Source organism: Anguilla rostrata, chromosome 5 (genome assembly GCF_018555375.3).
Source record: "Anguilla rostrata isolate EN2019 chromosome 5, ASM1855537v3, whole genome shotgun sequence".
Lineage (NCBI taxonomy): Eukaryota > Metazoa > Chordata > Actinopteri > Anguilliformes > Anguillidae > Anguilla > Anguilla rostrata.
Genome location: NC_057937.1, coordinates 12390463 through 12532821, shown reverse-complemented (window position 1 = coordinate 12532821; position 142359 = coordinate 12390463). Strand labels below are relative to the sequence as shown.

Here is a 142359-nt window from a genome sequence, read left to right as displayed (position 1 = left end):
AACTATTTTGATTCTGAAAGAAAATGAAAAGAACATTTTTTTCCCACTGAAGTAGAGGTGAGGTTATATTTCCTTGCTTACCTAAAGCCATACGCTTCCAAAATCCAAAAACAAACAGAGAAAATAAAAAAAACCTTGTGTACAATGAGGCCGCTGATGTAGCATGGCAGAATTTTCACCGCTGAATCTCATCGGTCAGTTTTCTGCTATGGCAGAGGCTTTGGGTCTGTGTTAAATTGTCCTCTCCCCTCCCCCCTCCACTGCACTCCCCCCCCCCCTTCCCAGGAAGTCTCTCGCCCTTAATCAGAAGGCTGCACCACCACCCTCTCCCCCCCTCCTCCCCCTGCCGGCCCCCCACCAGCAGCTCGCTCGCTCCCTTTCGCTCCCTGTCCAATCCCCCAACGACACCCCTGCAGTTAGCGTCTGCCAAAGGCCGCTTCTGTTCATCAGTCAGCCATGCACTTAGCAACAAAAGATGTGTGGTAATTTCCCCGCTCGCCGTCCCGGGGGGCAGCGCGCTCACCTCCCTGCCGAGGCGACTGACCCTCGTGTCACGCGTGATCGCGGCGTGGGAGCACGCGCCGAGCCTCAGCCTGAGTGGCGGGCCGGGAGCGGAGGGGGCGCCCGCGGACCCCGACGGCTGCCGCTCACCCCGGACGCCGACTTCCTGCCGTGGTGCCAGGCTCCCCGGCTGCACCTGCTCTCCCGCCTGCCTCTGACGGACGCACGCGTGCATGCACGGGCGCACACAAACGCGCACGTGCCCACAAGCGTGCGGACATGCATACATGCATGCGCACCCACACGGACGCACATGTGAAAACATGCACACACATGACTACATGTACGTGCGTACATGCACACATACGCGCACGTGCGGACATGCATACATGCATGCGCAACCACACAGGCACACGCATGCAAACACGCAACCGCAAGACTACACGTACGTGCGTACATGCACACATACGTACACATGTGCGCACGTGCGTGTGCCCTGGTAGCCACATGCACAATTCCCACACTCATGTATGTGCACACAAACTCACAGACACAAATGTATGCATGCATGAACATTTGTACCCAAAGATACAAACAGTGGAACTTGAGGGAGATCCGGTTTACTGGAATTCTCTCAGAGAGGCAAATCCCGGGTATGAGGACACCTCCATCCAATTTGATCAATTGCAATATTAATCTCAACGGGTCAGCCCCGCCGACCCAGGCATTTGATTAAAAGAGAGAAGAAATATGACGTAAGCAATAAATCTGTTTGTCAAAATGCTTCATTGCATGAAGGAAGGAAATAAAAGGAGTGCGCGTGTGTGTGTGTATGTGTGCGTGTGCGTGTGCATATGCGTGCGTGTGTGTGTGTGTGTGAGACAGAAAGAGAGAGAGAGAGAGAGCAGCTATACCCTGACCTCCACTAGGTCCTGAACCACCCATTACTGCTGCTATACAGACTTTATGCCCCCCATTTGCACCCCGTTTTCTCCTTTAATGCCAGGACCAAGGTTTCCAGCTCTCATTGTATGTGGCTCTTCCTGCTTTTTCACTAGTTCTGAGAGAACCACCAATCTCTGGCCTCAGAAATCTACTGCAGCATATCTGTCCCTGAGCTAGGTTCAAGCAGGTTTACTGGAACGCTAACAGTGTTGCATCTGTTGGGAAGAAAGTATTATTAAAGGAGATTTTTGCTTGGTTTTCTATGAAGTATTAAAAGCTATTTAGCTGAAAGGTCACGCAGTCCACATCACGGTTTATAACAGCCATTGCTATTGATAGCTATGTTAGCACTACATTCATCATAGGCACAATGGGTATTTGTATATGTGCTGAAGTACTGTAGATGTAAACCGTTGCATTTTACGGAGGTTACATACAAAACACAGATAAGGGTAGTTCCTCATGTTAAGCTAAATTTAATGTGAAAGGAAAGCTTTGATAGTTACTTTATCACTTATTTAAGCATGTACTACTGTAAATGGTGACATCCTGTTCTATATTCATGGCATCCAGGATACGGGAATGGAAAACCTGTAACCCTTATAAACGAATCCTGTTTAAGTTTGCAATTCAGTTCACAGGACAGGGGGCATTAGCGAACAAAAGAAAGTTGTGATACCTGCTGTGAGTGATCAGACTGTTAAACATAGTACCCTGAAGAATAGCGATCATCCTCCTTTCTGTTCATTTCTTACACCACGCTATCCACGCACCACGTTATCCCTTTGGCAAACACATCACAATCTGGCTAACTGCAATTAGCGTGTGAGCTATAGCCTTGGCTCACCGGAGCCCGGCTCCTGTTAGCCCAGGCCTGTCTCTGCTAGCAGCGTGGGCAGTGCGAACAATACAGGTGCTCCTCAGAACTGAAGCCTGCATTATGCGGAAGCGCGATGTTGCTCACTGCTATGGAAAAAAAATAGGCCATACAAAGGCCAAGGACCTTCAGAATCCTTCAGAAATGAGAGGTTAATTAAAGCATTTTGAAATAAGACAAGGGTCTTCAAGTTTGTGCGTGTGTGAGTGTGTGTGTGTGTATGTGTGTGTGTGTCAGTCCTTTTCAGGTTTCATGTCTGTTCACGGTTGTAATGAATGACATCAGAGGAGCAATGTGTACATGAATAACCTATTCAAGTCTTTTTATTACCCCATCACCCCTCTTGCACTTTCCAGTATGATTTGAACCAACGTAACCATACACCCACAGCTGGTATGGTTCTGTCAGTTGGGTTTCGGTTTAGTGGACTATCATGCCTGTGCATTTTGACTTCCAACAAACATTTCACAACCAGAGGAGAAAAAAAAATCCAGTGACCCAGCTAAAAGTGGTAGCATATTACCCCAGGGTTAGATTAAATCAAAGCACAATGTTCTCCCTTCCTCCTCCTTATTGGGTAATGTGGATTTACTGAGCTTTATTTAATCCAATCTCCCGTCAAAAATTCCCAGCTGAAAGTGTATTACAATATTTCAGATTAATTTGAATATATTTTTGCCTTTTTGTATTTTGCAAAAAAAATAAAGGGGACATTTTTGTGGGGGATGGGCACAGTTATAGCACCTTGTCACATAACTACATGTACGTATGCTGTGCACATTGGTCACGGGATGGAGGACCCCAATTTTGTCCTTAGAATGTGTGGACCTTTATTTGGCTGAATTTTGTGGCATTGCAGTTACGAGAAGACACAATTACAGAGCCGTACAATGAAACAAAGAGGCCAGCAGATTTTGTGTCAGATTACCTAGAAGAAGTACAAAAAGAAGGAGAAAAGGGCTTATTCAATTCAATGTGAATGTCTCTTCGTGTTTAATTGAGAATTGTCTGTTGTTCTGAAAAGTAACCAATTACGTTTTCTCAACAGTGTAGCGATCCAGCCTTTTTTCTTTTCTTTTTTCTTTTTTTTTTTTGTTCCCCCTATATTGCGGTCGCGTTGCCTGCAAAAGCATGACTGGAAATGCAAAGCAGCATTAATGTATGCGGACCTGCAAATGCATCCAGCGTGCCAGGCCCATTGTGTGGGGAGAGCTCCACGCTCTACCCAGCGTTTTGCCCTTTCTTAATCAAGTTGTTGAGGAAATGCCTGTCGCAATACCCAGCCTGATCAATTGCCTTAAAGTCAAACCTCTGTTGTCCTATTTCAATTTGGCAAGAAACAGTGGGTGGAAGTAAGCCAAAATTGTCCTTGTGATCAAATTGCTGATGTCATCACAGAATGCGCTTATCAAACATTAACGATGACATTATATAATGGGCCATGATAGTGCATTCATGTGGATTGGGTCAGATATAGCAAGCATGTGCGGTAAAGAGGGTGGTGCTCTGCATGAAATAACCAGGCCATGATCCTCCTGCTACTATGCTTTTTTATGCATCCACCAAACATCTCTGATCTGTTTACATAAGCTAAAAAATTTAATTTTCATTTAAAATCATTTGCATTGCTAAAAACAATTAGTTACCATTAAACCAAAAAAAAAAAATGAAACAAATAAACAAAGCTCTATTTAACTCGAAGCACTTCACTGTGGACAGCCTTTCGATCGAGTCCTCTTGGCTGTTCTTGAACACCAAAACAAGTTATAATATTTATAACCTGAAAGTTATATTTTCTTTTTAAATACGGAATTTGGCCTGAAACTTCAAGAGCCAAGGGGCACTAGAAGGCATACTCTCAAATGCAGCTCTTCTGTGCCAGCAGGATTAGTTCGCTTGCAAGAGGGACTCCAGAATTAGCTTGATATCAGGGTCTATTTTCATTTGATTGTTTTACTATTTTGGGACTAAAGAAATGACAGTCAGGGCCTTAGATAAAAATAACTACGAGACCGAACATTCTTGAATGCCTAGAAAGACAGAAAACACTGGAACAGGAGACTCAACCCTGGTCCTGGAGAGCCGTGGAGGTCTGCTGATTCTTGTTGTTGTGCAGTTAATTGATCAATTGGAGCAGTTGATTACACAGTGAGTGCACCTCAAGAGAAAGTATAATTTTAGGGGAAAAACAAATACCTCAATTGCTTCCCCCCATGACCATGATCGGGGACTGCATGCTTTAAAGATGTTTATGTCATATTGTGCATTAACTGTCTTATACATGGGGACCAGTGTTGGAGCATTCTTGTCGATCCGTTGAGTCGCGAACAAGCACACCGAAAATTTTCACATTATTTAAAAGAAATATTTAAGGCCAAAACCGGGGCAACTGGGTCATATTCACTAGGTAGTTTTATTACTTTTGGGAACTGTTGGAGGTGTAAATAATTAAATAAATCAGCTTGGTCGTAATAAAAAAAAGCTTGACCCTGACATTCATGTAGAACGATGACCGGGCAACCAGTATGAATTAACCAGTATTTTTTGCTAGCAGACATTATCGATACTCTGCTCTTTTGTGTTTGTTTCCCTGGGCTCCCATTTCTTTAAGTTTTGAAGCTGTTCTTGTACTCAAACATACAGCGCACATATCTATTTTATTATTATTTTTTATTTTATTTTGTGGTCTTTGAAATGTCAGACTGCACCACATAGTCAGTCAGTTAAGTGAAATGTCCCCTTCTTGTGAGAATCTTGTGTCCTTGTAAAAAAAAAAAAAAAAAAAAAAAAACAATGTCCGAATTATTCTTGTACAACTGCACCAAAATAAACTAGCATATTCAAATAAAGAGACGGTTTAGAGTAAGTTAATGCTTATCACACTTCTCCGCACAGGAACTGCACCAGGTGGAGATCCTTTCAAGTTGCCCAGTTGTGTGTGACAGAAATGACCATGAAAGAAACAGAATTACCCACTCCATGCAGCCGCCCTGTCATTTGGAAGGTGTGTAAATCCCTGCTTGCGAGGGGGAAAAAATGGTCTGGGATTGCCGGGATCTATCTGCCCCTGGTGATCTTGTGCCATTCTTCAGTGGCCCTGGGTGCCATGTGTGGAAGGGATGAAGGTGGCAGAGGGAGGAAGGAGGAGAAGAGGAATGGGGTCACGATAGTAGGGTCACATGACCCAGAACCTGTCTCACACCCAGGTCAGGCGGACAAAAGGACCTGTCTGTCTCGTGGAACTACCCACCCTCTGGGCAGCATCTTTGCGAGATAAACATGATTGACAGGAAGTATGGATTAAACCATTTTTTTTAGGTCAGTGGACACCTTGAAACACGAAGGTGTGAAATCACGTGGGATGAGGAATTCACAGAGAGAGTATCTGCTCATCCTTTTGAGCCTTCAAGCCAAGATGCTGGGGGAAGGTCACAAGACAGCAAGAGGAACGGCTGCGGATTTCCGCGATTGTCTGCGCTCTTTGTCTAATTCCTTCCCTGCGCACGGATAATGCGATCCTGTGGTAAAAGAAGACAGATTGAGGATTTCTCTAATTGGGCGCAACGTTGAACCCAAAGGTCTGTGGAGATGGTCTCTTTATCCAAGGCAATTTAGCACTGGCTGTGCTTGAGTAATTAAGCAGATAATCTTCAATTAAACCTAACTCGACCTCACACCCTCTACCCCCTAGTGTACACAAAACGGTTCTGGAACACACCCTTTACTTCAGTGAAATGAGTGATGCACTGCCACACTTGCCCGACATCATTTTTTAAATTATTATTTAATCAGTATAACAATTATGAAAAAGGGAGAAAAATTAAGCCCAGTACAGCAGGACTGGGTAACTTCTTCCTCCAGGTAAAATAATAAAAAAGATAATGTCAACCAATAATAATCAGTTACATGTAATTATTCCTCATTGCATTTGAAGACTAACAGTAAACCATGGAAACTTTATTTAAGGTTATAAACTGTAGTACAATGTATCAGAAGCTTTACTGGTTGAAGAAATACATAATGAGATCAGATGTATTTTTTTAAAATAAATAATATTAGCCATAGTCTTAATTTAGAGACCAGACTAATGGCTATTCATAGTGTCAACATGTTATCAGAAGCAAATTCATTTAGCAAATCTATTTTATGAAATATATTGATTTTCATATAAGATTGTATATCATCTTGCATCTACAAACCTGCATTGGTACCTACAGTTAATGTCTGCCCGTCATTAGATTTCAATTACATTTAAATGTGACATAATTGCTGTTGACTCTACCCTGATATTATAAATATAATGTGAATTTATTTGAATATTGTTTGATATAGCTGTCTTATTTTATGACACAAGTGATGCAATTTTATTTTACTGTTAATTATCAATACACACAAATACTTATTTTATTTTTTGGAAGGGGGGTGGTTATTTTTGAAAAAAGAAAACTAGCGTAGACTTCGAACGGACTTCAGAAGTGTAAATCAATCCCTCTTATCTCGTCCTCGTGTGAGGGGGGGGGACCAAATCACGGCTGCCCAGCTGGGCCACCGCTACAAATCACACGCTCCGTAATTACTATCGCTCACCATAATGCCGCCTCGGCCGTTTCTCAGACGGCGCCTGAATGAATCGGCGAATCGGTTCTCTCTCTCCGAAGCGCACGTTTCCCCTCGCGCAGGAAGGCCGGGGGGGGGAGGAGGGAAAGATCTGCGCCACATCAGCCCCCCAGCAATCATAGATTTTCACCTCGTTTTCTCTGCTTACCGCCGGGTCTTTACCTGCCAGTGTGTTTCCCTCGTTCCGCGCGGGATAATGAAGCCATCAAGGCGCGCGCGCACGCCTACCCCCGGTCTCCGAGGCGGGGGAGCAGCCGGAGTCGCCCCACATGCTGTTCGGGAGCCGCTCGCGGTTAATCTTTAAAAGGGAGCGTCCGCGTCCGCCCGCACGCGCCGTGGGAGAGAGCCGGGCGGGCGATCGACGTGGCTTCGGGCGCGGCGTTCCGCACGCAGCGCCGCGTGGGGCTTTCCGTCCCGCGACCGCCAATTAAGCGACGCTAACGCTCGTCACGGGTGGGCCCACTCGCTCTTCCTCACCTGGTTTAGTCCATAATTACGGGTTTTTTTTATTTTCCTTTTTTTGTCAGTTGAAATTCTTTGGACTACTAAAGAACACTAAACATGAGATGGAGATAAGGCTGCAAGCTTAGATTATATTTATCTACCAATTTCTGCCCTTGTGCTTATTATAGAAACCTCTTATCCAAACGTTTTTTTGTGTGTCTGTTTTGCCTGCAAGAGAAGTTTGTTATATCCTTTCGAGAGCAGTCCGATCGAGGGCCAAACGAAGCTATGAGACCCGGTTGAGCGTGACAGGAAAAGGTACCGTGTTTATGACGTGGGGCGGCCTAAGATGGCGTCTGGCTGGTAACCCCAGGTTTAAAAGGAGTGCTCCTCTGACACGCTGAGAGGCTACGCTGTGAACAGGTGCAGCGCTGCAGATGCGGGTCCCACAGAACGCGTGGCTGTGCCGGAGCTGTGCCAGACCCGGCGGGCCACAGCTGCTCTGACTCCATTGGGCCGAAGGGGCGGTGGGTCCGCAGGGAGGCATAGAGTGAACGCCCCCCCTGGCAAACTGGCTCACCGCATTTTATGCTCAGGCAGTGCTCCAATTGTGGCCGTGCCTAAAAGTGAGCCCCAAGGACCCACTGTTTTAAAACGTCCACGTCTGAGAGGTCAGCCCTCTGTGAACTGGTGTTAAGCTGCCTGGTTCACAATAACACAGGCCGAAAGGGGTTTACATATGTGTGCGTGCACACACATACACACGCACACACATGCACACACAGACACACACAAGCACACACACATGCACGCACGCACACACACAAACAAGCACACACATACATGCACAGACGAGCGTCCACACGCACACACACACACATACACACACACACGTACCTACATACACACACACACACTGCATTGGATATCAAGAGTTTACACATAAAACCCGCCGTCACACTCAGGGAAGCTGAGAGAAAAAAATCTGACGTGTGGAAAAAGAACGCGGCAGAGGGTAAAAGCGAGCGGCATTGTTCTAACCATCAGTTTCCTTTCTTCTGCTCTTACTTCATAACATTTTCTGTTTCTTCCGTCTTCAGGAGGAGGATTGCTTTCTCCAAGCTTTGATCTCACGCACCTAAGGAATCTCCCGTTTGACGCCTTCTCAAGCGTTTGGACGTGCGGGAATGACACGGGTCCCCATAAGCGGGTCCCGTTGCTTCTCTTTCACATCGAATGTGACGCAGCCGAGCCAAAACATTTTCAGTGCGCATCTCCGCTCGTTATCCTGGAGCTCACAATGATTAATGAAGCGCAAATGTGGATATGGGGAGAGCAGATTATTTGTGGGAAGCGATTAAGAACTGATGCAACGTTAAATCATTCATCATCCGGAAAATGAAGATGTGATCACGATTGTCCTTCACTCAGAAATACCCTGCTAAAATCAGTTAAATTCCAATTGAATCATTGTCAATCCCATCCCCATTTTAATCAGCTTCTTAATTAATCAGTTACTGCGTTGCATTGCTAAAGGGGGTCTTCTTATTTCCAAATCCATGTAAAGCATTCACACAGTTCACACCGATATGCAGTCCAGTAAAATACTGCATAGTACATTTTCAAACTCAAATTCAGGGCTTTACCATGGGATCTCTCTCTCTCTCTCTCTCTCTCTCTCTCACACACATCATACATTGTGTCATATTTCATTCATAGAGAAATTTAGCCTTATTCTTCCCTGACATTAAGACTGACTATTTCCAGAGAAGAACTGTGCAACACATAAGAACTACTGGGATACGTGGCTTGCAGATTACCTGCAATGCATTTTGGCATGGACATATGATTTTAGTATGTTTATGGCAGAGGAAGGTTTGAAAAAGGAGGGAGCTGACCTCTCCAACATCTCTGGATACCCAAATCAAGTCTGCACACCTCTCAAGTGCAAGGGGGTGGTTCATTGGCTACTACTTGTTCTACTGCCCTTCAAAAGGGCTTTTTTGCCCTTCAGTGTGGGTTTTCCTTACTCAGAATGTTCCTCATCCCTAAGCCCAGAGGACCAAAATGGTTTTAGACCCAGCTGGTCTCAGTTTATATGGGTTAATTTTAATGTTCATCCACGGATGACTTTGTATTTGGACATTTTCCATTTTGGAAATGAGTTATTTTCTATACTGTACATTTCTGTATAAGGTGCATTTCATAATTTAAGAATGAAAAACTTAATTGAATGTGTTTTATGATACAAATGTACAGGTATTATTTTAGTTCCCATTGTGCCAATTACATTTACAGCAAAGTTGTATTTAAATATACAATAAAGTTTAAACAGAAGCCCCAAAAGTAGTTAAAATATGCTAGAAGCTAGAACTAACAAGAATTAACTATTGCAGATCTCCAAATTGGTACAAAATCTAAATCAGCCATGAAGTAAAAACTGGATTCTAACTTGTGAAATAAGGTATATTGGAAACTAAAATAATTATGGATGTATTTGTTCAATTAAATCTTAATAGAATGCATTAATTTATCAAGACCGCTGTGTTGCATAGATACTTCATATTCCATGCACTGTGGAACTGATTCAAGTAGGTAAATGCGATAAATACAAAATGAATCACTCCAATTTGGTTTTCTACCTCACTGATAGTTTTGGAGGTAACTGATTAAATCTGTTACTTGCAAAGAAAAAAATTAATACATATTTTCACATTAATTAGAGCATCAGAAAGTGGCTGTGGTTACACAACACAAAGTTCTTATGGAGTTTCATTTCACATTATTATTCACTCATTCACTCAGTCAGATCCAACTTCACAAACTCAGACTCAGTCAGATCCTCTCTCACAGACAATCCAAACAGACAGAACATTGTGTTTTTTTTCCCAGACAGTCAGACAGACAGACAGGCAGGCAGGCAGGCAGGCAGGCAGACAGACAGACAGACAGACAGACAGCTAGATAGATAGATAGATAGATAGATAGATAGATAGATAGATAGATAGATAGATAGATAGATAGATAGATAGACAGATAGATAGATAGATAGATAGATAGATAGATAGATAGATAGATAGATAGATAGATAGATAGATAGATATTAACACTGAACCCCCTCATTTAGATACACAAAAAAATCAGGAAGATTATAAACTTGATCACATTTCTCTGTACACTGACACACAGGTGAAAGTTAGTCAGGTAACAGGAGAGCAGAGGGGGTAGAGGAGAGGCACTCTGTGTCTCTAAATCAGGGGAATTATACGCCTCAGCTGGTCACAGTGTGTATAAAACAGCACCTGTAATTTGGAGTGGGGAGGCAATGAATGTGATTAGTTTAATTGGAGATGGTAAACATTGCTGTGCGCTGCTATTGTCATGGTAGCAAAATAATAACATTCATAATATTAATAATGATACAAATAATAATTATCACAATTATTACTGTAGATGATATAAATTAATGTACAATGATTTATTATAGGTCATGTAAATGCTAAAAAAGGAATTGTCATTCACACACACACACACACATTTATATGTGTGTGTCTGCATATGTGTGTGTGCGTGTGTGTGTACACACGTGTGGGCCTGCATTTGTGGTCAATGGGTAGCGTACAGGGAGATAACCTTTGTCTCAGGGATGCTAAATATACCAGCGCAGTGAGAAGAGCGGATTATACGCGGAGGTCCTCAGTATGAGGCGGAGAGAAGAGAAAAAAAAAAAAAAAAGCCCATGACCGTAGAATAATTTCAGCCTTCTCCTTCCCCTGGGATTGTGTGCTGTCTGAGCCCCTCCCCCCCCTTTCCCCTCCCCCTCCCCCCTCCAATCCCCTAACTGCCTGCTGATGCCGGATGTCTTTTCTACTGTGAGTGGAGAGACGCGAGCGAGGCAGCCAGGCTCCAGCGCCTGTGCGCTGCAGCAAATCTTACCCCCATTCCGAATACGGGCAATTAGCGGCAGAGCACATCCTCACAAACAACCGCGCTGCACACGCGCACGCGCGTGCACACACGCACGCACACGCACGCACACACTCATATAGCACACACACACAAACATTTACAGATGCGTGTTAAGAGGTTTTTTTTTTTCTTTTTCAGAGGGCTTTCTAAGATATTAAGAGAGGAAATAATGGACGTGTACGTGTCCTGCATGCGTCCGATCGTGTGCCTTTTCAGGAATTGTGCAGGATATAATCTTTATTCTCTAAATAAATCTGTGGGGGAGTTCCTGTATAACTGCACGCTAGGTAGAATTACAACTGAACTACAAATAATTCTGAATAATAATAATAATAGCTGCTTTGAGTAACAACCCCATTGTAGGTAATCACCTGTTAAAAATATGAATGGGCAGACAGGGAGTGGGAAATGACTGACACACCCCAGTCTCAAGCAAATAATAATAATAATGATGATGATGATGATAATGCATGTGCTCAAATTGCACCCTAATGAAAATCCAGCCATTAAAAGAGATATTCATCCTTAAAAAACAACAACAACAAAAACACCAACAACAGCAATCAAGCGACCAGCAGCCAGTGGCATCCGGCTGAAGAAAGAGGACGAGAGCCTGCGAGATGCGGTTCCACCTTAAGAAAGGTACCTTAAAAGATTATCTCGGTTATTTCACCGCCACTGAGCCGGCACTAATAGTCCAAGGCAGATATTGAAGAGCAGCGCAGGGCCGTGGAGATCTATTAGAAATTCCCATCTACGCGCCTCATACATATTGATTTCTGACACCAAGCAGCAATGAAAGCCCCACGGGAATAATATATTTAGCAGGGTTTGCAGTGGGGAGGTCAGAGAGTGCATAAAGATTAGCCGCAGAAGACCATGACAGGCCTGTGCGCGAGAGCCAAAAATTCTAGACACACATACGTGTATTCTCATGTGTTTATTTTTCGATACTGTACATTTTATTCTCTCCTGGAAAGAAGCATCTTTGCACCTCAAAAAAAAAAATCCACAGGAAAAAAAAAATGGCAACAGCTTCGAGCTCAGAATGCGCGCGCGGATCCTCCTGCCTGTCACACTGGACCTGTTTGAGAGACATGTGACATTTAAAAAAAAAATACACAGTGAGTTTGTTTTATGCTGAAGGTACTCTGAAGGCACAGAACCAGTAACATTTTAATGCTCTCACTTTCTTCACTGCTATAAACCAACATAAGTCTAAGAAAGACAGTAACCTTAAAATAATAATAATAATAATAATAATAATAATAATAATAATAACAGTAATAATTATAATCAATGTTAGTTGATGCCATGCATCGATTTTTAATCCCATTGAAATGCATGATCGCGTGCTGAAAAAGGAAGAAACGTTAAACGCACAGTGCGACGGGGGCGATCAGAAATCCTTTATTTGCCAGGTCTTTTTTTTTTTTTTTTTAGTTCGGCGCGTCCGCCGTCGGCGGCGCCCCTTCCCGCTCGCGCCGGGGCGGGCGGCTCTGATGAGCTCGTCCAGGTGAAAGGGTAATTGCTTCAAAGTGAATCCGACTGCCGGGAGCGGCGCGCCGACCTACGGGGGACGGCTCGACTCCTGGCAGAGAGCACTTAACACCGCCTTCCCCCTCACCTCGCCTCGCTCCCGCCGCCCGCATACGCAATGACATCGCCGTCCTGCTTTTTTCTTTCCTCTTTTTTTTTTTTTTTTTTAGAGGCACTTCAAAGCGCCACTCGGCAGCCTCTCCAGAAATTACAACTGCTCCGGGTTTAGGCAATTTGACCAAATCCATTCCGCGAGCAAGGAGGGGGAGGAGCAGGAGGGGGGGTGGGGGGCTGGGGTGGAGGGGGGCGAGGGGACTGGGGAAATGAGGGGGTTGAGGCGAAATTACTGATGCGTCGGTTGAGGCACGGCTGACAGAATCAGGGTTATCAGATTTTTTAGGGGATGGGGGAGTAGGAGGTGCGGGGGGGGGCTTCAAATCTCACCATAAAAAAGTGTTCCTCATGACAAAAGATAAATGTGAGTGTCTGTGTTTTTAATAGGCAGCACAGACATTTAACGTTTAAATTTTGTTTTGGCCCCAACCATACATACTCACAAGAGAGAGGCCCGTCCATATGTAATCACAATGCACTCATTTGTTTTGCACTTGCTGTATGAGGTTTGGGACGACAGATGTATCTCACAGTTTCACTGGATCCTATTCCATGGCTCAGCAGGCTCAATGTTTACATACATGTATTTTATATAAGTCACACTGCCTGCATGTTTGCGTATGTGTGTGTGCGTGTGCAAATGAACAAGCAACCTAGAGAAATACATGCTAACATGTCCAATGATTCCAAGAATATTGACAGTTTTAAATGCATACTGAAAAAAAGTATGAATTGAAAACCTGTGAGCCTGACGATAAATACGAAACACTAATAGACTGCAGTTGATGTCTGTTCATCACAGGTCTGATTTAACTTGCGTTTAATTGGAAGCCAAGATCCACGATCTTCCGCGCATCCAGAGACCGCTGAGAATCTTTTTTGCGGCTTAGCTCCCAAACAGCGGAGAGGGTGCGACCCGGTTGACTGTGATCCTGTGAGCGCTCGCGCTTGGCTTCCATTGGTGAGACTGGCACAGGGAAGGAACGCAGCTGCTCCGCGCTCTCGCGCTCGCTGTCACAATTTGTCATGTTCCAAACCTCGGTCCTCAGGTGACATATCCCGCGTTCCATTCTGGCTTGTTCCGTAGAGGGAGGGGGGGTGGGGGCAAGGTTGGAACTCTTCCCAGCATGCTCTCTGAGGGGTGGGTGTTATGCTGCCCATCTGGATGGCATGATGCATTGACAGTGGAACTTAAAACAAGGAGGGCCGTCAGGAGGAAATTCCATGAAAAGCCAAGCTCCAAATGTGTCGACATCCACTTACATATAATAGCGTTTCTCCACTTACCCGGTTGAGCGAAGGTTGATACTGAGTTGAAGGATGGTGGAAAGGTTCAGCCTGTACAATAGTTCTATATTAAAGATTATGTGACTTCGGACAAACACTTCACCGTAAACTGCAAGATTTAGATATTAACGCCTTCAACACAATAGAGTTTTAGTGCAATATTTTGTATGAGCAAGGTAGTCCTTTAGATGCTACATCGTGCCTGTCATCAGCCATAAAGAAAGGTGGTGAAAGGAGGGAACAGGAGAGGACACAGTAGGCCCCCTTCAAGAACATCAGTCAACACCTGAAATCCATCCCACTGTAAACACCTGAACATGATAAGAGCACGACCATGGAGCTAATTAAATTTATTCACGAATACTGCTGCAACTATCACTCCCGCTGCTGCTACTAATACTGACGATAGGACTATAGCTAGTCCTTCCACTACAATACTACAACTTCTACTGCCATGTTTAAAACTCCTATTACTAGCAATAATATTGATGATACTCAAGCTACAACAACTCAAGGTACTCGGTAATGGACCATGGGGTGAGAGACAGAGCCTTCAACAACACATTACATTACATTTATTTGGCAGACGCTTTTATCCAAAGCGACGTACAAAAGTGCCATTTCATGGTCATGGACAACTACAAAACACAGGTTCAATAAGATACAATACTTATTTTGTACAGCTATTTCTAGCCAAGAACACAGTTTAGTTCACACAGTGAACACTATTCTGACCTAACCTCTGCCAAGCCAACTAGGCAGAAGAACAACCTACAATATTAGGACAAATAAAAATTACCAAAAAGTGCTGGGGTGGGAGAACATGTAACGAGTGTCATGTAAGTGGGGGGGGGGGGGATTTAGAATGAAATTTACAGAGTGGTGGTAGTTAGTCCAGGTATAGTCTGAAGAGATGAGTCTTCAGACCACAGCGGAAGATGGGTAGTGAGGGAGAGGTTCAAAGAGGGACAGGGAGTTCGTTCCACCACTGGGGAGCTAAGGTGGAGAATCTCTGTGATCCCTTTACTCCGGTGGGAGGGGGTACAAGGCGTCCTGCTGCTTCAGAGCGGAGTGGTCGAGCAGGCGTATAGGATCGAATCATGTCCTGCAAGTAGATAGGGGCTGTCGTGTTGGCTGCAGTGGAGACGAGGGTCAGGACTTTGAACCGGATCCTGGCAGCGACCAGTAACCAGTGGAGTGATCGCAGCAGAGGAGTAACGTGGGAGAGTTTGGGAAGGTTGTAGATGAGTCGGGCAGCGGCATTTTGAATCATCTGTAGTGGCTGTACGGCACAAGCTGGCAGGCTTGCAAGGAGAGAGTTGCAGTAATCAAGGCGGGAGGTCACCGTAGCCTGGACGAGCAGCTGGGTAGAATGTGTAGTCAGGTAGCAGTTGTTCACCCTAAAAACCCACCAACCTCACCCACACACACACACACACACACACAATCAAGCTCAACCACTGTAGCATATACATAAACACACATTGCACAAGGACTAAGCAGGGTACATCTCAATACAAGGTGGCTTATTCTTATGGCACGCTAAAGCATTACAGCAGTTGTGCTAGCCCAAGGAATGTGGCATCTTTGGAATGCAGGACATTTCAATATCTGAACTGTACTGTGCACCAATTCTCTTGCATTCTGAACAAAATATATATTTGCCATCATTTTCCGACAATAACACGATAAGTGTATGTCATTCATTATATTATTCTGACACTTATGACAGAAAGCAGGATGAAATAAGCTACATGTTCTGTTGTTCTGATCAAATTGAATTTTTGCCACACAGGCTAATAATATTAAACATGTATTCACGCTGACCAAGCTAGTTAGCGAGTGTGACATTTCATTTTCTACTTTTCATTCAAATTAAGAATTTTCTCTTTGAATCTCACAATACTATCAATGGTTATATAAATATTATGATCAATAAACAACACAACTGTAAGACGGAAAGATGCTCAAGACAGGAATAGTTATTATGTTGTGGCTCAAGTATGGGTCATTTCCCCTTGTAATCTAAAAAACCACAGAATATCTGCATTTATAGAACACGATTTGTATTTTCTCTTGATAATTCTGCCTTGAAAACAGGACTCGTGTTAAATCCACAATGAAGTTCACCGTTGTTTGCTTCCATTGCATTCAACAACTGTAGCTACGTAGTTTCCGGGCTGAACAACTGTTACTGGCTCAAACATTGACAGCAAATAAGGATTTCTGAAACAGAGTATGTGACCTGGCAATGTTTCAATCACTACACAACGAAATTTGATTGACTGATGAACTGTCACTCGTTGTCTGAATCCAAAATGATATTATAGAGCATATTCTAGCAGTTGGGTCATTGCTAGCTGTAGAAAAGGGTTGGAACAACAGGGATCACTGCCTTGGACGCACCTTGTGAACCTATACAATTCTGAACGAACATTGGTTTGATAACATGAAAAGGAACCCATTCTAATTTTCCAATGAAATTGGCTATTTATTAATTCAAACGTGAATAATTATTCTATTAATAAACACAACTGGATTATATGATAAATATGACATTTCCTCAATTTTGGTTGGGCTAGCAGAGAATACCCTGATGGCCATGACAGCCCACCAGTGATGGTACTAATTTTATTGTTAATACTACTGTTAATACTATGATTGCAAGTGCCAATATTGGCACTACTAATAACAATACTGCGGCACTATGAGCCTCAGTTTATGTTAAGGGATATTCAGTCATTACTTCATGACTGAAAATGGCTGAAACTAAATAAACCAAGTACCCATGTCTACTTCACTAAAACAGAAATAATACCAATTTATCAGCATTTTTCATTATACAAATAATAATATTTGGCAACTAAAAAGGGCACCAAAAAAGGTTTTTTTTATATCAGCTCTTAGGCAGTGCAAACCAAACCATGGCCTGTTTTTCAGATGAATATTTTATGTTTTTTTTTTAAGCATAACTTCGCTTGAAGCCCTACTTCAGTTCGCAATGACAAGAGGTCTCTCTCTGTCTGCACCAAGCAGCAGACCCGAGCCGCGCGGTACAGTAAATTAGCATTCCGAGCACGCGGCGTATTTAGCACTTTGCGATTGAGTTCACCGGAGGCTTCGCCCAGCTTGTCCCTGAGGTATTCGCAGAGAACGACGCAGAGGCAGGTGGGCGGGGCCGCCTGTCAAAATGAGATAATAATGCATAGGGGCAGCGGCAGATGAATGCACACAAAAAGGCATCTATCCTGAAAACACACGATAAAGAAGATGCTGGGAGCTGACAGCGAGTGTAGGATACGTGTGTGACTTTCCATACAAGCTCCGCATTCTCAAAAACACCTCGCAGGAATTTATGAGTTGCCGCAGTAAAAATAAAGGAGAAAAACAAATTCTAAAACTGCACCGAACCTTTCCCTGGTAATAAGTTATTTGCTGAACCCGAAACGGCTGTTATTAGAGAGTTTCTTCTTACATCAACATTGATAATTAGTGTCTCTCATGCTTTCAACTGTGTTTCGGCACGAGGTGTGTGAGGAATAGTATCTATTATCTACTAGCGATGCATATGCACGTGACTTGAAGATTTGATATACCTTCTGGAAATATAGTTTAGGGGCAAACTTTAAACGACTGTGCATGCTTATGAACACCATTCATTCTCAATATGTGAGCCACAATAAGTGCAGTCAATGTAAGTTAAATATTTAAAGTCAATAAATATCTTAGGTTGTACTGTAGCTATGAAAGGGCATTAAATAGGGTTGTGAAAGCTGGTGCGGGCCAGTGCTGGCTAAATGTAATTTTCTAGGACTAATTATTGGCTTCAATCAAGCTAATACTCCATTAATCCATTAGCAAAAACTATCAAACCTTATATTTTTTGAACTCACAAGATATCAGCAAATACCTCTGTTTACCAATTATGAAACAAGGGAATGATGGTGGACATGGTGATGGATATCTTGAACATGACCTATAATGATTAGTGGTCAAAGGTAGCCTCATTCACACTGAAAAACACAATGGAAAAAGTAAGCTGGCCACTATCCTTTGTTGCATCACATTCAGGCTCTTGCAATGGATGCAATTGGCTAGATTGGCTAAAACTCCACCCAGAAGATCCAGTCCGTACATTAGGCAATTGCCCGTGTGGCTTATCAGACACAGGGAAAGGGGTCTTCCCTTAGCAACAAGAGGAGTCCAAACCAATGTGCACCTGCAGTCCTGAACTCGCTATATTTCCAAGTACGAACAACCTCACACTTTCATGCAAAACAGTCTGACATTTACTAACAGGTTATAGACGTAACATTTATGGCTTACATGATTAATGCTAAGACTAATTGTCTCCTCTAACCATTATGCAGGATTAAAACCCCATTACTTAGAAATGCAGCTTGGTCCAATGAGATATTACAGCTGAAGAGGCAGGGGTATGATAATGTGTATGAATTTATCTCTTGTATGAGAATACACATTTTTGACTCAGGAGCACCAGCATGTCTAACTCAGTCATATAAAATACCTATGCAGCTAGATAGAAACAGATTATACAGTGCATGAATATGAGAAAAGAATATTAGTATTCCAATGTGTACCCAATTTAGTGAACACTCACGACATTACCAAACTTAAATTTCTTATTTGCATTAGCTCAGTACTACACAGTAAGCATTCCAGCTCAATACAACATTAATTATTGGATGAAGACAGAGAAACAGCATTTACAACAGGTATAGTATCTGTAGGTCCCATGTTACAACAACAATTTATTGTTTTTAACTGTTATGTAGTTATTGAGGCACTATAAAGAATTAATAACAAAACTGACTTAAATAATATAATGCTGATTGATTTTTTTTTTTTTACAGTTTAATAAATTACCAAATGAACAAATCTGACTTTAAGAAAGAGGTCACAGAAATTTAAAAATTATATAAAAGTTTGTTGTAACCTTGTACAACTCTGTTTTCTTTATTTGGTCACCCAGACCTCCTTTTGTAAATGAACCATTTTGTAATGATGTACAGTACAATGCAGCTATTAACGATTTATGAAACATTAATAGCAGCATTTTTTCTAAAGTGTTGCCCAGTTTATAAGAGATAAAAATATATATTATGTGACTGCTTGAGAAGTGATACAATCTCGTCAGGCAATTCAAAAAATAGCTAGCCAGTTGTTTCAAGCTATTAGTTCAATGACGTTGACTGGTCCTCCCTTTGTTTGATATCACAGCAATTGGTGAACAATGTTTTTGTCATTCAGAGTCTGTAAATTCACTTGACTTGAGGGAAGGTTGAATCATACAGTTTACTCCCTGCCTTTTGTAGTCTGGACTATATCATTAGCTAACTATGGCCAGCACTCTAAAGCTGTGGGGCTTCATTGGCTTTGTTCGGCTGGGATAGAGTTGGCTCGAGTCAGCCAGTGTCATTACATTACAGGCATTTAGCAGACGCTCTTATCCAGAGCGATTCAGCGTCATTCAGGTGTTCTATAGCAGGTTAGTGTTGTATAATGCATCATAATACATTTTGTGGTATGGAAAATGTTCATTTGAAAACGTATTATAGAACTGCACATATTCAAATGCAGGGCAGGGATGCATATAGGTGTGGGTACTGTGTACTGTATATGTGCATGTGTTCGTATAAATGTGGGTACATGGTATATGTGTGTATTTGTGGGTATAGGTGTGGGTGAAGGGTATATGTCCATGTGTCAGGATAGATTTGGGTACAGTGTATATGTGGGTACTGCTCATGCGTGGATGTGTGGGTATAGGTGGTTCAGCATAACCTTGCAATGTGTGCCCAAGCAAAAAACAAGTATAATTAAGTGCATCAATAGTATACTGAAGAAATAAAAAAATACTAAAAGCATTTTAGTTGCCATTTAACAGAAATGAAGTACCACTGAAGTGCATCTGGTATGTGTGTCAGTACACCTTAAAGTATATTTAAAACATGAATTAGTTTTGTAATGAAAGTGCATACTTATGTTCACTTTGTCATGCAAAAGCACGCTTAAATGCATTTAAGATATATTTCAACATTACTTAAATATAATTAAAATACATTTAATGTGTATTAAGCTGTTCCAAAATAATGCATTTAAGTGCATGCTTAAGTATGTAAAACTGTGTACACTGAAAGTATATTTCCTTATACTAAGTATTCTTTTAAAAAGTGCACTTAAATGTTTTTTTTTTTCCATTTGACTAGTGTTTCGCCTAACGCTATATGTTTCTACAGAACACATTCTCATCCCAACTCATCAAATATTGCAGCTTAAGCATGTGGGCACACTAAAGGAAATCTCAAATGACAAGACTACCGACTTATCGTAGCACAGTTGAAATTTCCATATGGGAGAGGCATGGGGTACATGAATGAGTGAGAGCAAAAGTTATGAAGTAATGAATGGGCGAGTAGTTGTCTATTCAATATCACATTGACAGAAGTGAATCATGTGACACCTACAGTATCTGTGCACTGCCTGCATATTACACAAACTTAGGTGAATGGAACAGGCTCGATGTCTATTTTATATTTTGCCTTTCAGCGCAATAGTAAGTGCGGACAGCGTGTTACGCGGTCACAACCTAGGGCATACCTGGTCGTACGCGACACAAGTTGCATGTAAATTATTTGGTGTAACGAAGGTTTCGCAGACTGTGTTCGGTGCCACACTGCCACAATGCAGCACAGCGATTAATGGATTACGTAAGGTACTGTTAATGTTCCTGTAATTGCTTTCATTCCACCTCAGATAAAAGATTTGTGTTCTCTGAACCGGAAAAGAGGGGGTTAGAAAGACAAAATGCGCCAGACCGTTTCTCACAGTTCATTTTTTTTTCACTCTAATTAAGATGCAGGCCAGTGGTAAATATCATTCATGCCAAGGAAGGAGGGAAGGCGAAATGGGACAAAAGCAAATTGCGTCATTCGCGGGAGGGAAAATGAGCGATATTACTCCTCCGAATCCGCGCGCTTTATCTCGCCGGGTCGATGAGGTTCTGTTTAAATGCGACGCGCGGCGCTGTCAGTTTAGAATGAAACCCAAGGTGAGCCATTTGTATTCCTCGGCCGGGCTTATCTTATCTGGAGGCCTATAACTGTCATAACGCGGGACCCAAGACAGACGCGCGGCAGAGGTGGCGTCCCTGCACGCGGCGCTGCATCCACATCGCCGCATCACACGCACATTTCCCCTCCTGCCCTCGGCCCTCCCGGCCCTGCCCAGAGTCCAGAGCCCAGGCCAGGGAGAAGCACGGTCCTGCATGGAGCAGCCATGTAATGCCAAACAAATCTCCTTATTACCTTATCATGCTACTACTAAAATCTTTAGCATAATGCTAATATTGACATAAAGGGCCTGATTTACTAAGACCTTTAGCATACGCAAAGCCTTTTAGCGCACTTTTAGCCACGCTAAAAACATAACCAATGATTGGCGCAAAGAAAATATCATGACCAATCGCTGCTCATGTTATTGGTTTTGCGTGTGCTAAAAGGTTTTGCACATGCTAAATGTCTCTGTAAATCAGGCCCAAATGTATTATTTAAAAGAGCAGTTCCTAAAAGGTTTTTTTAGCGGTAGTAAATGACAGTTTTTGAATCTGAGCTGCAACTACACAAGCAGTTCTCTGCAATGCTAAAACAGTTGTTGGTAAGCCGTGTGGAAATGCTCCAGTGTTCTTGGGAAGCTCCTTTGACGATCAGTCACCAATGGCCCATCCAGGGCTCAGCTCATCCAACCGTGAGCCAGTGTCTAAGCATTACAAGAAAAGGCTGCAGCCAATTCCGGGTCAGTGCATTTGAGCAGGCTCTATGAGAGCACTGTCCCAAGAGGTGCCCGCCCGTGGTGCACCTCGCTCCTCACTGTGGAATCCTTTGTTTCCCAAAAACATAAGGGAGTTGGTTTAACGGTGCCCAGAACCCCGAAAAACAGAGCCGATCTCATCCCCAAGTGGACAGGAACATATTCTTCACCGCCCCTGTAAAGGCTGCAGGGTGCAATACCTATGTGTCAGAAGGTACACGGAGGGTCTCTAACTCTTCAGTTAATCCCCCACGCAGCTCCAATAAGCCAAAAAGATGACACAGGTGCACAGGAGGAGAATGATGTCTTTTCTCGATTAGGGCAGTCATTGGGGCAAAGGGCCTGCATCGTTAGCTTAATTAGGGTCTAACTGACAAAAGGGAGACCCATGATGCCTCTATGCCATCAGCGAATTCTGGGAGCTGAGATTCGAGCTGTAGACCAGAGGCTGAGTACAAACCCTCTTCCGTCTATGCCCTGCAACCAGTCACTACCAGTCTGCCAATTTTGTCACAAACTTTGTCTGCATGTGAATATGAGAGGGGGGGGGGGGTGTTTTGGGGGAGGGGGGTGGAAGGAGAAATTGGAGGATGGGGAGAGTAAAAAGTGATGAGCAGAGCGTTTTACGTCTGCCAAGTGAAGACATTGGCGGAGCCGCCGCGTGAAAAATAATTCCATAATTTTTCAAGAGCAAGCAGGAAATGCGCCGTTACTTAGCAGATTTAAAACAGCCCACGCCTATTCGTCAATTTTGTTATGTCATTTCCTCCGAGTGCCACAGGAGCACTGCACTCGCTCTCTCGCCCCATAACTCATGGCCGCCCCATCCATCTTTCAGCAAAGTGCTTTTCTTTCGCTTTTTTTTTTGGAAGCGGGGGTTGGGGGGGTGGGGGCGATGGGGGGTGGAGCAGTCAGCCTCCTTCTCTCTCTTATTGGCAGATGGAAACGAGGCATCACTCACATTCTGGTCTGGACACCAGGGTTGAGAAGCTTCAGATGGATTGTGGTTAACGGAGTGTATCTAGTACCAGCAGATCTCACCTGAATAGCTTCTTCCATTTTAGCATCTCTGCGTCATTTTCACAGGTCTCACTAAATGAAATTGCTCAAGACTTATATGAATTTGGCAAATGGGTGTAAATAAATCTATTTTCTGGTGATCTAATATTTATATAAGAAGAACATATTTATAAGAAATCCTCTAATCCATTAGAGACACTTGGTTGGAAAAAAGGAAGACCTTTGTTTTTGTAAGAAGACTTTTTTTTTACATTACCAGTTACATAAATAAAAACAGTGTTAGTTTTGGTGGCAAAATATGAGTGCTTTTTAACAATGATTGTGAAAAAAATTCCAGTGTCAACTGCTACAAATAGCATAACTGGTAGCAAAACCAAAGCAGAATTGTCATTTTATTACAGCATAAGGGAAGAACAGCAAAAATAGTTGCAGATTGATGCATTTGTGGAAGAAGGATGTGGGGCAGTAAATATTGGACATATATGCAGAATCCCAAAGCATACATGTATGTGTGTCGGATCATCAAGGACCAGGAAACCGGTATTTGGAGTTCTGAAAACACATTGTTTGGAGGCAGGAGCATGTGCAGAAGGAAGAGATGACATAACATGAGATAGGACTGCACTCTCTCCCACCCCCCCAATTCCCCCCACATGCACCCCACGAAAAAAAAAAATTTAATGAGCCATGTTATCCTACACCATCAGCATCCAGTGACCCAAGCCAACCTATCAGCACATAAGGAATAATAATATTGTCTAAATGCGACTGCGTGAGATCACGCTCGCGTACCACCAAGCATAGCCGTGTTACACGAATTGATTTCAGTGTAGATATTAATGTTCATGGCAGAGTGTGATTCTGTTACTAATTGAGATTAATCACTCCACAGGTTTGAGGCTCCACAAGAAAACGTTTTGCTGATTGTTTATCTTTTTGTGACACGTAAGGTAAACTCGTCATGAACAAAGGGATTCATACAAGGCCACTGCAGATGAGGCGTTTCTCAGGGTACAATGGTGAGAGAACATTGAATATACAGTACTGCTCATAAAACAATGTAGTGATTCAGAAAAATAATAATTCAAGCTGCATAACTTAAGAAGAAAAAAAACTGTATACTGAGACACGCTTTCAGGTATATTAATGGAGACATATGCTTTATTGATCAAGTAGAAGATTTGGTTTTACAACTTTTGAACTCTGTATTAGTTGGCTATTGTTAGCTATTAAGCTACACTCTAGCACATTATCAGTAATAAAACTTTTATTTACTCAAGAGTCTAGTTGAATTTACTTTATAATACTCACTGTTTAATGCAATACGACAAGCTAGTTATCACTTCTGAAACTCTATGGTGAATGGCTGGTTAGTGTCTGGCTATAATTTACTCTCATTCAGAATTCCCCTGGTTGTCACATTTTATGGCTGCTCTGTCTGTTTTTAGCAATTGCAGCATTACCTAGTTTATAAGAGCTACAAACCATACTTATTATGTGCATTGTCTAGGCTTTTCATTCATCACCCTCGGTTAAAATCTTCAGTTTAATCTGCACACAATGGCAGAATGCCTTGTTTTTACAACACCAGAGTTGAGCAGAGTTGAGATTAATTGAAGTGCTGTCACTGGAGGGATTCTACTCTGTGGTGAAGCCTTTGATATGGGTGTTATCACATAGAGATCAATTGGGAAGCTCAGCAGTTTAGATAAATTTCAAAGCTTTGGCCACTGACCAATGACATGCAGGTGTTTATGGTCAAATCTGTGTTCCCTGTGAAACAGTTAGGTTGCCACTGTGCATGTAAAGTACATTTGATTTACTAGTATTTACAGTTGTGTCAGACCATACAGTAGCATCCTTGCTTGTGCTATCGTTACTATGCAGTGATAGTATGACTATGTTCCTTCATGCTATTGCTACTATGCAGTGATAACATGAAGGAACATAGTCAAATCAACATTTTATTTTGTTATTCTCACATAATTTACAACATATACTAACTCTATTTTTATTTTGGAGGAGTGAAAGGGTGATTGTGTTTTGTTTTGGGAGGAAGAGCTTATCATAAATAAATATGACGAATAAATAAGGCCCCTGGCCTGACCCGAGTTACAGTAGCATAGCTAACCAGTTAGCTCAGATGTTATTTTATTTGTTCTTCCTAAACCCCTGTAAAACACTTTCAAAAAACATTTTATTCAAAAACTCATGAAATACGACATGATGATCTTGCAAGACAAACAAAAGTTACATTAAGACTTGTTCAGTGCAGAAATGGTTAATCCAATCAGCATTAAGGCCAGCCTCCTCATTGTTCACAGAATGAACAAAGAAGTTGAAAGGAGTTGTTCCAGACCCTTTAGTCATTGCTAGAAAAAGGTGTTTTCAAAGTTAATTTAGGTCTTAATAGCTTGTAGCGAGACAGAATACCCACCAGGCCTGGAAAAACACGCAGAGAAGGTATTATAGTGGAAAGAGCCTTTCCTGAGACATTCTGCCATTGACTACCACTGCTTGACATCAAAAACTTAGCAACAGTCAGACATAGCAACAGTAACCATGGTGGGGGTTGGGGTGGAGGAGGTGGGGCCCAGTGGAAAGGTCAGTGAGCGTGCTTATTGTTGCTTCCAGACATTAAGGCGGCCAAATTGTAAGGAGACAAATGTACAGACTGGATACATTTTCAATGAAGAGGATGGCTACAGTCAACCAGATTGTTATATCAGAACATCCAGCTGGTCTGTGATGTGAGTTTGTTGTGAGCAGATGTAGTCTGTAGCCGCCTCCCCCAACTGCACAAGTTGGCAAACCCTCTGACCACTGAACCAATCAGAGGATGAGAAGGTGTGGCTCTTGGACTGTTCAAGTTTATATGTCAAGTAAACATTTTCGTGGAAATTGTGTGAAAGATGTGCTTTTCAAAGGTACACAAAGTTACAAACACCAAACAGCTGTAAAATCAGTGGAAACGACAACAGCATTTAGACAGCGCATAAAAAGATTCACAAAGTGGGACACCAGCACATCAGCTTGAGCAATGTTTCCCAAACATCTCCTTGGCCCCCAGCTGGATCCAGGTATGTGATGTGTTCCACACCTGATGCTATCAATCAAAGGCTTGATTAATAATAATTCATAAGAATTGTATCAGGAGGTGCTGGAGGTGAAACATCAAATACTTACATCTATCTGGGGGTCCCCAAGTTGAGGTTTGGGAACCACTGGGCAAGTGCTAGTTTCAACATAGAGGTTCTCTCTCTGAAAAGTGAAGGTCATTGGACTGTTTGGTTCTTCTATGCCAATGCTATGTTTTCAATCAGGGGTTGAGTCTGGTTGAGTGGCAACCTCCATTTCCTACCAAAACAAATGTATTATTCATCAGAAGGTATGAATGACCATCAGTTGTTGGGGGCTGTCCTGTTGGTGTGTATGTTTAACTGAGACAGAGTGTCAGTTATTCATGCTAAAAATTCTGGCAAAGTTTTTTTTTTCTTTTTTATATTTTGCATTTAAAAAGAAAGACCAGGGTCAACTCTCACTCAAAAAAATCCTTTATTTTGACATCAGTACAGAAAAAAACATTCAGAATTCAGATCAGATTCTGTCATTCTTCCAGTCCAGGTTTTCTTTGGTAGTTTTATAAAGGCATGTGCATGCACTCATTCAGAAAACACAAAATAGGTAAATGCTTTTTTGATAAAGAACTATTATGTTTGTTTTTCCTACATCTTTATTTGTGTGTTATGAAAGCAGTGTCAGAGATTGGCACAACGGGAGCGTTTCTTTTGAAAGCAGAAGTGCTGTCAGATGTTGGAGTCTGCCAAAGAGTCACCAACATGAAACTGTTTCTCACAAGGATCAGAAAGGGGAGATGCCCCTGAGGTGTCAAATCCTGCTTTTGATACTTGTTTAAAGTTAATTTGGCTGAGTAATATGGTTATCTTATGAAAGTGTATAAATTCTAGATATGTGAAAAGGTGAATACAGATTTCAAAAATAGTAACTTCCTTCTGCCACACAGTAAGTTTTTATTATGTTCAAAGGTTGATGATCTTAGCTATAGACGTATCTTAAAAGATTGTACAGCCTAAAATTGATTAGGTCAAAAAAAACAAAAAAACAATTGTTCTTTTAATTGAAAATCCAATGGATTTGACACGTTCATATTTATTCATAGTTACATTTCAATCAGCTGTAGCAAAATAAAACAATGGACTTACAGCTTCTGCTACTTATGTAAATTTTTGGTTGTGTTTACACAAGGATTTGGTTATTTCCCAGAATTCCACAGTCACTGCCTTATGTCACCTGTAAAGTATATGACCTCGTTCTCCATTTTCTACATGGTGCACATGGCTGTACTTATTGCTGCTGTATATAATTTTTTGCTAATTGAATTTATGTTCTCCTGGTGTCATTTTCCATCTTATATGTCTGATGTATGTTTTCTAACTGTATGTTTATTTTTCACTTGTCCACAACAATAGATATTGGAAATTAGTGAGGGGTTTCAAAAAATCAGCATTACATCCATAAAAATCATCAAGTCCCTTTGGGTCTAATGTTCTTCCTCTGACGAGAATGGTCCAGGTCTGCATTCTGCATTTCATTATTATTATTATTATTATTATTATTATTATTATTATTATTTGCAGAGTGGGCGGGTACGGCTACTAAAACGGAATAGTGATTCATCATTTAATTATGATTTGACAAATGCGTGCGCCTTCCCCGTTTTTTAACATCCTCCTCCTTTTCAATTCTCTGCTCTGCCAAACTGTCACGCGCTCCCCCTGGGATTAATTCGAGCTGTCTGTCTTTGTGAGCCTGCCGGCGCTCCCGGGGCGGCGGGTGCACGACACTGTCAATGAACAGAGAGCCTGACACTTCCAGGAGCAGCGCGCTTCCACTCCCCTTGTTATTGTTTTCGCGTTAACCCCTTCCTCTCCCCAGCCCGTCCGTCCGTCCGCCCGCCCGTCCGTACCCCCAAACCTCCCTCCCCCCCCCCCCCCCCCCCATTTACCGCGCACGTCGGGTTTACTGCGGAGGAGAGAAACAGACGGCGGAACGCGCCACGAGAAGAAAAAGATTATTGTAACTGATGATCCATCGAAAACGCCTCGCAAACGACGGGGGGAGAATAGAACGACTGAGCGCGAGGGGGAAAAATACAGGTTTTTATGGTTTCACGGAAGCTTTACACTTGCACTACCGACAGAGGATGTTCTGTACTGAAATTTTACAAATGTCATTAGTTGAAAATATATATATATATACATATTATTATTACTGCAGTTAGGCAATGTCCTTATTTCAAAGGCTGTCATACAGATGGCCACCCAAATAGCAGCGAGAAATAAATAAATAAATGGCTGTTTAATTCAGGTCCAGGACATTGGTAGTAAGTCTTGGTACATAACTGTTTAAGGCTGGCCATAATGTTAGGAGATGGGTCTGGGCTTATGTCCAGGAGTGATGCAGAAACAAATGTACAGCAGGCCCTCTCTGGCAGAACGTGCGTGACCTGCTGTCGTTGGCATAGAAACTAATCCATGTTCACGTTTCAGCACCTGACTTGGTTTTCCACAACAAAAGGGCGATGTAGAGCAGACCACCCCCCTCCCCCACACCCTCATCCACCCCCACCCCTGTTCCCCACCCCTCCAATTAAGTGACCTTTTCTGAGCAAGGGGCATATACGGGAGCTACTGACAATCCACGCCTGGTCTTTACGATACCGCGTCCTTCAAAATGGTGGAGCGTCGTTTCTGTGTCCTTCAGACCCGGCTGTCTGTTAAGACCAAACAAAAGCCTTCTTTGCATACTTTTATCTAACACTCGCAGGGCGGCAAAGGGGAGTGTGGCCTATTGATCAGGCAGAGCCCACAAATGGCTTTCGTTGGTCAACAGTCCCACCGCTCGGGCTTGTTTATGTTATCGGATAGGTGTAATTTACCCGCTTGGTTCCATCAAAAACCAAAGGCAAAGGATCACTAGCTGAGGTCAGTTGTGTGAGCACTACCTTCATTTGGAAAAGAAGTTTAGGTGGCTTACATGAAGGTGCTGTTGTAAAAAGCTGCAATTAGCTATAAAAAGTTAATGCCCAATGTGCATTAGCTCTTCTGCTGGTTTTGCATAAGACACAGAATGAAAATAAACCTACAGGACAATATAAAAGTTGCATTTGTAATTAGATTGATAGGAAATCAATTAAAATAAATTGAAGAATGAATTGAAATAAATTTTTAATGTTACTGGTTAGAATGACCAATGACCAAAGCTTATAACTAAGCTAAAATAGAGCCTGTAATGATGCAGGTACTGGAAATGTCCTGTTTATATACACATTAGTTTGGCCTGAAAAGACTTCTGGTAATTTTGTACCAGGTTCATTTTCAGGAAAGCCATGTAACAAAACATTTAACACTGTCCAACATGTGTGCCATTCCACTGCTGGTAAATGACTAGAAGTGTAGCTCCAGAAGCTCTAGAGATCCTTTCAGAAATTTCTGCAGAAACAGCAAATGCTAATTCAAGCCGCTGGACTTGTCGACACCTGCAAATTAAGCCGATTGACGCACACTTTATATGTAAAAAGGTCGCTGTGGGAGTGACGCACTTTGAAGGTGTTTATATTTCCTCCCGGACGACAGGCCACGGACATCACGCTCCTCACCTCCCCTCCTCCCCCCCTCCTCCTCTCCCTGACATTAGTGGGTGAAATGGAAGGATGGGAATACCGCAGAGCTCTATCTACCACCCCCCATCACACCCCCCCCCCCTCCGCGCCCACCCTGGCTCCCTCCCTCTCTCCCCACCGCCATCTATTTCCCCACTCCACCCTCACCTCCTCCTCCTCCCGAGCTCCCAGGCTCTCACACTAATACAATGCCCTCTTAAGGCTACGGAGCGTGCCACATAAGAGAGGGGCTTTTTTGCGGCGCCCCTGCCTTCAGACCGCCACTTACCTACGGAAAGGGCACTCCGCGCCCGTGCCCCGCTCCCGGTGCCACGCTGCGCCGCGCTGGTAATTACAAATTCTGGCTCGAGCCGATTCAATTAGCAGAGGTGTGATTACCCCCGCCGCCGCCTCCTCAATCCCCAACTCTGAGCAGCCTACTACGCCGTGACATCACGGCTGTTATTCAATTCGAATAAGACTATGGGCGAATAAACGAAAAGTTGTGCAAAATAAATCCAACGTTCGTCATGCTGGAGCCAGTGACCTAATAATGAAGCCTAAGACAAGGTGCGAGGTGACTAAAATATCGTGCTGTAATATAATCTATTAATCGTTTTTAATGAATATTACTGTTTGCTTGCGTTGAAATATTAAACGAAAGCTGTCACATTTGTGGGCACGAGATGACTGGTCTTGTTGTTCGGCAAACCTGAGTAATAGCGCGATAATATTTATCTGCGAAATCAAAGCTCGACGCGGCGGAGGACAAACCAATGGAAGGCGCTGCCCCCGCAAGACGGAGACGGACGACAGCCATCTTCACGAGGCTAGAAGGAATGCTCTCTAGCGATGCGTGTGACACATATCTGCTGTGTCAAATGATTCTATTATTCACACTTGACGACAGGAAATTAGGAATTTCATGTATGAAGCATTTGCAGGCAGGCTCTGTCAGGCTTTAGGAATGAGGTCTTAATGAAGCGCCTTGGATATCTCGCAGTTTGGGTCTTAATGAAGACATTCCGAAACTCACGCAACAACAGGGCCAACTCCACCTAGCGTCAACCCAGAATTCCCTCGCAATCTCATCCATGGATGAGATTTTACAACTAAGTGAAATGTGTCGGTGATTATTTTCAATTACTTACATAAAAACATGCTATTTCATACGTGTAGGGAACAATATAATAAGCGTTATGCAATTCCATGATTGCAAAGCAGCTTCTTCAAAGCTGTAAATAATTTTCTGAGGACTCCGTTACATTTAGATTTTAATTTTTACAGTATGTTACTCACTCATATGTTGTGAATGATTATCGAGACCATTCTGCTGGTAGCAAAAAAATGAAGGAAAAGTTGTTGTGTGTAATTATCTAAACTCTATGTACCACCAGGAGGCAGAGTGAAGTCATTAAGAATTCATGCTAATGATAATAATCACAAGTTGTCCGTGCCCTTATGTGTTACTTAAAGCTTTATGGTTGTGTGCACAAATTAAATAGGACATCAATATTCATTGCAACACTTTGCTTTTTGTAATTGCCTGACTGAAAAAAAAAAAAATGTACACAATACTTCAGGCACCACCAAAAACAATTTCAAATAGTTCGTATTGATTTCATGTTGTACAAGCGTTCGATTATTCTGTCCCAAATGCTGTGCAGATGCCAATCATGAGTAACGATTGCCTAATGGGCCACTGTGAAATCTTACAAAACCCTACCGTTGACGGGAAACGGCACACCGCCTGGCCGTTGGGAGGGAATAAAAGAATAACAAAAAACGCGTCGTCTTCGTGTGCGAGAAACCCTTTTGTGAACGCACACCTGAATGCAATAAGGCTGATTCTGTTCGGTTAAAATAAAACGGGCGGATCGCTTTACCTCATGGTTTTATAACACCGATGTGTGTGTGTGTGTGTGTGTGTGTGTGCGCCATGGTCTCTAATATACGTGGTGTACTGGCGAGGCAGAAACCTCACCTTCTCAAATGCGTTTTTCAATATTCAGCCCCTGCTCACGTCATGGCAGATCCTCCACAGTGTGTTTGCCTGCCTGTGACAGTAATTGAGGGAAGCTGGCTGGAACAGTGTCAGTGTGGGGGAGGGGCGGGGGGAGGGAAAGCCATTCATCTGAAATCCACGGCGGTGGAACGCCACATTTACGGGCTAATGTGTAATTAGATAGATAGGGAAGAAGGTCAGCCCGTTCGGATTCCCATCTAGAGTTTGCCATCTAGTGGCCGACACGGGCCTGCGGATAAGTTCGGTTTTCATATACCAGGAGCACACCTTGCGTTGCTCGCAGCTGGGTGCATTGTTAGTTCACTTGGCAATAGCATGAAAATTCAGGATTGTACGTGATGTGATTTCAGATAGGATGTAAGGATTAATATGTAAACACAAAACAGGGAAACTAAATGGTCTCTTGAAAATGAACTGGCCTGTTTCGAGGCTGTATTCGCAGAAAAAACAGCAGCCGCTTGAAAGGGAATATGCGGCTCAGGTCATGTTCAGCGTTATGATGCAGTATTGAAGCTCAGAGATTCAGAGCTCTAAGTTTAATGTAAATGATTCTGTTGAGAAGGGACAGGCAGAAGTCGGGCCTCCAGGATAATGATGTTTCTCCTTTGTGTGGTCGTTCACTCCTACCCATGATTCATTGGGCTCGTATAAAACACAGAAGAGTCACAGAAGAGTCTGCATATGGGAGATGTCAGAGGGCGTCTCGGTTTGGGGGGCTCTGACTCCATAATGGGAGGGGGGTTTCTGTGTGTGGGGGCAGAGCTGGTGCTTGGAGGAGAGGGAACAGGAAGAGGATCCGCGTCTCAGGGTCAGCGGCAGCAGGCGGCGGGGGTGGAGGTGGGGGGTGGGGGGTTGGGGGGGGGGACGTTGCGTCGCCATGCAACAGCGGCGTGACGCGTGGGCCGGGACCTGCGAGCGATGGCACAGACTGACAAATGGGAGGTGAGAATGAGGTGAGAAAGAGACAAGGAGAGGGCACCGACGCTAAGCGCTCTGGGAGCAGGGGGAGGGAGCAGCGGCTGAGCTTTCCCCCAAATGCACAGGCACGCAAAGACACACACACACGCACACACACACCCAGGCAAACATGCACACACACACACACGCACACACACACCCAGGCAAACATGCACACACACACACACGCACACACACACCCAGGCAAACATGCACACACACACACATACACACACGCGCACGCATGCATGCACACACACACAGGCAAACATGCACACACACACACACACACATACACACACACCACCATCACACACACACATGCAACACACACACCAACACACACACACCACAACACAGGCAAACATGCACACCCACATACAACACACACACCACACACACGGCAAACATGCACACACACACACACACACACATCACAGCAACATGCACACCACACGCACGCACTACACACACACACACAGGCAAACATGCACACACACACACATACACACACACGCACACACGCACACACACCCAGGCAAACATGCACACACACATACACACACGCGCACACACGCATGCACACACACACACAGGCAAACATGCACACACACACATACACACACAGCACAACACTGCACACACACACACACGGCAACATCACACACACACACACAGCACGACCACACAGCACACACACACAGGCAAACATGCACACACAAACATACACACACAGGCAAACACACACACGCTCACATACACACACACATAGGCAAACACGCACACACATACGCACGCAGGCACACATGAGAGCGCAAGCAAACACGCACACACACATACAGACAAACACGCACGCACACACACACAGGCACGCACACAAGCACATGTGCGGGCAAACATGCACACACACGCACAGGCACGCAGGCAAACATGCACACGCACACACACATACAGACAAACACGCATGCACATTGCATGTATGCATATACATGCACACACGCATAACGCACACACACACACACATACACACCCACACACACATACACAGAAACAGCTATGCAAGCACCTACAAACAAATCAGTAGAATTTTCCCCACATTCTAACTACACTGCATTCCTGACACATCTCACTATGTTGATTTTTTCATAAATAACTGATTCTCTTCCCTTGCAATGAAAGCTTTCTGTTCCTATTGAATTCATGCATTTAAACACACCCATTTCTTAATTCTTTAGTGGCTAAACCAACTTACAAAAAAATCCATCACTGAATGTTTTGAACATTGAGTGAGAAGAAGTTGTAGCCTGGTAGCTTTGCTGCAGTGGCACATATGCATTGGATGTGACTTGGTTGGCTAGGCTCTCAGTGACTGAATATCAGTTACATATGAATGTCTTGCTGTAAGCTGATGCGACTCCACTGGAGGCCTACTGACATGACATTTCAGCTCCTGCCCCCATGCAAGGACGGCAACCACTGACACAGACAGCACATCTCTCTCTCTGTCTGCTCGTCCTACACGTGCCCATATGTGTGTGTGTGTGTGTGCATGTACGTGTGAGTTTGCATGTGAGTGAATGCATGTGTGCATGTACGTGTGTGTGTGCGTGTGTGTGTGTGTGTGTGCATGTACGTGTGTAAATGTGTCTGTGTGTGTGTGAATGTGTGTGCGGGTGTGAATGCGTGTGGGTGCACGTGTACATGTATGTGTGTAAATGTGTCTGTGTGTGTGTGTGTGTGAGAGTGTGTGTGTGTCTGTGTGTGTGCATGTGTGTGCGTGTGTGTGGAGGCAGGAATGAACCCAGCAGCCACTTCTCCTGTTCCACCGCCTGGCTGACCGGCTGTCTCATATTGTCTCTGGGGAACGTAGACAGATGTTATCTATCTGCAGTGTGAAGCTCACCACACTCCCAGCCCCCCTCTCTCCAGAGAACATTGTCTATGCACTCTTGCAAGCTTAGCATATGCAATTTTAGCACACACTTGATTAGCCAACACTACTGAACGAATTGTTTCAAACTTTGCTGTACATTACATACAGCAGGTATCTTAGAAAGTTAAGAAGGATAAATATGCTCTTGGAAACTCTACAATGCACTTTTTACCTCCTGCTAGAGGTTCCTGCAAATCTTAAGACATACACCTTCAACACTTATCTGACTAGATGACACACTATGTGTATTCCTGAATCCTTTACTAAAGATGCATTCAACAGTTACTCGCTCTGAGGACATAACAGAAAATATTATTTAAGGAAACCGTATTTATTTCGCGAGAAACATCCTGACTAACTGGATTCAAGTATCTTTCATTTATTTGCTGTAGGAAACATCAAAATAACGATTAAGATATGGGCTGTTTGGGCCCTATGGTGTGCAATCAAATGAGTCGGTTAAAAAGCTAATGATTAAGATCTTCCATTTTATCAAATAATTCAAGTAGTAATTATGCATTATTCCATGTACTGTATCATTTTCATACAAAGCCGACACGTGTGGCTGTTTTTATTTTTTCACTTTTTCCAGATGCGCTCTAGTGCCATGCGTAAGTAGCTTTCTTTTGCCACCTAGTGGTTCCAAGCTATAAAATCACACCAATTACTGAAATATATTAATGTCATTTCCCTTGCCAGTAATACCTGAATACTGCAGAAAGTGATACCAGACTTAATATCATACTGTCTGATCATTTTAGATTTTCTTAGTTTATATAAGTTCATGTGTATTAATTATTTTGAATGGAATGAAACACATAAGCACGTACGCACACGAGCCCGTATATGCGTGCTTCTCTCTAACATTTTCTTTTTTTTGTTTACTTTGCCTGATACCACAGACTACACTGCAAACATATCACACTATCTGTAGACAAAACAAGGTGATTCATAGCTGTATCTAAGCTTATCCTCATACTTTCGGATCTTTCTAAGAAATGAAACTCACGGGCACAAAAACACAGAACCACAGAGTTTCCCAACCTTTTTCCTTCCGCGGCACACTTTCCAAATTTACAGAATCTCATGGCACGCCACTCTCAAAAGCATAAAAAATAAACACCCTGCAGTCCCCTTCCACACACGTACGCACGTAGGCCTAAATGTTCTTTTGGGGTTTTAATTAAGCGATATGCACTTTAATTACATTTATTTTAGCTTTAGTGAATGGGATTTGTTCATTTAATGTTTTTTTTAATTCATTTGAACATTCAAATTTGAATTTGCTTAGGAAACTGCGATAGAGGTGATTGCATGCCATGGTTTGTAATAACTGAACATGTTGGATGGTTTTACATGTTGGTGGACCCTATGTACCTGGCCTGATGGCCTGTATAGTCCGTAAAGCTTTTCAGAAAGATCTGCACTTGCCATGAATGTGCTTGTTCCAAAACATTTACAAAAAGAAAAAAAAAAAAGGTTCTGTGTAGTTTTTCAGACACAAAAATGTCAAAAATGCCTGGCTTTTTGACAAAAGGTCACTGTTGACTAGATGACACACTGCACTGTGTGCATATGACAGTATCCGTAGACACAACAAGGTGCTCTTGAATTGTCTCATGGAGCTTATCTCCATACTCCCGTATCTTTGATAGGAATGAAACTCACGAGCACAAACAAAGAACCACTTCATATGGTATTTAAATAAAGAAGGAAGGTGTTTCTTTAAGTAAGCATTTCTTACATCTCCATCGTTATTATTTGTTTTACATGAAAGACGAAAGATCCTCTTTGCTGGATTAATTTTATTATCGTTGTTTGTATGTGTGTGTGGGGGGTACTAGTTGTGTTCATATTTATATGTCTTTTTTATTTTATGAACAAAGAACATTATAGAAACAGGTAGCAACACACAATACAATGCACACAAGCACAGTGTAAACACACAACTAAAATCCAATGCAGTTTCCCACAGAAGTATATAATAAAAGTGCTAAGAACAGCAACAGTAGGCAGGAGGTGAGAGGCTAATGCTTCACTCAATCTAGGGACTCACATGCCAGTATCAGGCCATATACAACATCCTACGCACTCCTCCCTATCAGTTCCGTGCCGATTAGCAGTAAATTCACCTCCGGAGTTATGGTAATGACTTTATGGCATTGCGCTTATGACTCACACGCAGTTTAAAAAGAGACACAAATGTTACCTGATTGCTGCACTGTGATAATGTATGGGTAGATCATACCTTTCACCCTCCAACTGAGATACAATACATATAAAAATATTTATATACTTATTACCACAGATATGCAATGAGTCTCTCTCCCTCCCTCTCTCTCTCTTTCTCTCGTCCTCCCTTTCTCTTTCTCTCTCTCTCACTCTCTAGCTAGCATTTACAGTGCGAAGTTTTGTTGCACAAGATAATTGGTATTCCGAGTCCGAGTCTTTCTGAACTTCTTGCTGGAGGTACGATACAACATTCTTCAAGTTTAAAACTTTTAAATAGGTTACTATACTTCGACGCCATTTTCTAAACAATATTTGTAAAAATATAGCACCTGGAATTCTGCCAAACCCAAAGTTTGGATTTGTCTCTGATTGGGACTAGCTAATTTCTTTCTGTGCACTAGTCCTATCTGTTTCCACATCGCATACATAAAACAAACAGAAGACACATCGCAAATGAGAGACAGTTTAAAATTCAGACTGAATGAAGAGGTTAAATATACAGCCACAGGAAGCTGCTGCTTTCAAAATGAGCATCCTGTATTAGGATATGGGCTGCTGTGAGCTTAGTTATTGTTCCTGTACTGTGTGGCTCTTGCTCATGATTCCCAGTTAAATCCCTTGCTCATGTCCATGCCTCTATATGCACATGCGGAATCCATCAAATTTGACTGGTTATCGATGGTGATGATCATAGTGTGCTTAACATAGAGTGCAGCAAATTAAGACAAAACATACAATTGAAACGAACTGAAATACTGGGTTAAAATATGAGCGGGGATATAGCTGAATGTTGTTTTTGCACACAGTCTCTTTTGTGGCTAGTAAGTTCATTTGCGCTTGCATCGAGACCCATCACACAGACTGAGCAACGGCGCTGTCAAATGCATCTGTCCTGTGCACTGAAGTGTTGCCTAGTGCAGAATTCACACAGAAAACGGTGGTAGAGATAGTTGCATGGTGCTCATTGTGATAACTGAACATATTGGATGGTTTATATTGGTGGGGCATCTATCTTTACTGATGACCCATAGGGTCAGAGAAGCCTTTTGGATAGATCTGCACCTGCCATGGATGGGCCTGTTCCATAACATTTACAAAGAGGAAAAAAAGAGGTTCCTTGTGGTTTTTCAGATGACTAAGACACAGAAATGTCAGAAATGCTCCCTGGCTGTTTGGCAGAAGGTCACTGTTGACTGACCCCCCACAGACTGCACTGTGGGTAAAGACCTTTGTCTGTCCCGTACGATTTGATGCCCCTGCAATGATACCGAACCAAATGCTTTGCATTTTACACATATCACAAGCATTGCAGCTTCAGGACCTTGGCACGCAGTAAATTCAGTTTTTTAATGTAAGAAAAACAGAAGGAAAGTCCGAAACACCAGCCATACCAATAGTAAGATGCACGTCAGCCTACTGCAAATTTAAAAGTATGTGTACTTATAACTGAGGCATGGTGTCTTCTAAGTGCACTGGAAAGGTTAATCCGTTTTTGAATATGAATGCCAGGAAGAATATATTATCAGGTCATCTGAGCAGGCACAAAGTAAACTAAACTAACGGGGGAAATGTATAAGCCTTCCCTTAGAACGTCCAGATGGACACTTTCCCTGATGTTCTGCATAGTCCTCTACGTGACAAACAGCATGTATGTAAAGTTGAAATTTTCTCACTTTTTATTGATAAGTATCCTACGTATTTGCCTCCCTCACTCTTGAGGATTATTCAGCACTAGTTCACAACAACTCCGACCCCCCCCCAACCCCCCACTTCCCCCCCGCCCCCCATCACCACCACCGCCATCACACCCACCTTCCCAGGATATGCCAAAACCGCACGTCCGATGATTCACTCTCCCAAGTGCTCAAATGTGCACTCACTGCCGGACACAAAAAAAAACTTCCTTCCCCTGCAGGAAGTGAAACGTTGATAAATGTTTGTGGCTGGTTATACTGGATAACCAGAGGATATTAACTTCTCTTGAACCCTTACGGAACACTGTACCCTTTGCATGAATGAAAAACAGAGTTGAGAGCAGAAGCAGATTTTTAAAAAAAAAGATAAACATTTAATTCGGAAGTGTGGCTCCCAGGACCACAAACTCTGAATGGTAGAGCTCCTTACAATGTGGTATTTGCTTTGTTTGGCATAGCATGCTGTATTGCAAAGTTCTGATCATTTTCTAAAAATTGTGTAAACAGGTCAATCGTTTTGCGCGTACTGCTTGTAAAGCAATGCAAAAATAATATTTATTGTACAGGATTTTAAAAAAGTGAATACAGGTGAATAGCCCTACTGCATTGGAAGGCCATGCATCTAGTGACAACAGGCCTACTGTCACTATAGCTGCAACCCCGTTTATTTATTTATCAGCTTGCTCCTTGATATGTTTCCTTGACATAAGTTAATGTCCAGTTAACATACAACGATAATATAGCAGGATGCATTAAATACATTATGGCAGAAACATATTTAATAATATAGTACTGCAGCAGCCAGTACACTATACAGGCATTAAGGTGAAGAATATATCAAAAGAGAAATGCTGTAAAAATGCTGCAATTATTGATAGGTGCAGCAATATGATTTTGTATATATCACACAACAACTATGCAACTTTTTTTTCTTTCATGTACAGTTACAGGCTCAGGATTCTCCCTCTACATCAACTCAAAACAATTAATATTGTCCTGCGCTTGTGGAAAAGTACAGTGCTGTCTTTCTTTTTTCCTTTATCTTTCCTACTGTCTTTCTCTATAGAACACACTTCCCTTTCCCTGTTCAGGATTTTTTACTAGTCTTCCTCTGACTCGCATCATACTGCTTGCAGCTGAGCTTGTCTTATGCGTTCTTGTCTGAGCTGAAGATATGTCACATAGATATTAACATAAAGTATCCTCCAGATATTTAGTGCATTTCAATGAAAATAGCACTTCCTCAATGTAGCCCAAATGAAGTAAAGAACATGCATATTATCCAATTAGAATGTTTTGGCAGTGCTTTTTGTTACAGAAAGAGATAAAGAATACAGAAAAAAAAAACAGTAGCCATTAAGCATTGATCGCCAGGTGCCTTATGCAAGAGTGATATGAATATTATGGGTTCCTTCCTGTCCTTTGGATTCTTGCCCTATGACATATCCCTTCTTAACCACAGTCATTGCTGGGCAACAGCGGAAGGAAGCAAACCACCCACACACAGTACTGGGGCCAGAACTGGTCGTGCAGGGATAATCAAATAGAAGAGTGTCTAGAACTACCTTTAGCGAGAATCACCAGACAGCTATTTATTTATTTATCTATTTATTTATTTATTTATTTACTATTAATACATAAATAATATAAATACTTTTTTTTTTTTACCTCAAACATGGTGCAAATGTATTTATTCAGGGAGTACATAGGTGCCAACATGATTTACTGTATAATAATTGCCAAAAAATATTGTTGAACACAGCTGAATTAATGTATTTAGCATTTTATGAGAGAAACAAAATATTCCAACTTTGAGCTATCCTCTTGAACTGGCATTTACTGATATGAAACTGAATATGAGAGGTGTCATTAACATCCACCTCATTGCTTAACCTATACTGCTGAATTAGACAGACAAAATGGGAAAGATGATGATGGGGGTGATGTTAAAAATAACAAGGACTAGTGCAAGGTTGTGTGGGTGAATCCAAAGATCCTAGTCATATTCAGTCTTTTTAGCATTTGTATGTTAGTGCCCTGAAGCAAGCAAATAAGCAACTCCAAAGCAACTTGTGGCAAGATATCCTTCATCGCACAGAGAAACTTTCTGGACCAATTGAAAATTTGAAATGGTAATAATACTAGATAACTCTAGATTGTGAACTATTCTTTTAAGTAAGCAGTTTGGGATAATTAAAAACAACAGGCATAAATGCATGAAGTTAAATGAAAACAGTTTAAGTGTGCACAACACGTACTGCAATACCGTGATTGAATTAAACATCAGCCATAATCTCATGGGTGATGGATTAATTACGTATTTGTGGGGGCTTGGTCAGATCATACCACCTTCCATTTTAAAACACCTGTCTTGGTTGTTTTGCACGCAATAGTTCCAAAGCAGAATATTCTCCCATAAACCTCCTCTTCCATTTCCTGCAACACGGAGTAACAGCACTAGAATTTGGACTACACAGGGCAACTAAGTTAAAAATGATGCATGCATGAGATATGATATATTTTGTAAAAAGCAGTGCCCACATCCCTTTTAATGATTGCATCATACCCATATGTTCTTATAAGCACACACAAACTGAACAACACTGCGGCAATTGTGAAAAAAGAGGAACTGAAAAAGATTTAAGATGAAAACAAAGATCACCTGCAATTCTGGGTCTGCAGACCCAAATGTAGCCCAGGTTTTTCAAGAATTATTGAAGCAAGCTCTCATTGTATATGGTGCCGCTTTCTGTAGTGAGCTTAAGACCCACATTGTTTTCCATAACCTGCTCTCTCACTCATTGTGAGATGAGATCATTTTGGAATGAGCAAATGGGTGCATAGCCGTAGCGTGCCATGGTGATGAAGGACCTCATGGTATCTGATTGGCCCACACTTTATGGCTACATTTCCCCCATGCTAGCCAAGGCTCAAACTGACCTGCGTATGCTACCAGTTTTAATGAAGTCTATCCCAACCAATGCCCAACTTTCATCTCAACTGACAGAGACCTCCCAGAAACTTTCTGAACTATCATAGTCAGAGTGCATTGTCTCAAACATAGCAGCAAAGTTCACTGTTCTGATGTTCTGTCCGTGGTCCTGATGCACCACCCCAGGCAACAACGGGCACTCACTGAGTATGCATTCACAAATTAGGTACTCAACAGGAATGCCTGATTTGAAACTATGACACTGTCCATAGGGATCTGGAGACAGTCCATCTTCATAACGAGACCTGAGTCAAATACATATTTGTTTTATATTCAAATACTTTTCTGTGCTCTATTGATCTTGCCTGGTGTAATTGAGCCTGCCAATATGACCAGAAGGTGGGGCTTGCACGTTTTGAGAGTATTTCATTGGTTCCAATACACCAGACAAGATCAGTAAAGTGTAGAAAAGTATTTGAATCCAAAACAAATACGTATTTGACCCAGGTCTGTATCATAACAGGTCCTGTGAAACATTGTTTGCACAATATGGAACATCCAGTTGTTGTATTCTCCATTCAGGAAAGTAATCCACCAAAAGGAAATTAAAAGTCCAAAGAAAACCATGTCTTTTTTATATTGGGACAAGAGCCACACAATCACAGTTTTTTTTTTCAATAAAGAAAATAAAAACACCATGAATAAGGTTTATTTGTAAATGCCATGAAATTTCTCCTGGTCCACCTTTCGGACAGGGGATTCCATGCTTTAAATGCAAAAGTATTCTGGGATTTTATCAGGGAAAGTCTTGTCCTCCTCTAAAAACTGGTTGATGCATCAATTTTGAATGCTAATAATGGGACAGTCTCTGATGACAAAGTGTTATAGGTGCTCCTTTTTAATGTCTATGTGGATCTGAAAATGCATTGTGGAAGTGCTCTCTCAGTTGTTCTGTGTAGTTATAGCTACCTAGCCCGTAGCTGCTCCATTTAGGGGATGACACCCATATTAAAGTACATTTACCCAAAATCCTCTTAACTGAACTGGCCTTATTCTTTCATGTCTTGTTTTGATAATTGTTATATTTTCTTGGGGGAGGGGCTGCCTATCCCCTACACCACTGTTCACTGATCCACATGCTGCCATGGTTACACACAGCAAGAGAGGTGTCGTCTTATTCTGTGGGTAAAGTGGCATCACATTACGTGGTTAGTGATGACTCAATTACCCGTTTGCACATGGGAATCGTTGACTATATAATGCAGCCGTGATGCAAGATACGGCTGCTTCTTGTCTTGCTGGTAAGATTTCGTGTTTATGACTATAGAGAATTACAACTATAGCTTTGACTCACCCTCACCTGCACTTATGGTAAATGACCACGTCAGCTGACACTTTGGTAGGAAATGAGCTGGCCAAACATTCTGTGCAGTGCAAATAAACGAACGATCAGTTACTTCTAACAAATAATGATCTCGTACAGATGGCACTCCAACTGGAGGCAGAGATAAACAGCAAACTTTTCTGGTGAGGCATTAATTAACACACCAACCAACTTGGCACTGGTTAAAATGTGATGGACCCTATCAGATTGCAGGATTTTTAAGGGGAACAAATAACAGTTTCCTTTTCTAGATTATCTAGATTGTAATCAGGCCACTCAGCATTAAGTGGAAAACAAATAAAAAGAAATTAGCTAATCGAAAGAAACCTTGACTTCCGAGGACTAAGGATCCTCAAACTACGTCGTTCATGTGACCTCAATTATTTGATTTGTAGATAGAACAATAAATGAATTTAAAAATTATTTAAAAATAATTTGTACAGAGGACTCATTGAAACTCATCCTGTGAGCATGATTACTTGACACACTGATACCTCATATTTGACTCTGGAATACTTTTTAGCATACTGGCAGGCTATTCTGCCTGAAATAGTGAACCACGCAGGCATGAATCAATGAAGAATTGTTTATATGTGCATTTTCACGCTAACTTTTGTCACTTAAACACAATAATACTTTAACTCTCACATTATCTAGTCCAGATATTCTCAGAGAAAGAAGATGCAAGGTTCACAAAAGGGGATACTACAGTTATCATTAAGGCAAACATTTCATTCTTGAATAAACAAACAACTTTGAGGGACTAATTATAGACTTAAGTCATTATTAGCTTGCCAGAGGTATGGCTAAGTCTAGGGGCAAGGTTAATTACTGTTGTATTGTGTGTCCATAACCATTTTATGCAGTACCCAACTGATTTTCTCTCTCCCAACAGCCCCTTGGACCCTAATCAGTCTGGTTTCGTGCAGATTTCAGGTCCCGACTCCCAGTAATCAATTGCCCCTTGCACAAGGGGTGACTTTCCTCTGGTACAAAATGCTTTTGGACCTCTCAGAAAAAGGTTTGGAGCTCTGCTCAGAAATGACAGATTCAGATTAATATATACTATATGAAAGGAATAAAATGTTGCATTAAGATGTGGATACATAGCTTAGTGTTGATGTTAGCCACATTATGTATGATGAAAGACAACTCTGAAGAACAATATTAGGTTATTCACAGTTCAAAGTGTTTCCTAATTGGTCTAACACTATGCAGCTCCGACTTGAAGGAATATTATTATTATTATTATTATTATTATTATTATTATTATGTTGTCGGAAACCAGTTAATGACCCCGGTTAGCCGTAAAACAATTAATTCTGGTAGTCATTTTTAAATGTTATGTATTCCATTTTTACATATCAGGTGAAAATGTAAAATAAGAATGCTAGCTAGGTCCGACTGACATTAGAGAAGAATCCAATGCCTTCCTATTAACGTATTAAAATACAAATAAAGAAAATAATAAAGAAAAATACGGGCAGTTAAATTGTAAGCTTTTTATTGTGAACAGCACACAGTATCCAGTACGTTATCACTTTCTTGCTACATAGACATAGTACGTTTATGACCAGTAGGTTGCAGCATCGGGCAGACAGAAAGCCGTAAAGAAAGAAACGTTAAACGAAATAACAATGCATGGGATTGTGATTAAAACTGACCACTGTAATAAGGGCAATGGCACATATTTACTGCTTTTCAGAGATACATTTCTGCTGGAAAAGTCGAAGTTATCTTCGTAACAGGACTACACTGTGACATTTTCGTTTTGCTGTCCAAACCACATACGCTAGATATTGTTATCTTCCTGGTTGTGGATACTGCGCGTGCGCACTGAGCAATACTGCAGAAGCGTAAATGACGTTTGGCAAATTTGAAACAGGCAAGTCTGAACACATCTTATGTGCGGTCCCTCTGATCACTACGCAAAGGTCCAGGATCTTGCTTTGCGCGATTCGGCAACAAGGACACTTCCATTGTGTGTTGCATATTTAAGTGATCTATAATTTGTCGACAGCAAAAACTGTTACAATGATACGTCTATTTTATATTTCTGGAATATGACTTTGCAACATTGACACGATCTACCTGTCAAGAGGAATAAGCTAAACCACAAGCTCAATAGAATATCAAGTGTTGCTGGTGTCCACGATGATTCGTGAAGATGAGTTAGCATCAGCAGCAGCGACTGGAAACGTGGACCATGTAGGAATTTTACTTCAAGCTGGGGTTGATGTTAATGCGGTAAATAGATTTGGACGAACACCTCTGCAGGTTGGTTCTCATTCTCTATTTTTTCACATGTTGCTCAGTTGTTATGAAAATTCACAGGTAGATAATAAGCTTAGGCTACTTATATTACCACGAATTGCTTGTCTTTTTTCAAAAGAAACTGGGAGCTGAATCTAAGCCAATTAAAATAGCCTGACAACAGAAGAATTAAAACTATTGATGTTTGATTTTTTTAAAAAGCGGCTTTGTAGTTCGAAACAAATTACGGCTACTTAGGAGCATCAATCACTTTTAGCATCAGTCATGAATGCTTTGTTGGGCTATATTTTTAAGCAATTTATGTCAATATCTGAAATTGTCGTCATTGTTAAGCAGCATCGTCGCGCGTGTAGTCTGTGTATAGCCTATTCGTTGTTTTCTTTTTTCTTTATTTTCTTTTTATTTTTCAAATCTAAAAAAAACTAAATATAATAGTGCGATGGTCCTTATCTGTCGAAGGTATTCAATAACGCATGCGTATGGTGTAAATTTCTTACCTACATAAATATGCTGATTTTTGCAATCCTCATGAGCCTATATGAATTTTATGAGAAAATGTGTGTTCTTGAGCGAATGTTTGTTTGTGAGATGGCAACATTAAATAATCATTTTGTAAGGTCACACCCATCTTGTAGGCTACAACGCTACGCCTGTTCAGTTCCAAAATACCATGGATGACTCTTTTAAGAAAATAGATTCAAATAGTTTAACTCGTTGAAACGCTCATAATATATATACGCTGAAAGCTCATATTTAAGAAAGAATGACAACCTGTCGCAGAACATATGGAGCATGTCCTGAATACGTTAAAAATGGGTTTTTAACTTGAGAAGTAGCATTGATGTAGATAAAATAAAAAAACGACTCATCGTTGACCGGTTAATGTTTTCTGGCGAAAATACAAGGATCATGTGTTCCCGTTAATTTGATGTATATGTTCTTTACCTCTCAGTATTTTAAAATGATTGTAAAATAATAGTAATAATAATAATAATAATAATAATCATATAATTCATTATGATACATTGGAAATTGTAGCCTACATGTATTTTATTTATTTGTTTATTTATTTATTTACGAAAATGTTCCTTTTCGTCATACATTAAATAGAACTGGTTTATCTAATTGTTTACTCTGGCAGATGGCATTTCGGATATCGGTATAGCCAACATTAAACCTATGGGGAAGCGTGTAATCGGCCAAACTAATTTATTTATTTATTTATTGGCTTCCTTACTAAGGTGATGATGATGGGCAGCACTAGAGTGGCACAGCTACTACTGAAACACGGAGCGAACCCCAATTTGTCTGACGAGAGCACCGGCGCTACACCACTCCATGACGCTGCAAGAGAAGGATTTCTGGACACGGTGAAGATTCTAATCGAATTCAACGCCGACATACGTGCCCAGGACTATAGAAGCCGCCGACCTGTTGATCTGGCGCGGGAGAACGGACATCTAGAGGTGGTTACTTTTCTTGAATCTCTGTAAATTTCTACAGCCATTTGTTTTATTTATTTTTTATTCATATAAGGCTTTTTTAATTTATACAGATTTTATGTGCCAAGATCTAAGTATTATTTTATGGAAAAAAGCATACTTTGTGCAGGCTATGCATTTTATGGAGGTTATGTGATCCTCTTAATAATAATTGAATCAACGGTTCAACTGGTTCATAGAACCACTGGCAGAAAACTGTTGAATATAAATGATTAAAATCATTCTCCTGACTAATTATTGTGTATCTGTCGTATTGTCAATGTGTTAAAATGGGCTGTATATAAGAAGCTAAATGTGGGTCTGATGTACGTTATTTAAATGAATGCTGATTTTATTGTGTTTTGGAGTTCTGTCGTAGCCTATGCAAGGCCAGAAAATTAGAATGTGAAGGAAGGCAAACTGGTAGGTGTGCCATGAAATGTGTGTACCCTGCTGTAATGGGATTATAAAAATGCTATTAAAGTGTTTTACAAAAAGCTAAATTACGTGCAATAGATTCAGTTAATTCTATGAAAAAAATAGTATGGCATATTCTTGTTTGTGGGAGCCAGTGATAAATTGGTTACATGATGTATTTGGGCGGCGTTGAAATGTGAAACAGTCCATTGAGATTATAAAACCATCTGGTTTGCTTTGCTTGTGGTTTTATTTATTTAGTTATAGTAACCTTATTTGGAGTACGCCATGGCGAGAAGGTGACGGCCTATGACAACTGCCTTGTCAAAAGGTGTCGTCTTGCCTACAGACTAACCGAATCAATCATAAACGTGTCCAAAGAAAGCCAATAAAAAGAACCATGTTTCCCGTGGTTCGTATTAAAGCTTTCCCAAAAAATATAGTCTGACTTACAGTATAGCCCGAATGACACGTGCGGTAGCTTATATTTATACATATACAGGACCTTGAACTTCACAGAAACAGTCCCACACCGTTTAATATGAAACTGGGCCTAACCGTAAATTAACCCTATCACAGTTTTTGAGACACAGCGGCATATGACAAAATCTAATTTAAAGCAGTAGCCTATAATTATTCTGTCATAACCCTGTTGGACTATGCAGGTTGCATTATATTAGTGTCTTAATCTAAACTGACAATGTTTTAGTACTAGTAATCCATGCAGTGTAGGCTACAGCAGGATAATGAAACAGGTAGGCTACATGAAGTGGAAGAGAGAAAGCAAGGAGCAATTTGTAAATTTCCCAGTAAATCATATTAGTGTCCTTTAAAAACTGTATAATAATAATAATAATAATAATAAATCCTAGGAGGGGACCTTCATGTCAGTCTTACAGTGAAAAATGTAGCATTACCGATGTCTACGTAGAAATGTCAAATCACTTAAATTATATTTTTAATCAATGGAAGAACACAAAACCTTCAAATCTTTCCCTGTCACTTTAATCAAAATTTTCAGAAATGTTTTCATGAGAAGTGGCTGGATACTTTGATTATTATTATTATTATTATTATTATTATTAGTTTTTGCTATGGGTGTGTTAGGAAGAGCTGAAACTTTATTTTAAGGTCTGCTAACTTTTGTAGACAACAAAGAGACAAGGTGACAATATTTAAGCTATTACATTGTCATGTATATTATAGGATTCAAATCGATGTCTATTCCGTTTGTTTAAACAGGAAATGTTAAATTAACAAAATCTATATACTTTATATAAGCTGATTTCCAATTACAGAATAGGCTAATTAACTCACGTAGGCTCTAGTGGGACAGATTTACAGTGGCTAGTGTCCTTTTGTTTACTGAAAAAGCTTTACAACTCGCATTTCACTGTACCGCTGACCTCGTTTTGACAGCCTATAGTACACATGACAAGTACCACGAGTCTTCATCGTCTATTGGCTACTTTCAGAAGTCCGCTCAACTCATAATATTCGACTTTGTTGCACGAAAAACGTTTTTCACCGATCAGCAACAGAGTGGGTTGGAACTTTTTCAAAAATTAAACGGAATTCCAGATAATTGTAATTCAAAATTATAATAGGCTACTAATTAGTCTTCATTGCATTTACCAGCTACATATTCAAAACTATGTATCGTTTCAAATGTATACACTGAATTTTCTTTCGAAAATCATAAACCTACTAATCTAATTGCGCCCGTGTCGCGAGTTGGACACTGCAGATTAGACCTTTTCCTGAAACAAAACAATTTGTGTGGGGCGCCAGGTCATAATCCCAGTGGAACGAAGATAGTGGAAGGCGTGTCTCTTTGAAACTCGAATTGTCCTCAAAGTGGCATGCCGGGTTATGGTTAATGAAAACGTCCATCAAGCGTTTCAGATATTAAACCAATTTATTTTCACTGTAGCCTATTTGATTTCCGCACTAACAAATAGAAGCTTTATTATTTAAATCCCACTTTGTTGAAGCAAACTACATGTCCACATGGCCATCTTGGGGACGTTGTTTGGAAATACAGTGCATCTTATCTGTTTCATGTACCGTAGGCCTATTTGAAAAAAATATAAAACAAACTGACTTGGATGGTGAAGTGTGACGCCCATGCATCCAGGCTTATCAGTTAGCAGCAGACCAGCCCGCTACCACAAATAACTTTGGGATGGTGCTGCGAAATACTGAAAGCACGAGCTACCAGGGAGGAAACCGAGCAACCTTAAAAATGAGGAAGCAGCAGTTCTGTACCTCAGAACTGTAGTAAATAATATGCACCAATGGGCTTTCAGTAGCCTATGCATTAATGCACAACATAGAACGTTGTTTGGCCTACAAGGCATATAAACTCTTTTATATAAAACATCGCGTTCCATGACCGCAGAACCTCGTCAGTTACGCTTTTCATGCCAAAAAATAAATTAATAAAAATGATTTTATATGCTATATTTGACAATATTCCGGGCGGTCTTTTCAGCTCCGGTATCCAAAATGGATTTAGGTCAAAAGGCAAAGCATAATTATTCCAATCGCAATGGCTGCAATGATTATGATAACCCGTTAATAATTACAGTAACACTTTGAAGTAATACAGTATTAAATATAAGCAAATGGATGCAAGCTGAATTAAATTCTGATCGTGGAGATAAAACAAAATATTTTTTCTTCGGTCTTGAGATTTTCGTGTTAAGACTGTAAGACTTCATATATGCCATAATTATTAAAAACACCATAATATGGCAAATAATTTCCTTTACAGATGCACTTATCCAAAGCAACTTATACACCCATTTTTGTCCACACATTAATATCACTACATGTAATTTTGTCCGTGTACTGTCACGCTGCCAGCCAATCCATTTCCCCATAAAAATTGCCCACTGATAAAAAATATCGTAGAGGAGAACATTTGAAAGGCGTTTAAATTTAAGAGAACAATACTCTCATTTGAAAAACAAAGGATATTTTCAGTCACGACATCATGAATGTTAGTTGTCACCTGCATGTCTGTGTAAATAGTTTACAGCAGCAATATTGACTTACGGTTGTTTGGTTTCAAGGGAGAGGTTCTTTAGTAGCTGTGGAAAGTTAATGTAGAGGCAACCACATAGTGCAACGCAGCTCTGATTTCTGTTCATAGGAGTTTATTGGTACACAAAAAACAAAAAAGACACATGTTTAATGTCTCAGAGAACCAAATCTCGCATAGAAATTGCTTCCAATTCTTAGCATATCTGCAATTTTATTCCATAATGATTTGAGTGTTTTACTATAGTGGCTTTCCAATTTAAATGAAAGGGAAAGTAATGTACTCATCCAAAATGTGCTGTCTTATTAAAACAAGTTTTTAATGTATAACTGCTCAAAGCAATAGTACAGTACGCCTTTCCAGTAAGCAAACGTCACCACCCTGGTGCTCCAATAGCAACATTGCGATATACATGGTTACTGGGTTTTCATCTTTTAACAAGGTCAACATGTGTTCCAGGGGAAGGAAGTATTTAGGAGATGGGCCATAGAAATGCTGACCATCATGTGATTACCTATGAGTAGCGAAGGCCAAGCAAGGACAGCAGGGATGGAGAATTTGAGAAGTGACTTCATTTCCCAGGCTTTCCAGCCAAACACTGTCATCATTCTGACAATTTAAGGAGCACACATACATACATACATACATACAAACAAACTTTAAGACAAACATAAATATTTCAAAATTCCTCTGGAAGTCATCAAAGCATCGTCAATGATTAAATCCATGATCCGTAACGTTGCCGGACATAACCATGATCCATAATGTCGTTTGAAATAACCGCCTAGTACATGGAGGGCACTGTCAAATAAGCACTGAAGGCTTTCTTTTCGCTATGAACTTTTTAATGATTCCCTTAAAGCATTTCATAAGACTTTAATGACTTTAAGTGTTATTAAATGCTTTCAGGGAAGGTGTGTTCAGCTTTCTTAATCATCACCAAGATTAATCATATGTCTGTGAGTAGCTGTGACGGATTAAAGAAATTGCACAAATGCTGGTGATTAAAATTGTCATGGGTTACAAGCAGATATGAAGAGCAGGCTATTTTCGTAAGAATCAGAGCTGTGTGGTCTGATGTAAAGCTGTCATTTCTCTAATGTAAAGATGGGGTTTCTCTGATGTAAAGCTGTTTATTTTAATCATTCAGTCAAAAAAGCAACAGAAATCTTTGTCAGATCTTTGCATCATATAAAATTGTAACATAAACCAATCTGCATCCTATACTGTATGATGTCCATGTGTACAATTATTGGCACCCTTGAAGAAAATAGTGAAACAATGCCTCTATAAAATAAACAACACAGATAATGAGCTTTATATTTTACACTCAAACTTTATCAAAACTATATTATATACCTTTATTCTTTTTAAACAACTGTTCTTGTTTTCCCATCTTTGGAGCATACAATATAGCCCATTAGCCGTGTTACTTATTTTATACAGACTTTTTTTTAGGTCATTTTCTACCAAGCGTGCCAATAATTCTGAACCTGACTATATATAAAACATTTCCCAGTAGATATTACAAAGGGATGAAATGTCCTGAACCAAACATCTTAAAGAAAATACAAAAAAGACATACAAAGTGAGTGGGGCATGATATGAATACAATAAAAAAAAAAGCATATCAGCCATGTTTCTCACTGGTAACACGCGGTACAGTCGGACCTGATGTTTCTGCAGTCTACATTCACTGGGATGTCCTTTCTGTGGTTTTACTGTCAGGTAAGACAAAAGTGGAGTCGCATCTTCAGTGCTTGGGCAGCATTACTGAACACTGTGCTGTGGACTGAAAAGCAAATGGGAAAAAAATACGATAAGTTAAAAATATAATACATATGATTAAGAGATCATAATCATCATAGGACACATTTATTTATTCATGTATGTAAACAGGGATTATTTACCCATTTTCTTGCTTGGGCCATGTTGTAATCTTGGCTTTGATACCGATACCAGCTTTGGTACCTTAACATCAATACCACGGTAAATCGCTGATAACCAATAATTTCTCATAAAATGAAATGTAAATTCAGAAATATTTATTAACAAAATATCTGACACACAAAACAAGAAATAAAGTTAAGATGTGAGCACTTTGTGAACAACAGGACTGCACTTATTAAACCACCAAAATAACTTAATCTACACTTCTCATTTTATTACCCTCCTGTCGGGATTTGAAGACCCTGAAGAGATTGGGGTTGTTTGTCGGACAGACACTTTGCTCAAAAGGACGTGTTCCCTCCTTCGGCAAATTATTGTAGTCAAACAGCTGCCATGGGGTTGACATAAGTGGTATGCAAGTACTGCATGCAAGGCAAAAAGTTCAATATGAGTCACAATTTTATGTCATAAGGAAATGCTCACCTAAAAATAGATAGGTACCTACAAATAGACATAATAAAACAGTTGCACAAATTTCAATCTTTTTGTCGTGTATGTATGCATACTTGCTTACCACGTATGTTGTCTGCGCCCTATTTTGTCAACAAGCTGGGGACAGTCAATGTGATCTACTGCTGCCTTTATATCTGGCCAACTTCTCTTCCTCCGTGAGGATACAGCTACACAGCCAGCCTTCCTTCACACACACACACACACACACACACACACTCACAGGCCACTACGCACACCCACTATGTCAATGTTCCCTTAAATTCTTAAAGGCACAGTATTTATTTTCCAACGGAGAGCAATCATTTTGCCATGATAGAAAGCAATGTCAGGCGTGTTTTTGTATCCAAGTATCCAATTTTGTAAAATGCTGGTATAGTACCTTTTCTAAAATTTTTGTATAGCGGGACCTTTTCAGTAACGGCACATCATGCAACCCTGTAATGGAGACACTTGAGGTGCCAATTTTACATTAAAAATTTGGAAATTACAAGAACTTCTGAAGAATGCAGGTGCCGTCTGCCAGTTCATCAACGCGGTGTAGGCAAAAGCCACATTCCCTGAGAGCTAGTCAACGCAGCCTTTGAGTAAAAAAAGCCGTTGGATAAAACCTGACAGGTTTACGGGGCTAGCCATACGAATTTGATTGCTCTGCTAATGCCTGCTGATGAGAAGAGATGGACAGGTGTAGATTTGGGCTTACACCTTTGGACTCGAGAGCTAACATCTGTCAAGGGCTCCCAGATACTTCACAGGTGACTTGGCTGTAATGTGAGGGAGGATTTGCTCAAAAAAAGAAGACTTGTGCAAGGCTCTACCACTGCTGCCACATCGATGTGAATACCTCCAAAATGATACATCTATCAAATCATTGCACAGAGCCTGTGGTCACCTTGCTAGAATTTTCATCATCTATAGCAGAGGTGTCCAATCTTTTCCGGAAAAAGGGCCATTGTGGGTGCAGGTTTTTGTTTTAGCCAGCTCCACGACACCTGATTCTACTAATTCACTAATCGTGGTGTTCAATCAAGAGCTTGATAAGTAGAATCAGATGTCTCGGTGCTGGGCTGACACAAAAACAAGCACCGTTTTCTCAGAAGGCAACCCAGATCTCAAAGCTAAACAGAGTTGCCTTTTGGGCAGATGGGCTGTGAGCATGTAGGCATGTGAACGAGTCAGAGTGATTCACGGACACCAGCATTTGCTCTGAGGCTGTGCCGTGAATATGTTGTGGGAAAACCAGGGCCCAGCAGAGCAAACACTGGCAGTGAATGATGGGGATGGACGAAAGACTCACTTTCAGGGCCTTTATTGTGTGGGTCCAGTCCATCTGGCAGATCTGCGGTATTGCGGTGAGCAGGATGCTGCTGGCCTTGTTGGCGTTCTCCTTCATCGTCTTCAGCACGTTGTCCACGCAGACCTGTGAAGCGGAACAGGCCACAGCCACAGTCCTGAGTCATCAACTTTTTACAGAAATCACATCAGACCTCAGAGAGCAGGGCTCCCCAATGCTGTTCCTGGAGATCTACCAACTTGTAGCTTTTCACTCCAACCCTAACAAAGCACACCTCATTCAATAGCTACAGATCTCCTTGAGCTACTAGTGAAATCAGATGTGTCAAATTAGGGTTGAAAAGAAAACATAAAGGATGGTAGATCTCCAGAAACAGGGTTGGGCAGCCCAATCCTAGAACATTTTCAACACCATGTTTCAAGTCTTTGGAATGAAGGTATGGAAAGAGCTGCCCTTTGTCGATGTTGTGACCTTAAATGCATCCCATCATAAAATCAATTAAAGAATTGACTATCCTTCAAAGCAACTTGCACAAAAATTAACACTGATTTTTGAAACAAATGGTAAGGCTTGTATGATTACAGGTGTACTTTACACAAGAGATCTGTATACATACTTGGCACTGGTACAAGCCCAACTGACAAACCACCCAATGCATAACCTGTCTTGGAGCAATACAGTTTTGAACGAAGGGCTAAACAATACCAGTTTTTCATGTTTTGCTTTGTGCTTTCATTTTCCCTTTGATTAACACATTCATGGTTTCCCAGAAACAAGACCTATGTGCCTGACAAAGAAATCAGACGGCAGGTCCCATGTCATAACAGTCATCTGTTTGACTGGAAATCTCCAAAACAGAATTGCGTAAAATGCATGGTCATGATTAAATATTATATCTGAGTGCTATGGAAATGGGAAGGTGGTCATGTGTGCCGGTTATAATTCTGTTTGACAAACAGTCATGTGGTTGACCCAAATGATGCATCATCACAATCTCCACCCTGCCACTAACAACCTTTTGGCTTTCTCACAATTGCCGATTAATACTATTAGTGACCGTAGGGATAGGCCTAACCTTCATTTGTTCATTTATTGTTGTCCACTTGTTGACACCATATCAGAAGGTGATTCCTGAAACTATAAGAGCAAACTACTGCCGTTACCCCACTCAAATACGCCAGGTTCCAGCAAAATGACAGCGTTCTCCCACCAGCTGTCTGCTACAAATTTCCAGTGGGCCAAAGCTGGTGTTCTGCAGCAATTCCACACCTAGCAAAGTGGTAAATTGCTGCTATTCGTTTGACATGAAAAGCAGCAGATATTACTTTAATGCCTTGTGCGTTCAGCGTGATGTGAGGGGAACCACACTGACCTAGTTGGATTATGCAATCACAGAGTGTAAAGCACAGCGGTCTACTTTGTGAGGAACAATTTGCTTTAAAAAAATTCCAGTTTACCGACACGTGACCACGTCTGTTGAATGCGTTACTCTATGGATACAAGTTCTGTTTTGTGCCTCACGTAACTTAAGGCTCATTACTCATTCCTCAGTACAGTACATAAGAGGCCTTGCATTTGGACTGCCGAGGCATCTCCGCTGCACGATGCGAGACGGTCCATACCGCCGCATCATTCGCCTCTAGTGTCAGCAGCATCCGCCCAACACGTTCCGTCGAGGACGCGAGGTGTAGTAGAATTCGACAGGGCGTGCGGTAAGGTTAGGCCCGAGCAGGTGACATGAGGTCTGACAACAAGCCACTAGGGCTCTAGACGACTCTAGATGGTGGAATCCGCGCTTCGCTCCAATGACAGTGGAATGGTATGCACGTTCGGTACGTGCAGCGAGACACCGCGGCAAAGGAATGAGCTGAAGGAAGTGGGAGGGGTCACTTGAGGACGCCAATAAAGTCCAGTAACCCACCCACACATAATAAACACATACCAATTAGCTTGGAGCTAACACCGTTCATATAAAGGCACTATGCCAGGGGTGCCCGTTTGTAGCTTTGGCTACAAGGCAGCTACTTCAGTGTGCGTAGTTATTATATTGCAGAAGGTACCTCGTTAATGACCGACAGGAAAGAGTAGGAAAAGTCTTGTTAAAGGAAAAGTGATATTAATGAAATTCCCATTACTGCTCTTTGTTAAATATAATCACCTGCCAAGATCGCATTCCAAAAATGAAAATAAAAAAAGAATAACAAGCCCAATATCAGTATGATTGCATAGTGTAATACACAGTGAGAGAGAGAGTGTTTGGGTCTCACATTTTCCCCTTTCTTTGCTGTAGAGCAGAATATTGCAGAGCTGATTGTTCTATTTTCCACAAGGTCATTTAAATCATTCACTTTTCATCGCTCTATTGTTCCCGGTCAGTCAGGTGCAGGACAGGTGTCTATGGCACGTAACGGCATTCTGAACGGCGCAGCACACTTAAAAACAGGTCCGCTAATCCCCAGCGCTGGAGTGGGCTCCATCTCGATAAAACAGGAATTTTCCCCGGCTACAGGAAGAGCTCGGCGTTCCGTCCCCGGCTCGCGGCGGACTTTGGCCCGTGCCGTGCCGCGGCGTGTGGACGTGAGGTCAGCTCTTAATGCGCTGAGTCAGCGCAGCGGTTCCGCTCTGCCGAAAGAGGCCCTTACGTCAGTGTTTGAGCCGGCTCCCGGGGCACCCCGCCCTGCCACCATACCAATGAACGAAAGGAGGCCGCCCTCCCCCATAAGCTTCGGCCTCCCTCTTCTTCTCTTAACCCTTTCCCCTCATCGCTACGGGCCTCATTCACATGCTGCTGCTGACATGTCGGTGGCCATTTTGATCGAAGCGTGCTGCACTTTCACTGAGTGCACACACAGTAGTTTGCCAATTTTACAGTAGCCTGACTGCAGAACAGTCTCATATTTCTGTATCCGTCAAGGGGTAAAATGACTCATGACACATGTGATAACTGTGCACGTGTGATAAGGGAAAACTAGAGGGTGGAGATAATTTAGCTTGGATGTGATATTTAGCACGATAACACAAGGCAGGGTAATCAGCATATTCTCTCACGGGATGTTAAGTAAGCGGGAAATGTACTGCGACTGTAGACAGCCAGGCCCTGAACCGTCTGCCCACACTTACACTGAATTCAAAACACCTGCATACTTCAATGCCCCGTTCCTGATGCCACCTGTACCACAACCCCCCCCCCCGAGCCCCCACTCACTGCCTCCTCATGCTCCTTCCAGCAGTCGTAGTCGGTGGCCATGGCGATGCTGGCGTAGCAGAGGCCGGCCTCCTTGGCCAGCACCACCTCCGGCACGGTGGTCATGTTGATGACGTCAGCGCCCCACTGGCGGAACATCAGGCTCTCGGCCCTGGAGGAGAAGCGGGGGCCCTCGATGGTAACCATGGTGCCGCGGGTGTGGCACTTCACCCCCAGGCTCCTCGCCACCTCCAGCAGCACCTGTCCCGCAGTAAGGAAGGGGGGGGGGCAGGCTCAATAAGAGTGGAAACCGGGAGCTGCTGCATTTTTACTGTAATTCACATGTGTGTGGGTCATTGAAACTCATGCGATTTCATTATTATTTGTGGTTTTAAAAAATATATTTATTCAGTTAACAAATTACAAGGACTACATTAGCATGCATCGTATTGTATTAAGTAATGGCATTTAATTATTTTACAAAAATGAAATCCACAGCAGCAACACGAAGCATGGCCTGAATTTTCCGATGCTCACAGAATAAAAATGACGATGACTGCAAAACACTGAACAGGCCTCTTGTGTAACGGTTTCTGGGCACGAGTGTGAGCGTGTAACGCCAGCGTACGGGGGGGGAGAGGGGTGGTTGTGAGGAACCGGCACCACCCACCTCTCTGGTCCTGCCGCAGAAGGGCTCGGCCATGGGAACGTGACACACCCCGGGGGGGCTGTTGGGACGCCCGTCGTAAAACGTCTGCACCCTCTTTGTGGTTCTGCGAAGGAGGGGGGGGGGGGGGCGGATGTAGGTTGTCAGCAGCTCTAGTTGCCATGGCGGTCACACATCTTTTCTCGATACCAAACGGACACCAGCTGCGCAGACCTCTGGCACAGCTACACAGTTCGCCTGGTGCCCTTGCTGCACGCACTGCAGGGAACACACACTCAGGCATGTGCCCTCTTTGACAGCCAGCCAACTGACAGCTATAGGCCCGCCTTAGTCATGCAGCCATCCAGTAAGCTTGCGATACATGACGGCCAAGTTGCACTTTGATCTGGTTTGATCTGAACAAGTTGCTTTGCCAGTGACTTCAGGCATAAATTAGTACTAACCCTCTAGCTGTCCTGAATGTTAGGAGTCCGGAGTCTCCTTTAATTTTACTTCGGTATCTCTTTTTATGACAGCATACATTTAAGTGAAGTTTCCAACCCCACATGATAATTTATTAAATGGCCATTACCATAATATATAGTAGTGTAATATTTATTTGCTCACCAACATATCCTGCCATTACAGCAAGGACATACAAAAAAATTACAGTAGCTACTGTGCTGCTAATCGTGTAATGTGAGAAGAAAACCAGCCTGTGTAACTTGGCTGAAAAAACCAGTTGAAAATTTTTTACATATTTACCAACCTAGAGCATTGGAGGCACTGCACTGGCTCTTAACAAACTGTCTTTGTTCTTTGATGTGAAAGATCCAAGGTCATATTTGTTTAAATAGGTAAAGAGGTAAAGCTGGTCAAATATCTCTGTTTATATTCAAATTTAGGTAAAGCTGAAACCAGACTGGTGAGGACCAGGATATACACTCTTTTCGAAATTTAACAAGAAAAGATAACTAAAAGAAGATTTTCCAAAAATATTTGTTTTTTTGCCCGCTAACATATTATTTAAACTAGAATATTTTACATGAAGTGAATTCCAAATCCGAGGCCTGTTCCCATTCCGATTTAATATCAAGGAGAGCAAGAAACACATGCTTTACAAAATGGATGAAAAGACCGTATTGCAATGATTCCTTCCTATAGTCGCTTCCGCCTAAGTGGCTTACTCACACCGCCCCTGGAACTTGTTTTCCTTGGCTGGTGAGACAGAAACTCAGCTGTTCGGCAGCCCTGACTGCCCTCTCGCTCTCTGTCAGTGGTGCGTTTTACACACCGAGGTGCGTTGCTACGGCGACGGCTGCCCTCCAGAACCCAGGCCCTAACTCATTCCCGCAGGGCCCTGCTCTTTACCCCGACCGTGACTCCGCCTGTCGCAGTGACTACGTCAGTCTCCGTGCCTACCCCAGTTTCACACAGCCCAACACAGCACCGCAGTTAGACACTTGGAACTCTCTCTCCACTGACACAGCTCACGAATATTGTTCAGTTTGTATCTTACATTAAAACATGGACTAACCATCACTAAGAACAGAAGTGGTGTTTTTTACTAGAAAAAGACATTAATCTGAATGGGACTCTCCTGGTAAAACAAAGTATAAATAAATAAAATAAAGAAGCTCTGATGAAATCCCACATAGTTTTCATTTAAACATCTTTTCTAACAACATTAGTTTTATTATGACAGAAAGTCACACAGGCTTTGTAAATGCTGCTAGTACTGCTGGATGTGTACTTCCATTTGCTACTGTTCGCTTTAGCATTTGCATTTCTCGTGACACATAGTTATTGTTGTCTGCCCTGTCATGCTTCTTCTGCCATGTCTGTTGCAGTTAATTGCCAGGAGGCTACAGATATATAAATGTGCTTATATCCAACTTGGGAGTAAATGCACCAATGCTCATTTTCAGAATTTTAGTTCATAGTGAGCACTGTCCCACTGAAATAAACTTTTTTTTTAAAAAGAAGAGCGCCTAAGGTCTAGCCAGAGTTGCCCACTCTCCTGGAACACTGGCACATGCTGCTGTCTTTTCACCCTTTGTCCCACTGTGGGACGAAAATCCACTCATCCATCACAGAGAAATGGAAACAGTTCCATGACTTTTGCATTTATTCCATTTAACACTGTAGTCCGCCCCCTCACAAACACAACTAGTCAGACTGCCCGTGGGGTGTGTCAGTGTGAATCAATAAGCAAGCTCGAGCCATAAGCTATTATAGAAGGTGCTTTTCGGGGAGGCAACCCATTAAACTGGTTGAGTGTGATGCCACGACAGCATACTTCAGTACCTGTAGAAGAAGAATGATGTTCAACTGGCAGGGCATGGGCATTCTGCCAGGCCCAAACTGTGCCACACCAAACCTTGGGGAGTGGGCAGGGCACTACTGTAACTGGTGTTATGCCAGAGCACACAACAGTAAAATGCTGCACATCAAGATTCAAGATAAGGGTGTGTGTGTGTTTCGTTTTTTTTAATTTTGTTTGTTTACGGGAAACAATGAAGGGCCATCAACCGTATGAGCAACCGCCATTCAGCTAAAGTGATGCACTGTCATGAACCGTCTACACCCAGGTGAGGCGAGAAGGAAGAGCCAACCAGCCCCACAGAGAATCTCATACCTGGTCAGCTCATTTCCCATGAGAAACAACCAGCTTCCTCATAGCTATGAATACATTAAGCACACACACACACGCACACACACACACAGTGCATGCTCGCACATGCACACACACACACACGGCACCCGGACAGCACACTCAGCTTGGCTAAACGCTACTGTACAGTGCAGCATTTGGACGCGTTTCAGACAGCACACATCCACCACTGGGCAAGTGGGTTAACGAGGATTTAAACTAATAGCCTAAGGACAGTCTTCAGAAAGGAACACAACCCACAGTACTCCCCCAGTGTTGATGCGTGGCGTGTCACATTGCCTAATTCCTCAGCAAACAACACAGATCCTGCATCCAGTAAATCACCTGACACAAGCCTTGGCTCTGGCAATGGTCTCAGGTGACTTGAAGAATGGAGGGAAAGAGACAGGCATGAGACAGGCACAAGTGGAGCGAGTAGCGCACCTGCTCTGAGCTCTAGGTGGCCAGGCTAGCACATTTCGGTAAAGGAACACCCCACCCTCACAAACGGCTGTGAGCATATGCTCCATGACGCCGCACATGGTCACTCACACCCCACGCCCTGCGAGACCGAGCCCAGACACACGCGTACACTCGCTCGTGCACACATGCACGCTGCAAATGGTCAAAAGCATAGCAATTTCAGGTGGACAGTCTTCAGCCTCACCATTCAACCGATATCACACAATAAAGGCCAGCCACATGCCCTTTTATCAACAAGACAAGAAGCAAATGTATCTATGACTAAAATGTATATAATTAGATAATACACACTAAAACCAGGGTGGACTGGCATGTTATATGACTTTTGATTAATATTATTGCGTATTTATCTCCTATAAGTTTTATCAAAACCAATGAAATATGTGAAAGGGGTTTCCCAGTCCCAATACAAGAAATCTCCCTGACAACCAACTCCAGTGAGCAAGGCACATTTAAACGTTGAGTCATTCTGAATGTAAATAATACTTAAAAAAGCCACACTGTCTTTTCCAATATATTTCACTTTATGAACACCAAGCAGTCCACTAGCGAGGTGCACAGTAGATTGATATGCTAAGCACAATCTAAAAAAAGGCAAAAAAATAAGGAACAAAAACATTTTGTTCCTTATTTTCTTTTATTTTATGAGACACATTCCCAGACAAAGAGGAACAAAACCTCAAGATGATCAGGACATAGTTTGTCATAACGACTGGTGTTAAATTGGTAAACATATAATGACACAGTTAATCCACAATAAATGCATCCTCTGGGATTACTTTTACCTGACATTATTTATGTCTTGGGTAGGGACCCTTATTTAGGTTACATGACTTGCACTTCACATTAAATTAAATTTTTTAGAAAATATAATGCATTTTGCAGCTGAATACTTTCTGGGACCAGGGAATTCAACAACTTCACTCAAATGTTCAGCAGTATTTCCTATCTCAGTATCCCGACAGACATCTCTGAATTACAGGCTTAGCTTTAAAACCACCAGGCCGCACTTCCGACCGACGTGATTACAGGAAAATACCTTATGAACAATGCTGCTTTCTAGTGAAGCCACACAGCTCCTCATAAACTACTACAAACAGTCATTTCAGCTGGAGTTTAAGCAAACACAAAAATAAACTACAGACGACAAAAACGCAGATGTCGTCCTTATTTATTCTGCTGATGACGAGGAAAGCCTGGAACCAGTTCAAATGAACCCCACCTTGAGAGGAGCAGTGGCCCGGAAGCTTAGCCGTGAAGCACGGCGTGTGGCCATGGATACCGTTTCAGACATTAAGAGCCACACAGGGACATGCTGAGCATAGGGGTGTGGTTTTCAACCCATCGTACAGAGATAAGAGCAGTTCACTGTCGAATTACAGACTGTTACAGCGTTTGCCTGACTTTTAGTTTACAAACTTGGTCCTATCAGTTATTGAACTGAAACTGAACACTCCTCTTAAGCAAATGACAGTCCTTCAGGCATGGAACTACTGTTAGCCTAGTAAGGGGAACCAATATCAGGCAGGTGAGCTTCTCCCGTAAAATCAGCTGTTCCAACACGCAGCTCAGACAACGCTGTAACTAGGGCATCACATAAGCAGGAAGGCAGACTTGTAAAACATTTTACAGCCTGTAATCTCTTTATGCCCCGCACAGTCAAAACAGAATGTAAATCTTTAAAGAAATGAGGCTCAAATGCAATCACACCATCAGCTAACCCTTCGGAAATATGCAGTCACATGCTGCGGGACAAGACCGAACAAGCCCTGACATGCCATTCTCCGCCCAGCTGTACAAAAGCCTGGCTCTGCTCGAAACGGCAGCTTATGACTGCACTGAACCCAACCGCCTGGTCACTAGAGACAAGCCTGCAAAGACACTGATGAAAAGCTTCAGTGTGTATAAGTAAGCTTTTGTTGACTGCTAACGGCTTTTTGACTGCCGTTTTAACATACGGCCAAACAAATGGCTCCTGTAGGTACTTGGTAGCCAGTTTTGTGACTCATGCGCTCACATATATTTTGTCGGCTGCACCTGGACATTTGTTTTAGCAATTGAATTTTTCTGTTGTGTTACCTCTGGATCCATAGCTTCTTGTGCCGTTTGTGACCGGTTTGCTTTCTGCTTGTTTTATTCTCCAATTGCATTCGTAATCTTTAAAAGCTCTGTCAGTAAAACTACTACTACTAGAACAATGTAATCTGTAAGGTCTGTTATAGGTTAAGTATGTGGTACACACATCAGCACCAGGAGAAGGAAGCACAGATCCTTAAACTGTCCCTGCTTCAGTCTCATTCCTTGCAAAAAGTCCTGCGGGGATAATGTGATGCTAATTTGTTCTCTTATGCAAAGAAATGACTTGGGGTGGTAAGTGCAGCTGGCACGCAGCTTTTCTACACGACAGAAGTGTTTATATAAAGAATTTGCAATATAACCCAGAATCAAGTGCCTAAATTATGGGTTCAATGACTGTGCCCAGCTCAGGACAACTGGCCACAATTCAGGGCTTGTTACTCCAGTGCTGTAAGGCATGGACACTCAAATCTGGCAGTTGAATCTAAATCCGGCCCTGGTTTTCTGTTCTCCCAGGAAATAAACTGAACAATTTGTGCTACCGACTGGCAACACCGTGACTTCTTCACACGTGGCTCTCAGGTAAAGGGAGCGAACAGAGTAACAGAGCTTTTAGGTTTTAAAGGCACACAGTACCGACAACAAAGATGTGCAACAAGCACATCAGTTTCTCAGTTGAGTCATGGGATGGCATGGCACAGTCAGGGGAATTATTGCACAAGGCTGGTAAAACACCATTATTGTGTTACCATCGACTGCTGCTTAATTCAAGCTGTTTCCGTGGAGGTGAAACAAGTTCTTATTTCCTTCCTGTCTCATTACATATCTTGGAGTATAGCCTAAAAAAAGCTTTCAACGCAAACAAAAACACATCATCACAGGAATAAAGAAGGGAAAAAACAGGAAAAAAAGAAAAGAAAAACAAGAACCTTGAAAAACACATTCTACGTCCTCAGCTGTACTGAATGAGATCATTCTGCAAAATAAAACCAACAAATTTAATACCAAGTCTGTAGTAGCAGAGAATGATGGACAGCTCCCATTTACTGAATTGTTCTTTCCAATTGAGGGAAAAACAATCAATCAATATAAACTTCAGTGCGATTGTAAAACCTATGACTTTTTAATGATGCTTATCATCCAAATGTGGTACTATATCACTACAATTAAAGGTAGGTAGATGTAGATATACAGAGGCATACGTCAGCTGATAAGAGGCAATATGACTGGCAAAACCAGAAATGTCCTTTCAGCAGCATTCCATTTCAATGACGGCATATAATTTCTTTAGATAAGACTACGTGGGTAAGAGCAGAATGGCCTCAGGCCTTTAGTTTTGGTTTCTCCTTTGCCAAGATACAGTAAATTGAAACTCAGCCTCAGTAAATGGTGGAGAAGGTGGGGGCGTAGGGAAGATGAGAAAGATGGATTTATGCAAGCCGGATTAAAAAAACAGCCGATAGGAAAGCAATCAATATAAGGTCAGCTGATACTGCTTGCCTGCCCCATTACCATCACCAAAGAACACAAATGAAATGAAATTAACTGTCACATATGCTCTTCAAACTGTGCCCCATTTGCTCTCCGTCCAAGGGGCAAGTGAGTGATAAAGAGAGGTATGCTTTCAAGCTGAGCTATCCTGGAACAACCTTTGTCAGCACTACCCGAACACCCAACTATAAGTTACGGGACGGCAGTACTGCAACTATCTAAGCACTGAGAGTAAGGGCAGGTGTTTCTAAATCACTCTCAAACAAACTAGAAAGATCAACACCTTCTCACACCAAGTACAGACAGGCGACAGCCCTCATACATAGAACACAGAAAGCACATAAACTTCTTAGAACACAGAGCACAGAATCCTTTCATAAAACAAATAGCCTAGAACTTGGAACCCTATTACACAGAACACAGTAAGTACCCTTTCTCAGAGAAAACTCGCACAGAACACAGAGAGCTAAAAACTCAGTCACAAAGAACACAGCCATGTAAATACCAGTTCAGGACAAAAAGCCATCCACTGACAAAATGGTTTTAGAATGTTTTCAGAAGACTTGTTTAATGTGAGTTACTGAGTTTTACAATATCTGCTGATGGGGCTACAGTAGTTTCTGAGATTAAGCTGCCATTTACATTTTCACAGTCACTTTAATACAGGTGGTGCTGTCTTTTCTCTCTTAGCATTGTCTTTTTGGAAAGCAAAGGTACTCTCACCTCATCTTGTCACAGTTTTCATGTGAAAATGGGCTCAAGAATACTAAGAAAACACAGAGGAAATAACACCTCACAGAATTCTGAATACTCAGAGCTGGGGCGTCATGCCTGAAGCACAGGGCACACAACTAGCTTTGCGCCAGACAATGTAACACTGCGCCATGTGGAGGCTGGAACACTAAAAGGTTGCTTCTTCCATTGTGAGAATTACCTAGAATAATGTATGCGTTTAATGCAGCAGTTCATTGGATTACACCAAACTCATTGCAATTGATTTCCTTTAGTTTAATTGAAATGGCTTTATCAAAAGGGAATTACCATCTTACCCAGTCAAAAAGAGTGGCTACATAGACACCTAGTGGATTTCAACTGTAATTTCAACTAATCTTGTCAGATATAAACTCTGAACCAATATGACTCAAAATTGCAGTGCAAAAATACAACTATAATTATGTTTCAGCTGATCAACATTCTTTTTCACTGTCTGTTACCATTATGAAGACATGCTTTACCATGTCTAGTTCATTTATTCTTTGTGAAGTTCAATGCACATACTCAGGCTCATTGTGAGTTCAACAACCAAGCCCATTTTTGTGAAAGACGGGCTTCGCTGTAAAACTACACACACCACAGTGCTGCGTTACACATGAACAATCAGCACCAGAAGGCTTCTATAAAACAAGGCAGGAAGCCATTTCATGCCTTATAAGGTAGCAGGCTGTACCACTTTATATGCCATATTATATGCAGACACTTGCAGTTTTTCTTTCTCTTGGTTTAGCATCTGAGGCTTTAGGATTAAAGAAAATGGGAGCACAGGAGACAAAAATTGACTGATTAATTTGATTTGTGGTGCAGGAAAATCCCTCAAATTTCCAGTGAAATCAATCTGTGGTTTCCCAGTCGCCCACATAGGATGTGGAGATGCTGAGCTCCCTTTACTGCTTAACTGATGATACATGAATCAGCACCACATAAACCACTGCACATATGTATGTATGACTCCACCCCTTTGGGAACCAAAAACAAAACTGTGAGAAAGAAGATCTCACAGTTTAGCACCATGAAAACAAAGAACCCTCAATTTCCTTGGCAAACCACAGTTTACTCGACAAAAAAATGCACATTTTTTAACCAAAACAGACAGCCATACAGTACTGACTAAAACGAGTCAGGAGTTTCATAGAAAACGTTATCTAGAGAATGCCTTGGAGAGTAACCAACAATATCAGAGAGCCTTCAGAACCTGCAGTCAAGAAAATATACGCAATAGTTCAACAAAGCCAAAGAAATAGACCAAAAAGGTTCCTGTTTATGACCTTTTGTTTGCAATTTAAAAATAGTCAATGTCTGGTCTATACAAGACTCTCCAAATGATTAAGACCCAATCAATATATTGAATCAGAAGGTAATCTCTGAAGAATGGAAATTTTAGTGTGAAACTGACGAACTGGCTTGAACCTGACAGTGTACCAAATCCCCGTCATTGGCATCATTCCCAACAGCAGACAATTTGTCAAAATGAGAAAGGCAAAAATAACCGAATTAACAAATAAAAATGGCGCCCTCCCTCCGTCCCCACCTGTCGATGAACTGGTCAATGATGACAATGTCCCCAGGCTGAATCTCTTCCCTGAGGGAGCCGCAGGCTGTGGTGACCAATAGGTGGGTGCAGCCCTCCTCCTTCAGAGCCCAGATGTTGGCCTGGTAGTTGACGCTGGTTGGCATGATTGTGTGATGTCTGCCATGCCTATCGAAGGAAATAAAGGGTTTTTAATTTACTTATTTTAAAAATAGAAACGAATCTTTCTATCGGTTTTCAGAAACAACTCAGAATATTGGAAATGGCAATATTAGACTGCTGCCGTCCAGTGCTTTAATATGTAAAACTGAACATCAAATGCCAAAATGGGCAGACTTGGCAGTGTGTTACAAAATGAAACAATAAGGCACAAGAGGGCAACAAACATGTGCACATACAGTAACGTTGAATTGACCAGCAATTTCCACAGGGCCTTGACTTACCTTGCAAGGAGAACACATTCAATATTCTTAATCTTCCCCACTATGAGCGCATCAGAGGGCTGAAAGTGGAAAGACAAGTTCCAGAGTCTCTGAGGTCTATTTTCACTGCACATTCAAACCTGAATCCACTGTGACATTGTGCCAGTCTCTTTCAAATGTTTCTTTTCAAAACCATGTTAACTGAAAAAGTGATTTCAGGGGGGTGTTTTCGCTTCGTAAAATCCTTATTACATAACATTGTTATGAAATGTTCGGTGGCCATTCCATCTAAAATTAATACCGCTAGTTCTGCGATAGGGGATGAATAACATAATTGCGGAAATAACGTTATTTACCTTAGATAAACATTGGATCGTGTGCCTGCCCCCCCCCCCCAGAGGTTGTGCTCCTAAACAACCGCATAGACCGTTTATGCCACAGGCCGGCCCTGCTCAATAGACAGGTCTCAGTAGGTGCCATTAACATTGTCCAGTTTGCATCACATACACAGCTGAACTTTACCTATGGTGAAACTCTGAGTAGTCTTCCCCCTGCCAATCAGAGGTAACAAACCTTTCCAAATGGTGTGTCCATATACTTCTCAGTCCTTCCTTCCAAGATATCTGGATCATCGAGACCAGACCCTCCAATAACTCCAATCTGAAAAAAGACATTGGGGTGCATGGGATCGATATAGTAGTGATTTTCCCTTGATTATTTTATTTATTCTTTTTTTTTTTTGAGCTGAAGTGTAAGATCAATACATTAGTTCTGACAAAGTTACTCCACAAAAAACTTAAGAACATTTAAAGGTTTCTATTTTTCAAAAACTACAAGAGTTTTATATTTAGCCTCAAAACAGAGACAAAACACCTTATTTTTCATGATGACGAGCTCTGCACAGCGACACAAATGATATCAGGCTCAGTAACTACAACTTTACCAAAGCTAACAAAACTGGTGGCCTGTGTAGGGAACTGATATAAATAGCTACTCTGTATGGTTTACAATGTAGTAAATCTACTGTACATCACTTAGGAGGATAGGGCATTAAAAGTGTAGTATATTGTGATATTTAGTGTCATGAAAAAGTACTTGCCCCCTTCCTGATTTCATCTATTATTGCATATTCAAACTAAAAGGCTTCAGATCTCGAGACAAAATGTAATATTGGAGAAAGGGAACCTCAGTAAACACATGACACATTTTTAAAAATTGTTATTTCTTTTAATGAGTTATGAAACATCCATATCACCCATGTGAAAAAGTAGTTGCCCTCTTAAACTTAAGAACAAGTTGCACCACCTTTAGCAGAAATAACTGCCATCAAAGGCTTTCTAAAATTTGATAGCCATCTTTCACATCACTGTGGAGGAATTTTAGCCCACTCTTGTTTGCAGAACTGCTTTAATTCAGACAAATTTGCAGGCACAAACTGCTCATTTCAGGTCCTGCCACAGCATCACTATTGGGTTCAGGTCAGGGCTTTGACTAGGCACTGCAAAACATTAATTTTGCAGCCATTCAGATGTGGACTTGCATTTGTGATTTGGATCATTGTCTTGCCACATAACCCAATTATGCTTCAGCTCCAGCTCACAGACAGATGACCAGACATTCTCCTTAAGTATTAAGTAGAGAGCAGAATTCATGGTTCCTTCAATAATAGCAAGTCGTCCAGGTCCCAATGCAGCAAAGCATCCCTACACCATTCTACTACCACTACCGCCATGTTTGACTGTTGGTATGATGTACCAACCATGAAATGCTGCATTTGCTTTACACCAGTTATAATGGTAACCATGTCGTCCAAAAAGTTCAGTAACAAAGATAATGCTAGCGACAGTGTCGTCAAAAAAGGCTTGCGGATCATCCAGGTGCTTTTTTCTTTTTATGAGATGAGAATTGATGTTTCTTGATAGCAGAGGTTTCCAACTTGCTACTCTGCCATGAATCCCATTTTTGCTCATTCTCTTCCTTATTGTGGAGTCATGAACACTGACCTTAACTGAGGCTAGAGAGGCTGCAGTTCTTTTAATGTTCTTCTGGGATCTTTTGTGACTTCCTGGATGAATTGTCGCTGCAGCCTTGGAGAATTTTGCCAGGCCAGCCACTTTTGGGAGGATCCAACACTGTTCCAAGTGTTCTCCATTTAGAGATGATGGCTGCAATCAAGCCTGGCTGTGGTCAATTAGCTAAATCGAATTATCAATTAAATTTGGTTAACTGGTTGATTGAGTAACTAAGGGGGTAATGAGTTTTTCGCATGGGTGATATGTGTGTTTGATAACCTTTTTCATTAGATAAATTGTATAATACAAAAATGTGTTTTGTGTTTACTCAGTTTCCCTTTGTCTAATACTAGATTTTGCCGGAAGAGCTGAAACCGTTCAGAGAGAAATATGCAATAACAGAGGAAATCAGAAAGGGGTCAAGTACTACTTTCAGGGGACTGCACCTACTTCCGGATTTCGCCTGCAAGGCATGAGCTAGTTTAAAGGTTACAATTTTTATGTTTTAGAGTAACTGGATGGACTTGGCAAGGGAATTCAGCAGCAACCAGCCAACTTACTTTCTATGAGAAATACGTAATATAACTTAAATCTCAAGCAAACGTACACGCGGTGTAGCTTGATAAGTTTTCACAACGGAGTCAGTGACTGCATATAACGTATCTGCAACAATTTAACTATGACAAGTTAGCTTGTTAGCCAAGTTAGCAAACGTGCTTATTGCGGGCGCATTCGGCTAACTGGTAGTGTCCGTTCACCCTAACCCGTTAGTACAGGTGAATGTGGTTAGGCTTCCCAGCTACGTTGCGAACGTAGGCGAGCAAAATTCACAAAACATTTACTTGACTTTTTATTTGCACTATTGAACAGCTACAATGTTTCTTTAGTTTGATCACAGAACGTTGCAAACAGCGGATTGCATTCGAGTTGCCATTAATTCTATAGAGCACGTGCTATATCTTACATCTTGAATCAACAAAGAATTATGTGGCTCGCCAGCTTCAAAGCGAAAGGCCCCGTTGCACTGGGTTTATCCATGGATTCACCAAGAGACCTGGCTCAGCGGAAACTCAACCGACTGCAGTTTTGAGCGCTTATTCAGATTTATTCTGCTGCGTTAGCTGCAGCAAACATTCACCAAGTATAGAACACCGTTATGAAATCATTTTTAAAAGCTGAAGTATTAGCTACGCTTGTACGGAACTGCACATTTGTTTCCCATCATACCTAAAGCTAATGAGTTGGACTGCATGGTTTTTAAAGTGATATTACCTTCACCTGCTTGTCAGCAGCCATTTCTTCAGAGCAGCCGAAACAGAATGTTTTTTCAAGCTAGATGGCTACTTCCTTCCTGCTATACGGGAGGGGCATATAAGTGTAGATGGAACGAAAAGGCCGTCTTCAGGGTACTGTGAGTTCACAGGATTCATTTTCAAGTATCGACTGTATCTACGGCAAAAAGGGTATTCGCGTGCCATCTGCTTTCGTTAGACTCCCTTCAGTTTTACTCTAATGCAGTACTTAATTCATCTATTTACAAATCGAATATACTTCTATAAAATGTGACATGTTCCACTTAAAATAGCCACTTCACACAGATATTTAATTGCACTCCAATATAATCAAAATGTTTTGAGCTGTAAGTGATTCACATTTATTTTTTAAACGACGGAATGTTCAATTATGAATCGAGGTGCGCAGTTTACGAAGTATTGGGCTGCAGACCTGCGATTGTCTCGTGATACGTTATCCGTTTTAACCTGCATATGCATGTCACATCGGCCAGATGTGTAGAACACGGAAAAATCATCGATCCTCTGCCATTTGCAAAGTAATGTTTTACTAAAGTTGTATAAACTAACTTCTTCAGTAAAATACCGTTTACTATGTATGCACGAATTGCGACGGAAGGATTATACCTGCTTGGAAATCAATCATTTGTTTCAATTTGTGTTGTATAATCCACACAAATTTGGAAACTATTGCATCTATTTTGCTTGGGTTAACATGGACTTACAAGTTCCTTGGATTGTAAACCAAGTTCTTCAAACTCTCCACCATGTTACACGCAGGTGGAATCACCCCATGCTGGTCCCAGGCCGTCTGCATCACAAGTTCTTGTGGTGCTGCTCCCACTATCCCCTCTCATTGAGAAGCTTCTGCTCGTGAGCTTGAGGAGGGGAGAAGGGAAGGGGGGGAACCTAGACCAAGCATACATTCTGCACCTAATGGTGAGACACTTTTTCTGGATTGGGTCTGCACCCTCTTTGGGTAGCTTACAGTACACATACCTCTAATGACAGACTTGACCATGCTCAACAGAACATTCAGTGACTTATTTTCAAATATAAACCTCCTTGGGTTGACTTAACATGTTTTGTGTAGGCCACTGTTGGACATTGTCTTCAATAGAAGGAAGCAGACTGTGACATTCCGTTTCCTTTGACGTTCTACCACAAACCTACAGAACACACGCCTTTTCTAAACTACAAGGTACAGGAATAACCTGATTCAGATTCAAATTCAAAGTCAAGCCCATAATCTTGCAAGCTATTAACTACACCCAAAAAAAATAATACAGTCACAGCAAAACAAATCGCTTAATTACAAACTTTGTTGGAATCCTTTAATCTCACCATTTTATGCTCAATCATGACACATAGATCAGTTTGGCAAGAATCTATGTTCATATTCAATAGCAAAAATTCCATACGCATTCAAATAAAGTATATCTGTTAACATAAAAAATGCTGAGACTGCACCTCATTGCACCCTGATGGAAGAAAATATTCTCAGGGAAATGGTATTCTGTTAAGTTTAACTCCATGCCTTTACACAGTGTTTAGTTGGAAATAATGTGTGTATATAATATATTCATATAAGTACAGTGTAGTACAATTCTGAGAAAATACTGATAGCACCAAATAAGCTGTCAACTTGTTTCAAACGCTTTCCGTATTTTTTGTATCTAATCATTCCTTACAGCAAGAATAGTGAGCCAACTACAATTATCGCATGAACAGCAGTGGGATATTTTTAATCTTTAATCTTTAATAGTAATTAAAACACTTATTCTCCCATTTAACCAAATTAATCCTGGAGGTGCAGTTAGAAAGTCCCTACTGCACTCCAATCCTTGGCATTTGTCATATGCAATGCACATCTAGGGTTTCTGTCTTAAATTTCAGGTTTAAGGTTCCTCAAACTGGCAGTAGATGTTTTCATTCAAAAAAGGTGGTAAAATCTACCAGGGTAGCTACATGTCAATCTTTTCCCTGAGTATAGCACAGCAAAATGATCATATTCCATAATAAAGAATGGTTCGTAAACCGGCATTCATCTGAAAATATTGAATGAGATCATTTGGTAGTTCAAGTATATAATGGCTGTGTAAGAAAATAAACAGATACAAGTGTGCGTTGAGTAATGTATTTGAGTTTTAGCCTGTGCCACCGTAATTGCTATCTGTCAGGTTTCACAAACAACTCAGAAAATGGCTGTCGATGCTTATTATAGGGCTGCTGGAAGTGTTAGTCTCATCCTTGGGAGATGCAGGAGTCTGTTCGCCAATGCCGACTGGCAGGTCGTGCTTTGCGTCATCCACGGTAAAAGCTGCCGCGTCTTTCAAACTATCCGCGCCGCTGCACTGGCCGACGGGCTGAGTCGGCTTTTCCCAGGCCTGCAGGATGGATTCCAGCAGCCGCTCGTCGCCAGGGTTACCGGGAGCAGCGGGCGCCTCGTCGGCGCTTTCCGGGCAGCGGAGGTCGAGGGGAGCGGCCGGCGCGCCGGCGCTGTGGTCGCTGTCGCTGTTGATGGTGATGACGCTGGGCGAGGCCTCCCGGGCCTTCCTCCTCTTGCTCTTCTTTTTGTGCTTCTTCCTCTTCTTGTGGCGCCTCCTGCCCTCCCCCGAGGCCTGGCCCTCGTAGACGATCTCCACGCTGGGGCTCCTGCTCTTTCCCCGGGACTTCCCGTGGCGCTTCTCCCCGTGGGGCCTTTTCTCTTTGGCTCGGGAGGCGGAGGAAGAGGAGGACTGGGCGCGCGGCCCGGGGGAGCGGTCCTCCCCGGCCGGGTCCTCCAGGTGCCGGGTCTTGTACTTCCTCTTCCCGCCGGGCTTGTCGTGCCGGGATCCTGTCGCGCGGGGGGAGCGGGACCCCCGGGAGCTGGCGGTGGAGGGGCTCCTGGATCGTCCCCTGTCCCTCCGGCAGGGGTCCGTCGGGGTCCGGCTCCGCGAGCGAGACGGCTTCCAGCGGTCAGGGTTCCCGGGGCTGCTGGGATAGCGCCCCCTGCAGTGGCCATGGTCCCTCTCCCGGCCGTAGCGGCCGCGGGAATCCCGGCGTCCTGAGCGCGAGCGCCTGGCCCCGCCGCCGTCTCGGCCTCGCCCCTCCTCTCGCGCCCCGCCTCTCGAGGGCCGCCGGTCCCTGCTCCGCGACCTGGAGCGGCCCCTGCCTCTGGAGAGCGTGCTGTCGCTCCGGATGGATATCGTGGGGCTCCTGGACCGCTTTCGCGTCCCGTCCAGGGGACGCCTCTCCCCGCTCCTGGACTCCCGCCTTCTCCTGGACCGGTCCCGTTTCCGGTGCTTCTTGCTGCGGTCGCACCGGTCCGTCCGGTGACGTCTGCCGCCTTTTGGATCCGTCTCCCCGGAGATTCTGCATCGGTCTGGAGGCGGGGAACCCCAGGGGGAAGATGGGCGTCCGTCGCCAGGCGCCGCAGAGGTGCGATCGCCGTCTTTGGCCTCTGACCTCTGGTGGGAGTGAGCCTGCCCCTGGGTGGGGGACCTGGGTTTGGACCCCATGGAGCCAGCGGAGGAGGGGGGGCTGAGGCTGGGGAAGCGGATGTGCTGGGGCTGTGGGAAGGCTTCCGGGCTCTCGTTGCGGACGGACTCCTCAGAGTCCGAGGAGAGCTGGACGAGCTCCGGCGTCCGTTCCACCATGGGCTTGACGTAGCCGATGATGACGCAGTCTTCCTCGCCGGAGGAGTCCACCCCGTCCTTGGCCGCCGCCGGGTCCGCCTTCACCAGGGCCCCCTGCTGGGGGGTGGCCCCCGGCCCCGCCCGCTCCTCCGCGCCGCTCTCGGACTCCGACTCGCTGAGTGCCAGTGTCGCGGGCGTCGCCTGCTCCGCCGCCGAGTACGAGGGCCCGGGGGTCTCGTCGTCCCACGGCGCCTGGCTCAGCGCCCCGCCCGCCACGGGGCCCCGCCGCAGGTCCAACTCGTCCTCGTCCTCCGATATGGCGATGACCGACGCGTCCGAGCTGCTGTCCTCCAGGGAGGACGGGGCGGGGCAGTCGTAGATGGCGTGCTGGTCGTACGCTTCCATGTTGAACGGGGCTCGCGCGAAGCTGATGAACTCGTGCAGGAAGTGGTCGGTGCGCGCCAGCAGGAAGGGTCGCAGCTCCTCCTGCATGGCCTGGTCCTCCATGTCGTAGCGGGTGATCCAGGACATGATGATGTGCTGCACGATGTTGACCAGGGAGCCGTGGGCGCCGTACAGGACCGTCAGCTCCCGCTTCAGCCAGGGGACCAGCCGGTGGAGGCACGCCGGGTTCCTCCGGTAGAACTCGGCCGAGGTGTCCCGGTAGCGGCCGCCGTCCCGCACGCTCCGCACGCGCACCCCCGTGCGGTACAGCGCCCGCCGGAACCTGATCACCTCCTGCTCCCTTAGGGCCCGCAGCGTCCGGCCCTCGCTCTGCGCCCGCCTCCGCGCCGCCAGCCTGGTCATCATGCGCCGGACCCCCCTGTCCGGCTGCGACGGGGCGGGCCCGGCCAGCCCCTCGAAGATGACCCCGTTGTCGGGGGGCGAGGACGTTATCCGCCGGGCCTCCTGCCTCTCCCTGGTCAGCGTGGTGCGGTACCTGAACCGGTGGCCCCCGGGGCTCCCGAAAGAGCCGTTCTCCACCGGCCTCAGGACGAACTCCTTGAAGTCGTTCTCGGCCTTGATTGTGTGGAATATGGAGTTGAAGCCCTGCTTGCACAGGGGGCATTCGGCTTTGTTTTTGGACCACTCGTGGATGCACCGGAAGCAAAACTTGTGCAGGCAGCGGTCCAGGTACGCCATGTTGTTGAATCTGTCCAGGCAGATTGGGCACTTTGAGTCGGGGGACGCCTCTGCTGTCATCGTCTGCAAGGCCTTGTCCGAGCCAGCCTTCTTCCGCGTCCGCAGCCTCATCTTTGTTGGCTCCATTATCTTAAACAGAAGTTATTATTTTTACTGGTCACTGTCGTGCTCAATTGCACAAGTTTTATCTGTATTGCAACAAAAATCTTCATAATTAGTTTTAATTTATGTTACATTTGAGAATTTTGCAACATTCTTATTCAAAGCTAGTTGCATAGCTACATTTTTGCATACAATTCATTTATACATCTGCCTATTTGCTGAAGGGTAAAATATACCTTGCTCAAGGGTACATCCAACACTGCCCCACATGAGAATAAAGTCTGCAATCTGAGTTATCATTCCAGTTCCCTAATCACTGGAGTAAGGCAGAAAAAAACATACCAACGACTGCTAATTGATATTTTACATTATTTTATGACTGCTAGCCTGATATTTTACATTATGGGTCAGTTATGTTTACATTTGTACATGTTTCCAGTAAATGCAGAGACCAAACACACACGCGTACTACGCGACAGGATAAACTTGTTAGTCGGTGGCATAATGGAATCTTATGTTCACCAAAAACAGGCTTTCTGGTTTTTCCTCATTTCCTTAGTTAAACAACAGTCACTATTGCTGGTCAGCCATCTAAAATAAAATAAAAAGATTTAAAAAGTCCCAAAGCAGTTTTAAAACACCAGAACCCTGCTATCTAATATAGATTACGCTAGCTTGTCAAGTACAGTGCGGTAGGCTAACGATATATAGGAAGCTAAATCAACATGACATCAAACATGTCTTAATCGTGACAAAGAAAAGTAATTTGGCTACTAATATATATTGAAGCAAGCCAGATCAATATTTGTATGTAATATAAACTGTGATTCATGCGGGAAAATATGTATTAGTCTCACCTACCTTCAAAAAGAGCAGAAAAGCAGATGCCCCCTGCGCTTTCAGTTCCCCAGCCAGCTAGCTAGCCAACTTTCGCCTGCAAACATTAGCCTCTGTAGCTAGCGAGCCAGCTAAGCAACGACTGTGACGACTAACACAGAACATCACAGAACAGCCTTAAAAAAGGAGTAACTGCGCCATATTTACGTTAAAATGAAAGTAAAATCTACAGTGAACATAGCTAGACAACTAGGCCAGTTTGTTCGTGATCTATTTGGTAATGATGACAACATAAATACCATAAAATTCCAAAACATTCACGGAAGACAGAATAGGTTTTGGGATTTTGCCACCGAAGATGACTATGGCTCTCCCTTGTGGCGTGGAGTACTAAACGATGTTGGGAGAGTATGTGCGAAATTCCGCAAAGTGGTATTTTGTGTTTTGTGGTGCCCAACCACGCGAAAATATTTTTCGGCAATGCAACTAAAATTCCAGGAACAGAATTAATGTTGAAGAACGTTCAAGGCAGCGTGTACTATAGGGCCTTTATTCACGTACCTCCGTTCAACAAATGAAACTATATTTTTGTTGTGCCTGCCCTTAAAAAGTAAAATCATACGATATGCATATTTTAAAAGCATTGTGTTGGAAAACATTGTCGAAACACAGACTAGTAAGTAATGTAATAATGGTGAGTGTTGTGGTGCCATTATGTGAATTTTGACGTTCTTTTTTTCTTTTTACAGCATTTTAAACCCTTGATGTTATTAAGAAATGGTAGTTTCGTCATCTGGAATATTCAGTACATATGTAATTTAAAAATAAGGTGATCTTAGGAGCTGAGATTTTAATGCTGTGTTTGTGAAAAGCAAACTTAATCATTTCTCTGACATTTGCTACCCGTGTAAGAAATAAAAGCTATCCATATCCATTGTGCATAGTTCAAGTGTAAAACGGTCATGTCAAAAAGACAATTGAAGGGGTCAGTTTTAAATATTCCTATGGATTTTACACCTCAAAATGTAAAATTCAATTTCTTCAGCACAAGGTGATGTCACAGAATATTAATATCTGATACGTAAATATTATTTTCATAATTCCATTTACAGATTCTTCATCAAATTCCAAATTGCACACAGGAAAGGACTACATAACTAAATATGCCAATAGTACTGCTGCTGACAGTGTATGCCTTTGATTAAATGTTTAACTCTTTCTCTTCTATGTGGCCTTGCTGGTTGGTGTTGATGATGTCCTCAGCCCCATCAGCATCTGATTGTCACTTCCGATTGATCAGTGACATGCACTCAAGTCCTTAAGTTCATAGCTTCAATAGGCTTCAAACATTTGTCATGCCAGTGGTTGTGATCTAAATCAATTTTGGTTGTGCTTTGTACGCACAAATCAAATACAAAAATGACAGTGGTGTTTGAGTGAAAGGCAATGACAACCGTAACCTTTTATATGCTGTATATACGCACCGTAGATAACTGTATTTGTAAATTTTTGTTTTATTGATAAATAAATGATTTTTACAACAGAATGACATATAATCATGCTTTTTGACTTTCGTCCTCTTCTTTAATGGTGACCATGGCCTTCTTCCTCAGGGAGGGCAGGGATCATTTCTCCCGTTTCCAAAATCGTGTCTCCCTGTGAAATGAACAGAACCAAACCGTAGGCATAACACAGTACATAAGTTTAGTGATCATGAATGAGTGTGTGTCAAAACTTAAAGAGGTACTTACAGGAAATAGCTTGGGCTTCATCTCCACAATACCATAGGGTCGTTTCTACGACAGATAAGCACGGTCGACTTGTTATTAGAGGGCAAAGTTCATTTCCGTTGCACAACATATTAATGAACTGTATAATAGGGCTGTTCATGCAAAGGAATATCCCATGTGAACTTTTGTACATGTCATCAGTGTCTAAGTAAACTCCTTCCACTAAGAAAGGCTTGTGACTAAGGCACTGCTTTTCCAGTAGTGAGATTTTGAGATTGCAATTCATTTGAAATTCCCCAATGTGTCTCTGTATTGTGCAGGCAGTCTATGTGAATTGTGTGTACTGCAAGGTTACAATACATTAATTAATTGAATTGTGAGACCAGTCATAATTATTTGGTTCACAATTGCAGCTTTAACTGAATGAAATACACCTGATAATTCTACAGACAATAAAAACTAATGGGAAAACAAACTCTGTCCATGCACTCCATTGATATTAATTAAATAACTATTTGAGATGATTCAGCATTTTAGTGATTGCTTAACTACTAACAAGTTTAGTCTTACTGATGTCAAAATGTACCCAGAGACAAACAAGAGTACAGATACAGATTTAATGTGAAGATCACAAACACCCATACGTAAACACTGCATGCACCATGAACCAAATCATGTGCTCGACTCTCCCAAAATACTAGCAATATTCCACAACCAAGCCAGTTGCTTAAATAAACAGAAAACAAACTTACTGCAACGTGGTACTTGACATAGTAGTGTACAATCCAAGCTGGAATTATCACCCTTGTAAATGCAAACACTCCGGCATTGTACGCTTTAAATGTCTGAAACAAAAGCCAGTATAATGAATAACATGCAATTTATCACCATCAATAATATAACAAACATCTCTTTTAAGTATCGAACTCTACAACTCGATCTGTTCTCGGCTAATACATTTGTTGTCGTTTTTATTGACACGATTGTGCCGATTTCCAGTTTTGTATTGTTATAACTACAAACGTCATTCTAACCGATAAACATAACATTGGCGTGCTGCTTTGACATTACTGGCGGCAGTGCTCAGATTAGATAAATTAGCCTCAGATTTATTCTGTTATGTCCGTCGAGAAGGACATATTAATATTCATAAGCACTCAGAGTGAAACTATTGAGAGCGCGATCTAGCTATAACTCACATAGAGTCTCCACAAGCTTTTCGGCTCCAAAAATCTTGCCCAGAATTTCTCCACAGCTCCTGCAGGTTTGGGCGGAAGAACGGGCTCCCGGGGACTCAGTTCTTGATCCTTGAGCCATTGCCTTCGTAGTTTTGTCAGCTGATCGATGCGGAGCTTCTCGTCTGGAGTATAACCAGACATTTTTAGGCAGGGCAAAACAGCAAAATTATTTTTCAACCTTCCCTATCCGCAAACACCAGTGAGGACACTCGTCAGAGTCAAGTCGCATATAAATGACGTCATTCATTTCAACACGTTCGATAGTTCTCTTTTAGCGACAACTAGTGTTTCGGAGTGGTAATTCTGTCATCATACACCAATCCTGACAGACATTTATGATTTTATGTTTGACAGTACAACCTGATCCACAGTAAGCACTCTATGCATCTACTAATGGGAGCACTGTGTATTACCACACACTACGAGATAGTTACAAAGAAAATTAGGTAATTATTTAACATTACAACATAAATTAAAATAAAAGTAATATTTTCAGGTAGATTTTTCTTGGAAAAAACAATCTAAAAATCGGAGAGAACATTCTGCGGTAGTAGAGGTACATGGCAACAATATTTGCAACTTTTTGCAGTAAAGTGTGACAAGTATTATGTATGTCTTGATGTCTTAATTATTATCTTATGACCCGCTTCAGACAGAACCATTAGCACAGTCATTTAAAGATTGCCATTGTAAATCGATATAAACAGTACCCAGCAAGACCCCAGGAACACCCTGTACCCAGAAACTCAAACTCAATCCCTTGACCCTGGAGTCAATGTGGCAGGGTTTTTACGGTTGATGGTGCAACTGCGACCGAGCCATTCCAAGGAATAGGAAGTGTCAGAGGTCGCGAGTGAATTCCAATGAGGCAACAACTGGCAAGTGGTGAGCTCAAGCATGGCCTGCACCTGCTGAAGCAGAAATCTCAGCCAGGTCTCGTCCTCCCACACTGTCACACATTCACATTTGTGAATGGGTAGATTAATCTTGCAGCCTCTTGACCACAGTAAGACAATTTCAAAGTATATACTTTAGCTATGTGTCATTGTCATTGAACACAGGCAGAAGACAGCAATTATGCCAGTGAACATGCCAAAATAACAATGTGTTACATGCTTCACATTATCATTTACATCATCATACAAAGAATCATACCCAGAATGGAAGAAATCCACTCTATTTTCTGTCAACCACAGACCCACTCAAATCTAAGTACCAAACTGCAGTTCCATAGCTCCAATTACTAGATCTTATTCAATAATAATTCAATTATCTGTTTGATAATTTCTTATCATTCTGTTTTATCCTGTAAATGTTTAAAAAGTGTTCATCATTTTTCACAATGTTCTCTGTGAGTTCTTTTATGTGCCATGCAGTGTGTCATTTCTACCAGATGCATTGAACAAACTGGGCACCATTATATCACTGACATTACTGTATATGATATGCTCATCATGGCAGAAATCAAATCAAATGTGTATTTTTTATTGTTGTGTGACCCTTTAATGGTGTATATGAACCCTTGGTATTTGGACCTTTGGTGGTGTATAAGAACCAGTTAAAATTTTGTGTTAGTTTCCAAACTAGAAAAACAACTGTCAAGCCTGGTCACTTAAGGGAAGGCAGAAAAATATATACTGTACGTTAGCCTGAAGCATTACTTGTTTTGGGTTACCTTGCTAAACATGTAACTACAAATTTGACAGAGTGGTAGAGACTTCCCGAGACCTTTGCAAACGATGCCTGCACCCAAGTCAGTATTAAGTTCAGTTTTGATTTACATGAAGGAACTGGTTTAGCAGCCAGTAATGTATCAAGTGTCCGTCCATTTCAACACAAGTTTCAGAAAATTGTCTTTGTGGTTTCAGAAGCCAGCTCCTGAGACTGGGGTTTGTGTTATCAGCTTCAAGCCTCACAACAGCAGTTTCTTGAAAGCATATTTTCTGCAGTGTTGCTGGGTCAGGCAAGGGTTAATGTAAAAGATACCCGATAAACGATCTGCTCAAATACTTGTTGCAAAAGAGCACACAACGCATTCAGCACTTCAAACAACTTGAACTTGAATTCCTCAAAGGTATCTAAATTTCCATGGCTGTGGAGGTCCACTAAGATGTTCCCTTCTAAATTTCTCAGCAGTTTTGAAAGTGGGGTACAATGATTTGTGACCGATTCATAAAATTATGTAACGGAAATGTTTTGGATGGTCGTCATACTGCCAGTGAAACCAAGAGCCCGTTATATTGGTTCAGACTAAAACTGTACGGATATATTAAAATACCAGCAGTGTGGTCCTTTAAAATAAAAATATGGGTTTTATAGATCAATTGTATATGAGAGGCCTTCACTCAATTAATCACCGCTCTCTGTTACTTTATGAAAATCAGTTTAAAGTTCCACGTGATTCTCAAGAGAGAAAATATTTCCATGGTATCCACTGGTGGCTTGATTTACACCCTTCTTCGGTTGGAGGAAGAATATTATTAGACAGTCAGGCTGACTTGTGGGCGTTCGTTTCTATCTTGAGATTATATATTTTTATTCCAAATCAATGCAATCGGGTGGTTCAGTTAAAAGCAGCTCAGTCAAACTTTTGGTTTGCAGTCTTTTGGTTCGAGTCATGAAGCACTGAGGGGAGACTGAAGTCAATCAGGTTATTTACATTAAGCCAGCTTTGCAGTTGTTATTTGGCATACATGATACATGTGAACTTATTATTAATTATGCATGATGTTATGAATCAGGTAGAAGCATAATTAAGCAGTTGACACCCTGTGCATGGTTATACATTTTGATAATTGGGACCTAAATGCCATCTCAGTGTGCTATAAAGCCTGCACACAGTGTCCCGCTGTCTTTTGTGCTTCTCAAGTTTCCTGGCATTTATTTACCAGGAAGTGGGGTGGTCACTATAAAAACACCCTCAAGCACGCCCTCCCTCGTCTTCTCCATGTTCACATTGATGTGACACATTTCGGTGGCTCACGTTGCTGACAGAGAATTGTTTCCGAGAGCCAATTTTTTTTGCCAATGTTCTCATTTCCTTTGCTCTCGTGCGCGCTTTCCAAACGATGACGGTGAGGGCGGACGGCATCAACCCGCGCACGGGGATGGTGGTGGCGATCTGCAGCGTGTTCCTGGTGTTCGGTTTCATGTTCACCGTTTCCGGCATGAAAGGCGAGAAGCTGGGCCGGGTCCCGCTCCTCGCCCTCGGGCCAGCCATCTGCCTGCCGGGCGTGGCTGCCATCTTCCTGGCCAATAAGACGAAGGGCTGCACCAAGTGGCCCTCCTGGCGGCACCGATGCCGGCCCAGGAAACAGCGGGGGGACCCGGAATCGGGAGACGACACCATGTCCACCACCACGGTGGGGGAGAGCAGCCGCCTCATCCAAGACGTGGAGCAGAACAAGCTGCTCCGCTACCTCCAGGACCTCTACCCCAAGAGGGCCTTCGCGGCCGCCAGGGAGATCTCTGATTACTGCGCGCTGGAACAGCTGTGCGCTCCGAGGGAGGGCGTGGCCTTTGTCTCAGCCTCCAGCAGTGTGGGGCACGAGCCCCGTGACAGCTTTGTAGTGCTGTCCCCTCGGGACGGAGCCCACAGCCCCTATGCCTCGTACTGCTGTCAAATCGATCCCAAGGACTTCACATCGGGCCACGAGACTATGGTCTGACCTGAGGAGCTTCAGAGGATGTCTGTGCTTGCCTGACTTAACGCTCGGGAATGTATCCACTAGCAAGTGCTGTACAAGTGAAAATATAGAGGTGATCTTCAGGACTCTCTTCATACCAGAAAAGCACACTGACATGATTTTTCAATTACAAATGTATGCTCAAACAACACTGTCAGAGTGGTAAGCCCACAAGAGCTGATGTTCAGAAAAACATATGAACAACTGCATGATATCAAAAATGTTGGAAAAGTTCATTAAAATTTTTCATATTTATAATTTTTTTTTTTTACATGAATACACATGTAAGAAGAGGTGAGTGTGTAAATGAGATGTGTTTTAAATCTCAGGGAAACAACAGTTTTGCAAAAGTACATGGAACTGGGCATGAAACTTTAATGAAAAAAGAATTTACTAATGAATAGAGACTGTCAAATGTATCTATTGTAACGCTGCATGCTGTTTTATAATGTATATTTTAAAACAGGAGTCAGATCATTTATCATCACGCTTGATAGTGTGCTTTGTTCACCACTTAGGACAACTGTGCACTAAAGCAGAAAATGATTGAACTCTATGCTTTTGATTATTTTTGTAATTTAGAATTTTTCATTTTTAAAGGGGATTGTCCCTGTTTCTATAGCTTTGTTGGATAAGTATTGAATGTTTCTAAGACAGTAATTGTAATAATCATCTAAATGGAGCCATTAGTATTTTTTAGCAAATTAAGAAACATTGATGTAATTTAAAACTATATTTGAAGTGATTCTGCAGCTTTCCTCATAAATATTTTTTTCAAAATATACATTAAAAATTTTACATTTTTAGAGTAAGTCTCTGTAACTGTCAACCTCTAAGAATCAGAATAAAATGTATTTTATTTTCATTGATCACAGATTTAAATTTCAAAATGAAAAACTAAAATGAAGGATAGATATTTGCATTGTATATCTACATCTCTTTCTCGTCATTATATTTGAAAATGGTCCAAGACATGGATATTTTGCCCTATTTTATTACAAAAACATGTGTGTGTAGCTCTGTATGTTTAAAGCTGATCTATACAGGCATGATCTATGTTAAAAAAAGATCTATACAGGCATTATGGAGTTTTCAAGAGTTTCCTTGTACATACATTGTACATATACATTTTGATTTCTGAGTGGCACAGTATTACAGGAGCTATCTATCAGTAAATACTGATATGTTTAAATTGTATTTACTAGAAAAATAAACCACCCATACATTTATTTCTTTCTAAATTCCCTCATTTTTTCACTTGAATGCTCTGTGTTGAATGTGGATTTTGGTTGGGTCTACAGTTATTACATTGGAAGCAAGAGGTCTCATACAATGTATCATCACCAAAAAAAAACTGTAGCTTAGTACTTCACTAAAAAAGCAACATCTGAAATCATTTGCTGAGTGTTTGTGGATCATTAAATCGACCGCTAAATTAATGCAGTATTACACTTTTTGTGTCTTATGCAAATTTTTGGCTAGCCATTTTGCTGATTTTTTCGTCACAATAATTCACTGTGTTTATTGGTTCAATCAGCTGAAATGTTTTTTACTTGTCTTCTGTCATTTTGATTCATTCACAAAATTTTCTGGGCATAATTTTCTGGCCACACCCTGAGTGCAACCCAGAGAGCAATCAAGCTCTGTGTAAACAGAACTGTGTGCAGGTCTGGTTATGCAGCTGCTTTTTATTCCAGACTCATCTGTTTTAATCAGCGCCTGACCTTCACAGTGGTGGATGTTTACTGTTTCCACGCCCTCTTCTGACGGATTAGAGAAGGTCTTAAGCCAATCAGGAATGGACATTTTACATCCCAGTAACAGTGCTGTCTTGAATGGTAGGAGGATCTGCAAAATCCCCCCTCACAGATATACAATTTTATGGCTGAAAACAAGGAGACCAACATACAAATGGAAATGCTTGTGCTTTGTAATATAATTCCATGTTGCATTATGCGTGGGTTTGTCTGAGTATGTAGTCTGGTACTCACTATGGGTGTGGGTATGAAGATGACTAAGACACAACCTTTACAGGTGAACATTTTGTGCTTTTCAGTCAGTCTCTTTCATACGGAAGGCATCTTTACCAGAGGTTGAATTAATCAATAGCATCTTTGCTGTGCACTCAGTAATCTGTCATTATTTCTCTTCTCAGCATCACACAACACATTATCACTAAAGTTATGCTTTCGCCCTCTTCATCGAGCATAACAGACATGGCTTAGAATTTGTTTGGTTGTGTGTATTCTGTTCAAACCCAAAAATGCCCTTACCTTGCAACAAAACCCATAATAAACAATAAACCCTAACATCACTCATTATGTGATAAGAAAGCGTACAATTTGTCAGGAGTCCAATCTTCCACCAGAGGTCACCACAGTATCACATTAAAGGAACTGATTCCCTTCGTTCAGCAGTCTTCTTGCTAAGGTAATTTGTTATAACACGCAGGCTTCAAAAGATTAGGCAAACAGCAATGTTACGAATCCACTGTGATCATAACCATTTGTGCCACAAAGCAGAAATATATTTGAATGGTTTTAAGTAGAACACCCATCCCACTCCCTTTGGATTGTACAGTGCCAGAACTACCTTCTTCCCAAATGAGCATTGACACTGTTTTCAGAAGACGTGCAATGACATTACCAAATGAAATTGGTCCCCTCCTGGTTTCAGGTCAATCATACAGTGCTTCTGGCTGACATGTTGGTGTGCATTACTTCTTTTTATAAGAAAACAGCTCATGCTTACCAGATGTGGCTATTGTATGCACTAACTACTGAGGTGTGCATAATCAAAGTAAAGTTCACCAAAAACTAGCCACCCCACCATCTTTGGAAAGCCAGGAAAAGGACTGTTTTTTGTATTAAAATCAACAGACAGTTCAGACTTGAGAAACCAGATAGTTTAAGTAAGCTGTGTAACTGAGGGCTTTAATTGATCAATAAAGGTTGAAAAACTTGGCCAACCTGGAGCTCTCCAAGGGCAAGAGGGAATACCTATGTTGTAGATGATGGCTTGATATTTGCATAAATGTAGACCCTGAAAGTCCACAGCTTCTTTTCCTCATTGGCAAAAAGTCATGAAATGCACATTGTGATTTCTTACAGATTTAGTGAAATGGAAGTGTGCTGTTCACTGCAACATGATCTATCAACCTGTATAATAGTGCAGTCAAGCTTAGATAAAGTTAAACTTCGTGAATCTGGGAGAAAAAACAATAACTTTGGCAGTTATAAACACTACCACGATTAGTTTCACCAAAAGGATGAAGGACTCATTTTATAACTGCTGGCTAAAGGTTCAGGATCAGGTAAAGGATCAAAGTCTTTCTTACCATAACAGATTGACACGCATTTAAATTATTGAATTTCTCAAATAATTAGTATTTATAAAGTCTATTATTTTTGCTATTTCTACCAGTAAAATTATTTTTTATACTTTAATTTAGCAGTACCAGACGGTTTCTTTGACTTTCATAATAAATAAATAACATTGCGTGATGGTAAAGAAAACCCACAGTGTAATATTTACGAAATCTACACTTGTTAATTCCCCCTAGCAAGCAGCTCCCACAAGGCATCACGTGTTTTTAGCAAGTTAACCGGCCAGGCAAGGACGGCCGACATAACGCCCGCTAATTTAGCAACTAGCTCCTAAGTTATCTTTCTTTTAGAAGCAAGACATATTTTGGGTAAGTCAGCAAATTTGTCAGATAATGCTCTCCTGTCTGCTACAATGGATGTTGCAAACGAGTTTGCATCCGTTTGTGTTGGAATATGACTGCTTCTAGACAAGCTATCAAGAGAATTCGACTGCCATGACGTTATCATACATAGCTTGCTAACATTAGCTTGGTTAGCTGCACTGGAATGTCAGTTGTCCGTAGCTTTCTATATAACTAGCTAACCTTAGTCTGAGTTGGTTTACGTTGCGTGTTAGCTAAAGCTAAACCCTAAAATAGCTAAACGAATGCATTTTTGTTGTCTAGCATAAATAGGGCTAACTCGCTAGCTTATATACTAACATGTTTAACATGCTAGCGAGTTGTCAGTGTCATGCTGTATCATTGAAGCTGATGCTAATGAAAATCGCTGAAGAGAAGACATTCGATAGACGCTTCATTTGAAAGGAGACACTGCTGGTTAACAAGCTAACCAGTATGCAGTACGTTAATCTTTCGTTATCACCACGCCACTGGTAACAAACGTGCCGACCTTTGTTGCCGGTAAGGTTAGCTTAGCTAGTCTGCAAGAATACGTTCAGTGATCAGTTTCGGCTACATGCCAATAATTGCCGGAGAAGAAATCTAACCTAATTTAAAAGTTAAAAGGTAATAAGTTAGCTAGGATGTAGCTGTTTGAATGAAAATTTATGACAGAGCACACCTATACCAATATATTACCCTTTGTGACTTACGTCACTCTGTCACATGTTCAGATAAGGTCAGATGGAATCGTTCATGTGCAATTTGATCAGCGGCGTTGGTTACCCTGGATGATGCCCGCTGTATGACTTTAGCTGAACGGTAGGCTGTCATTGGCCGGAAAAGTGTGTGGGCGATCATATATCACTGAAGGTGCAGTGGTCTTAAGATTTGCCTCGAAAAACTGCTTGATGAATAGTGCAGTGTAGAAGTAACAGAGCAGGAACCAGTCTAGATTAAGATTGCAAGGTGCCTTGATGGATCTTAAACAGTGCTAAATGTGTGTCGACAGAAACTGCTAAATAAACAGCTGCTCTTCAATTAGATCCTCAGGCGCTGATGATTAATCTTACAAGTGGTACATGACTGCTCTTCATGTTGCTCTTTAGCCAGTTGAATATGTGAATATATGGAAAGCCTTTTTCAAATGAACTTGACCTCACCAGTCTCTGTTTGTCTGCTAGTTTGTCTGCTTTAGGGAGCCATGCTATGGAAAAACACTGCTTAACGGAGACAGCAATCTCTTCCTAGTCAAGATTTCCATCCACCTGCACGGGAACAATGGGGAAGTATTTTGTAAATGACGTGGACATCAAGAGCACGTGGGACCAAGTGTTCTCTGCGTTCTGGCAGAGATACCCCAACCCATTCAGGTACCCTCTCCTTAAATGGCAGCCTAATCTGCAACCTGGACAGGTGGTGCTTGAAATGGTGCAGATATGTTTTAGGCTAATTGCAATCAAATGGCTGTTTTCTGAAACCTGTGATCTGCATGACTTGTTGCTGGGTCTGTTGCCTTTTTAATAAAATCTTTTTTGCCCCATCACTCGTTCCTAATATGATTATATTATTATTCCCCCTGTCATTTGAATATGCAAAATGAGCATTAATCTGTGCCCGATTGCATTTTCTCCTGGTTAGGCCTAATCTCGTAGGAATGGCATTTTCAGGGTTTGCAGTGAAATGAATTGGGCCTGTGTTCACTAAGAACCGAGACTGAGCAGAGGAGAAGTGAAATGGATGGAAGGGAACTGGGCGGGGCTCGGAATGACTGGCTCCTTGTGACAGTTGCATTCTGGGCACTGCTCGCTTGCTGCAGAGCTTTGCGCTCTGCTTCGGCTCAGAGGAGCAGCCAGCGTCCTCCTCGTCCTCGTTTTCCCTCTTCCTTTTTTCACATCGCACAGTGCCAGTAACCCTGGAGCCACGTGTGGCCAGTTTGCACGAGTGGGCGGTCCTGTTTGAGAGTCTAATAAAGCCCTTTTATTTTCTTTCTTTTTTTTCCCAATGCAAAAATTAAAAAATGGTGTCTGGGGCTGTGTTGTTTACTTAACAAATGTTATTGTTGCCATTGACAGGGAAATGAAAGAGCTTTATGCGTCTGAAAATTGGGTCCTGTGCTTCTGCAAATTAGACAGGAGTTTGAGAAACACCTCACTAGACCTTTCCAATGACAATGAAAGTCAAATAGAAAGACTGAATGACTTATGTGCCTGCCTCTACCAGTCGGGGCCATTGGCTTTGTCTGCATCATCTACTCAAAGTAATTACTCATATTAATATAAGAAAAATGTTTTGCCATTGCACAAGTAGTGTGATGGCATGATTTTAGGTGGAGAGAATTATGTCTGTGAATATCGCTATGGCCACACAGTCAATTGACTTGTGCAAGTGAGTCCTCTGGGACAAAACCACAACCGGGACAACATGAGCAGAACTCTGGGAACCTATTTGGGGCCACCCAGAACACCACAGGGGACATGCCACTGCTCGGAAAAGTCCAATATTATTAAACAACAAAGACAGAATGATACATAATCTTCAAAACAATATTAAACAGATGTGTTGTGTGGTACACTGAGTATATCATACAGTGAATACATTTCCCATCGTCAAGAGGAGTCCATGTGTTTACATTCTTAGGATGGTTTGTTCAGTTTACTTTGACTGAACGGGTGTTTGCCACACGGTTGTATTATGAGGACACCATAATACAACCTCTCATTTGTCCTGTTGAGCCGTAATGGCTGCCGCATCTGTCCTGCTTGTCTCTCAGCACCCACGTTCTCACGGAGGACGTGGTTTACCGCGAGGTGACGGCGGACCATCGGCTCCTGACCCGCCGCCTCCTGACCAAGACGAACCGGCTGCCCCGCTGGGCCGAGCGGTTCTTCCCCGCCAACCTGGCGCGCTCCGTCTACGTCGTGGAGGACTCCATCGTGGATCCCCGAAACAGGAGCATGACGACCTTCACCTGGAACCTGAACCACACCAGGCTGATGGTGAGGCTGTCATGCATGTGTGCCCACACACTTACACAGACAGGCACACGCGTGCATTGCAGCACACACACACTCACGTCCGTGTATGAATACAGTCTTGCTTGAACCGGGTAAGCACAGACCGTTTCTCTGTCTCTTAAAAATGAAAGCCGCACGAAAAAAACAGAACTGTTCTAATGGAATGGTGTTTCCAGTTGCGCAATTGCAACCCTACAGACGGAAAGCTACGCTCCCATGGTCTGGTGCTGTTAGAATGTTGCTGTACAACAGGTATTCTGAAATATGAGCTTTGAGGCCAGTAGTACTGCTGGTTCTCATTCTTCCCCTCTGGTCTGGACTGATTTGAACCTGGGACACCAGGTGTGTTAAATCTCTAGCCAATTGTTGGCATTAATCTATCAGTTGACCATCCGGTAGAAAAGAAAAGCAACAGTGCTACTTGCCTTGAGGACCAGATTTCAGTATCCATGCTGTAGAGTTTAGTTTCTTGAAAACCAAAAACAAAACACAGCACATCACCCAGAAGGGTTTGCCAGGAGCAGTTTTCCACATATGAAATGTGCGGAGGGGGAGGGGTGACGGTGCACTTGTAGAAGACACCGACGGCTGTAATGGTACACCGCTGTTTTCTTTTGCCGTTCATACCCAGAGAAGGTTTACTGTCAGTGTTGAGGACGTAGTTTTGTGATTTACGCTAAGGTAATGTGAAGATCCCTTTCGTTCTCATGGTTTCTGCGAGCGCTCCAAAGCCACGCACGCTCGATCAGCGTCCCACTCCGCCGCCGCCAGACCCTCCGAACGGGGTCACTCGCGGACAGCTAGGTTCCGCTCGTCCGCCGCGGTCGGTCGCCCGGCCGACGACCCCGCTCGAGCCGGCCCACGATAGCTGCGGCGCCGAGCGGGAAATGTCCCCCAGAGCTGCAGGCGTCCGCTAGCCCCTCCCTCCCCTGCGTTTCACACGGGCCTGCCGTTTCGCATCCGTCCCCTCGCCCCGCTCCCTCCCCTCACACTGGAAAGGCCCGAAACCACAGGCTGCGGTTGGGAATGCATGGTTCTGTTCTCAGGCCCTGGTTGTTTGGGTTGTGGTAGGCTGTGTCATTTTTGAGGAGAGCCCGTGAGGCGTTTTGTTGAGTGGTGTGTCCTGTAGGCTGGACAGGGCGAGTGTGGAACACCATCATGCCCCTCCCTCCAGTACAGCACATTCATGACCACGAGGCCACCAAACAGATGTTTCACATCACATTCTCTCTGTCTCTCTCTCTTTCTGTCTGTTCGAATCTTGCTGTCTCTCTCTCTGTCTATCTCACGCTCTCTCTCTCACTCTCTCTGTCTCTCTCATTCTTGTGCTCTCTCTCTCTGCCTGTCTCTCATTCTTGACACCAGAGGTCAGAGTGTGCTAAAACTTTGGGAGCAGCAGCATTGAGGATGGCCATTTGGTTTCTCAGTCGCCGTGCCTAAATGTTTCCAGGGGTATTGCGAAAGCGTGGCTCATGATGTTAGTGTTATTTTATTGCATTAAATTATGTGCATATTAAGATATACTTTGTGAAGGGGTTCCTAACAGAAATTATATGTCCAAGCCACCATACATTTTTTAACTTGTAACAATTATCTGATTGGTTTACCAGCCTGTGACATTAGACCACTGCTACTGGTACAGAATGCTGTTGCCCTCCTGGTATTGGACATGCCTAAATTCACACATGCCACTGCACTTTTTGAACAGTATTTTTGATGCACCCTAAAGGTATCATGCCAAGGTTCTCCAGTAGGAGGCATTGTTTCTTGTTGGCCTATGAATTATGTTCCATTCAGCACCAACAGCAGTACGCTAGCTCTCAGCCAGCATATTCAGCTTAGCACAGCCTTGTGTGGAGCCATGCACTCCTTTCTGACAGTAACCGCCCATGAGGCTAGTTAATTAGACTCAAACTTGCTACCTTTTCCAAGCTGACTTTTCAGATGAGTCATGCCAGTAGCTCGTTATTTTCGAGGCATAATTTCCATGGGAGCAACAAAATTTGTTTGGGGATGAAAATCCTCGCGTGGTTGACAGGGGAGAGGCAGGTTTCAGTGCCGACGCGTTCAAATGGAGTCAGAGTTGCCTCTGAGGCAGTGCTGCTGTATTGTGTTTCTGTAGCAAGTCCTCGTGTACGGATGTGTGCTAGGCCTACAGGAACTGGGGGCTCATAAGAGAAAGATATGCTAATGCATTTTCACTTTTTCAGTGAAAAAGAAGTTTCCCATTTTTTCCCTTTCGGAAACGACAAACTTCATTTGTATTTATATAACTTGTGTATATACACACACACACACTCATTTATCTATATATATATATGTGTGTGTGTGTGTATGCCATTCAGTAATGGATATCTTGAATTGAGCGGTTCTGCTTGTGAACGCATGTTAAATGGATTTTAAAGCCCTGAACATCTTGGCCATGAAAGTGTCTGGAAAAGTGTTGGCCCTCAGATGCAATCGGTCCTGAAAATATGAGCTGTTATGTCTGGTGTCTATGACAACTTAATAGATGACCTGAATGCATTTCCTCAGTAATAGTGTTGGCCGGCAGAATCACTGAATACCAAGTGTCCAGGAGGGAGAGTCTGCAGCCTGGCTAATTCTGCCAGCCTCGGGGGCAGGATGATGTCATTTGACATAATGACTATGGCGGAGTTGGCGTTTTTCCTCCCCCCTCTGCTGAGTTCACTTGGTTCAGTCCTTGACTTCAGCGCGGAGAAGAACATTTACGTGGACTCAAAGCGGGGGAAACCACTCCAGTGTCCATGCCCTACGGGGAAGGTATCATTACATTACATTACATTACATTACAGGCATTTAGCAGACGCTCTTATCCAGAGCGACGTACAACAAGTGCATAGGTTTCAAGATGTAGAGGCGCAAAAGAAACACTAGAGTGAAGTAAGGATCGTAGTGCCAGAAGTGACCACATCGATCAGGACTCCAACCCTGTAGAGTAAGCTTGTTCAGCAGCAAGAATCCTACCAAGTACAAAGTACAAACTAGCACTGGAATCACACCTAATCATACAAAAAACAATCCTACCAGATACACTAACATAATCAAATTATCCTAGCTAGGTACAATGAGCTGAACTATAGGCTAGGGAGGGGTGGGGAGAGGTGCAGCCTGAAGAGATGAGTCTTCAGTCTGCGTTTGAAAGTGGTGAGATTCTCTGCTGTTCTGACCATCACGGGAGGTCATTCCACCAGCGAGGGGCCAGGACAGACAGCAGACGGGAGCGGGAAGTGCAGACGCGAAGAGGGGGAGGTGCCAAGCGTCCAGAGGTGGCAGAACGGAGAGGTCTGGCTGGTGTGTAGGGTCTGATGATCCTCTGAATGTACCCTGGTGCTGACCCCTTAGCTGCCTGGTATGCAAGCACCAAGGACTTGAATTTGATGCGAGCCATAACAGGCAGCCAGTGGAGGTCAGTGAGCAGGGGGGTGACATGGGAATGTCTGGGGAGGTTGTAGACCAGACGCGCTGCAGCATTCTGGATGAGCTGCAGGGGTCTGATGGCGGATGCTGGCAGACCAGCCAGTAGCGAGTTGCAGTAGTCCAAGCGGGACAGGACCATCGCTTGAACCAGGAGCTGGGTTGCGTAGGTGGTGAGGAAGGGGCGGATTCTCCGGATGTTGTACAGGAAGAACCTGCACGTTCGACTCACCGCCGTGATGTTCTGGGAGAGGGACAGTCTGTTGTCCATCACCACTCCAAGGTTTTTTGCGGTGGGTGATGATGACACCACAGTGTCCCCCAGGGAAATAGAAAAGTCAAGAAGGTTAGAGGATGGAGCAGGGATGAAGATCATCTCCGTCTTGCCTGGGTTCAGCTTAAGATGGTGGTTATCCATCCAGCTCTGGATGTCCCTCAGGCAGGCAGAGATGCGAGCAGAGACCTGAGTGTCAGAGGGCGGGAAGGAGAGAAAGAGTTGGGTGTCATCGGCATAACAATGATAGGACAACCCATGGGCAGAGATTACAGGACCAAGAGATTGGGTGTACAGGGAGAATAGGAGGGGACCAAGGACAGAGCCCTGGGGAACTCCTGTGGCAAGGGGGCGAGGTGCTGATACTGCACCAGCCCAGGCGACTTGGAAGGAGCGACCGGAGAGGTAGGACTCAATCCAGTCAAGTGCTGTGCCACAGATCCCCATAGCTGCCAGGGAGGACAGGAGGATGGGATGGTTGACGGTGTCAAAGGCGGCAGAAAGGTCTAGGAGGATCAGGACAGATGAATGGGAGGCTGCTTGTGCGGCGTGAAGCGACTCATTGACCGAGAGGAGTGCGGTCTCTGTCGAGTGGCCAGGTCTGAAGCCAGACTGGTAGGGGTCTAGGAGGTTGTTCAGGGAGAGAAAAGAGGAGAGTTGATTAGAAGCAGCTCGTTCAATTGTTTTGGATAGGAAAGGGAGAAGGGAGACAGGACGGTAGTTCTGGATGACAGAGGGGTCCAGAGTGGGCTTTTTCAGCAGTGGGGTGACGTGGGCCAGCTTGAAAGAGGAGGGGAAACGTCCAGAAGACAAGGAGGAGTTCACGAGGGAGGTGACATATGGGAGGATGTCAGGTGTGATGGTCTGGAGGAGAGAGGAAGGGATGGGGTCAAGAGCACAGGTGGTGGGGCGGTGGGAGAGTAGGAGCTGGGAAACATCAGAGTCAGTGAGGGGAGAGAAAGTGGAGAAACAAGGGGAGGGAACAGAGCTGGGGGAGTGGGGAAGGGTGGTGGTGGACGTGAAGGAGCTGCGGATGTCTGCAATTTTCTCATCAAAGAAAACTGCAAAGTCATCTGCAGCGAGGGAGGACTGAGGTGGGGAAGGAGTGCTGAGGAGAGAGGAGAAAATGGAGAACAGCTGATGAGGGTTAGAGGCAGATTTATGGATTTTTGTTTGATAATAATTAATTTTGGCAGAGGTTACAGCGGTAGAAAATGTAGCTAGTAGAGACTGGTAGGCAGACAGGTCGGATTGAGCCATGGATTTCCTCCACTTCCTCTCCGCTGCACGTAGGCTGGCCCGGTTGGTTCGGAGGGGGTCAGACATCCACGGACTGGGAGGGGACGAGCGTGCCTGCCTGGAGACTAGAGGACAGAGAGAGTCAAGTGCTGAGGAGAGCGAGGAAGACAGAGTGGAGGATGCAGAGTCAGTGGGAAGGTTGGAGAAGGATTCAAGAGTGGGGAGTGAAGCAGTGACACTGGAAGCGAGAGAGGAGGGAGAGAGGAGCGGAGATTCCGGCGGACCATGACAGTAGGAGTGGATGGAGGGAGGGAGGGAGGGAGTAAGAGGGAGGGAGAAGGAAATGAAGTGGTGGTCAGACTGGTGCAGAGGGGTCACTGTGGGATTGGAAGAGGAGCAATTCCTCAGGATAACCAGGTCTAGGAGATTGCCAGCTTTGTGTGTTGGTGGGGAGTGCATTAGGGAGAGATCGAATGAGTGAAGTAGAGGCAGGAAGGCTGCGGAGTGGGAGGCATCAAGGTGGATGTTGAAGTCTCCCAGGAGGATCAGTGGGGTGCCATCCTCTGGGAAGGAGCTCAGCAGGGTGTCGAGCTCATCAAGGAAGTTTCCCAGGGGCCCTGGAGGGCGATAGATAACTACAATATACAAGTTAACAGGATAGGTGATTGAGACAGAGTGGTATTCAAAGGTAGAGATGGAGAGGTGAGAGAGGGGGAGAACAGAGAATTTCCAGGAGGGAGAGATCAGCAAACCTGTGCCCCCACCACGGCCAGATGGGCGGGGGGTGTGAGAGAAGGAGAAGGAGGAGGAGAGGGCTGCAGGGGTTGCAGTGTTGCCTGGTGTGATCCAGGTCTCAGTGAGGGCAAGGAAATGTAAAGAGAGGAGGGACGCGTAGGCTGAAATGAAGTCAGCCTTCCGCGTAGCAGACTGGCAGTTCCATAGCCCTCCTGCGACCGTGAAGTTGTCACAGGGGGTCAATGAGGGATAGCGAAGGTTGGAGGGGTTCCGTCGCCGCGGGGGGCCTCGCCTGCAGAAGCGAGTTCTGAAGGGGAGAGAACAGGTTGGGATGGGATGGGCACATAGCATAGCAGTGAGGACAGGGAGTAGAGAGGAAGGGTGATGGTAGAAGGATAGGGATGCAATGACACAAACTGGGAGGGAGCGACGCTAGCGTCGCTCCAAGCCAGACTACAAGCCCTAATTAGCAAATGAAAAGCAGCTGGTGACCAAGCAATTGCCCCACAAACCAGCAGCTAACTAGCTCCACACAATGCCTGCTTGATGCAGTCACTTAAGAGCAAATGAGGCTAATAAGGTACTACACTTTAAACTACACTTCACAAACAAACACCAAAACTAATGCTGGGCAACTACAAAACAGGTAGAAGTCTAATCTAGCTACACTAATGGCAAAAAACAGATACTTAGCCCGCTCTAGGAGAACTTCTGCGGGTTCTGCACAGCTGAATCCTGATTGCACTTTCTTAGGTATCCTTAGGTATCCTTTTTTTGGGGAGCTTGTCCCGAGAAGAGATTTGAAAGTTTTTGCTGACAACCCAACTATTTAATTTCCTCAGTAGACAGGACAAGTTCTGCTGGCTTTTTTACCATATGGCGTGCATTTTACGATTGGAAGGTAAATGGTACCAGTCGTGCCTGCAGTACCCCATTCCTAACCCTGGAGTTCAGGAGTGGTTGTGTAAGCTGTGTGTCGTCATAGCTGGCCTGTTGCGTAAACCCTATTAAAAATGTATTTTTGGTTTGTCCTTCGACTTATACTGTTGCCCTGCTGGAGTACCCTGTAGAGCTCGCTGCCCATGTGCTTAATGCACAAGTGGGGAAAGGCACACGTGGCTGTCACAAGGCCAGGGTTAGACCCTCACCTTTCGGCACGAAGCCCACACCTCTCGCCGTCAGTCGGCGCGGGAACGGCTTCGTGCTCTCGAGCGAGAGTCTGACGGAGAGGAACAGAGCGCGCGTGCACCCGGCACGGCCACCGTCACTCGCCGGCCATTGTTCTTTTTGCGAGCTCCGAGGTCCACGACGGCTTCCTCATTTATTATCGATCGCAAAAACTCTCGAGGTCAAACTGCCGTTCCAGATTTTCACTGCTTTGAATGAAAGCAGGTTCTCTGCCAGGCTGGAGAGACGTTTGTAATGCAGTGAGTATGAACATTGCCAAATGGAGAGACAGCTGCACTTGGAAATTGAAGTTTAGATGCAAGGATGCAAGCCAGGAAACAAAGTCTTTAAAAAGAAAGTGATAATAATAAAATAAATTTTGCACCAGAATACATTTTGTGCACCATTTATTAGAGATTCTTTTGTCTTTTGTGTTTCCAACTCCAAACGTTGGACGCCACAAGTCAGGGGCCTGTATTTCACAGTGAAATATGTCAGATCTGTAGCATTTTTCTTAGCTTGACAGTTGTAGAGTTATTGTGACGTGTAAACTATAGCCTTCTCTATCAGATGTAACATCTGGAAACTAGGACATTTTGCACAGCACTCTTGGGGTGTGCATTTTTTTACGCTGCTCACCTCAAGCAAACTCTGCTGACTATGTCTTGGCTTGTCTGAATAGTAAGACACACACCACAGTGGCTGCAGGCATCTTAAGATGGTGGCATCGTGAAACAATAAAGAACTTGTTTAGCCTTACTTCTCCAGTGCATTGGCATGACTGTTGTTGCTTTTTTTTGTCATGTAAAGCAGATGGTAACAATAGCACGTGGTGAGTTTATATACTCGTCCCTTAAGGAGAGGAGGTGTGGTTAAACGTCTGGCCTCGTCTGTGAAAGCTGGAGTGGGAGTGTCTGGTGGCACTGAGCCCTCGCTCGTCACTGTCTCGTGCCAACGGGCAGAGCGGCGTTAGCCTGGCGCAGCCGAACGGCCATTAGCGGATTTCACCCTTAGCAGCTGCCTGCACGTTTCCGCCCTCCCCCCGACCGCTTTAAGTGTAAAAGGAGTCTCCGTGGTCCTCCGCAGACGGTGGAGGAGCGCTGCGTGTTCCAGGAGTCCCGGGACCGGCCGGCGTGGACCCAGCTCACCCGCGAGGCCTGGATCACCTCCGGGGTGTACGGATTCTCCAGGCCCATCCAGGTAACGCTCCCCGAGGGTCAGGCTGGGACAGGAGCCTGTGCCAATGGCTGGTAGCTTAATATTGAACTGAAGGAGCTGTGCAGTATATTTCACGCATTCTTTCCTGTGAAATCAACTGGAAATCCTGCATATAAAGGAGTTCTGTCCTGTATGTGAAAGTAGGGCATCTGCCTTGACTGTCAGTGTTCTCTGGAGCATGCAAGGTTTTTCTATCAGCCTCGTCCAGCAAGCCAAAACATTGTCAATTAAGCACGGTTTATAGGTCAAGTGATATCGCAGAACATACAGAGGGGAAGTCACGTAAATATGCAGTGGATGGTTAAAGAAAGCGACAGGAACCTGTATGTACTGTTTGAAAGAGAAATGAGTGAAGGTGGTCTGTTATTGTAGTCTGAGTGTGAGCAGCCGGGCACCCGGGCCCTCCTTTAACCCCTTCCTTTCCTGTGCCCGCAGGAGTTTGGACTGGCCCGCTTCAAGAGCAACCAGACGAAGGCCCTTCGGGGCCTGGAGCTGGCTCTGGCCAACATGCACGGTACGTATCTTCTCCCTCGATCCTTCCAGACTGGCGGCCGCTGCTCCCTCTGATTTGGGGGGGGGGCGGCGGGCGGGCCTGTGCCCCTCTCTATGTTTTCTACCGACCCTTTTTTTTTCTTTGAGCTGAACCTAATCTGGTCAGAGGTCCATCAGCACAGGTTGTCCGTTCAGATTAAGCTTGTCAAGAAGTATCATTTTTAAACTTTATGTGGGATCAGAGAGTGAAGCCGATCCCCACTGTTCTGTCCAAACTGTTGTGCCCAAACATCCCAGCGTGCACTGCTGCAACTCCCTCACAGTATATCGATGGCTGAGGTGACTTGTCTGGAGGTGACTTTGGTTTGTCTTCCACGCTGCTGCTCTTCCCACTAAAGCTGCTGATGTGTTTAGGGCCTGCTGCAATGCACAGAATACCACACGCCTCTTCATTTCTCTGTGGTCCTTCAGTGCCTAACTAAAGCGCTTTGTCAGCACTGAAACCCTTTAGTGATTAACTAAGGCCCTGTGTCATTACTGAAACCCTTTAGTGCTTAACCTACGCCCGGTGTCCTTACCGAAGCTGTACTCCAGGTCAGAGAGGGTGAGCAGTGCAGTTCTTCCCTGTTTGTCACAGATTACTGCAGGATGTCCGAATGAACCGGAAGTGCAGTCCAGTTGTTTGGCATAGCCCGCAATGACACGAGAACAGAGGGGCTTCTGGCATGCTAGCGCGGTGGAACTGGTGAGATGTTTTAACGAAAAAAAAACCTTTTGTGTGCACTTTTGTTTCCTGCCCTGGCACCGTAGCGCAGAGCTCTGCCTTACCAGGCTGGTGAGTATGCCACGCACCTGTGCCCTCGCGTGCCAGGTGCTGGCTCAGCGGTCCGCCCAGCGCCGCGCATTCTAGAAGCTCTAGCTTTGTGATGGAGTAGTGGGTAGACAACAGCTGTGGTTCTAGAACCTTCGTAGCCCCGTTTCGTTTGAGTTGCTCGTGGGTATTGTAGTAGGAGTCAGCCGGTGGTGTGCACGCATGTAGATTTCCCTTTTCCCCCTGTGGTAGAACACTCAAACGCCACCATTTCCAGGTGTCTGTTTTATTAGGTGAGGAGGCTTTTCTGGGGAGTATGGTCTTACTGTTGAAGTCTTGGCCTGGACTTGGATGGTTCCTTTTGATCACAGTACCCCAGCAGGAAAGGACTTAAAGAATATAGTGTATTAGCAACCTGGGATCAGGCATTAAACATGTTATTACTGCATCTGTCTCAGCATATTATAGATTTTCTGGTCTTTGTATAATAGCATTGATTGGGTGGAATCCTGAGTTCAGGGGTTGATGTAACAGCCCTGCTGGACTGCATTTCCCAGCATGCCGTATGTTCAGCCGCTTTTGAATCTCAGTGCGTGCTAACCAGCAGCGCTCAGCAGGTGCAGCCTGACCCAGAAAAGAGAAGGGTTCTGCAGTTGAAAGGTCCCATGCTGTGGAGCTCAGGGTTGTGCGCAGTGTGTGAGGGAGTATCTGTTGTGTGTACTTTGAAGGGTCTGTAGTGTGTACTATAAATGGTCTGTTGTGTGTACTTTAAAGAGTGTGTCTTCAGAGAGGCTCACAGTGCCCCTGGGTCTCCCTCACTGCTAGCGGTGCTGTTCTGACCCACACACTGGTCTTACTCCTGCTCTGCCATATGGAGAGGAGAGCGAAAGAGAAGAGGCAGAGAGAGGAATTGAGCAAGAGAGGGAATGAGAGGGATTGGAAAAAAGGGAGAAAAAGCAGAGAGCACCTCAGAGGGAGAAGGAGAAGGGCACAACACAGGGAGATAAAGAAGAGCAGAACCAAGGGAGAGAGAAGGGCACGAGAGAGAAAGAGAGAGAGAAATGCATGAAGGAGGGAAAGAGGAAAAGCACCACTCAGCTGTAAGTGGAAACATGTGTCTCGGTGGAGCTGTTTTTCCTCTCTCACCAGCCGTGGATGGGTCAGCTCAGGTCATCAGGCCTGCCAGATTCCAGGCCCTGGAGCTGTTTTGGTCTTTGGTTATGCCAGATTCCAGGCCCTAGAGCTGTTTTGGTATTTGGTTTAGGGAATTTTTTTTGAGGGACTGTCCCCAGTTACCTTATTAACACACTGTAATTCATATTAACAGAGCATAGCTTCACCGTTACACCCCACTTCCTGTAAACAACACGCACACGATACCTTAATAACACACTTTACCAGAACCCTAAAATCAGTCACACTGTTAATACATTGTAACCAACTGGTCACCTGTCTCAGAGTACATTGTGCACATGCTTGACAGCAGAGGAAGGGGGGGCTGTGGGCGGGTGCACTGCAGTCCACTCCCCTTCCTGCATACCGGCGCCCTGACTCCTCAGAGCAGGAGAACACTGTCCCTGCCTTAATACACTCAGGCCTCAGGCCTGCTCTGGGCATTTCATCTCCACCCCTCTCTCCCTGCGCCCAGAACTGCTTCTCCTCTCCTCTCTCCTTTCTCCTCTCTCCTTTCTCCTCTCTTCCTCTCTTCCTCTCCCCTCCTTTCCTCTCTTCTCCTCCTCTCTCTTCTCCTGCTCTGCTCTCCTCTCCTCCTCTCCTCTCCCTTCTCCTGCTCTCCTCTCCTCTCCTGTAAGGTTGGGCTGCCTCGAGGGCAGAGTGCTACACATGGGCACCATGGCGACAGGCCCCGCCTCCTGGCACGTGGCCATAGAGTCTGGTGGAGGCTAAGGACACGCTGTGCCGTCTCTGCAGTGGCTTTTTAGTGTGTGTACGTGCGGTGTGTGTGTGTGTGTGTGCGCACGTGTATATGTGTGCATGCAAGTGCCTCTGTGTGTGCTGAATGTCAGTGTTGGTGTGTGGGTTCCAGTGTGTTTCTGTGTGTGTGTGTGAATTTCAGTATTGGGGTGTGTGTGTGTGTGTGTGTGTGTGTGTGCGCATGCCTCAGTCTGTTTCCACAGAAGGCTAGAGACTGGGCGCTCTGGACCCCTTGTTTGGCTGGCTGCTCCAGCACTGTTCCAGTCTCAAGAGGAAGTGAACATTCCACACAGATGTTTGAATCACGTGTTGTGTTATTGTTTTTTTTGATAGTCTGACAATGCTGATGACCTGAGTCGGGTCAGGGAGCTTTGTCGCAGCCCCAGCCGCGCGGTGCGTGCGGTCAGGGTTAGGCGGGGTAAGGGGAGAGCTCTATTATTCGCCCCGTACATCGTGTCCCGGGAGCCCGCAGTGTCACGTTCCCGGTGGGCCGCTCCCAGCCCCTGTGACCTGCTCTTCCCTGGATTTAGAAACAGACCCCGGACTGTAGACACCGAGCGCTGCGAGAATACAATAAGCGTGCCCACGTCACGGTTGTCGAGGACAGCTTACGCATTTTCACACGTTGTCCGTTGTGGGGGGATGTTCTCTGACATTGTACCCAGCTCTGGGGTATTGCAGCAAAGCCCTACCTGGGAATCTGACCTACGGCCTCCTGTAAAGGGTGGGTGGCATTTGCTGGGAATGTTAAATGAGGTGAGGGGGGGTGTTGCCACCCCAGCTGTCTCCTGGCCTGAGGTTCATTTAGGGACACGGTGTTCTTGCTGGAGTGTGTGTGTTTTGTGGTATGCAGTGCTTGTCAGGGTGTGTGTGTTATATTCTCTGTGAGTGTGGGCCCAAGAGGATTGTCTGGTTGTATCTGTGTTTGTACAATGGACGTGTATGCATGATGTATGTGTTTGTGTAATCTGTGTATATAATGTGTGTGTGTGTGTATAATGTGTAGTTACAATGTGCAGCACTCATTATCCTATGTGTGCGCGTGCGTGTGTGTGTGCGTGTGACATGTAGTCATTGTGCAGTGCTCATCATCCTGTGCCCTCTGTGTGTGTGTGTGTGTGCGCGTGTATAATGTGTAGTTAGTGTGCAGCGCTCATTATCCTGTGTGTGTGTATAATGTGTAGTTACAGTGTGCAGCGCTCATTGTCCTGTGTGTGTGTATATAATGTGTAGTCAGAGTGCAGCGCTCTCTCTGTGTGTACGTGTATATAATGTGTAGTCAGAGTGCAGCGCTCTCTCTGTGTGTACGTGTATATAATGTGTAGTCAGTGTGCAGCGCTCTCTCTGTGTGTGCGTGTGTATATAATGTGTAGTCAGAGTGCAGTGCTCTCTCTGTGTGTGCGTGTGTATATAATGTGTAGTCAGAGTGCAGCGCTCTGTGTGTGTGTGTGTGTGTATATAATGTGTAGTCAGAGTGCAGCGCTCTCTCTGTGTGTGCGTGTGTATATAATGTGTAGTCAGAGTGCAGCGCTCTCTCTATGTGTATGCGTGTATATAATGTGTAGTTACAGTGTGCAGCGCTCATTGTCCTGTGTGTGTGTGTGTGCGTGTATATAATGTGTAGTCAGAGTGCAGCGCTCATTATCCTATGTGTGTGCGTGTATATAATGTGTAGTCAGAGTGCAGCGCTCATTATCCTATGTGTGTGCGTGTATATAATGTGTAGTCAGAGTGCAGCGCTCATTATCCTATGTGTGTGCGTGTATATAATGTGTAGTCAGAGTGCAGCGCTCTCTCTATGTGTGTGTGCGTGTATATAATGTGTAGTCAGAGTGCAGCGCTCTCTCTGTGTGTGCGTGTGTATATAATGTGTAGTCAGAGTGCAGCTCTCTCTCTGTGTGTGCAGGAGGCTCGTCCCCGAGGCCGCGCAGGGATACCGTGAAGGAGGCCTCTGAGAAAGCCAAGGAGGCGGCGCTGGCCGCCACGGAGAAGGCCAAGACCCTGGCCTCGGCCGCGTCGCCCCAGAAGCCCCGGCAGTTCGTGTGACGCAGACCCGCCCGCACGAGCGTGCGAAAGCTACCCCCTCCGCGAGCCCGGTCCTCCAGGGAGCGCGCGTCCCTCCCCCCTCAGGGACCCCCGGCAGCGCTGGGCAGGGATCCAGCTGGCTGGACTCATAACCTGTTCATCATCATCATCATCATCATCATCATCATCTCCCTGCTGAGGATTCTCAGGTACTGTACAGCCCTCAGGCGTGGAAACGGCTGCGTTTACAGGCCAGTGGCCCTGTTTGCACACCTTGAGCTGTGTGCATTCAGCCTGTTTGTGACGCGAAGACAATCGAGGACGGAAAAAAAACAGAAAGGCGGAAGTATGAAATGTGTTTCTGCTTTGTTTAGTCTGGAGCCGCGGTAACGTAGGCCTTTCTGACGTCGTCTTGCTTTAAATTTAGATTCTTGTATCTAGGGGTTCGGTCAGTGTGATTTCTTGAAGAAAATCTGAAAGCATTCCTTCTGGTTAGACTGACACTTTAGATTTTTTAAAACCTGTTGTGGATGTTCTTAAGTTTGCTGTGAGTGAGCGAGCTAAATTATAGAATGAGTGAGAAAGCGAATGTGATGTAGCATTTCAATTTTTGAATTTAATGAATTTAAGGTAATAATACCTTTAATTTTTTTAGGAAAAGTGTACAGTACAAAGTAAAAGTACATTGGAATTCTAATGCATCATGTTTTCTGTCATGGCTCATGAATTGATCTGTACTTTCTCTGTCAGTGAATCCTTTTTGACATGTTAAGGTTGAGTTCTAAACAATAAATGGGAGAGTGAACTGACAAGTCTGTGCATCGTTTCTATCCATTTGGAAAATGGCGTCCTTGTTGATCGTGCGTGTTGGTGGATTAAGCGACACGGGGGAAATTAGGAAGACTCACCTGTGTGTAGAAGTTCCTGAGAGAGGAAAATAGGTGCAAGTTGCCTGCTGCCCCCGGGACTGTTCTTGGCCCGGCTCTGCGTGATGGTTCTGCGTTACAGCTCTACGGTACAGCCGCGCGTGGCTACACACCCTCACACGCGGACACCAGGCCGAAGCCTCCATTTTCCCGATGCAGGGATGTTCTGCTCCCAGCCTAGAGCCTTCAGACTTAACAGGGGAGGGGGGTCGATTTTGGGAGCCCCATGGAAGTGTCTTAAACCGCTGAGGGCAATCCGTCCCCCTGCCCCCCGTTCTGCACTGAAATCACACTCTCTTCACCTAACAGAACACGACACTTAGCTCTTTAAGGTGCAAGATCACAGATGTGTGATTGGAATGTTCATAACTGAACATTCTATCACTGATGTAATGATCCCTACTGGAGAAAGCATTGTAGTTCTGGAACACTGACTTGGAATTTTGAAAAAACACTCTTCAAACGTTCTCTTCAATGGTTTAATAAAGAAGGCCGTACGCTGTTACTAGTGGAGTATGACGTTTTCCCCAACAGAATATTTGTTGATTTATCTAATACTGGTCTGGTCTACTCTGCAGAGGCGTCAGCAGCCATTTCAGATGCAAAAAACCCTGAGACGCGAGTTAATGGCGTTATCTACTGCTTCCATTGATTGTTTTAATGCTGAGAAAAGCAACAAACCCTGCAGCTCTCCAGGACCAGGGCTGCAGATCCTGGCATAGAGAGCGATGAAAACGCTCCCCCCCCCCCTCACGAAATGCACAACAATAGCTACGTTAGCCACGTGAGGGAGGATGTCCTCGTCTGCTCTCTCCGCACCGCTCCCAGGACGCCGCTGATATTGGAACAGCTGTGGTTTTACGGGCTAGCAGGCAGGAAGCTCGCCGCGCCACTTCTGTTCAACGCCGCTACGGTTTCGCAGGGCTGGCCGGCCCACCGGGGTCTCCCTCGAACCCGCGGTTCTGGACGTACGTAAACCGGAGAGACTGGCGGTGCTGGTTCGCCTTTTCCGTGTGCCCGTCTAGGTTTGTGCCTCACTGCATGGCTTTTGCTGGATTATGTGAGAACCATTTCGTGGGGCTGGGCTTGGAGAGCGTGCAAGTTCTGCTCTCGGCCAACAGATGGCGCTGCGAAAGGCCAGCGCTCAGCCGTACTCTTAACCTGGCCTTTGAAACCAAATTTTAACCCTGGTAAGCAAACATTTGACCAACTCTTTTTTCCCTAGAATGTACATATCATTATATGGGCGGGGCGGCACGATACAAGCGTAAATTATTTGGTTTGTAGTGCGCGTGGCTGTTCTGTCTGGTTGCACATTGTACAAATAATGTTTTAGCAAAGTGTGAATAAGGCACTGACACTGACAACCTTTTGTATAAAACTTTTTATTTATTTATATTACAATGAAAGAATGATACAGCACAATACCTTCAAGTGTGTGCTAGAAAATGCAGCCAGCACCAGGTAAGTATGTGTACACAAGATGAACTTGAATGAGTATTTCACACCTTGAGAATGCACAAAACACTCCTCTGCTAACAGGTACTTATTCACAGGACTCCGGCACAGAACCCCCCAACCCCTTCCCCCTCTCCACAAGCATGCTCAAAGAGAACTCTCCTCTGCTCCAATCCCCCCACCCCCACACCAGCCTGAATGTCAAGCCAGCCAATCAGGGCTCTTCAATAAAATGCACAGCACCCAGTCAGGGATCCATTCTCACTGATACAGGACAACGTCGACAGGACAAACGCTCCAAATTTGGGGATTATACTCCTCGTATTTCCCCCGCTGCAAACGTTAAAGATCTAGTGGGGAGCCACACAAGACATCCTATATCCTACAAAAAAAAAACAAACAGTGCCCGAAAGCGTGCGAAACTTGAATTTGAAATGACATTAAAAAAATCCCCCCTTTCTTTCAAGCTGGAGAGAGCGCAGGAACAAAAACAACTGTTTAAAAAGCAGGAATTCAGTTCCATGGGGGATGCTGTACTGGTGCCAATACTGCAGGGGAACTTGAAGAACAGACTCTTTTGTTGCCCCAAGTGACTCTGTGTCCTCTTTCGACTCCGCTCTCCCCCTGTCCCCAGTGCACTTCTAGCCCGAAATGTCTCCCCTCCCTCCCCCGGCCCAGTCCCTCCTACAGACTGCTCAGCAGTGTGTTCTTTCCTTTAGTCACTAGTTCACTGCTTCCGGGGTCGCACTTTCGGTGTATGTGTAAGAAAAAACATCCTTAAAAGAATCAGCCCCTCTCTGTGTTCTCATAGAAACAATAGTTTAGCATTTTGACTGGTCTTTAGTATTTCACTCAAAGTCTGAACAGAAGTACTCTTTTGGAGGGGGGGGGGGATATTTCCATGAACACCGATTTTGTGTTCAAATAATTCTTTAGCATTTTAGTTTCTTCCATGAAATAAAAATATATATATATATGCTGTTTTTCAGGGGCATAACTGGAGCGCCTCTCCACTCCGCCAAAAAAAAAAAAAGTGTTCCACCAGAACAAGAAACGCCTAAAGGTGACAGTGTGGCAACCTCCCCGAGTTCTTTCACCGCAAGGGCCCACCCTTTCCAGATCATTTCTGTGCTCCTGTACCTCAGAGATTATAAATAGAAGTACGTGCCTAAAATTACACCATCAACTACGGAATGTTCCAGAAACAATCTCTCCCAATGCGTCATGGTTACCACAAGTTGCTACTGGAAGGTTCTGTGCATGAGTTTATTATTATTATTCTCAACATTTAGTCACCGGTTGTTCATTTGACCAACAAACTGAAATAGTAAAATTTTAGCTATTAACAGTCATGTGTTTACTCAACAAGAATGTAAACTTCACACAAAGAAATCCTTACATTTCTCTCTCCATCGCTTCCAGAGAAACTGGACCAGTAAAATCAACTTGAAAGAAATGGAGAGTTGGTCACAAAATTCACCAAAAAAAAAAAAAAAAAGCTGAAATAGTCCCGTTTCTCATTCACACAACCTTCCCACCCAATCCAAATCCCTCCCCCTCCCCCCCCCCCCCAAAAAAAAATCCCGCAAATCTTATATTGCTGTTTTTTCCTCATAATAACAGAGGGATTCCATGACCTTCTAGCGCAGTCATGGAGCTGACACACTGGGAGCAGACTGAAAATGTTCAGCTGCCATTTTGGATTAGGTTTTCACTCTACTCCCAGTCACCTGCTGTTCAGTTAATGATAAACACGAGAAGTTCAAACGAAAATTAACAAAATAAAAAAATAAAAACACCATGGGTTTGCTGGTTTGTCGGGAAGGAAATGCTGACGGCCAACCCGAATGGTAACCAGGGATGTTATAAAGCTGCCATGGAGTCACCGACGTGGTCAGTGTGATGAAGATCGACGGGACTGGGGGGACGGGGGTCTGATTTGGGTGGGTTTCTCAGTGCGAGCTCTTCTTCGGCCCTGAGCGTGGGGGGCTGGGGGGCGAAGCGTGAAATGGGGAATGATGTAGCCCCCTGCTCGGGACGGGAAGGAAGGGGGGGGGTGTGCCAGGGGAGGGGGGAATGTCTAGCGGGGACGAGACCTGAAGAGGGGGGAGACGGGGTTTGGGGTCAGTGGGTTCGAGAGGGGGAGGGGGGTAGAGGGGGTGTGTTCACAACAACAGTCACCGAGGCTCACCAAGGCACAGGACGAGACCGGAAACCCTGCTGCTCCCTCTCCTCTCCACTAGCCTGGCCTCTTGTCTGTCTCCTTACATTTCATATACACATATACTCTTTTTTTCATATTTTCTTCTTTTAAGAGAACATTTAGGAAAATATAATATAAAATTTAATACAGGAAATATAGACTACACTTGCTAAAAATCACTTTATAAGTGTCTTGTATGCAGGATTTTTTGTACATTTGTTTTTTTTTTTTTTGTTTTGTTTTGTTTTTTAAATTTTTTTTGCAGGACGTTCCTTGATTGGCTGGTCCTGTTTAACACGTTAAGAGGCGGAGCTCTCAGGGACGGCCCACAGGACACCCAGTGTGAGTCAGAGATAAAGGAAGGGACGACTCTGCTGTCTACCTACTGGCAGTAATGAGAGGTCCTGCGTAGGGATAACCAACATAAACGCATTACACTGGTCTGATCTTGCCATGCCCAGAGGCTCCTGAAGTTCTGTTAATGCGGATGCGAAATCTCTTGGGTTGAGCTGAGAGGGTGTCACTGCTTACTACTGGACTCAAATGGAGGAGAGTAAAAGCGGGGGAAAGGCATCCATGCTAAAATCAGTGTAATCTCACTCGTCAGAAAAAACGATTGCTCCTCCTGAGGAAGCTGATCCTGAAGAGCCGCCGACTCTTTCCTCTTTCACGTTGGCAGTTCGTGCAGCGTTGGCATGCCAAATGGAACCGAAGTGCGCACGCACGCACGCACGCACGCAAACACGCAAACACACACCCGCATACACGCACCGGGGCATCCATCTCGAGGTCAGGACCAGAGAACAAGCGGCACCATCTTCCAGCCACACTTTGATCTTTGGAGCTGGAACAAAGAGCCCCTGTCTCCCCCCGTCTGTCGTCCCCACCCGCCCCGCCCCGCCCCGTCCTGCCCTAGACCCCGCGTCCTCCCCACCCGAACTGGACGGCCCCGCTCGGAGAACGTCCAGGACTGCTCCCGTTAGCTGCTCTCCAGGTCGATCAGCGCTCCCCGGAGCTGGAGCTTCCCTGCTTCCTGGCTAAATCGCTCTGCTGCTGAGAATGTGTATCACACCAGGCCTGAGCTGGCATTGCTTCAGTGCAGCTTTGTCCTTTTAACCATTTAAGGCGTGAGATCACAAATATGTGATTAGAATGTTCTCAACTGAACATTCTAATGCTGATGTAACAATGCTGCTGGTGAATGCAACTGAGTTCTAGAACACTGACTTGAGTTTTGAAGAAAAATAAAAAGCATTTAAAAAAATACTACTACTCTTCAAAGGGTTAAATTAGCAGTGATGTCACACGCCAGTCCTGCCAGTTGGAAATCAGATGTTGCCTTTGGTGTAAAACCCTGTAGCGGCACATCCCCAGTAGCACAGCGGGCAGGGTAGCGGTCAGCAGTGAAGTAGTGGTTAAAGGAGGGTTGCAGGTTTGAGGCCTCTAGGCCACCCTGCTGTGCACTCCACTAAGGTATTAGCCTGGACTGCTTCAGAACACGCTCGGCCGCACACATAGACACTGTGTAAAATGCGAGGCGTAAAAATCGCAGGCTACACTTCTCAGAAGTGCTGGTCAAAATGTGGAGTACAGCAGACGTGAATAAATATATTTTTCTTCCGTCAAGGAAAAATGCTTGGTCATTTCCCTCTTTCAGAAACCGACTACGTGATGCATAGTGTACTCCGCTGCTGACAGTCATGGCAACAGTTTTGTTTTCTACGCATACGTTTCATATTAAATAGGAAGTGTTTTACCCCACTTTACACGCGCGCACACACACGCACACACACGCACACACACACGTAACCCAACAGGCCTGTGCAGCACACGGTTCTCAGTGGCAAGTCAAAGCTGTGCACCACAGAGTTCCTCCACAGAAACCATGAATTGCTCAGCTATCCATTTCTGCGGTGTGAATGGAGGGAGGGTTTGGATTGGGGAGGGGGAGGTAGAGGGGTGGGGGGTTGGGGGGGGCGTGTCTCTGAGAGAGGAAGTGGTGAGTCGCACGTCTGCGGCCTGCTTCTCGGAGGATAGGCGGTCGTGGCCCCTCGGGTGGGTGGGTGGGCGGGAGGGGGCGCGGCCTCGGCGGACGGGGGCGGGGCCTAGCACAGGAGGGGCTGCAGTCTGTGGGAGTGCACGTAGCTGCCGTCGCTGGAGCTGCTCTGCAGGCTGTAGTGGTCCTCGCCGTCGCTCACGCTGCTCACGCTGTCCGCCTCGCCCGGGGTGAACTCCATCCCCTCTATGTCCACATCTGCGCAGACAGACAGACAGACGAATGGAAAGACAGACGTCAGTGTCTCCCTCCGGTGATACGGTCACAGACTACCGTCCCCTGAGCTGCTCCCTCCATTGCATTCACACTGTCACAGGCATTAGAAGGATAACAGCTATATGTGAGCAGCAGTGTAGTACAGGGCTGCCAGACCCTGTTCCTGTCCTACCACTCTGTAGGTTTTCATTTCAACCGTAATTTGGCTCACCTGATCCTACTAATTAGCAACTCAATGAGATCTCTAGCTGTTGAATGAGGTGCGCTTTGTTAGGATTACAGTGAGAACCTACAGGACGGTAGATCTCCAGGTACAGGGCTGGGCAGCCCTGGTGTAGTATACTGGTTAGAGAACCGGGCTGTTGTGCCTTGAGCAACATACATAACCTGAATTGCCTCAGTATATATCCAGCAGCATAAATGCAGATATAATGTAAAGAAATGTAAAACTGTGAACACTGCTTTAGATAAGAGCGTCTGTATGCCTGTTATATAATGTATGCTCGGGGCGAAGGGCTGGGCTGCTCTAGCTGCTAAATAAAGTAATAAAAAATGACAAGTGCAAAAAGCTGCAAATGAGAGCGATTATCACACAAACCAACACGATAAGAACATAACATTTCATAACACCAGGAACAGGCCGTTTGACTCAACATTAACCTACAAACTAGAGTATCAATCCAGCACTGTATCAAACATGGACTAGAATGACCATCTACTAACGATTACTATTCACAGTAACCTAGTGCACCATAACCAAGCAAAGGGCAGGTGAGTAAGTGATATTGTAGCAGTTGTTAATAGCAACTCAGCAGACAGACACACACCAGAAATGGTTAAATTGGACTTCTGTTGGACCAAATGGAAAGTGTGTCTGTTTTGTTCTTTCTATTTCCGCTATAAGCTTTGAAATTCGAAGCTTTGAAATTTGAAACATTCTGGAGGCTGCGCATTTTTCTGGCCAATGTTTGTAGTCTCGAAAAACAAACAATGGGGGAAAGCGCACGCCAAAAATCAGACCTCGCTTTCATCCACGGGGAGTGTAAACGATACGAACCCAACGCCACCGAGAGGACGTCTAGCTCGCGGCGCTCTCTGCACGCTAATGTGCCGGGCGACGCTCCCAGCTGATCCCGGATCAGCGCTGACGAGCGGGCCTTGTTTTTTTTGGCGTCCGGGTGCTCGCGCGCGGATGCTTTCTCGGGCCCCGTCACGTGACCTTCTCAGAGAGGGCGGCCCCGGACGGGCCGTTATTTCGGGATCTGTCAGGGCCGTTGTCCGATCGCAGCGACACAGGCCCTCTTTGTACTGCCGCTAATCCCTCAAGCGGTAAACAGCCCTCCGTGTTTTTAACCTGGGGGATTAGCGCCGAGCCCCTTCGCCGCCACTTTCACCCCCCCCCCCTCGCGAGCGCCAGTGCTTCACTTCAAGAGCGCCGGCCCCCCCGTGGGATTACGTGCCGGAGGCCCGAGGGGTGGGAATCCGCTCTCCCGACAGTTACCCTGCCTGCCCTGCAGGGGGCAGTGTCCAGCACTGGGGGGCCCTTCGCTGTGCACTGTGGTGACTAGGGAGTGGAGTTTCCGGTGTATTATAACAGTACTGCATGTACGCTGTCACAATATTGTTCTTGGCCTCACACCTTAATGAATTATCAGAAGATGCACAAAGCTGGACTGTTTCAGTTTCAGAAGCAGATAGGCAGAAGATTCGACATTACCAATACTAAGCTGAGTAGAGTATCTGGTGGGCCTTTATGATCTGTGGCTCTACTGAGATCAGTGAGATGCTGTACTGAGGTCAATGTGACTCAGGCTGTGCTGAGGTCAGTACGATGCTGAGCTGTGCTGAGGCTGGTTGTGCTGAGGTCAGTGTGACTCAGGCTGTGCTGAGATCAGAGTGACTCTGGCTGTACTCAGATCAGTGTTGCACTGGCTGTACTGAGATCAGTGTGACTGAGTCTGTACTCAGATCAGTGTGACTCAGGCTGCACTCAGATCAGTGTGACTCAGGCTGTACTCAGATCAGTGTTACACTGGCTGTACTCAGATCAGTGTGACTTAAGCTGTGCTGAGATCAGTGTTGCACTGGCTGTACTGAGATCAGTGTGACTGAGTCTGTACTCAGATCAGTGTGACTCAGGCTGTACTCAGATCAGCGCGGGGCGCTACCTTGCTCAGAGTCAGTGGAAATGGTGGAGCCCATGCTGTCGGTGCGGATGCGCTCCAGGCCCAGCTGCTCCAGGCGCCGTTTGAGGTAGCGATGCTCGCGCTGCAACTGCTCCTTCACGTTCAGAGCCTTCCTGTCCTGCTCCTCCAGCTTCTGCAGAGGCCAAACGCGCACGCACGCACACACACACACACACACGCACACACACACACGCACGCGCACACACACACACACACACACACAAACACACACGCACGCACAAACACAAAGGACTGATCAGGAGATACAATCTGACTATCCAATGTAAAAGCTCAATATTAAAATTTTTGCCAAATGCTCATTAAGTTCATTCAAAACTGTATTCCAGTGACTTGTAGCACCAACACACATACTCTCACTTTGACTATATATCCACAAATAAACAGCTCAAATACAGGAAAACAGCCTACTCCAAAAGAGCAGCCACACACACTGAAGGGCCACTGAAATGGACAAAAATCCTACTATGACAAGAAAGGCATTAGCAAGATAATTTACACGCATTGCAGAGGTAGTGATAATCCAAGTAAAATGTCCATATCAATGCATTTAGCCTGCACCAGGAACCAAGACAGCAGGAAATGCAGCGTAGTCAGGAAACAGAATTAAGCACTGGGTTCTCAGGAGCCTGACAATCTCTCTACCCAGCATGCCACAGCAGTACTGTGCGCCGGCCCTCCGTCTTATCTCCGATGGAAGCAAAACACGTCCGCTCGCACGACAAGGATCTAGGAGCAGTTCATTTTGTTTGTTTAGCTGGTAGTTTTTTAGAAAAAGAGCCGTAGCTCTTGCCATGACGGTGTCTGTGGTTTCTGTCACGCGGCGCTGGTGCGCGCTCGCGGCAAAATACATACCGCACGTCCTCCTCAAACATCCCAGCGCCGGCTGCCGAGGCCAGAGACGGCGTACTAGTTTATCGCGAAGAAATGAAACTGGATTCCCCGTGGAACTTTAAGAGAAAGCGGACTTATCTGCACGCCGTGTTCGCTGAGGTCAGGCGGCCCCGGCGGGCTCCAGACGCACGCCCGAGGACGCGCGATTCGAAAGCATCGCCTTTCTTTCGGAGCACAGTGAGCGGCGAGCGAGCGTCTTTTGTGTTCGTTCCGGCGCGGTTTTGTGCGCTAATAACCGGGTTAATGGCTGGGCCATGGGGGAGAGAGGCCTGGGCGCGATGCAACAGGAACGCAAATCTCTTCACCAGGTTATCCATCTGAAAGCGGCTACGTTTGAGATTCACTTCCTTCAGCCATTTCTCCACCGTAAAGAAACTCGCGAGGGACCAGTACTTTTTTTGGACTGTGGGCTTTTTGTTTTGGCCGTGAAATCGGAAAAAATCTAAATGTATTGCACCTCGATGTCAGTTTAAAAAAAGCAAGTTCCACCAGATGCGCCAGATGGTACTGAAATAGCGGGAGGGATCTAGTTATTTTCCACTTTATTTGACTCCTGAAGCAGATCTTGTTGTGTTAGAGACAATGGGGCTCGCATTAGAGTGGGTCTCCAATCCGCCCTCCCCAGAGTGCAGTGATCTAATCGCCGTTTCTGTTGAGGAAACGAAGGGGGCGGAGCTTCGTCACGGACCACGAGACGGCTGTCCCCTTAGGAGAGGCCTGTCCCGCTCGCTGGCGGCTCCACCGGGAGATCTGGGCCGCGGTACGGAACGCGGGACGTGGCTACAGCGGGGACGCACTGGCACGTGTGCTACACGCAAACAACGCGCTTCCCCGCCATTCCCTGGAGCCCCAACATCAGCAGCATCAAAGGACAGACACCGCCCCACAACATGGGCATGCAGGACCAGGGAGGAATCTATACCCATACATTTCTTCGTATCTCTGAACAGCTTTTTTAGCAACCTGGCAGAAACCCTGATCTAGTGACTCACACGCGTATGACATCTGACATGTCATCTCTCTCCACTGTATTTACTTTTGCACTTGTGTTTGCATTTGAATGCGTATTTGCAGTTGCATTTGTACTTGTTCAAGCGCACAGCTGCGGCTCCCTGCCCCGGTGTCGGGAGAAACGTGCATCTCATTCCCCCGGCCCGAGCCGTCTGCTTCTGCTCTTCAGACAACCTCAGATACAGGCAGCGGCGCTCCTGCTCTCCCTCCCGAGCGGCAGGACGGCGAGACGGTGCTGTAGCAGGAACAACCGTCCGAGCGCCAGGCCAACAAGGCCTGCGTGATTTCGGGTGTCCCAGAAGCCTTGGCGTTGAAGGAGGTGCCTTCACCAGATCACAGGAGCCAGTGTTTTTCGGCACGGCCTGCCTTCCTCCTCCTCCTCCTCCGCATCCGCGAGACCGGGGCACTCAGAGACCCCGCCTCCTTCTCCCCGAGGCTACGGCTACCCCTCCTCCGGCTCACCCTTTGACCCCTCTCTTCCACCCACTCGGCCCTCTCTGGAAAGCTGGCGCAGAGCCCGTGACCGGTTCGGCTGAGGGAGCAGAGGAGCGCTTCCCCCATCGCCGGCTGACTCATACGCGGGGGACCGTGCGGTCAGGGCAGCGGAACTGAAGTGGGACTCGCTCGCCCCGCCGAAGCCACTGGAACAAGCCGAACGGCGCTCAAACCTCGAATGTGTCACCGAGCGGTTACGCCGATAGCCTGCGTGTTCCCACGGCACCGCTCCGATCATCAAAGGCGGCAGCGCGGCCTCGCCCGTTAGAATCTGCACACGGGCTTTAGCGGGGATCGCCTTTCAGCGAAAGCGGCAAACCCAAGATGATGTTTGGGGAAGCATAAAGCCCGTGTGGATGTAACGAAAGTGAAAACAGCGGCTCGTTTCCACAGAGATTGCGTTCGGACCGTAATCCCCCTGCAATGCTGAGCCCCGACGCGGAGAGAGAGAGCACATGCACACTAAGCATTTAAATCCATTTTCCTGCACTGCTGTGGCTGCATTAGGCACAGTTACAGAGTTTAAGAGAATTCCCATGACAGCTGTACATTAACCACACACACACACACACACACATACCACACACACACACACACCTGAGCCCGGGTGGGAGAGTCATTAGCAAGCAAACAGCTTATTGCAATTCCACATCTCAGCCGACTCCACAAACTTGGAAAACGTCTTGAAAACTTATCCCGAGTAATAATAGAGTCAAGGCAGATAAACTGAGTGGTTGGTAATGACAGATAAGGCGTTATGAACCCGATAATGGACAGAGCTTCTAGAAGCTGTCAATTACTGGCTTTGAACTTTGGCTCTCTTTGGCGAAAAACTATTGATTGGTTCCAGTCAGTGAGCTGCAGACAGCATAATTGTAGCCCCTCCCATTTTTGGGTCCACAAAGCCTACTTTGAGGGGAAATGGCGGTGTCTTCCCTAATAGGCGTACAGTCAGATAGGTGAAGAATGATTGGCGGTACCTTGATGTGCATCCTGGCCCTCTTGAGCAGGCTCAGTGTGGTGTGTCTGGTGCTGTCCGGACCCAACGGCACCAGCTGTTTCAGCTGCTCCAGGTACAGCCGTAGTTTGGCACGTCTGGGACGGAGACAGAGGGACAGAGGAGCCCATGAGGCAGGGAGAACCCAAAAAGGGGAACGCCCCGACTCTTCGCACGCACGCACACGCCCGCATCCTCACACATGACCACTTATGGCATATGGACTGGCATAGCACAACATCTCATTAGAATGTCAGCTAATACATCATCAACTACATCACCCATAAACAATGCAAAGTGTTCCAAGACACCGTGCCATTCCTTATTGACAAGGCCCTCTTCAGGTAAGACCGTTCTCCTTTAAATGTTGTCAGTTAAAGACAACCCCCCCCCCCCCCCCAAAAAAAAAGGATAGAAAAATTTAATTCATAATATTTAAGGATTCTGTTATGCACTTCAATTTGCAGGCATAGAGGTGCATTTAATTAACTGTAGCTCTCAGCAGGAAAGCAGAGGCCTTAAGGTTATGTCAGATATGATTCATGTGAATTTCTGAATGGTGTCCACCACATAACTGCGAGCAAAACAAGCTGATAAATTAGAGATAAGATCTTCTCAGATCTCTTCGTGCAGCCTAATGTCAGTAATCTCATTTCAGATTCCTGACAGATGTTCGTAATTGCAGTATTTAATTAAGAGAACACGCTATTTCATTTAGCTCCACTCTGCATGTACTACTTAACCCCAACAGCTGCGATTCGTTCTAGGACTCTTTTTGACAGGTTGGTAATATCCAAAGGTGCACCTCAGTCCTAGAAACATGATGTCAGACTTCTGTCCTAGAACATGTCTGACTACATCAAAAACTGAAGGCAATACCAAACATCATCACTAAAGTCCAAAGAGGGTCATGTCTAGGTCTGGTTCTGGTACCACACCCAGTGACCAAAACTGTTGGTGCCAGTGAATGCACACATAAAATCACATCATCACTTTCTGGGGTTTTTGGAATTGTTCAAATTTTAGTGCATGTTTTTGGTTGGCTCAGAAAGTTTTTGTGTGAAATGAAGGATATATTATATCTCCAGGGCATGTTGTACATCCTTCAGGGGTTGTATGTAAGTACATTAATAAATTACTCTTCAAAAAATACAGTTTAACACTGTTTTTCTACTAAGTTGGATTCTTTATATCTTTTCGGCTATTCCTCCTAATACTGTTTTAAATTGGATCTATTTCCTGTATTGCATGCAACCTGAGACTGCTGCAATATAAAAATAACTTTTACATTTATAATATTGCCCTCAACCTACCACTGTAAAGCAGGCCGTCATAAAATTCTCTGAATATCTAAAATGTCCTTCAGACAAAAACGGTCTGAGCCAATCAAAAACATACACTTAAAAACTGTAATAAATCCAGAAACTCCAGAAAGTGAACTAACCCTTATACCATTACATCAATTTGTCAAGTTTTGTGTTATTATGGCTAGTGGCATCCCTTAAAAAACTCTGAAAAATAAGGGCGATGGACAGGGAGAACAGGGTGTGTGTGGAGAACTCAGCAATGTGTGTGCTGCTCTGCCTGGGGCCCTGTGTACCCAGCCGCTATGCTACTGCTACTGTGGCCAGCTGCAAGGCATGCTGGGAACACTGTGGACTCCAAACTGGACTCAGATTACAGGGAGGAAATCAGGCTCCGCCATCAGAAAGGTAAAACCTTTATGCACAGGATTAAAGGTGGAGAAACGTGCAGGACACAACAAACACACTGTTGGCTATCCTTCTGTTTACACTGAATCCTTTAGAGTCCTGATATCCTTTTACACATGCACACACAGTTATGCACACACATTTGCTCACACTCACACACACAGAGTTATGCATACACGTTTGCTCAGACACACACACACACACACACACAGGTATGCATACATGTGCTCACACACATACAATATTGAACAAACCAGACACACACACAGGCATACATACACATTTGCTCTCTCTCACACACACACACAAACACACACCCACACAGAAATGAACATGAGCACACACACACACACACACACACACACAGTTTGTGGTTAATCCACGTGTCAGGCACCGGTCACACACACGGATTCAGGTTTAATGACCCGTACAGACAGACGCGTGGGTTGCGTAAGAAGGCACGGCAATTAGAGAGCTACAGTGCGCTTTGTGGCATATTATGTAATAGTCAAAGAGGGCAACCCTCATGATAATGCAGGAAGGAGAAGCCTGGCAAAATGGACGCCCCTCAGCGGACGAGCTCGACGTCAGCCCGCAGAAAAATTGCAGGGCCTAACAAGCTTGATATTCAGCGCTCTGCTCCAGCGGCCAAATGAAGAGGCTCATCAACCACACAGAACAATACAATGGGAGACAGAGAGCGGCCTTCGAAGTGCAGCTCCACCATTAATGACCAGCCAAGAGTGAACAAACCCCTGGCAACAGCAATCGCATAATAAACGCATTGTTTGCAAGGGTACAGTAATTCAACAAAGGAAGCACATGGGGGGAAAAAGCAGAGGACATGTCAAATATCAATGGCATTTTATCAGTACACTTTTGGACTATTCATAATGTTTCTTGCCATTTGTGACTAACTCCATTGAGTGGTAATTTTTGTGCGATTCAGTGTTCTGGTTAGCTATGATTTGTGCGGTTCATGACCCCCCCTGGTCACACTCTTGCACAAACAGGTTGTACTCTTCCATCTCGTCTTTCCTGCCGCACCCCTCCACCTCTGCACGGGGGACAGACTTAAACGTGGCACGGTAACCCCGGTAACCCCGACGTTACTATGCCAGCCCCTCCCCCGCCGCTTTCGGTGGGGGCCGCCGGGACGGCCGCGCGGTCGCTGTCAGGGCCGTCGCGAGGGGGAAATGCGAACCATGTGTTTTTCTGAGAGGGCGTAACGCGAGATGACCCCGATGTGCGCTGCCTCTAAATCAAGCTGACGGGACTGCGGCGGGCCGAGGCTCCGCCTGAAACCGCCGCGCGGGACCACGGCGGCCGCCCCCCCCTTCCCGGGCGCATTTCGCGATTCGACGCGGCCCTCGGGCAGAGGAGGCGTGGCCCGGGCCTGTGACTCGCCGGCCCTTTCCCACGGGTCCCCCGGGGACGTGGGCTGACCAATGGCGTCGCTTGAAGGGCGTGGAGATGGCAGACACAAAAGACACAGCCGCCCCTGCCCTGTATGCCACAACACTACTGCTCCACAGCAACATGCTTCATCAAAGAGCAACAGGAAATGGGTAATGTGGCAGTTTTACCCATTTTAAGGACTCGTTTTGAAGACAACTGATACTTCTCAGCAAATATACCTCCTATATGCTCAAATCCGTATTTACATCACAGTAAATACAAAGACAAACCAAAAAGAAAAGGTCAATTAATTTATTTTAATCTCAAGGCGTTCAACCGTCACCTCCAGCACAGCAGTGAGCATGTGCAGAAAGTGCCTCACCCGCCGAAGAGCGCCGTGGCTCAGCCGCAACCCTGGCAACGGGCGCGCAAGCCTGCCATGCCGGGCCCAGGTGCTCTGGCGCGACTTCTGTTGGCAGGTGCGGAGCCACACGGCAACAGGAGGTTTGGCGGCGCCAGCGCTGCACCGGGCCCTTCACCGCGCACACGGACACGCCCCTGTGCCGCAAAGCTAGCGCAGAGGAGGGGAAGCCCCCTGGCGATAAGCAGGGTCGTTCCACAGGCCGAGGGGCATCAGACTAAACAGAAACATCCCGTGCGTGTGTGCCTCACAACAAAGCCTTTCAAATTAAAAGTTGAAAAAAGGCACCGACTCAACAGGATGAGAAGCAGGCACACACCCTGCTCCAGCACTCTCCGAGCGTTCAGCCGCCATCTTGTCCTTCACAACAGACCTGGCCGGCAGTCTTATCGACACCATCTTGGAACCATGAAGGGGAGCCTTTGAATTCAAACTTATAAGAAGGCCTGTAAGAAGGCGGCTGCCAAATTTAAAGGCGGCGGCGCTAGGTCCACATCTCTTTGCATTTACAGGTGCAGACAGACATCCGCCCGGGATCGTGCGAACCGACGCTAACGTCCTGGCTTCCGTTCTCCCCGGGGACCCAAACTCGCCTCGCCCTGCCCCGCAGGGGAACAAGTGCCCGTCTTCAGAAGAGAAGGGTGGGGGGCCTACCTCCAAAAAACTCGCCACCCCCCCCCCCCCCCCCCCTCCGCTCATGGCCACATGAAGAAGCTGGACCGAAGCCAAGGGAAGCAAGGCAGGAAGGGGGGAAAGAGGAGGGGGGGGGGGGTCTGGAGGGGGTCTGACCGGGTGGAAATGTTTCTCTTTTTCTGAAAAGGGGCCATTGAGAGCAGTGTGTTCAGCTGCAGAGGGGCAGGGCTCACCACATCATCCGAGGGTAACCTGAGCTGAAGGGCGTCTCCCCCTTCCCCCCAGCCAAATAACACGCGTCCTAACCCCCGCCGTCCGCGTATTTTTCTGTTATTTTTTTTTCCCCCTTTTACCGTTTCCACCTGCTCCTCTGACATCCTGGCAGAGTTTTTCCAGCAGGTTCTTCGTTTGCCGCAGTTCAGAGACGCGGTTCCATCGCGCTTCTTCTCTCTGAGACGCACTCGAATTAAAGCTGGGAAGACTTCGGGGCCAGACGAGAGTGCTCTCGACGCAGAAACCCGGCAGTGCCAGACTGGAGCCGGAGCGCCGAAGCACTGTCGAGTGCCCAGGTGGCAGAGAGAGGGGGAAGTGAAGTCAGCAGCGCGCGCTTGTTTGGGTTAGGCCTGCGGCTGGGCGCCATTCCTGAAATGTGTCACAGGAAGAGCCCTTTCCACCGCACGCTCGTCACAGAGCGCTCTCGCCGCGACTAGGGACGGCCTGCGTCTGCAGCTGCTATTTCTGAGCGGATAATTTTAGTCAAGCGATGTTTGCTGCGATGTTTATTCAGCCGTGCAAGATCCTGGCAAAAAAATAAATAAATTTTAAAAAAACTTCAATTGACCGGACCGCAATGTTCTCCAAGTTGTTGATATGCAATATTCGACTTCACGTCGCGGTCCAGTTGGAAGTGTGCCGTACATAGGGTACATGCAGAACCTGTCATTAGGTATTCACTTCATCTACGTCAGGACCGGACTCAGGGGCCAAGTCTGCCGTAAAAAGAACAGAGAGACCGTGGGAGGAGAACAGCGTCTCTCCCCTGGGGATTGGAGAATAACCAACGGTTGGAACTCCACCTCTCCAGAGACCAGCGTTATTAACAAGCGCTTTGTACAACATTGCGTTGAGGTCTTTAAGATCAGCTATGGGGATCAGCTGCGATATAAGGCAGTCATAGGCAGAAATACAAGGTTGTAAACCAGACTCCCCCGTGTATTGTGACTGGCGGTCATATCTGGACCATAGGGGTTTAACAGCCAGTTGACCCTGTCCCTTGCTGTTTCTCGACAGGAAACGTGAGTACAAATGCTGGCAGATCAACCTGTTCAAACCGCTGACCCCAAACCCACCCTTGTTCTGGACAGAGTGTTTTGATTCAAATCAGGCCCCCTCCCTCACTCTGGTAAAATTAGCTTATCTACAGGACAGAGTAGCTTGTTTTCTGAAACTATTCTAGCGGACGACACTAGCCACCCTTGTGTTGAAAGGGAACTTAAAGTCAACAGGGCAGTATGTGGAGGGAATGCAACTCGGAGATTAAGCAGTCGCCAAGTGAGAAAATAATCAGCAGTTTAATTCAAGACTGTGTCAATCACGCAGGGCTCTATGCTAACATTTTTTCCAAGGACCACATGTGCTCATAAGCTGAAAAATGTAGGAGCACACAAATGCATCCCAATTAGATGTTCTTCTAAATTATTCTTCCAGTTAACCAACATCAATCTTCAGGAGCGAACGCTGGTAAAATTGGGGCGCTGTAGAACCCTGTCATGGAGACGGACCAGCTCACAACCAGCTGTGGGGGAGGGACTGCGGAGCGATTGTCCGTGTCCGTGCGACCCTCCGTCTGCCTGCAGAACGCCCGTTTAACGGCCCAACGAGCCGGCGTCCCCTCTGGTCCTCTGCTAACGAGGGTCTCACGGTAGCGGACCATCTCTGGTCCGACTGAGCAGCCAGCTGTGTCCCCGGGGGTCAAAGGTCACCGAGGCGGTGCTGCCACTTTACCTGTGTGCGCCATCCAAGCTTGTCTGCCAATGCCTGAGTGAGCATGCTCTCTTGAGTGTTAGGCCCTAACGTTGGCTGGGAACCAAACATTTTTATGTCATTCAGGCCTACAGAAAAACAACCACCACAGGGTCAAAATTCAGAGATGGAATTCTTAAACAGAACACCATGCTCATCTCCATTAGCAAGGATTTAAACATCAAAGTGTCTGAAATCCAAAAGTGATAAACAACAAACTCTGAAAAACATCAAGAAGCCAACAAGGCGCTCCCAAGCAGACAAACAACATCTACGCTACATCCAAGAATCTATTTAGTAAGAAGAAAATATGACTGCATGGAGCATCTGGGAGTGCTGATGGAGATTCTGTTACCAGCAGATGTTTACACATGTGGTTGCGGTTGAACGGCTCTCTGGCTAAAGCGCATGTAATGCGTTTAACTCGCGAGGAAGGCGCGGAGCCCAGGACTGGAGCAGAACAGGCTGAGATATCTACCCCGTTCTCAACCAGCTACAGATATTTATCCAGATAGACATCACGCCACCAATGCTTGCAACTGAAAAACGGTTCTGAGTCACCACCACTGAAGTCAGCACCACTGAAGCTCGCCGTGCGGAGTGAGTGGGCCCATACACCGCGATTCGCCAGCAGATAAGAAATGTCACCCGGCCGGGAGCAGCGAGCGAGAGAGCACCATACCGACACGGCGTAGCTAGCCGTAAAAACGTCAGGGTCGGCCAAGGAGACTGGCCGCTTTCTCCCGCGTTCCCTCTCTCAGCGGCTCAACACGGACCCTCGCTGTTAGCAGCACTCAGGTAAAAAAAAACATTCAGACCGCAGCGCCAGAGCTGGGCCGAGCTCACTCCAAAGGAGCTTAGATTTCTTTTGTCTGCTTTTCTCTAAAATTACTGCAGTCCACAGAAATATCCCAGCGTCACACAGGGAAGCTGTCTTTATTTCTTCCAGTCTGCACCGTCAGACCAACAAAAAAAAAAGAAAAACAGCGCTGATGAAAAACAGATGTTGGAAAAAGCTTGGAGGATAAAAGAATAGAACTGCTTGAATTTTAAGATTCCGCATTTTGCAAAACAAAACAAAGTTGTGGGCTCTTTTATCTTTTAAAGTGACCTTACAGTTCACTAGTACACATGCAAAGATCACGTGCTTAATCACATGCTTTCCCTGCCTACCATCTGGTTTAACTGGAGTTCAGAACATATTTATAAAATTCTCTGTTGTGAATAAGCTGCCATACAACAGACAGTATAACCAACCCATGGCTGTATAGATATTAGCCTAAATGTTATTTCAAATAATGGAAAAGTAAGGCAGCACACTAATCACTGAACAACATGACCAACAAAAAAGCCTATTTGTGTGGCATGACTTCACTCTAGTGTTTCTTTTGCGCCTCTACATCTTGAAACCTATGCACTTGTTGTACGTCGCTCTGGATAAGAGCGTCTGCTAAATGCCTGTAATGTAATGTAATGTAATGCATGAAGGTAGGGCTTAGGGTTGGGTAATCAAGTGAGGTCAATCCAAAACAGGACATGTAGACCTTGAAGATTGAGACTGAGCCAAAACAGCACATGTGGACCTCGCAGAGTGAGACTGAGCCAAATCGAGACATGTAGACCCCGCAGGGTGAGACTGAGCCAAAACAGAACATGTAGACCCCGTAGGGTGAGGCTGAGCCAAATCGAGACATGTAGACCCCGTAGGGTGAGACTGAGCCAAAACAGAACATGTAGACCCCGTAGGGTGAGACTGAGCCAAAACAGAACATGTAGACCCCGTAGGGTGAGACTGAGCCAAAACAGAACATGTAGACCCCGCAGGGTGAGACTGAGCCAAAACAGAACATGTAGACCCTGTAGGGTGAGACTGAGCCAAAACAGCACATGTAGACCCCGTAGGGTGAGACAGAGCCAAATTGAGGCATGTAGACCCCGCAGGGCGACGTGACAGCAGGCTGAGCTCGTATGCCCCCCGCAGCCCTCTCGTTACACAATGCCGCATTCCACCGTATGAACCCGGGTGACCCCAATATTGACTGCATTCAGGGGAGCAGCCCTGCCCCCCACCGCGCCGCGCCACGGAACGGGTTCTTCATGCAAATGGTGCACGGGCGCGCCGTCCCCTCCCCCCGGGCCCTGACCTCCTCCCCCGCCCCGGCCCCGCTGCAGCGGCTGTGCTCTTAGCACGCTGGTGTGATCTCAGGACTCGTTTAAATGTGGGTTAAGCTGTGAGTTTACGAGCGCTCGCGTCAGCTGCTCTGCCGTGCTGGAGACTGATTTACTGACATGGAGGGGCTGGTGCAGAGAGAGCACAGAGACACACGCCCATCAGGGAGGGAGCCGTTCTCTTACACAATACCCTGAGGCACGCGGAGGGACGTGCACCTACACACACACACGCACACACACACGCGTGCACAAACGCACACATGCACGCACATGCGCGTGCACAAGCACACACATGCATGCACATGCATGCACATGGGCGCGTGCACACAGAAATGCAGGCCTGCTCCTCTAAGGAACAGCGTTATGGAGTTCAAAACAGACCTTTCCTTTTCATCACAAAGTCTGGACGCGATCGTAATCTTTAGTCCAAAACTGAGAGAAACAGACATTCCAGACTTCACACTCTCAGTGCTCCCAACTCTGTCTCCCCTTCATCCGTTCAACTACCCTGTGCATGCGTGTGTTTGTGTGTGTGTGGGTGTGTGCATGTGTGTGTGCATATGTAGGTGTGCCTATGTTTGTGTGTGCGTGTGTGCATGTGTTTGTGCATATGTGTGTGTATATGTGTGTGTGTGTGTGTATGTGGGTGCATGCATATGTGTGTGTGTGTAGGTACAGAGACGGGAAGAGTGAGCGATTCCCTGTCTAGCATAGTTCTCCTAAGTCACCATGGGTCCAGGCTGCCATGCTGGATCACCAGAGCCCAGGTCAGCTCAGCTCAGCTCAGCAACCACCAATGGCAAAGACGCCATACGGTGCAGCCAATCAAAACGCTGGCCAACGTACCCACTGCACGGCCAGCATTGCATTCCAGAACAGTGGCGGAGATACATGTATGGCCTTTTAACATGGCTTCCCCCAGGCTTTGCACCCCCTTTCCCATCAGCTGTGAAAGCCAGGCCCTGTACCCTATCCATTTCTGGCCTGGCTACGAGCAGGAGGGAGAGGTGAGGCGAGGATCCCTCACAGTTACGCTGTCAGTCAATATCAAAGCTATCGAAAAGGAACAGATACCGCAGAAGACTTTGATCAATGCTCTGTGAAATCTGGTGAGCAATTTAGCTGCAAACCGCACACTCAGACTGTCATGTCTGTCGCAACTGTCTGTGCTGATCAAACATTAATTCATCCATTATTCTCCATGTGTTACATCTTGGCTCTAGCCCTTACCAACATTTATCATATAAAACAAGTAAAGCATCAGTATTCTTTTTGTACACCCCTTTACGAGAACGAATACATAATATAGTCACAGTAATTAGTAATATTGGCACATGGTTAGCCAAAACAAATGTTGACAACCATAAAAATTCCTTTTCCTGTGTATATAACTCCAAAGCAAAATTTTCCTTATGCTTTGGTGTGATATAAATAGTGCAGTTCATGTCACCATTTCTATATATTCTATTACAAGCCCGATGTCGGTGAGGCCCAGATACTACCTCCACAAGATCCAGTCTGGTCAGAGGAAAAGAGTCGACAGAACACATGCTAAACCTCAACGCCACCTTCAAATCTGCAGCAGTCTCCTCTTATCAGGTCTTCCCTCAGAAAGACAACTTGATATTTTGCAGAATGCAACTGCAGGATGCAAACTGCCTGGTCTTGCATTATCCAGGTCAACTAAAGCCTCTGGAGAATAGCATCCTGCTGCAGACCTTTCTCTTTATGTTACAGCTCTCCCCTTCAGAGTGCAGACAGTTTGGGGCGAACAAAGGATTTTTGTGTTTTTTTTTCTGGCCGTAGATAGAGACAGAAAAACTAGGGTAAAAATGCTTGGCAGTGAGGATGGAGCAGACAGACAGACAGACGGGGCCCTCTGAGAGGCTGTTTCAATCACCACCCGCCACCCCATGCATTTCCCCCAGTGCAGACCTGCTGGCTCAGCTGAGATGTCAGCCCTTCAAAAGCAGATGCGGTCTCCAGAGCATGAGAAAGAGGACCAAGAGCGGTCGGCTTGGTGCAATAACCACATGACTTGCCGCTCTCGTGACCCCAAAAGTTGCAGAGGAAGGAGCAAGCACCCGTGCTCGCACCTGCACGGTCTGGTTTCTGTCCAGCTGTGCCGAGATCTCTGCCCACGCAACTGCCAGAGCCCTCTGCCCTTCTGTGTGCCAGCCGCCACCTCATCCCCACATGCCTGCCTGCGGAGGGCTACAGGTTTCACATTCCCTCCATCAATGAAACCACACCCAAAGGTGGCGGCTACCTCTGGTAGAAACATCACTGCAGAAACCCCAGGACACCACTAACCTCCCACCCCCACTCTTACCAAGTGTTCTCTGCAAATACGGGGAGCTACGACAAACACCACAAACAATTCAGGTTTCAAAACTTCCTTCAAAATTTATTCCAAATTTTCAGGTAAACAAGACTTTGTGATTTTGACATTAGGAGGACAAGGGAACAATAATAAGAAAGGTAAATATGTACACAAGTGCAAAAGTACAAACAAATCTGGGGAATTGCCAAGCAACACAGCTCCAGCAGAACAGATTCTTGATGTGTGCACTGAATAATGGTCATGGGAATCCATTCATGAATTGCAGCTTGGAAACGTCAAATAAGCCCCTTCCCTTGCAGACAGGCAAAGTTCAGGGACATATTCCGCTGGTCCCCTTTGCTGACGCTTTCCGGCATATCCTCAGAGGTCCTGGATAAATATGCATCGGCTTCTTCCCCTCCTGTCCCATGATCGACCTGTCACCTGGTTTCCCAATGGCACCTCTCTTGAGATATCCCTGAACATGAATTATGCCACTGAATGTATGTTGTCCTTCCCAATGGGTGTACTGTATCACCTACTTCTTCCTGTGGTATCACCATGGTGATAAATCTGCCACTGTAGATTTTCACACAGCTTCCACAGGACAGAAAATGGAATCTCCTTCTGCCTGGAACCTGTTCCAAGCCAAGCTTCCTTATTTTGTGACCTCTAACCCAAAGAACTAACCACCTGATTGGCTACCAGTTCAAGAGAACATCAAATTTGAAAGAGTCTTTCACCATGATAAAAGAGATGGTTCTCTCAGTCATACTGTAAACTGCTGCAAAATACGGCTAGTGATAAAGGCATATGAGACAAACAGTCCTGGACCTTCAAAGACTGAAAGGGTGAAAGGCACATCAGATCTCTGCTCCAACCTCTGGTTGGCTGTTTGAGAGTGATGTGGGTGGCCTTTGAATTTAGACCAATGCCATTGCTGCAGGAACAGACATAGCGCCCTCCCACTCCAGCTCCTCTTCAAAGAGCCGTCCCCCCCCGTGGGACCACAAGCTGACCCTGTACTGGGGACAGAGACGGACACAAAAAGCAGGGGTCGAATAAAGACTCTATTGAGTCTGCAGAGACACCACAGCGGGGAGAGTCCTAACAGGGTAGAATGGAACCGCATGTTCAAAAGCAGCACACCACCCCAGCTGCCTCTTCCAAACACAACTCTTGCTCCTCATGTTTTCACGTGTTTCTTTGGGTCACTATGGGATCTCACCCAAGTACGGCCCACCCCAAACCTTTTAACTTGACCGCTGGCAAAGATGGAAATAAATTATATGAATAAACCATCATTTGCCTATGAAGAAAGAGTGCAGGTACTGCATGCTCAGTGGTGGCAGCGTAGTATAATGGGTTAAGAGCTGGTCTGGCTCTGCTTCAGTATATTCCCAGCTGTATAAATGGATGCAATGCAGATGCGATGTAAAAGTTGTGTAAGTTGCTCTGGATAAGAGTGTCTGCTAAATGCCTGTAATGTAATGTACTGTAATGCTCCCAACCAGTGCCCAGGGTCGACCGATGGGGAACCATTTCAGGTCTTGTTCAGCAAAGAATCCCTGCGAAGGTGAGGTAGGGGCAGGTTCTGCTGGTGGCTTGTAGCAAAAGCTGGCGGAGAGACTGAAAGTGCTGAATAATGAATGAGGAAGGAAGAGGATGCCAAGAGCCACCGCAGAGTGGCGGCAGCTCGGATGCTGATGTGATGTTTCTCAGAAGAAGCTAGGCTTCAAGTAAAGGCAAATAGGCAATGCAAAAAAACCATAAACCAAAGAATTACTGAGAACGAAACCATGGTCGTCTTATCAGGCAACCACACTGAGCTCCAGCGCTGTCTTTAAGCAGGGAGGCATGACGGGGGCACCCAAGGGCATACCCTTGCACTGTCACTACCTACAAGGGAGGCGCAAACTCAAAGAGAAAAACGAAAACTTTCTGGGGAGTTCAAAAGAGCGTGCGCTCTCTGTGACAGAACAGGGATTGGCAGGGATCAGAAAGGTCAAGTTTATGAGTGGACACTCAGTGGCCGCGCTCATATAAAGCCTGGCAAATGATGGTAACACACATACCGGTTTAAAACTCTTGAGCGGCATTAGGGCTGCCCAGACCAGGAGAACAACCATTTTAAGTGGGTTTTAAGGAATCAGCAGGTTCGGTTTTAAGGGCTCATTCCCAATACCTAGAAGCCATAACAATGGAACCTTTTTGCCGTTCGTAAAGCACTTGCATTTGTGTTTTCTGTCTGATTAAGAGGAGTCAGTCACCAAGATGAGACAGATAACCGTCAAAGTATCCGATGGCGAAGAAAACAGCTCACTTGATCTATGGGTTTCAACGTGGTCTCGACCTGCAAGCCTGTACCGCTCTATCCTCTTTAGGCTGTCACAGCCTGAGGTCTGTGCCTCACTTTTTCTTCCCTGGGCTTTGTGAATAGAAAAAGGAGAAGGATGAAAAAAACAAAAACTAGATCCAAGATGTTTTTGAAAGTGAAGGAGTGCAGCCAGAGTTGAGGGCACTGTAACTGGAGCTCTGGCCTGATCTGATTGGCCGGCTCCTGCCCTCATTTGCACGCCGGGCCGTGGTGTGGGAGCGGTGTGGGGCTGCCGCTCTGGAACCATTAGTCAGCGCTATTCCACGCTGTGCCTGGGAAGACCTCATGACCACTCCTCCTCTTCCTCCTCATCCCTCACATCACCCTCTGCCTCCCTCCTTTAAAATCCCCCTTATTTATTTTCTTCATTTGGGGAGGGCCGCAAAATAAACAAACCCTTAATATCTGGACTACCACAACTAATTTTTATGAATCAGGGGAGGGGGGGGGGAAGCCATCTACACAATGGCGTCCAAGGTGTTTTTCCACCTTTTCCAAAGCCCCGAATTTGCGCCGGCTGGTAGATTTCCACAAACCACGGCCTATTTTCGGAAGCCAGTGACACCACCGGCCGTCAGGCCCATGAGGTAAGCTGTTTACAGGCACTCCCACGTTTCGGAGGGGAACAGGAAATCCTGGGTGCAGGCGGTGGCACTTCTCTTTCTGTAATGAGCGGTGGGGTGGCAGCAATCGCACGTCCTGCCAGACTGTGCACTGAAGCACCCGGGCAGAAGACTGTGGTGTGGCCGGCTGCTCTCAGACCTGAGGAACATGTTCTCACACGTCCCTCCTGGCGCCACAGCCTGCAATTACTTTATTACTCACCGGCATGTGACTAACAAATCAGACCCGGTGCGAGTGACCCTTTCTCACGTGCACGCATGCCACCGCTCACATGTGCGCTCACAGACACAAATGCCGTGTGCACAGACAGGCGCGCTGCTGCACTCACGCACGCCGCTGCTCATGCACTGACACACATACACACATACACACACAGAGAACACACACACACTACATCGTACAAATCGCACTTCTGGTCATACTGCTGCTGACCTTCTAATCCTGATACAGGGGGATATGATTAATGGACAGAAAGCTTCCAGCTTGAATCTCCTAAGAGATTACGGCCACAGATGAAAAGTCATTTGTACGGACAATTATTCTTTCATTTAATCAGCCGAACAGCAATAGCCTCCTCGCAGAGAGACCATTTCCACATAAGAGGGCTTAAGCTGTACGTTAGTCAATCGGCAGTATAGAACATAAAAGGTGAAGAGAGTCACGCACCTCTTACCTGCTGCAATCTGTCACATATTCAGCTACAGAACAGTGAGATTAGTGCACGTGAGGATTCTACCAGCCTCCATCTCTAGGCCCAGATATGCTGGGCCATCAGTGGCCCCTGGCAGCTCTCGTTAAAAGCAGTGTGTGAAACCGACTCGTCCCCTCGAAGGGACCCTCAAGCTGCTGTATCGTGGTCTCAATGACAGCAAAGGGAGGACAAAGCTTCACTAGTCCCAAAAACGGGGCACATCCAGTTATCGGCGAATTGCTGGCGGGCGATCAAAGTCTGCTGAGGTTGACGCAAGTCAGCGACTGACAGCCTGTATTCGCTTGCGCCCAGTTTTGGACTCTGCGAAGCCTCGCCCTCCCCATTGCCAGACGGCTCGAGGGAGCCTCCGAGAGACGAAGTGCGTGTTAGGCCGAGCCGAGCTCCGTTCCTAAGTTCAGGGGCCTGTCACTAAAAGGACCCGACAGAAACGCCAAGCCTGGCCGTGTCTTCCCACCCTCCAGTGCTCAGGCACACGGGATTACCACATTGAGGACAGGATCCCCCTGCCTTACAAGGCAAGATGTTTCAAGTTCAAAAAAGGGGAAAAAAAGAAAAAAAATCTAATAAAGTAAAAGGTTCTTTGAAATGAGATTACTAAAAGAACTCTGCACAGCACGTGGAAGAGTTGATGAAACTTTAGGCCGGGGGGGGGGTAGCACCAGACGAGGGAGGGTATTTGCCGTTCCAGGGGCTTGTTACCATTCCGCCACGTCTCTAAAGCGCAAACATCTTCAGACATACATCAAGTTCATCTATTTTTTTAAAAATCTGAACGAGAAACTCAAATCCCATCGACGTTACGACGCTCGCCATCGAGTAAACGCGTGCGTCCGAAAAGCCCTCGGGCCGCTTACCTGTGTTTCTCCAGCTCGTTGTGTGATGACCTGAAAGAGCAAACAGATAAAAACATTTGTTAAACAATCCAGACTTCGCAAGCAGGGCTGGAATAAGCATGAGAGACGTCGCTATGGAGACGAAGTAGAGGAAGGAGCGCGTGGAAAACGTTAGGAACATTTTGGAAAACGTTAAAAGGAGCCAGAGCATGGCATTCCCACACAGCATGAGGTCTACTTTCCCATTGTTGAAAAACAGAAGGAAAGATGAAGGCTCGGGGGAGGGGAGGGGCGGGGTCATATATATATATATTTTGGCTTTTCTGCAAGGCCTCTTTCCTGTGTGTAGTAAGAAAAGGCTTTGTCTTCTAGGAAAACAAACAGATGATCTGTGCCTCTCTGCTCTCCCTCCCAGCCTGCCTCTAAATGCTTGTTTTGCAGAGTGCCGTGCACTGAAAGCACATGCGGCGATGAGACAGGACGGCACAGAAAAAGTCAAACTGCACTGAACGTGCACTGCCAGGCTGGCTGACTTATACAGAAACACAGGCAAACACAGCATCTCATCTGACCCGGTAAGTGGCTGAGCGTTTGGCTGCTTTGGTTTAAGGAGTGAAGTCTGAGTGTTCATCCCCCCCCCCCCCCTCTGTAATGTACAAAGCTACCAATGAGACAAGAAGGCAAAGCTCAGACCATGTGTTAAAGAACCCAAACTCCTGGGCAGCAACGCTGTAGGCGTTACATAAAATAGCACGCGGGCCCATACGACCATTCGTTTATATAACCCTGTGGAGGAAGCAGGGGGAGGGCGGGGGAGTCCACAGTCCTGCTGCAGTGCTGCTCAGGCAATGCAAAGGAACCCCACGCAGAAACACAACACCCAGAAGTGTGTGTGCCCCAAGGGTCACGCGTGTCCGCATGTAGGATGACTGTCCTGCACCAGAAACACACTACAGTCATACCGAGGATGCCAAATGGATCAAAATTGCAATGAACGGAGAAAATGCAGACAGCGGTGCAGATGCAATGACACACCGTGACACATTTAATGACGCACAGTCAAAAACCCTAAATGTAGCCGTGCAGGCCCAAGCAAGCCATTTGTGAAATAACTGCTAAAAAAATGCCCTCTGCAGTGTCAGGCGATACAGTGGAGAGACACTGCAGGGCCCGGCATTAGAAGCGTCCCATCCTCCTTTACAGGAATGGCACGTTTGCGAGCACGGCAGTGTTTATTAGAGTGCGTGCCCGTGAGAGTCGCAGGCCATGTGCAGTTGGCACCCCAAGACCGTATAAGCTGGTGCTGACAGCACTTTCATCACGAGACAAAATTGGGAAAGGAAACGCATTTATCTCCCAGGGTTATTGGCAGAGGGAAGTAGTTTTATTCAAATGCGTGCAAATGGAGGACGTGCAGCAAAGACCTCTGGGGGGAAAATAGGGCAAGGAGGGACCATCTAAAGGCACAAACCTCCATTTCACACATGAAAATATAACAGCAGCACCCATTAGCCAACCTGTTAGCTTAGACGCTGAAGAAAATATCAGAAATAGTTGCTAATAGGCCACAAATCCTGAAAAAATCCTCAGCTTCACTTCTTTATCAGTTAAACAAATAATACATGTCGGCCTACAGTTCAAATCATATGATGCACAGACACCACAAATACTGTTTATGTCAGAAAAATAACAGTAACAAAACTAAATATTGGGAATGCACACAACAGTTTGAGAATGCCCATAGTGACCTTGAAGTTTCACAATCACAACCATGCTTCATTCACTGGGCTGTTGTGTTGCAACACTGTACACATACACATTACATAAGATAAAGAGGTGGCTAAGCCGAAAATAAATATAAAGAAATAAGGCATATGCTGCTTAAAAATCACTGGCCTCGTGAAATAACTGCTTTCAAGAACAAGTGAGCTCATCTGTAACAACATCATTCTGTAAAACATGGCAGTGTTAGGGGGAAAAAGCTAATCTGACTGCACACTGATCAGCAGAAATATTATGTATTTTATATATATATCAAAGGAGAGATGAGAATCTGATAGAGGATTTTTAGTAGGCTTTCACTTCTCGGTGTCTAACTTAACTCTTCTATTGGTATCTTCCCCTTTTTTTAGTATGAGGAGAATTTGAACCTGGCACTTGACCGTTGACCAAAACGGGAGGGAAACTCAAGCTAGTCAGCATGTTCTGGAGTAAAACATGAACCAAAGTCAGGGACCATTCAGTTCTGTGTGCACTATTTTACCTTGGCCCAACAACCTGAGGACCAAAACCCAATCAAGTATGCCAGAGTGCTAGGGTATTTTCACCGTTCAGACGATGGCATTTTCTCTTCTTTCAGTTATCTCTGATTTGCCATGTGATGAACACATATGAATTAAATGTTAATTCTAAGTGGCACAGACTGATTGCTTGCGAACTGAGAATTTGACACATTCAACATGATGTAAAGACAAAAACAAGCCAACTATGAGCCAAATCCAATGATTATACCAGTCATTTGACATGACTGTATACACAGTCTATCACTTAAGTAGACATAACTGGAATGGTTTGCGTAAATATAGGGCAGATATATTCTCAGTTAATGCACACATTTCCATAACTATCCTGCAGCACCCAAATGACATAGATTACACAGGCTTCGCTAACAACACTTCTCATAAAGCAGCTGCACTTTTTTTCTGCGCACTGCAGATTATTTCCTCATGAGCTAATAAAACCTGTGGGTTTCGGCGCACCAAACAATAGCCAAGGCTACATTGCGTACGTGTTAACCAGCCAATAACCCCCAGGAAAAGCCTGGCCGGTTTGCAACTGGCAATGACTAACAACCGATAGGAGGACAGTGGTGTTTGTGTGTGATTAAAATAGGACGCAACAGGGGGCATTTGTCAAAATGAGTAACGACGTTAGTCGATCAGCGCTCCACCAGTTCGCTAACTTAGATTCGTTTACACATTTGTATTAATCCATGTAATCTGTTATTTCAATAGTCGAACGCTAACTGTAGCTAAGCTAACTAGTACTACACGGAGTGCCTTATGCAGCAAGCGTTATAGTTTCTATGTTTCCGTAGTGGAGAAGTTTTGCCAACGTTGCAACGTGATGAAATGCTTCAGTGTTATCAAAGCTATGCAAACATATATGATAGAATGGTGTGGGAAGGGGGTTAGCAAAGCTGGCTCGTTAGATTTTTCAGGAAAACAGGCGACGGTGGAGAAAGCGCAGAGAAGGAAAGTTGATGCTGTACGCGTGGCAGTGTTTATGCGAGATCAAAACAGAGAGCCAAGCCCAACAAGAAAAATGGCGTTTATAATATGAGTGACAGTGGGTATAGGAGAACAGAAACTACTATCGTACAATCAACACTCAGAATATTTACCTATTGTTCTGCGTTTTTCTTGAAAGTGGCGAAGCTTTCGTTTTCTTTCTGGAAAAGTCGCTATTGTACGGTAAAACCGATGCGTAACCATGTTCTGCTTCTATTGACAAAGTAAACAAAATTATTGTTAATTTCTATTAACCAACTGAGCCACATTTTATTAGCTAAAATGCCTGGCACACGTTACAGAAATAATATTCTAGAGCGTGCTTACTTTAAAATTACGTGGATAACTGTGTTTGCGCTATAGGCTAACTAACAATAAAACAAATAACCTTGGGAGCAAAATAAGTGATATAACATTCAAGCATCTACAGACTGTGTTTGTCGCTAAATTAATTAGGCTAGTTATGATTTAGGTTAACTAGCGAGATAACATTAGTTTTGGATATGCGAGCTAGCTAGGCTAGTCGTTGTCTTATAAAATTTAACTCGGTCACGTTAGTTAAATTTTACAAGAGGGTAAGTTACCAAGAGAGCCAAACCATTTGATGCCATGATTTATTGGACAACATACATATTGACACATCAAGCTTGGGTCCATACTTGGCTAGTGTACCCTACTGTGTGGATAACAAAACGACTAGATAACGTTACCGAGGTTTCCATGTTTCTTTACCTCTCAGCTCAGCGTTATTAACTGCTTAGTTTTTTTTTGGGATAATGTTAACCAACCACAGTGAAATTAATTCTAGATGGCTAAGGCTGCTAGTGACATCATACTTGCACGATATCTACGACTGTCTTGTTAGACACGTTCTTCAGAATTACATATTGAATGCGAAACTGCTGTTATTTCTAACACAATAATCGCATTTAAAATTTCTGAAAATAAAATCGTAGCAAATTGTTGCAAGTGAGTTTGGCAGGGAAATACCTCTGTCTCTTCTTTCCAAGTATTCAGCAGCCTCCAGAAGAATTAGAAGAGAATTAAGTTCCATTCTTATTGCCCTTATTTAGAAAACAATATATTATATACAGAAAAATATAATGTATATAAAAAATAATTCTTCAAAATAATAAACTACACTCGGGTTCGATCGCTATGAACTGCTCAGTTCGGAATCTTGGGGACTCCCAGCCAAATTCATATCAACTGCACCTCAACAAAAATGTACTTGTCGAGCGACGGTTTTACTAGCCAATAAGAACACAGGTTTCTCTCCCAAAGGTTGCTCTTTAAAGACTTTTTAAACCAATGGCGAGTGGCTGCATTTTGGGGTTTACATGAGAATGTTGGTAGAATGTTGATACATGCGAAGTGAGTCCTGATTGGTTAGACTGTGATAGTAACAATTTAGAAGCAATACCCTAGCAACAGCACGTGTGACCAGCCCCGTAATCGTTCATTGGCTTGACGTGTACATTGCTTGTGTATGATTGGGCAAATGGGAAATGGGCGTGCCCTTGTGTCAACTGAAACATGAACTTGACGTTGTCAGTAGGGTTGCCATTTGGGGCGGTCCACAAGTTGTGTATGCGTGTGTGTGTTCTTAGTGACAACAATAACTTGCAGAAAATCACCATTTTCAAATAAAAAAAATGATGTTCTAAATACTAAAATGACTGATTAATTATTTCTTAATGCTCACACCTGTATTTTCATAGCTGTATTTTCAGATTGCCTTATCACTCAACGTGGAGCTGGTTTTTCAATGTGATTATTGATTTGTTGAAAAAATTAAAATAAAGATGACAGAAAGGTGTAATCAATGTGCTTTTGAGGAAGTTATTTAACTCTGACACGCTTTATGTTTCTTGCACAACGAGAACTAGATGTACAGATGATATCTCCATTGCATATTGATTTCATCATTCTTCAGCAAGAAATAAATGCTAAGTACAGAAATTCCCGACATGCAGTGAAACACAAAGATTTACACTAAGATTTAGCAAAGCTCATCGGTAGCTTTAAAATATGTGGGAAAAGTATATATTTGCAACTCAAAGGGGGAATTAGAGAGGTACCTGGCAACCTTACTTGCTACGGGAGGAAAGACCTAATGCTAAACTCAAGATAAGGGATAACCATGCAGAGGAAATCATAGCGTACGAATTGTAAGTGTGTGTACAGGTGAATTATTTGAATAAGAATAGCCTAATACAATTTCAATAATGCTTACTTTGGAAGGTCGTTAGCTGTATGCATTTAAAGCTGACCTTTTTAGCTAGAGCAGTTGTGCAGTTCTGAACGCATTGCACAGGGCAGCTTATTTGCAACAGTGTCGGGAAATAAAAGCAATGTGGTTGCGTGACCTGCATTACTGCCGGGGAAGTTGCATGTTGAAGGACGTTATTTTCATTACAATCTATAAACAATGTCCTCACTAGGAAATGGAAAGTAAAACCTATCAAAAAGTGATGAATGGCATTACAGCGGATGCTTATTTGAGAATTTATTTTTCGGATTTCCCTCTTATGGTCACAAATACCATACTTTCTAATCCCATTAGTAGCTATGTTTAGGTTGGTATTGCCAGGTAAACATATTGTGTCTGTATGTACAGTATATTATGATAATGAAATCTACATGAAATCGTGTTCATAATCTTGTAACAGTGTTATGCATGGCAGAAAAATGGCTGTGTCATTATTTCCAAAGGAGAGGTGTACAGAGTTGCAGTGGATGTTAATACTCAGCCTCCCATCCCAATGGTTGTTGGAAGCTAAAGACCTGAAGATTCTAAATTATTTTAAAGGATTTTTACAATAAATAAATCACATTGGATCTACACACATTTTTGAAACTATACATGATGGATGTTATGCTCCCCCTTGCCAAACTTTTATGATGTAGAAAAATCATTGTATAGTTTTGTAATTGCATTCTTTATTTTCTGCCCTGCAGTTATTTAGAGTCAGTGGTAGTCTAGTGCATGTTTTCAAATTCCTGGTCATAGCAAGTAGAGGCTGAAAGCAGCAGACAGCTGTAATCAGATGCAATGTCCTCATTATGTAGCACTTGTGTGCACTCCGTGGTTAGATGTTTGTTGCTGTTTTTCCAGTGCCAGAATCAGTAAACACCCAGTTAATGAAATTAAGTGTCCTAAACAACCAATAAACATATTTTACTCCAGTCAGCCCTGGGGAAAAAAACTACATTTATTTTTCTGAACCAGCTTGCAGTTTAATTCTTATTAGACGTGTGTGTGTGTGTGTGTGGGTGTGTGTGTGTGAGAAAGAGAGAGAGAGAGAGAGAGAGAGAGAGAGGGAGGGAGGGAGAGATGATGTGTATATGCTTTTTGATGTTTTGACTTGAAATTGGATTGGATTTGAAATAACGGTAAAGTGCAGGCTGACTGGCCATTCACCTGTCCTGAATCCAAATGGAAGTGTTTTGCTTGCTGAAGACAACCCTGAAGATGGCTGCAATGCAGGCATAGCAGAGCATGACCTGAGAAGATACGTAGCATCTGGTGATGTCTGTGGGTGACCGACTTCAAGCAGTCATCTATTGCAAAGTATTTGAGATTATGTTAATTTGTCTAATTACTTTTGTTCCCCTAAAATGGGGGGGAAATGAATAAAGGACTGCAATCCCTACAGGAATTAGCCAATATGGACGGAGCTACCTTCAAATTAAAGCTGACAGTCTGCACTTAAACTTCATTTTAATTTATTTTAAACCCAACCTGCTGGACTGCACTGCCAAAACAACAAAATTGGGTCACTAACCCAATATTTTTGCATTTATCTGTATGTTAGGTTCCTCTGTATGTACAGTATATTATGATAATGGAATCTACATGAAATCGTGTTCATAATCTTGTAACAGTGTTATGCATGGCAGAAAAATGGCTGTGTCATTATTTCCAAAGGAGAGGTGTACAGAGTTGCAGTGGATGTTAATACTCAGCCTCCCATCCCAATGGTTGTTGGAAGCTAAAGACCTGAAGATTCTAAATTATTTTAAAGGATTTTTACAATAAATAAATCACATTGGATCTACACACATTTTTGAAACTATACATGATGGATGTTATGCTCCCCCTTGCCAAACTTTTATGATGTAGAAAAAACATTGTATAGTTTTGTAATTGCATTCTTTATTTTCTGCCCTGCAGTTATTTAGAGTCATTGGTAGTCTAGTGCATGTTTTCAAATTCCTGGTCATAGCAAGTAGAGGCTGAAAGCAGCAGACAGCTGTAATCAGATGCAATGTCCTCATTATGTAGCACTTGTGTGCACTCCGTGGTTAGATGTTTGTTGCTGTTTTTCCAGTGCCAGAATCAGTAAACACCCAGTTAATGAAATTAAGTGTCCTAAACAACCAATAAACATATTTTACTCCAGACAGCCCTGGGGAAAAAAAACTACATTTATTTTTCTGAACCAGCTTGCAGTTCAATTCTTATTAGACGTGTGTGTGTGTGTGTGGGTGTGTGTGTGTGAGAAAGAGAGAGAGAGAGAGAGAGAGAGAGAGAGGGAGGGAGGGAGAGATGATGTGTATATGCTTTTTGATAATTTTTCTTTAAATTGGATTGGATTTGAAATAACGGTAAAGTGCAGGCTGACTGGCCATTCACCTGTCCTGAATCCAAATGGAAGTGTTTTGCTTGCTGAAGACAACCCTGAAGATGGCTGCAATGCAGGCATAGCAGAGCATGACCTGAGAAGATACGTAGCATCTGGTGATGTCTGTGGGTGACCGACTTCAAGCAGTCATCTATTGCAAAGTATTTGAGATTATGTTAATTTGTCTAATTACTTTTGTTCCCCTAAAATGGGGGGGGGAAATGAATAAAGGACTGCAATCCCTACAGGAATTAGCCAATATGGATGGAGCTACCTTCAAATTAAAGCTGACAGTCTGCACTTAAACTTCATTTTAATTTATTTTAAACCCAACCTGCTGGACTGCACTGCCAAAACAACAAAATTGGGTCACTAACCCAATATTTTTGCATTTATCTGTATGTTAGGTTCCTTGTTATGAGCTCGGTACAATCTGGCCAAGGTGAGATATATTATTCTGTATTAAACAGCCGACGGGTCTGCTTGGACAGGGTGTAACACAAATGCAGTTCTCCTTGGAGCTCTTCTGCGTGCTTCCTCTTACTCTCACACTGTTTTGATGACTAACGGCTCTCAGACTGCAGATGGTCGCTCTATTCTTAGGCCTGTGCTAAATGCTGTGCTCCCAGAGCAGGTCTGATGAGGTACGGGCCCTGTCAAAATCATGTATTATTCAAATTCTACCTTGAAGCCACGTTTCATTTTTAAATATGCTACTGTACTCGTAAAATGGTGGGAGCTGGGCAGCAGTAGGGCATGCATTGTTTTGACACAGGAGGAGGGTACGACCAGGGGGTGGGAGGGGGGAGGGGGCAGGCAGGGAGCATTTCTGGTCTCACTTTCCTGTGAAACTTACACGCTTGTGTGATTGTGACTGTTCTGGTGACCGGTTGAATCTTACGCATGCAAGCTTTTCCATCTACTTCGTCGAGATATTAATAACCTGGCATCAATTTTCACTTTAAGGGCTGCAGCTCCCATCTGAAAGCACCATGAAAAATGAACACAGGGCAGTGAAACTGAAGCGGCTTTCATAATAGGAGCAGCATGTTGCTCGTCCTTGGATCTGAGCGAGGAAGGACACGTTTCTTTTTTCCCTGCATGATCATCCTGGGCAGAAGCTCTGTAGTATCTACATGCATAGTTTCTGTGATAATTATAGTCTAGTTGCGTAAGTGATATGTGTTGTCTTTGCAGTAGGCGTACAGTGCGGTTGTGTCATTTCCCAGTCAGTCTCACCAAACACTGCCTGCCCTGCGCCTGCACCAAGATAACAAAGGTCACGACTCCCATGTAAAGAACAGACTGTGAGATCCCGATCTTTGTTTGAAGTGCCCAGACTCGATCTTTCTGTGAATCTGTTTGAAGCTCGATGATATCATTTTGATTTGCTACTGAAGATATGCTTGAGGAAGCCGCCTTTAACAAAGGAAGGATCAATGTGATCTGTTGGTATGGGCCCAGAGCTATTCAGAGAGTCAGGAACCCTGCCAGTGAAAATAGATTTTGAAGACCCATTTGCAATAACTCACTTATCTTATTAATCGAGGCAATCCTGAACATTTATCAAGATTTAAATATTTGGTATGCTGAGTGCCGTGAACAGTCATTGTCCAAGGGGCTGAAGCCAGATTTTCTATGAGGGTTTTTAGAGAAGGGGAAGCATCAAAACCTAATGGAAAATAAAAGGAGCACAAACTTTTTTCCTAAATTATTCTTCAAAGGAACTATATCAGTGCTGTTGCCACTGATCACTAATTTAGATTTATTTCAATTTTATTCCCTGTAGTCTTAAATTGTCTCGTCTGATATTGTGGTGAACATCATCTGATTTTTTTGGTCTTCTTCCAACTGGCTCATTTCCATAGAGATTTATAGCTTATTTTGTTTCTTAGTATGACACATCGGATGGTTCTGTGGATGTGCATGTCATGTGGCATCACAGACGTGACGCCTGAACAGAAACAAGACCAGCAGCCCTTTGATTCCTGACAGGAGTCTCCTCCCCTCTTTGAATTCCACACCAGATGCTGAAGACAAAACCTTCTCCCCCCTCTAAGTTTCTCTTTAAATTATAATTATCTGCACGTGCTCTGAAGTTGCACATCAGCTTCCTATCTCTCAGGGTTTATAACCAGCTGGCCTTATTTACCTCTTACTTTTTACCTCAGCCCCTCCTTCTCTGCCCATTGTGATGTCAGGATTATTATCAATAAATAGTGCAACAGGGAAATGGACCATGGGTTACAGTACATCCCCTATAACTTGCTGGAATTAGAGAAGAGGTTTAAATATAATTGCAGAGCACACTAAAGCCCGTTGTTGAAGAGCTGGACCATGGGACTTGTGCTACACTGAACTCTAGCCCTCACTCTGCTTCCCTTTTCTCTGTCAAGTGCTCAATAAGCACATGCCTGTCCAGGCTTTACAAGGGCAATGAGCCATAATCATAGATGTTATCATACGTGAAGGATTAAGGTCCCAATTCTGTTGCTTCAAGTGGTGGCCACAACCACTGCCAACCTGTGACTTTCTCTGTAAATCCCACATTGACGTGCCCTGTTGATTATTCGTAGCCATTCTTGGTTCACTGTAGCTGTTAAGGTGCTCTGTGTGATGTCATGTTCCTTCAACAAATATATTAAGGTATGCTGTTTATTTGAACTTGTATTAGGAAAATCCTCTTAAATTAAGCAGTGTAACCTCTGAAACATGAAATTAAATTTACTTAAGCCTGTGTATACTAGTGAATTGACCTCTTGAAACGTGCACTCCTCATTAGAGTAGATATTGAATCCACCAGTCTAAAGGTGAAATTGGCCATTTCCGATCGGTCCAGAAGACCAATGAGATGTAAATTACTGGGAGCTATTTAAATTCCCTACTATCTCAAGGGACCCCTCGCTTGTTGCTGGCTTGTAAAACATTTTCTTCTTCTTCTTTTTCTTCTTCTTTTTCTTCTTCAAATTGTCTGAGGTTCTGGAGCCAATGCAATCACTGCCTTGGAGTGTTGCCAAAGACCCAAAATGCTGGAACAGCATTTACACTGCATAAGTTTGTGACTATTAATTCAATTTTATATGCAGATTACCACATTGTTTATACGCCCACAGAGCCTGGTGACCATGTCACATCTAGTTGTTGTTTTATTGAGAATTCCGCAACTGGATGACCTTGTCTTTGCAACAATGATAACCCCAGTTGCATGTTTAGCTAAAATAATAAACGTGAAGGATTTACAATGGATTAAGCAGCAGGAAGAAGGCCTTCTCGGTTCTGGAACTGTGATGACATGTACAGCAAATCAATCACTCCTACTCCTCCAGAACACAAACAACCTACATCCCAACTATGTGATTCTAATCTTCCTGCAAGAGTCAGTGTTTTCACAGGCTTCCTCTTGGAAACAAGGTGCCCAGCCTCGGTGTTAGGAGCCTTACAGGGGAGCACCAATCCATATTGAATGAATGCAACCAGCTCTCATCCTGTGGGACTGGAATTCTAAAAGTAAAATGACTGATGTTCCTTCAAAAGGCGAGCAGAGACACTGTTTGCAAAGGAGATTTTATGTCCAAGTGTTATTGTCGGTCGCCAAAGACTGTTTTCCTTGATAGAATAAAGTAATGCTGTTTTAGTTTTTGCCCTGAGCAAACCAGATGGATATCCTGCCTTTATTTGTTACATCAGAATTTCTGTGAATATCTAGTTTCCCAATTAGCATTGCTAAGGCAATTGAACTAGACAGTACATACAAGCATTTGGCAAGCTATCTAAAGCTTTGTAATTATTTTGAAATACATTTCAAAGGGACTGGGGAGACATGGCAAGTTAACCACACTGGGCAGTGATCTTTGCAATGATATTTATGCCTGAGCAGAGGACACTTGG

At 44.4% G+C, this 142359-nt stretch overlaps 7 protein-coding genes and 1 long non-coding RNA gene across 10 annotated transcripts; 4 read left to right on the top strand and 4 right to left on the bottom strand.

The window, feature by feature from the left end:
- Positions 1-44863: 44863 nt before the first annotated feature.
- Positions 44864-47241, top strand: cdkn2a/b (cyclin-dependent kinase inhibitor 2A/B (p15, inhibits CDK4)). The gene is made up of 2 exons (XM_064335157.1): positions 44864-45260; positions 46499-47241. Exons 1-2 carry the CDS (start codon positions 45138-45140, stop codon positions 46748-46750), a joined length of 375 nt encoding a protein of 124 aa, XP_064191227.1. The 5' UTR covers positions 44864-45137; the 3' UTR covers positions 46751-47241.
- A 3058-nt stretch (positions 47242-50299) lies between these two features.
- mtap (methylthioadenosine phosphorylase) lies at positions 50300-70618 on the bottom strand. Its single transcript, XM_064335155.1, has 8 exons — positions 70440-70618; positions 67729-67815; positions 67177-67235; positions 66734-66901; positions 57750-57852; positions 57101-57340; positions 53899-54021; positions 50300-51993 (listed from the first exon to the last, which is right to left on the bottom strand). Exons 1-8 carry the CDS (start codon positions 70461-70463, stop codon positions 51955-51957), a joined length of 843 nt encoding a protein of 280 aa, XP_064191225.1. The 5' UTR covers positions 70464-70618; the 3' UTR covers positions 50300-51954.
- Positions 69485-71846, top strand: LOC135254728 (uncharacterized). Its single transcript, XR_010329952.1, has 2 exons — positions 69485-69655; positions 71240-71846. It is a non-coding gene; the product is annotated as an uncharacterized LOC135254728 (long non-coding RNA).
- A 352-nt stretch (positions 71847-72198) lies between these two features.
- On the bottom strand, positions 72199-76483 carry toporsa (topoisomerase I binding, arginine/serine-rich a). Its single transcript, XM_064335154.1, has 2 exons — positions 76183-76483; positions 72199-75348 (listed from the first exon to the last, which is right to left on the bottom strand). Exon 2 carries the CDS (start codon positions 75343-75345, stop codon positions 72643-72645), a length of 2703 nt encoding a protein of 900 aa, XP_064191224.1. The 5' UTR covers positions 75346-75348; positions 76183-76483; the 3' UTR covers positions 72199-72642.
- A 1169-nt stretch (positions 76484-77652) lies between these two features.
- Positions 77653-79359, bottom strand: ndufb6 (NADH:ubiquinone oxidoreductase subunit B). Its single transcript, XM_064335156.1, has 4 exons — positions 79088-79359; positions 78641-78733; positions 77910-77954; positions 77653-77814 (listed from the first exon to the last, which is right to left on the bottom strand). The coding sequence occupies exons 1-4, from the start codon at positions 79265-79267 to the stop codon at positions 77743-77745; spliced, it is 390 nt and encodes a 129-aa protein (XP_064191226.1). The 5' UTR covers positions 79268-79359; the 3' UTR covers positions 77653-77742.
- A 2723-nt stretch (positions 79360-82082) lies between these two features.
- Positions 82083-84149, top strand: LOC135256093 (transmembrane protein 215-like). Its single transcript, XM_064337966.1, has one exon. The coding sequence runs from the start codon at positions 82195-82197 to the stop codon at positions 82792-82794; it is 600 nt and encodes a 199-aa protein (XP_064194036.1). The 5' UTR covers positions 82083-82194; the 3' UTR covers positions 82795-84149.
- Positions 84150-86370: 2221 nt separating this feature from the next.
- Positions 86371-103678, top strand: LOC135254722 (PRELI domain-containing protein 1, mitochondrial-like). Of its 2 annotated transcripts, XM_064335151.1 has the most exons (7): positions 86371-86506; positions 87703-87891; positions 89292-89517; positions 97475-97588; positions 98042-98120; positions 98909-98933; positions 102748-103678. In XM_064335151.1, the coding sequence occupies exons 2-7, from the start codon at positions 87800-87802 to the stop codon at positions 102794-102796; spliced, it is 585 nt and encodes a 194-aa protein (XP_064191221.1). In that variant the 5' UTR covers positions 86371-86506; positions 87703-87799; the 3' UTR covers positions 102797-103678. The 2 variants fall into 2 exon arrangements, with proteins under 2 accessions (XP_064191221.1, XP_064191219.1); XM_064335149.1 differs by lacking the exon at positions 98909-98933.
- Positions 103679-105161: 1483 nt separating this feature from the next.
- Positions 105162-135160, bottom strand: mxd4 (MAX dimerization protein 4). Of its 2 annotated transcripts, XM_064335152.1 has the most exons (6): positions 134834-135154; positions 133957-134056; positions 130575-130604; positions 115310-115424; positions 111894-112044; positions 105162-109707 (listed from the first exon to the last, which is right to left on the bottom strand). In XM_064335152.1, the coding sequence occupies exons 1-6, from the start codon at positions 134895-134897 to the stop codon at positions 109559-109561; spliced, it is 609 nt and encodes a 202-aa protein (XP_064191222.1). In that variant the 5' UTR covers positions 134898-135154; the 3' UTR covers positions 105162-109558. The 2 variants fall into 2 exon arrangements, with proteins under 2 accessions (XP_064191222.1, XP_064191223.1); XM_064335153.1 differs by lacking the exon at positions 130575-130604 and having other exon boundaries at positions 134834-135160.
- Between the last annotated feature and the right edge of the window lie 7199 nt (positions 135161-142359).

Coding starts and splice junctions, on each gene's coding strand:
- cdkn2a/b (XM_064335157.1), top strand. CDS start 45,138: ATGATTCGTGAAGATGAGTTAGCATCAGCAGCAGCGACTGGAAACGTG. Junction 45,261..46,498: donor TTGGACGAACACCTCTGCAG/GTTGGTTCTCAT, acceptor TTCCTTACTAAG/GTGATGATGATGGGCAGCAC.
- mtap (XM_064335155.1), bottom strand. CDS start 70,463: ATGGCTGCTGACAAGCAGGTGAAG. Junction 67,816..70,439: donor CTGCTGACAAGCAGGTGAAG/GTAATATCACTT, acceptor GTCTTTTTTCAG/ATTGGAGTTATTGGAGGGTC. Junction 57,341..57,749: donor TCTGCGGCAGGACCAGAGAG/GTGGGTGGTGCC, acceptor ACTGCGGGACAG/GTGCTGCTGGAGGTGGCGAG.
- toporsa (XM_064335154.1), bottom strand. CDS start 75,345: ATGGAGCCAACAAAGATGAGGCTGCGGACGCGGAAGAAGGCTGGCTCG.
- ndufb6 (XM_064335156.1), bottom strand. CDS start 79,267: ATGTCTGGTTATACTCCAGACGAGAAGCTCCGCATCGATCAGCTGACA. Junction 78,734..79,087: donor AAAGCTTGTGGAGACTCTAT/GTGAGTTATAGC, acceptor CTTTTGTTTCAG/ACATTTAAAGCGTACAATGC. Junction 77,815..77,909: donor TGAAGCCCAAGCTATTTCCT/GTAAGTACCTCT, acceptor TTCATTTCACAG/GGAGACACGATTTTGGAAAC.
- LOC135256093 (XM_064337966.1), top strand. CDS start 82,195: ATGACGGTGAGGGCGGACGGCATCAACCCGCGCACGGGGATGGTGGTG.
- LOC135254722 (XM_064335149.1), top strand. CDS start 87,800: ATGGGGAAGTATTTTGTAAATGACGTGGACATCAAGAGCACGTGGGAC. Junction 87,892..89,291: donor AGATACCCCAACCCATTCAG/GTACCCTCTCCT, acceptor CTTGTCTCTCAG/CACCCACGTTCTCACGGAGG. Junction 98,121..102,747: donor GGCTCTGGCCAACATGCACG/GTACGTATCTTC, acceptor CTGTGTGTGCAG/GAGGCTCGTCCCCGAGGCCG.
- mxd4 (XM_064335152.1), bottom strand. CDS start 134,897: ATGGAACTTAATTCTCTTCTAATTCTTCTGGAGGCTGCTGAATACTTG. Junction 130,605..133,956: donor AGAAAAACGCAGAACAATAG/GTAAATATTCTG, acceptor TTGCTCTTTCAG/GTCATCACACAACGAGCTGG. Junction 115,425..130,574: donor AACGAGCTGGAGAAACACAG/GTAAGCGGCCCG, acceptor TCTCCGTCCCAG/ACGTGCCAAACTACGGCTGT.